The sequence below is a fragment of the Bos grunniens genome, chromosome 8 (genome assembly GCF_055505025.1).
Source record: "Bos grunniens cultivar Pamir isolate PY7600 chromosome 8, Bosgru_T2T1.0, whole genome shotgun sequence".
Classification (NCBI taxonomy): domain Eukaryota; kingdom Metazoa; phylum Chordata; class Mammalia; order Artiodactyla; family Bovidae; genus Bos; species Bos grunniens.
In genome coordinates, this window is record NC_141172.1 from 100,409,942 (window position 1) to 100,538,990 (window position 129,049).

Here is a 129,049-nt window from a genome sequence, read left to right on the forward strand (position 1 = left end):
AATGGGGATTTGTGGCGCTCGGGTGTTGCCGTGCGGGTACGCTGTATTCCAGGCAGACACACTGGTGATTGTAAATCTGACACAGACATTACAGAAGTGGCTGCTCTTTATCACCAAAAAGACAGTTTTATACTTTGATTTCCAATTGCCAAATTTCAGGTACCTTCTGTTCACATTATCAGTTAAATTTGTGACGATATGTATTCCAGGAATAAGGAATTCAGTAGACCCTCTAAATCAGTTGCTTATGTCATGAGTAGCACTGAATGTTCCTAGGGAAAAAATAATAAAGATCTGTTTCAGATAGCTTTGGAAAGTGAAGGCCAAAGATACAGACGTTCACAGGTCCTTTTGCCATTTGTTCACCAGTATCACCATTCCACAATTACAAACTCTCACTTATTAACTCTTTTAAATACATGTACGTGTGCATATGCACACCAACACAAGCTGCATCGGGAGACCATGAATAACGTTACTAGCTGTGCAAATGACTTGGCTGGTCAAGATGAAGGCAGTAAGTGTAGAACTTAGAAACGTGCTTAGAAAACTAAAACAAATTAATTCACTAGCGCTAAGCACTAAGGTTCAAGTATCTTAGCACCTCTCTCAGCACCATGGGAAATTCCCATTATTGAGTAACAAAAAGTTTAAAAAGCATAAAATCTGATGAGGTTTTAAACTTGATATGAGCCAAGAGCACAACTCTTGCCCTTACACTCTTCCTTTCTGCTAATACCTGATCTACACCGCATTCTTGCCTAGGAAGAGTATCCCAGGTACTGAAAACTAAAGTCAGAGGGCACTTAGTGGAAGGGGAAATACTGATCTGAAAAACACCAAGTCCCATGAGGACATAAGCTTTCTAAAAAATGGGGTTGATTTTTTCTTCCCCAAACACACACCACTCTCAAGTGGAAATCCATGATAATTTACTTAAAATTCATGATGCTGCCAAAACTCACAATTATATTTAGTATCAGCTAGGAGGATATTTTGGTAATAAACACTTAAATTTTCATTTGTAAAGTCCTTTTCCAATCAGAAGCAACCCCCAAACATAGCATATACAGCTAGGCTTAGGTACTATCTAGGGCAGTGTTTTTCAAACTATAACAACCCACTTATGAGTCAGAAATGAATTCAGTGGGTCTGAAAGGCATTGAGAATGGGGTGGGGAGCTGGTGGGGAGGGATCAAAGCAGATCACACTTAAGAGTATATCATTTCACAAAACATTTTATTTAAGTTAAAGATTTTCTATTCATCCTCTGTCTCTGTCTCACACACACACATACAAACACACAGAGTTCTGGGTCATGATGTAAAAAGTTACTTTGACTATGGATCACAGTCAAGAAAATTCATTTCCTACTCCAGGGGATCTTCCCAGCCCAGGGATCGAACGCATGTCTCTAGCATCTCCTGCATTGGCAGATGGATTCTTTACTGTAAGTGCCACCTGGGAAGCTCCACTTCGGTTAACAGAGGCCCCCAAAAATAACAACATGGAATTTCCACCCTGCTGTTAACATCAGTAAGGGGTCAGAATTGAGTGAAAGTCAATTTTGTGCTTGGAATCCAAGGTGAGCTAGAGGGTTCTCCATTCACCTTGATAAACACTTATTTAAACTTCTTTCCCCCTTACCTGACATCCCTGGGCAGGAGTATGAGCAGTACAAGGAAAGAAAGAATCCCTAGATGATATCATGTTATTCCCAGATGGCTAATTAAAATGCTTCTCTGTCTCACAGTCATATTGTTAGCATAAAAGTGGGTAGAAAATTTTAATTTGCCTTTACAGTTTTGAGATTATAAATGATATAAACCAAAGCACTTACGACATCATTGTTGGAGTTTTGCAAAATACACACCACAGAATGAACACTTCTGTCCTAACCTACCTTCATCTGCTTTTAAAAGGAGGATGATTAGAATTATCACATAGAAACTCAATTTCCCCTCCCTCTCAATCTGTAAGGTTGGTAGATAACCATTTGAAAAGCCAACCATCTAAACAAATGATAAGACAAATAAATGTTCAGCTTCTGAACTTCAAGAATCCAAGAGTGCTTACATAATGGGTCAGTTTAGTTCTGGTGCCAGGACGGCTGTACCTTCTCATCTTGGGAATTTCTCAGGCAGGTCAAGGTTAGCACTGATTGGCAGCAGGGTGTAAAAGAAAAGTGTCCTGGGTAGGTCATCAAACATGCAGGTTCCAGCCTCGGCACAGGCCTCCGAACGGAAGCTACATCATCTCATAGCGTGTTTCTTCAGGTTACAGAAGGGGGTTAAACTAAGTGATTGACACAGCCCCTCTTCCTGAAAGGACTTTATAAAATTTGGATGCAGTTCTAAGATTTTTATGCAGGTTCCCGCTGTAACTTTGTCTATTCCTTTAATAACAGCTCTAATTCTTTCAACAGCTATTTCTGTCAGTTTCACCTACAACCACCTCTCAAATATCATCCAAGGTTCCATTTAGCTTATCCAGTCCAGATACTTTTAAAACATCGAGTAAAATAAAGCTAATAAGGAACAAAATTTAAGGCATTTTTTTTTTTTATTTCAGCCAAGGAATGATGCATGCTACAGATTAATCTTTACTTTCCCCACTTGGTTTTTCAAAGAACACCACCGTTTCAAACCCCAGTGAACATGGCACTTGTTTTCTTTCTTCCCCTTCTAATTCACTGCAGACTTTCAAGTGTTTTCTTCAGTAACGATGCTTTCTCCTGCAGCTCAGGTCTGCTGTCTGTCTCCATGGCTCCTAAAGACTCAATCAGGACCACTCTGCACTCAGGGGTCAGACTTGCCCACTGTTTCGATTCTGAACGGAAATAAGAAACACAAAAGAATCCTTATAGAAGAAGCAAGCAGAAAACCCCAAACTATTCTTTCTGCTTTTATGCCACACATCCTATCCCTGAAGTAAATGCAATAACTGTTCTGCATATAATGATCACAGGTTTAATAGTTGTCTCAGAATCTAATTATTGACAATAACCTGAGGGCCTATCAGGGGTTTCATCCTCTGCCTCCAGAGCTGCTGGGACAACGAGAATGAAGGGTCACTGAAGCCACTCAGGAGACAGGGCACATAGTGACAAAAAGCCATTGCAGCAACTGAGCTGAATATATCTTTGTAAGCTAAGCTCAGTAAAAAAAAAAAATCAATACATCTGAAAACTGTAGAGACAGTTTGAACGGATGATACTTTATTACACCTTTAAGAGAAGCATAGAAGAACTACATGCATGCTCAAAATTTTAGAAATTCAGAAAGTATGTCAGATACTAAATCTTGTTTATGAGGTTCTGATACGTTCTGATGATGGAGTTTCAAGCTAGATATTTCACTGTTTAGCCTCATTTTCCTCATCTAGAATGTACGCATACATATGTGGCAAACACGAGAATCCAGGGATATATCTAAGTTCCTAGCTTTCATTTCAACAAGGAAAATGGGATTATGAGATGTGCAATGCTACTGAAACAAACAGCCTATTTGACGGAGCCTTGAGAGATGCTTTAATTGCTAGGCAAGGACAGAGACAGAATGAGAAACAGCAAATACATAAGGCTCTACAGAAAACTGTTCCATCTTCCTCATTCTTTATTCGTATGGCTAAAATAACAAAAAACAGGAAACAGAAAAAAAAAGAAAAGAGGCCTCCTTCTGAAGTCAGCAGCAGATACACTACTGGAGAAATGCTACCAGTCTCCTGTTACCAGTGACAGAACAGACCATTAGATAAAATCACTTCTGTATAAGACAGCTTTTAAAAAGGAAAACAGAAAAAAAAAATCAACTAAGAAAACTGCAATCAAATTTGATGATTCGGGAAGTTAACTGTTAAATGTTTTCCTAACTTCACTTTTCAGTGCGTCATTGTTTACTGACATGAGTGCAGTGAGTTCTGCCCTGCCACTGTCAGCCGCCTGCTGTAATTAACCAAGACTAACTCAAGATTCACTACAGAAACTAAATCTTTTTTTTTTTTAACTAATTAATTTTAGTTCAGTTCAGTTCAGCAGCTCAGTTGTGTCTGACTCTTTGTGACCCCATGGACTGCAGCACACCAGGCCTCCCTGTCCATCACCAAGTCCTGGAGTTCACTCAAACTCATGTCCATTGAGTCGGTGATGCCATCCAACCATCTCATCCTCTGTCGTCCCCTTCTCCTCCCGCTTTCATCTTTCCCAGCATCACGGTCTTTTCAAATGAGTCAGTTCTTCACATCAGGTAGCCAAATTATTGGAGCTTCAGCTTCAGCATCAGTCCTCCCAATGAATATTCAGGAGGAGGCTAATTACTTTACAATATCGTGGTGGTTTTTGCCATATATTGACATGAATCAGCCACGGGTGTAGTGTACATGTGTCCCCCCATCCTGAAACCTCTCCCCACCCCATCCCTCTGGGTTGTCCCAGGGCACTGGCTTTGAGTGCCCTGCTTCATGCATTGAACTTGGACTGGTCATCTACTTTACATGTGGTAATATACATGTTTCAATGCTATTCTCTCAAATCATCCCACCCTTGCCTTCTCCCACAGAGTCCAAAAGTCTGTTCTTTGTGTCTCTTTTGCTGTCTTGCATATAGGGTCATCATTATCATCTTTCTAAATTCCATATATATGTATTAATATACTGTACTGGTATTTCTTTCTGACTTACTTCACTCTGTATAATGGGCTTCAGTTTCATCCACCTCATTAGAACTGACTCAAATGTGCTTTTTTTTTAATAGCTGAGTAAGATTCCATTGTGTATATGTACCACAGCTTTCTTATCCATTCGTCTGCTGATGGACATCTAGGTTGCTTCCATGTCCTAGCTATTGTAAACAGTGCTGCAATGAACACTGAGTCACATATGTCTCTTTCAATTCTGGTTTCCTCGGTGTGGATGCCCGGCAGTGGGATTGCTGGGTCATATGGCAGTTCTAGTTTCAGTTTTTTAAGGAATCTCCACACTGTTCTCCATAGTGGCTATATTAGTTTGCATTCCCACCAACAGCCTAAGAGGGTTTCCTTTCTCCACACCCTCTCCAGCATTTATTGTTTGTAGACTTTTTGATGGCAGTCATTCTGACTGGTGTGAGGTGGTTCCTCACTGTGGTTTTGACTTACATTTCTCTGATAATGAGTGATGTTGAGCATCTTTTCATGTGTTTGTTGGCCATCTCTATGTCTTCTTAGGAGAGATGTCTGTTTAGTTCTTTGGCCCATTTTTTGATTGGGTCGTTTATTTTTCTGGTATCAAGCTGCATGAGCTGCTTGCATATTTTGGAGATTAATTCTTTGTCAGTTATTTCATTTGCTACTATTTTCTCCCATTCCGAAGGCTGCCTTTTCACCTTGTGCAGAAGCTTTTAGGTTTACTTAGGTCCCATTTATTTCCATTACTCTGGGAGGCGGGTCATAGAGGATCTTGCTGTGATTTATGTCAAAGAGTATTCTATGTTTTCCTCTAGGAGTTTTATAGTTTCTGGTCTTACATTTAGATCTCTAATCCATTTTGAGTTTATTTTTGTGTATGGTGTTAGAAAGTGTTCCAGTTTCATTCTTTTATAGGTGGTTGACCAGTTTTCCCAGCAGCATTTGTAAAAGAGATTGTCTTTTCTCCACTGTATAATTTTGCCTCTGTTATCAAAGATAAGGTGTCCATAGGTACTTGGATTTATCTCTGGGTTTTCTATTTTGTTCCATTGATCTATATCTCTGTCTTTGTGCCAATACCATACTGTCTTGATGATTGTATCTTTGTAGTATATTCTGAAGTCAGGCAGTTTGATTTCTCCAGTTCCATTCTTCTTTCTCAAGACTGCTTTGGCTATTTGAGGTTTTTTGTGTTGGAAACCAAAACTTTATTGAGATAATCACAGTTCATAGTGCATTAAAAGTATATAAAATAGAAGTGTACCAAATTTAACACTTCATAAAGTTTGAAGGTTTTAGCTATGTATATTAAACTTTCATGTACAAATATATTAATTTATATTTTGGAATATATGCTTCATTAAAAATAAAAACAGAAAATAAAAAAATTCCTAAAACATCTGCCATAAAGTTTCCTTGGCTTTCCAATCCTCCAATCAGAAGTATCAAGAACTCACCTTCAAGTTTTTTAAGCAGCAATTCTATCACAGATAAAGCTTCTGTTCTCACAGATGAGTAGGTCTTATTTTCTAAGAAGGAAATCATATAGTTCACATTATTCGTTTTATATGCCTTACAAACAGTACTTTTAAGATTAAGTTAATGTTACTGAAAAAAAGACATTCAGAAATTATAAATTCAGAAAAAGATATACCTATTCTTAAGTAATTATCCCTTTGCCAATTATCACCAAATATTAGAAATATGCTGTAAGTCCATATTCCTTACTTCAAAAAAAAAAGCCATCAGTGAAATATACCAATCTCCACAATAAATGGCAATATTTAAAGGACCCATTTTAGAAGTCAGAAATCAAAAGACAGTATCTCAAACACATATTGACCTCATAGGATACCTAAGAAAGTCTTAAGGTTTTCATGACCTCTTCATTTTAGCAAAGAACATGATACAACCCAGGGGTAAAGAGCCAACTCGGGGACACCTGGCCGGGACCCGACCCCACAAGCACGTTTCTTAGCTGCCAGTTCTTTATCCAAAACCATGTGGCTACCTCCAAGGATCACCAGTGAAATATGCTTCCTTGGTGTCTACTCTACACGGAGCATCTAGCTCACAGTGAAACTGTCTAGAGAAGAAACTGACACATAACCAGACCTGAGTCAAAGAAAGAACAAAATAAGGTTATGACAGGTTGTCATGCTACGAAGTTCACAAGTGCTTAAGAAACGGTGGTGAGCTGGCAACCGGACACAGGAGTCAGCCCAAAGGGGCTTCCACTGGCCAAATCTGGGATAGTTTCAGCAACAAATTAATTCAGGAAAGTAATTACAACCCAACAGGGAAATGAAGGGATTCATGAAACAATGTGGATAACAGATTAATAAAGAGTTCAGGAGAGGGACCTGGCTTATGAGAAGATATCAGTTGTCAAAGGGTAAATGTAGAGGAAGTGCTAGAGTTGGAAAATCCTCTTAGTAAAAGCTGGCTCAGGAAAACCTATCAATGCATGCCGAATTTTTAGAGGAGATATTTTGAAAACCAGCAGTCCATGTACATGGTCTTAAAGTGTCTTCTCTCAGACTGCTTAGAAGACACAGTTCTGAAGAGGAGCAGGTTATTCGAATGGTCTTAAAATATGTTCTCCCACAGGCTGCTTACCAGACAGAATGGGAAAAAACAGTAACCATACAGCAGAGAAAACTGAGTGATACCTTGACTGGATCATCACAATTAACCTCACCAATGAGGGCAGAGGGACAGTGTGCCTCTTGATGGGAGAGGACACACCACTTACAGAGAAGCACAACTGGGAGCTCATAACCCGGATCTGATCACGGGGAAACACCAGGCAAGCAGCAAATGACAAACATGCTAGTTTTAAAGCGGGGCAAGCTGAGGCTTTTCTTCAAAACTGTCAATGTCATATAAGACGGAAAAAGGCCGAGGAAGCACTCCAGATTAAAGGAGACTAACAGGATATGACAACTATCAATAAATGCACCAAATGACTCTGAACCAGATTCCTTAAGGAGAGGAGGAAAAAATTATATAAAAAACATTACTGAGTCAACTGAAAACCTAGAATATGAATGGTTAAAAATACTACATCATCACACTATCTAAAGTTGGTAACTATACTATGATTATGTAAAAGCAGGCACACTGAAGAACTTAGGAGAAAAGGGGCAGGATGTAAGCAACATACTTTCAGATGTTCAGGGAAAAGTATTATATGTGTACAGAAGGCAAATCAAAGTAACTGGCACAAAATGTTAACAGGTGACTTTGGGTAAAGCATATGCAAGTATCATATGCACTATTACTGAACTTTTCTCTAAGTCTGAAATTATTTCCAAATACAAGGTTTTAAAAAATACTGATCACAAAGGCTTTTCTAATCTAGATGTTGAAATCCTAATTAGTTTCAGGTTAATACTTTCCAGTTTGGGGGCACATACTGAGTCTACTAAATAGACGAGTTTGGTAGTTGGTTCCATGAATTTAGTTCCCAGCACAAGGCAGGACAAAAATGAAAACCCCCTTATCCATGTCAGAAAGTGAAAGCGAAAGCCGCTCAGTCATGTCCGACTCTTTGGGACCCCATTGACTGTACAGTCCATGGCATCTTTCAGGCCAAGAATACTGGAGTGGTAGCCTTTCCCTTCTCCAGGGGATTTTCCCAACCCAAGGATCGAACCCAGGTCTCCGGCATTGCAGGCGGATTCTTTACTAGCTGAGCCACAGGGGAAGCCCAAGAATACTGGAGTGGGGAGCCTATCCCTTCTCCAGCAGATGTTCCTGACCCAGGAATCCAACCGGGGTCATCTGCACTGCAGGCGGACTCTTTACCATATCAGTTTACCACTCACCTAAAGAATATGTGATTGATTTACAAGTTTCAAGGAGAATTTCAGCCAGAGCCTCAGGATCTGCATGTTCTTCTTCTAAAAGCATTAATCTGTACAAATCAGAGAGCAAGATCCAAATACTAGTTATTTCAGAAACATTCTAAAGCCTTTCTGGCACAAACAACTCCTATCTGTATGTATTACTTTATGATGTCATTTTAGCTTTTTGAAATTTAAAAGAATTCCACTGATTATACATAAGATGCTAAGGGGAAGGGGAAAGTAAAATAAATGACTGAACTATGAAGGGAATTACCCCTGAAAAAAGGCATTCATCGCCTGTAGGACTCCCAGCTGCACTTTCCATGTGCTGAGTTTCAGCCGTTCACACATCAGTTTGCACAACTCCTGACGATAACAACCTGGGAAAAAAGACAGATTGGGACAGAGCAGGACAGAGTATGAAGAAGCAAGAGACAGAGCAAGTGAGAGAAACAAAGAACAGAGAGGAAGAGAGGGACAAACAGAGAAAGGGTGGGATTCGGGGGGTAAGTGGAAAAGAGAGGGAGAGAGGAAAAAGTGAAAAAACAAAAACAAATGCCTTTAATTAAAGCCAGGAAATTTCAAAAACACTTCAGTATGACTCTGTTCAATTCCCACAAACTTCCTTAATCAGAAATATGCTCCCCCTACCCTCAAATCATATATAACTATTCAAAAGTTGTAACTATTCACTGTCAAGGCAATATCCTTCTCTACAGAACTGACAGTCAACCACACTGTGTTTTCCCTGTAAAATACCCTGAATGACGGCCAAAGAAAGCAGGACTCTGGAGGCCAGGGGTCCTTGCTGGACACTCACAAGCTTATGCATATTGCAGACTTAACTAGAGTCAGTGGTGCTTTATTCCAAATCTGTTATGCCAACTGCACTCTTATTATAATTATGTAATTAATATTTTGCTAAGTGATGAAAGAGGAACATAAAACTCAACAAAGTAGTTTTTTGTTGTTGTTGTTGAGCTCAGTTATATCTTTATTAGGAAAGCAGTTATTTTTTAAATGCTACAGAATGTAGTAAGATTCACAAATGTAAAGATAGATAGGGGTTAAGAATCTAGATTCTGCATTTGAACCGCTTCCTAAGAAATTGTGCTTTCTTTCTCTACTATAAAGAAATAAAAACAAAAACAAAAAAAGGGAATAAAACCTGGAATTGAAGATGATGAGTAAGATGTATGAGAAGCCAGTGTGGAAGAAATTCTCAAAGGCCTTTGCCCTTCCCCTGAATGTGAATGTACATCTCTACTCCTTACACTAAGACTGCCTTGTATGTGTGATCTTTTTATATAACTCCCTATTTGAATTTTTTCCACCTATCAAGCAAAAGTTAATAGTCCTAATGAAATCAATTAAGTGGGCTTCCACTGCAATCCAAACATAACACCAAGAAATAAAACCTCTTACAAATCTGTATCTCTGGGAAAACCCATCCTATACATAGCAAATATCCTTTTTGAAGTTCACACAAAGGATGGCAAGGCTCAATGACACTCTTAAGTGTGATTTTAGATACATCCGAAACATTATAAAAACAGAGAGACATTACTTTGCCAACAAAGGTCCATCTAGTCAAAGCTATGGATTTTCCAGTAGTCATGTATGTATGTGAGAGCTGGACCATAAAGAAGGCTGAGCACCAAAGAACTGATGCTTTTGAACTGTGGTGTTGGAGAAGACTCTTGAGAGTCCCTTGGAGTTGGGGATAGACAGGGAACCCTGGTGTGCTATAGTCCCTGGGGTCGCAAAGAGTCACAACTGAGCAACTGAACTGAACTGAATCAGAGTCAACGATGCTTTTCGTAAGATTCAGGAATATTCAGATGTAGGATGCACTGCAAGAACCAATACAAGGCAAACTCCTACTAACTACAACCTAACCCGCGAGTAAAGGTTTATTATTTATTTAAACCTTCGCTGATAGCTCAGTTGGTAAAGAATCCGCCTGCAATACAGGAGAGACCCTGGTTCAATTTCTGGGTGGGAAGATCCGCTGGAGAAGGGATAGGCTACCCACTCCAGTGTTCTTGGGTTTCCTTTGTGGCTCAGCTAGTAAAGAATCCGCCTGCAATGCAGGAGACCTGGGTTCAATCCCTGGGTTGGGAAGATCCCCTGGAGAAGGGAAAGGCTACCCACCCCAGTATTCTGGCCTGCAGAATTCCATGGACTGTATAGTCCATGGGGTCACAAAGAGTCAGACACAACTGAGCAACTTTCACTTTCACTTTTCACTTGGAAAGATTATGCTCAATTCTGCAAATCTCTCAGAAAATTACGAGTTTCTCAGGCAGACAGATTTCATTTGCTTATTGAAGGTTAAGCAACAAGGCCGTTAATTTTGAGACAGAGAGACCCCACTAATAAGTTCCATGGATCTCTCAGAATACAGTGCCATAAACAAGACCAACAGAATTCTTTTTATAGTCAAATTATCTACATAAAATGTATCACAGTTGTTATGGTGGTTTAGTTGCTAAGTCATGTCTGACAGGCTCCTCTGTCCTTGGGATTCTCCAGGCAAGAATACTGGAGTGGGTTGCCATTTCCCACAAATTCACATGTTGAAATCCTAATAACCCCAAGTATCTCAGAATGTGACTGTGCTGGGAGACGGTTTTCAAAGAGACCATTAGGGCCCTAATCCAAGAAGATTGGTATATAAGATATAAGAACATTAGGACACAGAGACATGGATGGCCATTTACAAGCCAAGGAGAAAGAGCCCAAAAGAAACCTCAACACTGTTGACATCTTGATCTCAGACTTCTAGTCTCCAGACTTTGAGGAAGGAAGCCACCCAGGCTGCAGGACTATGTTACAGTGGCCGTACCAAATTAACAGTCAATGAGATTATTTGTCAACAGAGAAGTAAGATTTATATCAGATAATCCTCTCTATTCATCAGTCAGGCTCTATACTGCAGCTATAAACCATCACACAGAACGCCTCTGCTCTCGTGAAGTAACTCCTGACTACAGCAGCACTTCTCGAAACGCAGGTTCTGTTGCTTACGCTGGGTCTCCGCACTTCGGGGCCAGGCTTTGCCCAGGCTCTCAAAGGCTCCCAGCAGAGATTCCAGCTGGAGCTCCTTTTCCTTCTCATTCTCATCTTCATTTTTGGTAGTCCGGACTCCAATGCTTTCAGGTGAGTTCTGAAAGGCAAAAAAAGGAAAGCAAATTAAAAATTTTTTTTTCTTTGAAGTTACAAGTATACTATTAAAACATTCAGGGTACCAGAGTATGAGATATTAACCAGGAATTAAATGCTAAATTTTCTACCATGGGTTGCCCTATTCATTAAAAGAATTTTGAACAGGAAGACTACATCTCTCCAATAAATTTGGGTGATCCTGTAAAGGACTCTGTGGGCAAAGGTGAAAAAACCTATTGTATATATAGTATTTTGAGCACAACACACAAAGGGTGGCATTACAATCATGGAATTAAAGGAGAAAGAACTCGGTAATTATCTAAATCCAAACTCTGTCTTTATAAGATAAGGAAACAAGCTGGGAGGTCACTTGTCCAGCTGGCTGGTGAAATAATGCATTTAAAACACAGGTCTCCCAAATCCATACGCTACCATTATGTATGTAACAGAAATTATTTAAACAACTTTTTTACAACTGCAAAATAGCAGCAACACAAGAAACCAAATGTTATTTAAAATACTTTGTGTTTCACCAAAAAAAAAAAAAAAAAAAAATTGGTAAACCATACCCTTCTCTGAATCAGTGTCCAACCTTTAAAAACAAGAACTTCATTATCCAAAAGAAATCAAGGTCCATTTTTGATCAAAGTCCCCCAATCTGTAGCAAAGGCAGTCAACAGTGGCACACTGAGCTCCCTGTCTTCCCTCTGGGATGCCCGGGCTGGCTGCTGCACAGACTTGCAACACAAAGCTCATTCCCACCATGAGAGAGACTATTCGTCCACTCCAACACCAGACTCGGGAACTCACTGGTCCCGCAGCCCTAAGTTTCTTGCCTCTCAGGATGAAATCTCTGCAATAAACTCATCTTTCTGCTTTGTTTTTTATTTTTTTTTAGCCATGCCACATGTCATGTGGGATCTTAGTTCCCTGATCAAATCCATACCCGCTGCACTGAAGTGCAGAGTCTTAACCACTGGACTTCCAGGGAAGCCCTCTGCTTTGTTGGAAAAAAAAAAACAAACCACCATTATCCCACGGAGGGGAAATGGATACCTAAAATGAAGATTACTGTTTGCAACCTCATCTGAAGCCAGGTATGGCCATCTGGCTAAGCACTGACCGACGGGAGAAGTGGAAAGGCCCTGCCACAGTTTCCAGGAGCTCCCCTTAAAAGAGATCTGATGTGCCTACTCTGACCTTTCATTCTTTCTCCATCTCCTCTGCCATCACCCGCTTGGAACGCAGACACACGGTGGACTGTGAAGACAGTGGCCACCGCCCAGGGATAGCAGAGCTGGGAGCTGTAAAGAGCCAGACTCCCAAAACTAGTATGTGAGAGACAAACGTCTGTCTTGCTTAAAGCCATGATGTTTTGGGATCGCCTGCAATTTGCAGCTACATGAATCCTAACAAAACGTGCAAAGAGGACACAGGAAAATCTTTTCCTTTTTTAAAAAAATCTTTTAAACTATAAACGAGACCTTAAAGAAGAGGGCAGGCGTTACCTTCTTGATGAGAGGTATGACGATGTCGGCAAACTCCTGGAATCTGTCTTCTTTGGTGGCCTTTAAGACATCCCCTGCACAACTGATTGCTACAATCTTGTACTTGGGGTTCTCTCTGCCACACTCCTTCAGAACAGCCTGCAGGATTTCATTTGTGCTGGGCTGACCGGGCACAGGCTTCTCCAGCTCTGCACTGTACGACCCACACGAAAGCACCAAACAATTAATAAAGGCTGAGGCTTTCCGGCTCAGTTTAAAGAAATGGCGTCTGATTCACTGAAGGAACATTTACCTGCAAGCTGTCACCACACAGGCAATGGCTTTCAAAAGTTCTTCCTAAAGGATTGAAAGAGGAAAAGATAAGCACCCATGTGTCATTTACATTCTCTGCACGTGACTACAACTACCTCAGAAGTGTCTAAAAATTATGGCAACAAAAATGAACCAGTCACCACATCTATAACACACTTTTTGTTTAACGAGCACATCAGAGTTTTTCTCCAGACCATGGAAGCAGGATAACTGTCCTCATCTCCACTGCGTGAAGCCTAGAGAACCGACTTGCCCAAGGGCATAGAGGCAGAAGCGTTAACAATGGAATCAGAACTGGTTCTGACTCTGAGGCCCCCACTTCATTTACAGCTCTGCATGCCACCAGGGCTTCCACCATGTCAAGCAGACTATATACGATGCCACAGTCTCATGCTCCCCACGATACAGTCACTGTGTTAACCTACCATCAATGTCTATAAAAAATGACCAATTCACAGGCCCCAGAGACATGCATCCTGAACTCAGGGTTTAGACACATTGGCCTGGCCACTCAATTTCACATATGCCCAATCCTGATGGTCTGCTCAGGAGGTCAACAGGGACAAAAGGATGAACACCCGGGTTAAGCCTTACCTTGGGAAGTTGAACAGGATAAATAAAAATCAACCCCCAGCATTACTGTGCACTATTCAAGGACACGTGGGTTACACTCTGATGAAATACCACATTTAATCAAAGTTTACCCAAGGCTTCCCACTGCCTAGGAAATCTGTCTGGTTCACAAAAACCATCCATCTTTTGTCCCACAAAACAACATTTTACTTTTTATAGAAAATGAAAAGTGAAGGATGAAGTCATAATCCTTTAAGGATACCTTAGGTTTAACTGGGCATGAATGGTTCCTTTACCTTTCCTGCCCACGTTCTTCCAGCTAGGCCTTGTAGTAATGCGGTCAGTATCATTCCCAGATACGGAGGTACCAGGGAGCTGGTTTGCTTTGCGATTGACGCCATGGCAATTGCACCCTGCGCTTTCATTTTCCAGGACTGAGACTGTAAAGCCTTCTGGGTAATGGTAATCAACTCCTGCAGGTATAACCGAATGCCACCAAAGGAACCTAGATTATGGAAAGCGAAATTAAAGCAACTTTTAAGTGACCAAAACAACCCCCAAAACTAATGGATTTTTTCCCCCTAAGTCTGGAATAAAAGTCGTGAACATCAGTTTAAAGCAGTGACTCAACAGTGACATTGCATCACATCACTCTCTGAAAGGAAGAGAATGGGAGGAGGGGTGTGAGGAGTCTTCACAGCAGCAGGACTTTATGAACTTGGACGCGCCCACAGGCAGGCTGTCACCCATGAATGTGTGTCCAGGTGAAAAGCAGAGTGGAGAAGTATTACTCTAAAACATTACTCAGAGCAACAGAAAAATCACTGTTCACTCTCAACTGAAATAAGCAAAGTTCTGCTGTGTTAGGGTGGTTTCTGTTCTCTCACATGGGCAGCAATGAGAGAGGAAAGAAAAGAGCTCTGAGCGCCAACCTGAGAACTCAGCAATCTGGACAGGCTGAGAACCCAACGGGACACACGCTGTTAAGGTGTCGGGAAAAGTAACTACAGAAGTTTGCAAATAAAAAGTGAGCTAGAAATCCCAACAATGGGATGCAGAAAATCAACTTATGGTTACTGGAGGGGTATGGCAGGAGGGGTAACTGGGAGATTGGGACTGACATATATATACCACTATATACAAACAGATAACGAATGAGAACCCACTGTACAGCTCAGAGAACTCCACTCAATACTCTGTAATGACCTATATGGAAAAGAATATAAAATAGAGGGGGTGTATGTATAACCGATTCACTTCACTGTACAGCAGAAATTAACACAATATTTTATTTCAACTATACTCCAGTAAAAGTTTTTTTTAAAAAAGAGAAAAATAAATTTCAACTGTGGTTCTTAAGGAACAGGTTTAATTCATAGGCACTGTTTACTCACCAGGGACATTCTCCTGCCACACTTCAGTCCATAAGTTACATTCTTCTTTTTCTGCTTTCTCCTCATCAGCAATTTCATGCATGCCTAGGAATGCCAAAGGCAGAACTTCTTTGGCATGGTTCTTCAGTACATCTGGGCTGTATCGTCCAATAGCATGAATAGTCAGAGCACAAGAGGTCTTGTAGATGGGTTCTAAAGAGAAGCAGAAAAGCCCACAATCTTCATGACACGTACTGTCTTTAAGAGTAACTGGCTGAAACAGACCACTGCAGGACTTGTACCACCACAAAACAAACCAGTAAAATCAACCAGCAATGTTCCTCGCAGAGCACATAAAATCAGAAAGGGTAAGACCTGATTTGTCCTGTTTCATCAGGCTGTTTACATCTAAATTAACAGTAACTGAAGTAGGAAAAGAAAGACACCTTCTTTCTCCATATACCAGCCATTGAGCTTCTGCAGGAGTTTCTCAGTGCTGCTATCCCGTGAGGTCTGGAAGAGAAACGATCCCAGTCATTTCTCTGTAATTATGCCACTATACTTATTTAACTAAGTAAGAAATCCAACTCACCCGAACTAAATGGCCCATGGCAAATGCACAGGATTTCTGAATTACACTGTTCCGATCAGTCAGGCCACTAAGCAAAGCACTCATGAGTTTACCTGGCACAAACAAAGGAGGAAAATCTTGACACCTGGTTGACCAAACGCTCTGCTCTGTTCCCAGGACCCAGACAAACTTAAACCTGTAGTCAGTATCTGATTTATTCCATGGCAGCCTAGAGCCCTTGCACATTACATTTGTAATATCCATTCGCTTCTCTTTGCTTGGTGTAAAATTAAAAATTAAACTGCATCAGGACTTCCCTGGCAGTCCAGTGGTTAAGAATCTGTGCTTCCAATGCAGGAGGTACCAGGGGGAACTAAGATCCTGCAGATGGCACAGTGTGCCCAAGAAATAAAAGTAAACAAATAATAATCTGTGTCTAGAATACTGGGGGGAAAGCTGCAAAAATGAGACTGAGGTACTTTTGTAAAAGTCCCTCAGTCCCACCTGGAAATCAATCCAAGAAGATAAAAGTGTTGATGTAAAATTACAAATCCTACAGAAGAGGAGATACTTTCACCTCCTTATACCAGCAAGAAATAAAATCTGTAAACCCGTGAAAACGTGCTAAACTTGATCATCTTGTACCTCTTGCAAAGAGAGATAAAGGCAGAGGCGGGGGAGCTTGAAGGAATAAGTACACAGTATCTCAAGCGTGGCTCAATGGCTGTTATTTTTCCATTTAAAACCTTGTCACACTAGACATGGCCATACCGAAACATCGCCCACATGGTTCAGACAAACTCACCTGAGTAGGGTGTTAGGTCCTGGGGACACTGAGTAGTCAATGATACGATGACACTGGCACAGCCTCCCTACAGGGTCACAAAGGCAAACGTCTAACTATGACGGTCACAGTGTTCTATCAAACTTTGTTTTAGGAGTCAGAGATTTAAAGAAATATGCAAAGCCTAACAGCCCCTCCAAGAGACCATCTAGGAAAACTCTTATTTTAAACTACTAACATGAAGATTTTCCTCAAGACTTCCAGCAGGATCCTTTGTTGCACACATGCACACTGCTCTCATACACTGCAAGTGAGGAGCAGACGCACACGACCTTTGGGAGGGCAACCCGCCACCCTGTCCATTCTTGTTCTAACATTTCCAGTTCTCGGAATTTAACCAAAGGAAGTAGCTTCAGATGTGTCCAAGGACATTCATCACAGTGCTTTGTGGAGAATCAAAAGAACTGAAAACCAATCAGATGTTCCCTGATGGGTTAAAATAAATGCTGTTCCAGCCACACAAGAGAATAATGTGGCCATTAGAGTGGGCACTGTGTAAGCACATGCACACAGAGAGACCAGAAGGCAACCCACCCCAGTATCCTTGCCTGGAGAATTCCCGTGGACAGAGGAGACGATATTTACTGAGTAAGTCACACGTTTTATATTCTGAGTGAGTTACATGTTTTAAGTTACTAATGCAGTCACAGAAACAAAATAGTTAATGTAAAATAGTATTAGGTTTTAAGGGGAAAAAAACGTATTTCACACATGACGTCTATTCTATGTTTGTGGCCCAAACTAAAAAAGATGGAAATTTCTCTGGTAAAAAATACACTTGCTTACCTTGGTTCCAAGACCTACACCGCTTCTGATCAGTTCACATAATCTAGGAACTAGCTCACCCAGCACTGACACATCAAGATACTGCAGGCACTTTGGGAAGAGAATAAATATAAAGTTAACTTAAGGAAATAAGTCAGTCAGTCAGTCAGTACCACATCTTCAATTAAAAACTGCCCGGGACTTCCCTGGTGGTCTAGTGGTGAAGGCTGTGAGCTTCCACTGCAGAGGGAGCAGGTTGATCCCTGGTCGGGGAACTAGCCACTCCCCTTCCCCCAAGAAAACTGCCCACGTCAACTATGCACCCGACTGGTTTTGACATGAAGTTGAAAAACTACTGGTTTGATTTTGCTCTAATTTCAGTGTTAAAACCACCATTATACTACACACAAGAAAGCCATTTATCAGTGGTTCAACATTAGAAACAAAAAATAATAAAAAGCACCGATTTATAAAGGAGAAAATAAATAATGAGCACCCAAGAAGAAAGGATCTCTCTGGGTCTATTTCCTCTTTATCAATCCAGATTAAAACCGACCTTCTTCAGGAGGCCTGCCCTACCAAGCCATCTTATTAAAGTTGACTTCTTAGGCTGAATTTATGATACTGTTCTTTTGAAAGTGTAACCACTACATTCTATTACTGATGAACACATCTATAAGAAGTTTGCTAACTATTTCTATTTCTTTAAGCTTTCTTCCCCCATCATCCAACTAAAATATAACATCTTTAGACCAAATTTTGGTAATAATTCCCCAGTAAGCGCTAGAAAAATTTCTTCTCTTGTCTAATCTTGCGATCTGCCTAGCACCACAATTTCCAGTAGCTCATGAGTTCTCAGTTAACCACTCCAGGGCAGGCACAGGAGAGTCGGCTTTTGTGACCTTAGGGACTCTTAATCTACGACTCCACAAACGCTGGAACTTTGAAACTTGGTGCCAAGCAGCTCTTTTCTGCAAATCCCCTTCCTTTAACTGAACAACCTATCGAAGGTGCTCAGTTCTCTCTCCCTACCTTTTCTGCTGTCTACTTCTCTGAACACTTCCAGCTTACACCTTCCTAGGTCCCCAAGACAGTGCTCAGGCAGAGACGAATACCTGAACCTTTCTTTAGACAGGTAGGACAAAAGATATACAGATACAGATTTACAGGGAAATCTTTTAATATATTGTTTCCCTGCATAAGACAAATCTGGGCTAATGGGAGTCTAGTATTGGGGAAAGTATGTGTTCCTTTAGCAATACAGGAGAAGAAAAAAGAATTCTTAAGAAAAAACTAGAGTCACAACAGCTGCTTGATTCGTTCCTTAAATCTCTAGTTCATTCAATGCACTGGAACCTGAAGACTTTGAACACTACCCTCTAAAGTAAGCCAACAAATGTTCTCATTATAGGAGGCACTGACCATGTTGATTGTTTCCATCATGGGAGAGGATTTGGCAGCACTGAGTCGGGCACTATCCATTGCAGCCTGAGAACACAAATACAAGGGCATTCGATCAATTAAGAAGAACCTCCACAGACTCCCACTGGGTGAGACTGCCAAATTAAGAAATATTTTTAAAGAATATACAGATACAACAAATTAAAACACAAATCTAAATAACTTCTTCGGTCCTGCATTCAACCATAGATATGTTAAGGCAGCATCTCATCACAGGTTAGACATGCAGACGACAGTTCAGTATTAACCACAGCTAGAACACACCCCAGTATGGCTCTGAGCAAGTTATCCAGCCTTCCGGAGCCTCAGGTTTTCCATCCAATAAGAAGCAGATTAAATAATTTTCCATCTAAGACATGATTTTTAATTTTTATACATGTTTTCCTTTAACTATGGAAAGGGCCCTCATATGGTATTTTAGTCCAAGAACTAGGGAGCAGGAGAGGCTGACACTATCCAGACATAATAAACAAGAAAAATTAGGCACACAGAAGTGACTTGCCTACGGCTGCAAAGTCTGAACTATAATTCACGTTTTTTCATTCTCAACACTTATTAGGTGGGAACACAGGAAGGGGCAAGATTACTGCTGAAAGAGGGAAGAATGACCTTAGAAGAAAGAGTAGTATCAGAGGCAAAGGGAATGAGAAGAGAACAGTTTAGGTGAGTTAAAAACCAAACACTGAACTGAGAGAAAGCTTTTACAATCATATGACAGGAGCTTGATAGTTCTAACAAAGACAAATGCAAAAATATAAACAAGTGAAAAATAAACACGGAAAAGAAACAATACAACTCACAAAATAAATACAGATGGCTAACACAATATGAAAAGACAATGGACAGCACTAATAACAGGAAACTGCAAATTAGAATGGGATTCTTATCAGACTGATATTATTCAGTGCTGGCACAGATGTGGAGAAAACAGAACATGTGTAACTTTTGATAGTATAAAATCTCCCACACAAAAGTTCAAAACAACCTCACTACAGAACACTACACACACACTAAAAAGAATGAAACGGATCGACATACACACATGGTATTTTGTTAAAAACACAAATCAAGTTGCAGAACGTTTGTAGCTTGATTCTATTTCTAAGTTACTGTGTTTGTTGATTTTGTAGTCCGTGACTACAAAAGAACTTGAAAGAAGACACAGGGAACTGCTGACAGCATGTCCTCAGGAACGACACTGTGCTGCCAGAGAAGAGGGGACTCCTGGGGGAATACTTTCTACACTTCTGTGATGCTTTAATTTTTCACATTAAATATATTTCATCTGTAATTTAAAGGAAAAAAACCCCACAACTCTGATTAAGAGACTAGGGAACTATAGTATACCTAAAAAAGCAAAATACTTTTGAACCATGCCAAAGTCTAGCTAGACATCCTCTTGACTTGTAGAGCAAGAATGGTTCATAGAAAAAGACTCTGAGGGTGTAGACTTAACCCCTAAAAAATAAACAAACATGTACCAAAAACTCTGTTAAATAAATGTACTGATGTATTTTTTTGGATAGAAGTGTCATTTTTCACTCACTTCACATAATAGTATATGAGTCCTCTCCCTGCCCACCCCACTACTAAAAAAAACACTGCATGTGGTTATAGGAGTCAAATTGTTTCAAGAGTGTTGAAAGTATCAATTGAGTCCTGGAGTTTGACCAAGGACCCTGGAGGACCTATTCAGTATCTTAACAGGACTCTCCCTTCACAATAATTATCAATACACTTGTGCTGTCAACTCACCTTTTCTTGGTCTGTAGCCCGGAGGCTCAAATAATTGAGAACTTGGGGCTCCAATACACTTAGGGACTCCAGCAGAGCTGGGATGAGTTTTGGCGCATGTGGCTTCAACATGGCTCCTGCACTTTTGCTGATCTTCACAAGGGTGTTGATACTACAGACACACAAAACACAACTCTTGAGTTCTTTTAACAAAAGGAAGAAGCCCTACAAGTCTAATCATGAGGATATCCTGCAGTTACCTGCATTAAGGAACATACTCCCTTGGGTTCAGAGCCTAGTCTTAGCTCTGTGTTGTTTTTCTGGGTTTTGTTTCTACTTTTGATTAAAGAAAATTTCATGCATGTATGAAAGCAGAGAGGATCATAAATGAAATTCTATTATGTTCTCCACTCAGTTCAACAATTAATAACCTTTGGCCAATTCTGTCTCACTTATACATCCATTATACATACAGATCTTTTTACTTTTTACCCCTGCCGTCGTATTTTGAAGCATAATCCCTAACTTAACTTCAATATGTGTCATCATGAGAGGAGGACTCTTTATCATCATCAAAATACCATTTCACACCCCAAAAATATTAATAATTCTTTTCATATCATCTGATGGTTTCACAAATGTCCTTAAGAGCTGGTTTGACGGAATTGAATCCAGAGTCCATCCACACATCGCAATTTACTGCATTTCCTGAATCTTTTTTCACAGTGTCCTCCTTCCTTTTTTTTCTTATAACTTATTTGTCCTCACTGATCGTATTCTGATGGTATCACTTAACATGTTCCTCTGTAGCTTATACAGATCTGCAGGCTAAATCTAGTTCAATTTTTTTTAAATAAGAATCTTTCACAGATGGTCTGTCATGTCCTATCCCATCACATTAGGATGCTTATCTTTTTCTGCGCTCTTAAAGAGTGATCAGAGGGTTCAAGTTTGGTCAGCACAAACCAACCATCCACTGTAACTCTCCCCATCAGCCTTTCACCAGTTGACTTAGAGCCACTTAGGATCATTACCTGGGTTATCTTACTGATGACAGCAAAATGGTGTTATCCTAATTTTATCATACCTCTGCATCTGTTAGCTGAATCCTTCTAAAAAGAACTTTCCCAAACCAACTACTTGATTACCACAAAACAGTGTTGATACTATTAATCTGATCTAATATAAAGAGTGAAATAAAAATGGAATTCATGAAGTTTCTAGATAGTATTCTAGTTAAAAAAAAAAAAAAACGAAACTAGTATCTTTCACTACTGGCTTTAACTTAGAAGAGCCATATAGATTTAAATACATGTTTCTTGAATATTTCACATGTAGTGAACAGCTTATTTTAAATCTAATAATCGGTGAAATGTTACTAAGTAATATAATCAACAAGCAAGCTTCCCAAGACCTTGCTTAACAGAAGCATAACAAGATATGCCTGCTGGGGGCAGAGGCCAGTGACGAGTAAAGAGCACACCGCACTCGAGGCTGAGGCAGGGTGCAGAACACTGGGCGGAAGCAAGGCTCCCAAGAGAACGTCTCTGCAAAAACGTTCTGACTCGCCACTTCTCACACACACTCTTGGGTAACCCCAGTGGATTCTCCTCAACTCCCTTCTCCATATGTTCCAAATCCATATGGATTTGAAGAAATCCAATTTCTACTGGATGGCTAGGAACTAAGTAAATCCAGTGTATTCAATCTCATCAGCTGATTCAAACCTGAGGGCTCGAACTTCTGTCACAGGACTCATCATTCCTTTGTCCAGAAGGCAGGGCAGGAGGACAGCAATGGTTCTCTGGCCAGCTGCTCCTTTGGCAGGGTCACACATTTTCACACAGACCTCACAGACAAAGAGCACAGAAATTAGTGAACCTGACCCCTCATCTGATAAAGCGTTCATCTGACAAAACACTTCCTACTTCCTACAGCCACAGGAAGAGTAAGTGATCCTACACTTTCTACCACTCCACAGAGGGAAAAAAAAGACCTCGTGATCTGGGGTTGAGTCCTAGGGCTGCCAATAACTAAACAGAAAATCTGGTAACACATTTCACTTTCTAAGCTTTGGTCTTCTAATTTGTCAAACAGGCAACAGCTGAAGATGAAATGAGAACCATTTAAGAAAGCACTCTGAAGAGGCTTAAGGTATTGTCACCATGATGATCATCAATAACTGGGCGGCAGCATAGCACAGAGGTCAAGAACACAAATGTGAAAGAAGAAACACCTGGGTTTAAAACCCAGTTTTACTAGGTCCTAATAATGTGACTTACATTATTAGGCATATACAGCTAGAACACATTAGAAGGCCCTGATACACCACAAAACAAAATGCAAATGGGAAACTAGTTTTTAAAAGGCTACCAACCTCGTAACTATGAAAGGCAGGTTAACACATAAACAGAGCACTAATGAAGAGAACAGATGCTTGATCTAAATGTCATGTGTGCTTCAGAGTCAAGAGAAAGTCGTATCTTATATAAAAGCCCAGAGGAGCCGACCATTTAAAGAGCCCAGAGATAAACTTTGTTAAAAATACTCATATTCTAATGTCATAGCACCCAGTTTCCCATTCACTGGGTTTCCCTCATGGCTCAGCTGGTAACAAATTCACCTGCAATGCGGGAGACCTGGGTTTAATCCCTAGGTTGGGAAGATCCCCTGGAGAAGGGAAAGGCTACCCACTCCAGTATTCTGGCCTGGAGAATTCCATGGACTACACCCCACGGGTTCGCAAAGAGTTGGCACATGACTGAGTGACTTTCACTTTCTTTCATTTTTCCACTCATCGTTAAGAACGGTAGGTTGCAACATGAAGTCAATTACAATGCAGTTAAATGTCACTTTATATGACAAAAAAATTATTATTATTTTCATTGTCACATAGAATCCTGCCCCACTTCACCCCCAGTAAAAGATTAAGAGTTTTCACCTTGCTCAGAGTTTTCAGAGCTAGTTCTGCTGCTTTTCGTACAGATTCCTAAAAAAAAAAAAGAGAAGTCTGATATCATACAAGTCAGAGTTTCCATCTCATCTACCCTCAAACGTGCATTTAAACTGCCTCCAAATCTACACAAACTGATGAAAAACCCTACTTTCATTAACAAGTAAAAACAATCTTTCACTAGGCTCTGTGCCCATCAAGGAGCATATTACCATGATGGACTATTATTTTTTAAATTAGATACAACCTATTTTGACCCTACAAAAATATGGATATTAAGTATAACAGCTTAGAAACTAAATTGATTATAAAAGCAACTGTGTGAAGACGTATGTGAAAATTCTCAAAAACCTAAAAAATCTCTGATGAATAAAGAAAAAAAAAGAAGCATCTAATTTTAATTGTAAGATTGAAAAATCTAAAATTTAGATTGCGAAGGCAAAATTCAGAGAAAAACTGGACACATTATTTGGGAATGACTGATTCAACTTATGAAACTGATCAAGTAGAATTATATTGGATTATTTCTATTGTTTGTCCTTCATCAATAGCATCACAAGATCTCTACTGAAAGAAAATCAAGCAGTAGAGCTACCCTTTATTTTTAAAAAAAAAGGTAATTAAATTTAGACCTAAAGCTACCTAACCTTACCACTTCACAGACAGATCAAGACTGAAACTTTGGAGGAAAATTCGGAAAATTCTGGTCTTCTAAAAAATTGTCTGGATACTGAATTTTGAAATATGTAACATACATATCTTAACAATTCCAATTTCTGCTAGTCTACAAATAAATGCATGTTTATTTATACAGTACCTTTATATCATCTTGTACTCTAAAGAGGGTTTCCCAAATTTCTGGAAGTTTATCAATGATGTCATCTAGGGGTCTTCCTCTTAATAAATCATTCAGAGCTAAGCAGCTGAAAATAAACAATTTGGTTTCAAATATATGATCAAAAAAGCTCAGTCTTTTACTACAAAATATTCATATAAGAATACGGTTTCTGCCTATATGTGTACTCTTAACCCCTTTACTCCAAGATAGGTATGCGTACTCTCCCTGTGATGCCTGATATACCACAGGCATAAGGCATTTACAACCATCAAATGTCTGTGTCCCGCAACTATAATACAATCTCTTTCAGATGACATGTCATCATTTTTTACTTAGCAGTACACTTCAGAGCCTAGCACACACTACCAAGCACGTGGCAGACACTGAGTAGACCTAAATTATTTACGGATAAATAAATGCTACCCTACAAAGTTATGAGACTATATAAACGTACCCTGATGTCTAATTTAACAAGTGATCGTCTACTTTAATCAGGCTGGCCAAAAAGTTCGTTCAGGTTTTTCAGTATGGTGGCATGGAAAAATCTGAACAAACTTTGGCCAACCCAGTAAATCATACTTAGAAAAACTAAGACAACTTAGGAAAACCACCGGCTATAGCTTAAATGTTATTAATGATCTAACCCAACCAGAAATATGCTTTTCAGTGGTTTTAACGCATTCTTTTTGCACAAGGTATAAAACTTGGAAATTTGAAGGGGAAAAAAATGCAGTTTTTACTAGTTATATCTCCAAAAATGATACCTGGATTCTCGAACTCGCCACATATTGCTGGTTAGATTCTTAACCAAATCTTGAAGAATTTCCTTCAAATACTTATCCACCTAATGATAGTAAAAGGATAAAATTAAAAATTCAAAATCCATCAATAATCAAATGTGCATCTCTACCACACTGTTTCTATATGTAACAGGCTAAGTGTCTCTCTAGGCCTTTCAGTCCACAAGTCTCTCCCCACTTTGGTTGCTAAAAGCTGCCCAACTGATCATCTTAAAATGCAAGCACGATCTCTTATTTTCCTCAGTGTGTGATAATAAAGTCCAGTCACCCAAGTATGGATATGAAGACCTCCTGCACCTCTCTGGCTCCCACGGTCTCATGTCCTATCTCACCTCCATTCACCTCCACTTCCTGGCACATATCACCTCGAGCTCTTCTATCACCTCCTTGCCTGGCTAACTTCTATTTCTCCAAGATTCAAATCAGGCATCACCTTCACAGACAAGAACCATCTATCCTGCCCCATACGCCCACGGCACCTGCTTAAGAGCATCATATCAGCCGGCACAGTCACGGTCCTGCCCCTTCACACTGAGACCCCAAGGGCAGGGACAGCATCGCACTTGTGTTTGCCTCCCTGGTACCTTGCACAGTGTCTGGCACATGAAGAAGGATCTGACTGTTCAGAATGAAGATGAATTTAATCTTTTAGCTTTGCCATACACTTCTCCATTTGATAATAACAACACACTGATAGCAGATTGACTTTGACTGATTCAAAACTGGGAATGGAATATGACAAGGCTGTATATCATTACCCTGCTTATTTAACTTATATGCAGAGTACATCATGTGAAATGCCAGGCTGGATGAATCACGAGCTAGAATCAAGACTGCTGGGGGAAATATCAGTAACCTCAGATATGCAGATGACACCACCCTAATGGCAGAAAGTGAAGAGGAACTAAAGAGCCTCTTGATGAAGGTAAAAGAGGTGAGTGAAAAAGCTGGCTTGAAACTCAACATTCAAAAAACTAAGATCATGGCAACCAGTCCCCTCACTTCATGGCAAAAAAGAAGAGGGAAAAAGCAGAAGCAATGACAGATTTTATTTCCTTGAGCTCCAAAGTCACTGTGGATGGTGACCGCAGCCATGAAATTAAAAGACACTTGCTCCTTGGAAGGAAAGCTATGACAAATCTAGACAGCATACTAAAAAGCAGAGATTATCACTTTGCAAACATCAGTCAGTATACTCAAAGCTATGGTTTTTCCAGTAGTCATGTACAGATGTGAGAGTTGGACCATATAGAAGGCAAACCACCCAAGAATTGATGCTTTCAAATTGTGCTGCTGGAGAAGATTCTTGAGAGTCCCTTGGACAGCAAGGAGACTAAACCAGTCAATCCTAAAGGATATCAACCCTGAATATTCATTGGAACGACTGGTGCTGAAGCTGAAGCTCCAAAACTTTGGCCACCTGATATGAAGAGCCGATTCACTGAAAAAGACCCTGATGCGGGGAAGGCAGAAAGAGGAGGAGGCAGGAGAGAATGAGATGGTTAGATAGCATCACTGACTCAACGGACACAAATCTGAGCAAACTCTGGAAGAAAGTAAAGGAGAGAGGAGCCTGGCACGCTGCAGTCTGTGCGGTCGCAGAGTCGGACAGGACTTAGCAACTAAACAACAATAACAGAACTTCAAAACTTATGGCTTTTCCACTTTTACTCTCATAGGTAAGAGAGGTTTTGTTATCCTCACTGATATGCAAGAAAACCAAGAGAGGAAGGGAATAATTCATCTAAGAGTAAAGAAACTGATGCCTTTCTAAGCCCATGTCTCTAGACAGCCTCCAGTGATCTCATCCACATCTGTGGCTTTACCTTCCACGCACAGAGATGACACTCACATCTCAAGAGCCTCGGCCTGGGCCCTGAACTCAGCCTACGTGATCTCGGCTGACTCATCTGTACCAAGCACTCTCCTAGAGCAAACAGAACTCGTTGAACCCTCAGAGGGAAACCCTCCAGTGCCTTCCAGCACCAGACCAGAGAGAGAGGAACGGGCCACATCGTGCTTAGGGGTGGAAAGACACGGTAAGGGTCGTGGGGTTTGTTTAACTCAACTAGGATTTGCTATATGACACAGGGAGCTCAACTCAGTGCTCCTTGACAACCTAGAGAGGTGGGAAGGGATGGGAGGTAGGAGGACGTTTCAAGAGGGAGGGGACATATGTTTACCTATGGCTGATCTATGCTGCTGGCAGGAGAAACCAGCACAATCTTGTAAACTAATTACCCTCCAACTGAAAATAAATTAAAAAAAATTTTTTAAGAAATACAAAACAGAAAAAAAGAACAACTAGACAGGAGATCAACAGCATGATAAACTACCTAGATCCAACAGACGTTTATGGAACATTTTCTTTTCAATAACAGCAGACTGCAAATTCTTCTGAAGTATACATGGAACATTCTCCAGGGTCACTATTTGCAAGGTCATGAAATGTTTCAAAACATTTAAAAGGATTGAAATCATACAAAATGTGTTTGATCATAATGGAATAATAATAAATAATAATACATTAATAATCAATAACAGAAGGAAACTATATCATTCAACGCATGATATTTTCATGTTTTTCACATGGAATGCTCTGACCTACTCCCATCCTTGGAAAAACAGCAGCTAAAATAAAATAGTATCTGCTTGAAAAGATAAATCAATAAAAAATAAAGTGATCTAGGAAGCCACCAAAGGATCTCAACCCAAAACACAATCCAATTTGCACTTTTAAAAATCACTTTTACTGCTGGTAAGTCAATGAAGGAGGGCAAATAGAAAAGATGACAATGTATTCATTAGGGAAGAACTAGGAAAAAAAGAGAGTAGATTCAAGAAACATTTTGCAGGGAATTCCATGGCAGTCCAGTGGTTAAGACTCAGTGCTTTCACTGCCACAGGCTCAGGTTCGATTCCCGGTCAGGGAGCTAAGAGCCTGCAAACCACACTGTGAAGTCAAAAAAAAAAAAAAAAAGAAAAGAAAAGAAAGAAAGAAATACCTTGGAAGAAGAATGAACAGAATTTGCTCCTAGATTCAACTGAGGGTGGGATGAGACAGACAACAGCCAAGATGCTGCCCAGTTTTGCAGCTTGGGGAAATGGACATAGAAGAAGAGAGAGGGAAGGCTGTGATGGTTTTTCTTGGGCCACGTGGCATGTGGGATCTTGGTTCCCAGAACAGGGATCAAACCCGCATCCCCTGCAGTGGCAGCACAGTGTCTTAACCACTGGACCTCCGGGGAAATCCCAAGGGAAGGCCGTTTTTCTTAAGTCCTGTTCTGAACGTGTTATGTCTAACATATCTTGAAATGACATCCAAGTGACAATGTCAAGCAGGCAGTGAGATACAGCAATACAAGTCAGGAACATAAGTCGTGCCTGGGTCAGAAGATTAAGACTGGGAACGATCACAATCAAGGTGACATTTACAAGCCCTGGACCTGAGAGCTCATCTCAAAGGAGAAAGTGGAGAGAGAAAAAGGTACTCAGAGGCAAGTCCCGAGAAATCCTAGTATCTAACAATGCCAGAGAATACAAGCAGCAGCCAAACACGGTAACTGCCTGCTTCCTCGTCCACCCCGTTCTCCACCGCATCAGTGCTATCGACACAGCTTCCAGTGGTGTGGGTACACCGCCAGTTCCTCCGCCATCCACCCACTAGACATGTCATTACTTCTATTTCTGAGGTTTCAGTAAATGTTGCCATGAGCATCTTTGGTACCTTGAAAGGAGGAAGAAAGCAAAAAGATGAAAGAAAGTCTATTTGTTTAAACAAACAGGTGTACAGAGGAGAAAGGAAGGTAAGCCTGGGTTTACACCCCGCCTGTAACCTGGGACAAGCGTTCACAGATACTTGCCATTGACTTGTCAGTGACCAGTGCGTTCCAAATACTTGTCATGGCCTGTCGAATGCCAAGGTTGGGATCAAACTGGTAACGATAAAGACGCGGAACTAGCTGAGGCAGGAAAGGAGCCAGCTGTTCTCCAGCTCTGGTAGCAATTACATTAAAACCAAAAGCAGCACCCTAAAAAGACAGTAGCAAGGTGAAGTGGCTCAGACACACCTATTGCAATAAAATATTAACACATTAAATACCACACAAGTTCCCCTCCTAGCCTTGTCCCTGAAGACATCCTGATTTACCAAGTGTCCAGTATCAACACTATACCAGCTCTGGGGTGGGACGGAGCTCTCTCACCACAGACGTGTACAAAACACTGCGTTATCAATTGTCACCGTCTGCCAGTGAGGCAGGTTTGATTTGAAGGGAAGAAAAAAAAATAAAACTGTTGGGAAACAGCCACTTACCTTCCTCGAGTTCCACATCGCATGATGGTTGGCTAGATTCATAAATTTATACACCAGATCCGGCTGACTAAGATCACTTGCCAGAGAACAGAGCTCCTTATAAGTAGAGAGGCCCTGGCTTGAAAACAAGAACCAAAAAGTACACAGTAATGTATTTCTCTACCTCCAGTCTAACAAAAATTACACTACCAATATTACTAGACATTTTAAAATTACATTTTCACTAAATTTCCAATATTGAGTTATCTCTTTACCACATAGGCAGAGAACCAGGGTGAAGAGAAACTAAGAAGTCGCCTAATTCAGTTCTCAACAACAGCTGGTGAATGACCTAAGGTACACACGATGCCCGTGCGGGTGGAGCCCTCGTCACCTCTGAGGCAGCGATAATCCTTCAGTACACTGTGCACCAAAGTCTGTGGATCCTGACAGAGCCGTCTAAAGACAACTTCTGTCTTCCTTACGTCTTTTCTAAGCTAGAGTGATAAGAACTTTTTTGAATCGCCCTCCCAGTCCAGTCCTGGGCTCCTTGATGGGTCAGGACCTCGTAAATGTGGGCAGCAGTTCAGCTCCTTCTTGGCTCCTGGCCGCGTCCTGCCCCCTTACTCCCCAGGTGAGGACCCCGGGGTCCCCTTCAATCAATTCCAGCACACAGAGTTCCATCTCAGTCTGGTTTCCAGGAAACTGAATCTAAAAACCTATGCTTTTTCTTTGAAGGGTCTTCTTCCGCTAACACACACTTCCCACAAAGCTGGAAATCAACTTGGTGAGCGTCCTCTCCACTGGACAGAAGGCGTCTCCAATGATGGGTGGATTTGGCACACTTACCCATCAGGGGTTTTGCCAAGGCTTCCTCCCTGAAACACCACTGTCTCTCCGGAAACTTCATGTTTAGCTCTAAACGAAAACAACAGCAAGAATTTACATGAGCCTCAAAATTTTCATACTGCCATTCAACTAATGTAAACATTTCAGCTGTAAACTGATAAAATCAACTCCTTATTAAGTATCTACAGTGAGCAAGATGTAAAAGCCAACTCGCCCTTCCCATTAGCCTGAGAATTCTGTAAAATAAAGTCTAGGAAGAACAAATAGATTCTCTTCACAGATCAGACTGTGCGGGATATGCAAGTCCTCTTTCCTGTCTTCATTTCCATTTAGCCAATCATAATTATGGTACTTCTGTAATCCAATGCTTTACCTGTCCCGAGATCATTCAGTTTTCAAAGCCTGAGTTATTGGCATGTTTGTAAATAGTAATTGAGTTTACTTTCTACACAGTATACACTGGATAATTAAACTGCTGTCCACAGCGTAGCAGGTGACGACTTGCAATTTAGAAAAGGCTTAATAAACAGGAAAACCAAAAGCTGAACTTCCCTTCTTTCACTGCGTATTCTTGGTATGTACAAAGCTTGCCCTGCGTGTTCAAATCTGAAGTTTCCAAGTTCACTGTACCTTTTGCCAGTCATCAGTGTTTCTACAAGAGTGGAAACCAATTCCTGTTGGTCTTGTTCATTGCCCAATTCATACACCAACCCAAGGCCTTTTGAGGCAACATCCTGGCTCAGTTCTACACAAAAGTCAGACAAAACAATATTCTTTTAAGAAAAATTTGTTCTCCAGCCATCAAGTGAAAAAAACTTTAATAAACCTATAACATTAACCAAAAATGATATCAAAGCAAAGATATGAAAACACCATCAACCTATTTTGTTAAAAAAATGTATTAAATCATCTGAGTGGACAGGACACCAGCCAAGTCCCTTAAATGAGAACTGCATTCACACAATATCCAACTCACAAATCAAGCCAACCCTGCTGGGCCTCAGTGGGCAGTGCGCAGTGACCAACGGTCAGCGGATGCAAGGTGCACACACGAGACGTAATCCATTTCAGGAGAACCCACGGGTAATTTTTAAATGAAAGCTCAATATTATATCACATGTTTAAAACAATTTATAAAACAAAGCTACTATTTAAATATCTAACACATATATTTGCACCCTCTCCTAGCTTAAATCACAAAGGGAAAAAATGAATCCTAAGTAGGAGAAAGCTATTATTAGTAGAAGCTACGAACGTTAAAGATAGCCTCGGCTCCACTTTCAAATGCAAAACTGATCTAACGAATAAATGATTCATTAATGAATAAAATGGATGGGCTTCTCAGGTGGCGCTATAGTAAAGAACCTGCCTGCCAATGCAGGAGACATAAGAGATGCAAGGGATGTGGGTTTGATCCCTGAGTCAGGAAAATACCTTGGAGGAGGGCATGGCAACCCACTCCAGTATTCTCGCCTGGAGAATACCATGAGCAGGGGAGCTTGGCAGGCTACAGTACATGGGGTTGCAAAAAGTTGGACACAGCAGAGCAATTAACACACACAATGAATAAGTACGTAAGAATCAAGTTTCCTGTAGCCTTCTCTTATGGTCATAATCTAGATTTTTCAAAATTTACAATACAAGTTTAAAGAAGTTTGGAAATCAAATATTTACCAATAACTTACCATCATTTTCTGACAGAACAGAAACAAATGCACTCTGGATTTCTTTAAGATGAGACTGAAATAAGAAAAGAGACATTCAGAACACTGAAACTCTACCCCCTTGCGAGACTGAGAATCTTGCTCTCGGGGTCCACACCACCTGTGAAGGTGGCCAAGCTACCTGAAGGCTGTACCACTGACAGCAGTCCACTCACACAGTCCAAACCTCCCCGTCCCCCCACTTCCTCTGGCTTTACCCCTTCAGGTTAAGAATCATCCTCCAGTGCATATACACCAGGGATCAGCCTTCATTCCTTCACGTGTAGCTTACTTCACAGTATCTGTTACTGGTTAACGGCCCTTACCCCATACATTTCCCTCCGACACCTATTATAAATATTTCATAAACAGCCTGCAGCAGAGCTGCATCGCGCTTGGAGATGGCCTACCTTCACTTCACTGTGGGTACTGAGCTTCCTCACAAGGGAAAGGAGCCAGATGCACGCTGCTTGCCTCACATGTGGGTTGGGACTGACGATGTGTTTATTTAAAATCACATCCAGCACCCAGGGGACCACATCATTAACTTTGGCTCCTAGGGGAAAGAAAAGAATGACAAGAAGCAAATTAAAATAACTGAACAGAGCTTCTGAAAAAAATATCAAATGTTAATCAACATTTACTCAACAGAACAATCCTACAACATATTAATATCTAAACAAATAAGGTGCTTAAATAAATTGCTGAAGGAACTGATAATCATTCACTTCAGAACCCAGCATAAACTAAATAACCTTTCAAAGGTACTCAGACACCCCTAGTTTCCTAGAATGAAAAATTATCACCAACATGGGGGAGGTTAGGCATATGCAGTGGTGGAGGGTGTGGAAAACCTCTGCGCCTTCCTCTTCATTATGCTCTGAACCGAAAAAAACTTGTCTAAGACACTATCTTAATTTTTTTAATATCCGTATGATTAATGTAATTTTACTCATTTAAATCATGACTGCAGGAGAAAAAAGTTATTTCCCTTCCTTCATATTCACTTTTGAACCTTAACTGCACATTAAGTTTTTAAAATAAATGGGTTTTTTTGTTTTTAAATTTTTATTGGGGTATAGTTAATTTACAATGTTGTGTTAATTTTGCCTTAATTTTCATGATCCCCATTTTCTCTGGTGTCAGCAATTTTTCTTTCTCTGCCGTATCCTTCCCATCTCCCACCTAAAAACTAACACGAAAACCAACCTCTATTACCCTCGCCTTCCTCCTCCAGCTACTACACCGCTGTTCTCCTTCCCTATCCCTCCAGAGCTCCCCAAGCTCAGCACTACTGAGGCTGGCAGGATCAGCCTCAGCGGGACCTCTGGCTATGGACAGCCATCCTGTGCCCGGAGGATGTTCACAGCATACAGGAGATGTGAAGTCACTCTATCTGTAACGTGCAGTCAGAAAGTGCACATTCCTTCACCTACACAGTCACTAAAAGCCAGAGCAACTCAGTGGAGAGACGTACCTGCAGCATGATTGGCACTGTGTGATAACGAATCAGGGGTGGGCTTCCCTGGGGGTAAACAATCTGCTTGCCAATGCAGGAGACACAGGTTCAACCCCCTGGTCTGAGAAGATTCCACTTGTCAAGGAGCAATTAAGCCCAGGAGCCTTACTGAGCCTGTGCTCTGGAGCCCACATGCCCCGACTCCTGAAGCCCAAGGACCCTAGAGCCTGTGTTCCACACAAGAGAAGCCACCACACTGAGAAGCCCAACACTGCAACTAGAGAAGAGCCCCTGCTTGCCACCAACTAGAGAAAAGTCCACACGCAGCAACAAAGACCCAGCACAGCCAAGAAAAAATAAATAATATTACTGATGCAGGGGGTAGGATGCGGGAGGGCAGTAAGGCTCCAGAGGGAGGGATGTATGTCTAATTATGGCTGATTTGCATTCCTAAACAGCAGAAACCAACACAACATTATAAAGCAGTTTTCATCCAATTAAAAAATCAATTAAAAAGGAAAATTACAAAAAAAAAAAAAAGAATCGGGGCACACAAAACTTGGGAGATTGCTAGGCCTTGACCTCTGACACTGGCTAAACACCCCAAGGAATCCTCATGGACAGAGCACAGGTTTGAAGGGAATCGACAGCTAACTCCTTGGCCTCCTTGCCAGAGGACTAAAGAAACGGTTCTTGCTCATTTTGTGCTCCGTCTCCTTTAACCAGCTATCTTTCTTGACTGAGCCGAACTCAGAAGACATATACGATTATTGGAAAAAGAGTCAAAAAAAAAAAAATGGAACGTATATATTTTTTCCTCTGGCTTCAGAGGTGGTAACAAGAACAGAAGAGAGTTACGTGGTGGGAATAAACGCATCAATTGACTACAAGGTACCGGCGGGGGGCGTATACTCCTCCTCGGTCACCAGCCAGGCATCCCGGGCAGCCACAGAACTAGTCCCTGTCGCGGCACTGGTGATGGCTTCACCGATGGTGAACTGCAGTTCTATTTGCTTGGCCTGCAATGAAGGGGACAGAAGCCAGGGGTCAGAGGGAACATTTTAAAAACATCCATTTCCATAAAAAGGCCGCTTACTGGTCTTGTTTCTCAGCGTGCTTTGTTTGTTTCCACTCTTGCCTGGAACGCTCTAACAGGACAGTTGGAAAGTGGGGCAGGGTGAGGGAACAGAGCGCCCAAGAAGGACTTGAGGATCTTTTCCCAAGTCCACGTTGCACTTTTCACCTAAGCAGAGAACCAATAAGCGATTTTTAATCTTTGGAAGACTGGAATCATTCACTTGGGGAGAAGGGACAGACTGCAAAGCCATACACATCTCGAGGGAAATTCTGTCTCTCATCAGTTAAGTTTAACAGCACTAAACTCTGAGCCTCAACGTCGTTTGTAACATGAGTATAAATAATACCATCACCCACCTCATTCAGGCCATAGGGATTAAACAAGGTTAATGTACAAACGGCGACTAGTAGACACCTGATTGGTAGTAATTGTACAATAACATTGGCCTTTATCACTGACAGACATCTCCTCTCTGTACACTTAAATTACATGACATCTGCAAGATCCTCTCAAATGGTTGTCAGGGCTTCCCTGGTAGCTCAGTCGGTAAAGAATCTGCCTGCAGTGCAGGGGACCCGGATTAGATCCCTGGATTGGGAAGATCCCCTGGAGAAGGGAATGGCAACCCACTTCAGTACTTTTGCCTGCAATGGACAGAGGAGCCTGGTGGGCTACAGTTCTCGGGGCCACAGAGAGTCAGAACAACTGAGAGACTAACAGACAGACACACACACACCTCGAGGCTGCGAAGAGTCAGAAACAACTAAGAGACTCACTCACACTCACACACACACACACACACACACACAGGGCCGTGAAGAGTCAGAAACGACTGAGACTCACAGACACACAGACACATGCTCTACCAGCCAAGGGCTTTAGGCTTGTAAGGCATCAGGTGCTGACACCTCACGCCTCCTTCTCTGAGGAAGAATGACCCAAGGGCTTTGGTCTTACAGCCTTCCTGGTCAAAAGCTTCTCTTGGCAACTCTAAGCTGAGAAAAGCTATCTCAGCACAGAGGATCTCATAATAGGGGTTCATTTTATATGCCTGTTTTTACACGTTCACATGTTAATACAATGTAGTTGGCACTACAAACAAAAACAAAACTCCCTAACTCCATCTGTGAAGATGATATGTAGACTTTTAACTATTCTAGAAATAAAGAGTGGCTGAATAGAGATCATTACATTATTATTCTCTCTACTTTGGTGCATGTCTGAAATTTTCCATAATAAAAAGTCAAAAGAAAAAACAACCACAAAAAACCTTTAGAACTCTGTCCTAGCTGACTGTGAAGATATTTTGCTTCTGGTTCTTGCTCTTTTTTTTTTAAATCCTTTACTCTCTCCAGCATATTTCAAGCTGTTCATATTTCTAAATTTCTAAACTCTTATAATGTCCTCAGTAGCAAGTTAAGAATCGAGACAAACCATTTATTTATATAAAACTGGAAGAAACCCATCTATATCACAGATTTAAAAAAAGAAAAAGGATGAGAAACCAGACATCACAAACTTTTCCCCAAGAGATTACAATGTCAGTGATATCCAGGGAGAATCTGACATGAGTTTAATTTCTTGTCAAAAAATTTCACCTCAAAAATACTTCATCGAGACTCTACCAATCACACCGCCTGGCCCCAGTTTTATGGGCTGCAGGGTTACAAAACAAACTCTGCCTTCAGTCTAGTGGGCAATTAGAAACTGTGATAAATGTGAAGAAAAATATGGAGAGGCAAGAAAGCACAGAGAACTAACGAATCTACCCTCGTGTGAAGGGCCAGGGGAGTTTTCCAAAGAGGTACAGCAACAACCTGAGAAAGAAGAAGTAAATAAGGGTCTTTCAGAAGCTCAGAACAAAGACAGACAAAGAGGCCGGTGAAGAAAAATGTGAGTAAGTGAAAAGAACCGAAGCCTGATTGGGGCCAATTGTGTTGAGTCACTGATCACACTGGCTAGCAGCTGTCTACTTGGAGGTCTTCTCCACCACACTGGACGTTTATCTAGAAGACATCAGACTCAAGAGCAACCAGAACACCAGCACCTACTCCCCACAGCCAGCTGACTGGGTGTATTTCCCCTTCTACTCACCCTGCACCACACTTTACAGAACAAATCATGAGATAGGGACTTCCCCGCACAGGTGACTCAATCAATGCGATGTCTAGCACAGCCCACAGCTGGTACTCAGTAAGCACTTGGTGAATGAATGAATAAAAGTCTCATTTTAAAACCTCACAACATGCAAAATTCCAACAATAAAAAAATGCCTTTTGTCTGAATGACTTAACAATCAGATAGCAATATAAATACCTCCACAGAATCCATCAGACCTTGCAAGAGGAGCTTCTGGTGAGGAAAATCTCCATCGCCAACTGGAAAATACCCCAGTGTTTGGATAGCTCTTTCTTTCATCTGGAAGAACAGAGAAATTTTTTTTTTAATGAACTATATAACAACTTGGCCCCAGAAAAAGTCTTCTGGGAGAAAAATGAGAAGGTAGGGTGGAGGAGTCTGTCTAACTAAATGCATCAGTGTTTTTTTTTTAAGCATTCAATTTTACAGAATTATGTATATAATACACTGGAGGTTGAAAGACACGAAACTAAGTTTATTAAGGGTCCACCACTACAAAAGAAGGAAGCACAGTCTTTAGCTCAGTACCCTACAAACCAGAACAGTTATAAATGTAGACTCTGGGCCCAGAAGAACCTAAGATCAGGTCACAGCTAGACCATTTTTAGTAGCCTTTGAGGCTGTGTGACCTCAGGCAAGTTACTTCACTTTTCTGAATTTTCCTCCTCTGGGAAAACAGAGATGACAAGCATACCTACTCCACTAGGCCTGAGGATTCAGTTAACAAAAGCATGTGAAGCACTCAGCATATGCTTGGATGGTAATGACTAGCTAATAGCAGCCAATAAAAATTACATTGCGATCTTCTCGGTAAGTTTTAAAAAATAGCTAGATTGAGAATAAGATTACATATTTATTAAACTTGTAGTAAACTGAGTTTTTCTGTTCATTAAATCATCTTACATTTCAACACTGAGGTACTCTTATTCCAAAGAAAAATTTTAAAGTCTGTGAAGGTTTTTATCTAAAATTAAAATACTATAAAGATCCTCTGGGCTTCCCTGGTAGCTCAGACAGTGAAGAAACTGCCCAAAATGTAGGAGACCTGGGTTCGATCCCTTAGTTGGGAAGATGCCCTGGAGAAGGAAATGGCAACCCATTCCCGTATTCTGGCCTGGAGAATCCCATGGACAGAGGAGCCTGGTGGGCTACAGTCCATGGGGTTGCAGAGTCAGACACGACTGAGTGACTTTCACATTCACATTCCAAGGTCCTTTTCCTCAGAGATGACTCACACTGCTTACTAATGCCCAAACTTATTAAAACCCACCTGGTTATAAGGAGGCTAAGATTTAGATCTGGTCTGAAATTATAAAAATCATATAACTATTTAACACTTTATTACCTACCTTTTGCATGACAGAAGAATAAACTTGATGCATTTAATCTTTACCCAAATCTTAACAAGTTATGGGCCTTAATTGGAGTAACTGAGTCAAAAGGGCACACATATCAAGGCTATATACAAATCACCCACAACTCAAAGTTAAACAGTTTTTAGAAGAGAAGGGTAAAAGTAAGAGACATGCCTTATTTGTTTCTTTACTGGAGGGTATTCTGTTTAGCAGGCTTTCCACAAGATGCAGCTTGGTAAAGCCCGACCCCTCACTGGGGACTGGGAGGGGACCATTTCTGCCAATTTCCCCCAGGGCTGTACAGGCAGCAATCGCCAAGAGAGGGGAGGTACTATCCAAAAATGAGCCTGTGAACACATTTACACAGAAGAGAATTATACTTTATCACCCTTGGAATACAAAGCAACCAGAGACGTAATTGAGATTTTCTTAAAGACAGCAAATAAAAATCAAAGTCTACAATATATTCTAGTTGATAATTTGTTATCATTTCTTTAGTAATAAAACACCACAGAGTGGGGTCCTTTTTTGACATTTAAATTTTTTCCCATAATGGAATCACCTCTGTTAAACAGAAACAAATAGAAAAAATATATGGAAAAATGGGAATACCTTCAGTGTTATTAAAAACAGAATTTATTTAACATCAAGATTTTGTGAAAAAGCTTGCGTGTTTAGAGTGCAATACTATAAAAAGAAATTAAAATGTTACAATAAATTTTAACCTCATTCAAAATCTTGTAACCTGTTTATGCTGACATCCACATCAGCATAAACACGTTAATTACCAATAGTTTCTGTGGCACTCTGAATGAGCTCCTCTTGTTCGGGCAGGAAATCAGCATGTGTCTCCACGTTTGGCTGCTCTGCCATTTTCATTTTCTTCTTAGCCAAATATCTTCCTACTGTGAATCCCAGTGCAAGCAAGGATCCGTGCTGTATCTCCGGGCTCTGGATTTAACAACACAACAGCATATGTCTTGTCTCCCTCTCACACGTGTGTGAATGCACTGCAATAACTGTGTTTATCACAGTCATCTCCCCCATAAAACACAAGGCCAAAGAATAAAGTGATCATGGGAGGCTCCATGGGATGTTAATAAATCAGCTAGCGAACAAGAGAAACCTAGAGTTTCAAACACAGAGAATTCTGAGAAGTTGAGTTTATATTTGGATTCCCTAATCCCATACTTCAATTCTGGTGAGGTGACTCCCTCAATGCTCTCTGATAAGCACACATGCTTTCTTCTCCCTTATAACACTTACATAACTATGCCATCATAATTTCCAAGCATGATTTTTCCCCTACTGCCAACAAAATACAACGAACTAGAGCCTATTTCTAATTGCAAAAACCTCCAAACACGGCAGGCAATAGAATATTTGAAAGCACATGACTTCAACAGTGTTTCCTGATGGGACAGGTACAAAGAGAGGTGACAGGAGATGGGGAAGAAAAAAGGAACCAGCATTTCTGAGCACCAAGTACTACTAGAGCTTCTCGTGTATCTACTCCCCATTCTCGTCGTAGCACCGAAAACCGTGCCTGTGAGACACAGGGCACGCAAACTTGTCGACTGGACTGACTGGATCCATGTGCTATCTATCTCATTTCACCTTTACCATCTTAAAAGCAAGCAATTTATGCATTCATTTTACAAATGAGAACATAGAAAAAATATATTAGATGCTTTTGTAAAACCTCTATTTCACACACACACACACACACACACACACACAAAGATAAAGGCAAAACTGATCACATACATGATTGTCCTTCGTAGTCTTTATCAGCTGTTCTATCATTGACTTCAGCTCATTTCCCGACACTGTAGATACTACCACGGAATAAAACAAGGCTGCCAGTTCACGCATCTCTTCTTTACTGCTATTCATCAGACTCTGAGCAAAATAGAAAGAAATATGTACATGATAAAGGATCATCTCCCTGCTGACAACTTCTAACGTTTAAAGTTAAAAGAATACATGATACATTACAATGTTCAAGTTACTGGTATTTTTGAGAAAAGGACACAACCTATTATTTAAAAACAAAATAAAGCCCAGCTACCCTCCCTTTCTGAAAATGAGCATTTTAGCTTTGAGGCATCTGATGGACGTGGCCCATGGGAAAGAACACGTGGTTGCAGGTGGCACCTCTGGCCACGTGGGGGCGCCCTTGCACCATCCCTGCCCTCTGGACCACAAGGGCACTCATTCTCCCTTCTGGCAAGTTCCTGCACTTCCCTAGGTCCTTAGCACAGAGGACCACCCCCCGCCCCGCCCCGCCCCAACCCCAATCTATTCTTTGGGAACTTCTTCCTCTTCAAGAAAGAAAGGGACCTGCATGTGCCCGAATGTCACTGCAGGATAAGGGGCCAGCAGACTTCTGATGTTACCAATTCTGAATAACAGAGTCACCGAAGGCCTGAGCTAGGCACATCCTGTCCTGAGAGGAGTGCCTTGCCTCAAAATGCACCTTCATCTTTGGAGAGCCTGTGCATGGGCCAGGAGGGGGCAGGAAGTGCCAGTGCTAAAGAACCTGCCTAAGCAGGAGACATAAGGGATGTGGGTTCGATCCCCGAGTCATGAAGATCTCCTGGAGTAGGGTATGACAGCCCACTCCAGAGTTCTTGCCTGGAGAACCCTATGAACAGAGAAGCCTGGTGGGCTACAGTCCATAGGGTCACAAAGAGTTGGACATGACTGACCACACACAGGGTAGACCAAAATATCATGCGCATTTTCATCAAAGATATAAAATATAAAACAGGTGGAATTAATATACAGCTGATCTAAAACAGAGGCTTACATGTTTTCTACAGAGAGCCAAATGATGCAGCAGTTCTACTCTGCCACTGTGTTAATAAAAGCAGTCACAACACACGGGTGTGGCTGGATTCCAGTACAATTTTATTGACGCTATCATTTCCACATGTCAGGAAATTTTACTTATCTTTTGATTCTTCCTTCAACCCTTAAGAAATGTAAACACTAGTGTTAGCTGGCAGGCCACACTAACAGGAGGCAGGACAGATGTGGTGCACAGACCGCAGGCCAATGACCCCTGATCTACAAGGCCAAGGTCTAAAATCATTTTAAAATCAGCAAATCTCCACAGAGTAAAAAATCTTTTTGAACTAGATGCAATTTCATGAGATTAGATTTTTTTAGAAAAGGGCAAAACTCACTCCTCTTGGTAAATTACATTCATGCATTCACACTTAAAAGAATCTGTACATTTTACCATAATTCACACTGTACCTTCCAAAAAGAACTGCATTATGTAGCACAAGAGGTACATAGAACTACATAAGCCAGACCTGTACTAAGACAGATTATTCATTCCACTCATCTGAAATTCAAATTTAACTGAGTATCCCGCATTTTATTTGCTAAACCTGGCAACTCCTTCAGTGTGACCATGGGAACCAAACACTCTCCAACATGGTTGGTGGAGTCTGAATTGGAACTACTCATGGCTCAGATGGTAAAGCGTCTGCCTGCAACGCAGGAGACCCGGGTTCAGTCCTTGGGTTGGGAAGATCTCCTGAAGAAGGAAATGGCACCCCACTCCAGTACCCTTGCCTGGAAAATGGCATGGACAGAGGAGCCTGTAACCCATGGACGGCAGGCTACAGTCCATGGTGTCACAAAGAGTCAGACGTGACTGAGCAAGACTTCACTTTCGCTTTCACTTTCTCATATGGAGGATGTGTGCTGTCTAGTAAAATTGCATCCATGTGTCCTCAATTCCGTTTCTGCAGAATCCAACTAAAAATACACCCACTCGTATTCAAAATGACAGACTGTTCATTGCAGCAGTCTGGAAGTACCCTAAATGACCATCAATAAGGATCTAGTGTAATTCCAACTCAATGGACATGAGTTTGAGCAAGCTCTGGAAGATGGACAGGGAAGCCTGGCGTGCTGCAGTCCTTGAGGTCGCAAAGAGTTGGACACAACTGACCGACTGAACACCAAGAATAATTCCACAGCCATAGAGTGGAAAATAAAGAAGTTGTTAAAACAAAGAGGATGTTCTCTCTACAGTCATGCAGGAAAAAGTCCATGTTCTAAAGCTAAGTGAAAGAAGGTACAAAACAGTGCGAAAAAGTATTGTGTAACACCTGTATGTGAAAAAAGGAAGAAAAATTTAAAATGCTGATCTCATCTGCATATATATGTGTAACTAAACTCTAGAAGGGACGCTGTATACAAATAAGTGATAACCTATATGTCTGTCAGGTGAGAGAGGAAGACGCAGGAAGTGGAAGGAATCTGGGCAGTCGAGAGAGAAAGATGTTTTACATAATGTTTTATTTAAACTATACAAAATGATTACTTCTTTATTTTTAAAGCAGAAAAATAATTCTTTTTCACTTATATGACTCTCAATTCATCTCCCCCTCTCACCTAAATAGATCACTGCCACAAACAATAGATCACCTGACCTACAAGCTTCCTAGGAAATGTCTGATGATCAGAGTTTTCAGAGTGACCTAAAGGCAAAAAAGGTCACAGGAACCCTGGTAGGAAGGCGAAATCATGACACTGAAGTTTAAAACACAGAGAATCAAAAAGAAACACACAGGCAAAGGATATACCTTTATCCATTCAGTTTTGTCTACAAATTTGGTGGCCAACTTTTCTGGATACACTGAGACAGCTTCCAATAGACAGTACATGACTGGCAAACCTAAATAAGACGGAATTCAGAAGCATTTTAATTTCAAGAAAAGTGATACATACAGGGATCACTAAATTCCTTCAAAGCATAAGGTTACATCTTCAGGAGGCATTTCCCAGTTTTACAAAACAAACGTTAACCTGAACACAGTATGTGACTCAATACAGCAAATTTACAGCCTTATTGTCTATAAAAAGATGCCCTGTTCTTCACTCCCACTTCCAAAGTAAAAATGTATTATCTATTGTTAGCATTTCTTTCTGCAAAGAGAAATAGTGTATCAAAGCCGAAATTAGACAAGTTTAGAAAAGAAAGATTCACGTTCGGTTATAGGAGAGAGGAGAGAAAATAATTTTGGTGAAAATTGTCAGCTGAGTTTAAAATTAAGATTTTTGCTTAAGTGCTTTAGTATCCGTCCTCGACATCATGACCTCCTACCTCCAACACCTGCTAACAGCTGCTGAAGCAGGCCAATGTAGATCTGCACAGGGTTGGTTTCCCCACTCTTGGAAGATGAGGAGGAGGGTGTCGCCTGGCTGCCTGACATTAAAGTCCGTATGTAGTGTCCAATGGCTGGGGCGTGGTCTTGCATATCAGCTAAACTCTGAGAGGTAGGCACCACCCCCGCGCTGTGAGCCAGGCACATGCGCAAGTACAGGACGATCTACGGGTGGAAGGAAGCAGGACACCAGATAAGCTTCTCAAAAAAATCAAGGTGGGAGATGTTCTTCAAAGTGACAGTTCCCAGCTTTGATGCCCCCACCATCCTTCACAAAGCTATTCAATAATCCTCACAGTAGCTGGAAAACATGACTCAATATGTGAACTGAAAAAACTATAATTTTACATAACCAGCTTTTATAATCCAAAGAGTGCTTTTTAATAGAGTTTAATGGAGTTAAAATGCACACTCAACTTTTAAAGTCTAAAACAGGTATAACGAAAATAATTTTTTTTAGAGATGTGTGTGTGTTCATGAGAGAGAGACAGACAGACACTAGGCAGAAACCCAGGGCCGATGACCTATTCCTGTGGAACTCCAGTTGAATTTAATCTCCACCGGCATAAGAATTTGAGAAAATGGGTTCAAATCATCTACAGAAGAGTAGCTACGACATCATTAAAAACCTCTGATACAAATTAGCTACTCAGGAGTCCTCTGGAAGCTCTTTTCCTTGACAGCTAGAACAGGACTGGCAGCAATTCCATCGTGAGTATTCTCACTCACCGTGAACAAGATTATCTCTTGCCATTTATCTCAAGCCAATGACTGAAACAATAGAATTTTCCTTAGTAAATGAGGTAAATTAACCTAACCTTCCAACCTCCAAAGCTAGATACTCCAAATAACCTCAATATATCGTTGGCTTTAAATTCAAATCTAATTTGCTGTGACTTCCCAATAGCATTCAATGTAAAGTATCTAGGTCTCTCATGAAGAGAATCTCACTGAGATAAATATATTTCTTGACTCTGCTGTGAACTAAAACAACACCAATTATCAAGCACTGTTTTTCCTAATAAACAATCTGATATAAAACAATAACATCACTGTATGGGTTTTTACCTAGAACACAAAAAATTCACGGACATCTCTTTGACTGTGACATTATCTTTAAGAACGTTCTGTAAAAGCGAAAGAGAAATATACCCCGGTCCTACCTCTCCAAAGGCTGCTGGGTTAAATGGAAGGACAGTGGTCCCAGTCATGTACTTGGCTGGTGTTTTCATTCGATGGGAAGCCTAATAAAAAGAAACCCCCCAAATCAGTTACTGAAAAACAAAGCACATGTACCTTTGCTTGACTCAAAAATAACTGTATTTCTAGCTATGTTATTGTCTGCTACTATTTTTTCTAGTCAAACATTTTTACATTATTCATGCTTGATTGTGCACAGACCTCAAACCCTAAGTGACAGATGTGTTGCCTTTTGACTGGCTTCTTAAAAAAGAAGAAACCTACAAATTAACTACACTTTAATTAAAAGAAAGGAAAAAAAGAAAAAGCTCCAAAGATGACACAGTAGGAAGTAAAAATTAAAAGAATAAACCTACTCCGGGCATCTACTGACACAGTCGCACCAGGGCACTGAATGCCGGCTATTTTCATTAATAATGAAGGTAGAAGAAAAATATTAGCATGAAAGCACCTTTTGCCCCCAATTATGGCAGTGCTATGGGGAAAAGAACCATGGTTGCACAAACTGCCCTCCAGCACCTGTAAGATGTCTGTCTACGCAAAAAGCGAAGACCACCAGCAGAGATGAAGGCAGTAAGCTGTCCCCCAGCACACTTACAGAAACATTCATGTAAAAACGCGGGCAGGTCTGGGTTGTGACTGCCAATCCTCTGTCTGATCTACCAGTAAACAGGAGATTTGCAAAAAGCAGGTATGAAGTTCTCTCATGGACACAGGGGGCAAAAATCTGAAGTGCTCCCTAAAGTGCTCTTAAATTTAAACTGCCTTAAATAATGCCCTTAAAAATAAAAAGATATATTTGGGGGAATTCCCTGGCAATCCAGTGGTTAGGATTCCATGCTCTCACTGCTGAGGGCCAAGGTTCAATCCCTGGTCCCACAGGCTGCATGGCATGACTTAAAAAATAAACACAAAAATAATAAGAATTAATATTTTTAAGCATGTCTTGCCAAGGGGAAAAATTTTAAACACAGCCAAAATGTTGAAGAGCATAAAAGAAACTAAATAATTTAGATTTGGGCAGATTAATTACACTTGAGATTTTTATTTATCTCATCTTGTACCTCCCTCTTATTGTAAATATTAACATTGTTAGAAACTTTACCACTGTTCACCATTTAGCGATTAGCATTTTACAAAGTGTCACCAAAAAAAATAGTATGTTTATTTTCATCATTCACTATATGACTCAAACTAACAATATGAAAGTAAATACCATACCTTTTCTTGGATATAGTATACCATTTCTGGGAAAGATGGCATCTGCTTAGAAGCACTGTCTTTCCTGTTTCTACCAGGAAGACACCTTAAAACTCGTTGTGCCTCTCCGTGAACTTCTTCCCGCCTTCCGAAAAGGTAAGAAAGATAAATAAATTTCACCAACCGGAGAATGATCATATGAAGACGAAGAGCAACAATTTTATCTGGCATCTGTCTTAAGTATATTCTTGGCTACATGCAAAGAATCATAAAATACTTGAGAAGCAACCACTTCTTTTTCAAACTTTCATTAGTCATGTGGCTTGCATCTTCGAATTTTACCCACAGGAAATAACAAGACAGGGTATGACTACAGGTCTGCATGCTGTGTCAAGGGGGCCATATTTTTAACTCTAATACACTGCTTCTAAATTCCACAGACTAATGCTACGAACAACATAAATTTTATTCAATTTTCAACTTAATTTGAAATAAACCCAAGTTCATATCAACACCTTTGAAACTTACGGGTCTCCTGCAGCTAACAAGAGCAAGTATCTGGAAGGAATATGGTCTGAGGGAAACACCGTGCTGGCAAATTTCACAGCCACTTGTCGAACTTGAACTTCAGGCTATTTGACACATAAACACACACACACAGACACATAACACAGAGATTAAAAAAAAAAAAAAAAATTCAAGTAACAACTCATTCCAGTCAAGGTAAGTAGTTTTAACTGTAAACAATCAAAATTTAAGTTGATATTTCAATAAATATATCTAAATAAATACAAATCTTTTTAGTTAAGATCCTTAATCATGTTGTTTAAAAGTCTCTGGACAAAGGCATTATTTAAAAAGTGCTTTTATGTCCTAAGGGGATCTTCCAAGTAAAGCAGGAAACCCCACCAAGACCGCTATCAGAGAATCTCTCTGTAGATGCCCATACTCAGCCCGACCATGGGACCAAGGTCACAGGGGCAGTTTCCGGCCACCACTTCTGTTTCCTCAACTCTCAAGCTCTCAGTCACATGAGTGAAATTCATATAGTTTGCAGGGAACACAAACAGAGCCTACTTGGAGTCCCTACAAATCTAAAGTAAAATATCGCCAACACTTTCAGGTTAGCTCTAAAATTAAAAATGACTCCAAAGCAAAATCTCAGCTCATATATCCAATTGGGGCTTCCCTGATAGCTCCGTTGGTAAAGAATCCGCCTGCAATGCAGGAGAATCCAGTTCAGTCCCTGGGGTGGGAAGATCCCCTGGAGAAGGGAAAGGCTACCCACTCCAGTATTCTGGCCTGAAGAATTTCATGAACTGTATAGTCCATGGGGTTGCAAATGGTCGGACATGACTGAGCAACTTTCACTTTCACCTATAACCAATTAACTTATACAGATTGAGACTGCAATCTATAAATACAAAGTTCAACCAGAAAAAGCAGCTGTAGAGTCTAACGATGCTGAAGCTTTATTCTCATGTACCTTCCCCCTGGGTCAATCCTCCAGTCACAACATAAGTGAGATGAGAGGTGCTTAGAAACATGTGCTCCCTCATTCATCCAGGTGTTCTTCCTCTGCAGCATTCCCTTTACAGGGCAATATACTAAGGACTAGTCTGTATGATTTAGCCCTCAGTCTGGCTGCCTGACATGGAGTCTGGGAAAACAAACCAAATCACCTATGACTTGGTAATATTGTTACGTGACTTGATCTGCTTAAGTATAACCAGTACCCATGTGCACTACACAAGCATTCCATTTTCTTATGAGGTTACTGATGAAGAGTTTTAAGTATTTGATTCTAACGAGCTTCCAAATAAGCCTATACTACTTTGCTCATGTTATATGACCATGAACTAGGTACACTAGACACCAAGAGCATTTAACAATGGGACTCTCTATATAATAAGATTCCTGAATGTTCATAATTATCCTGTTCTGTTTCAACAGAAGCCAGACACGTTTCTGAACCTTTAGTAATTCTCTCAATATAAATATGGAAGCCAAATTCAGTGAGATGCAAATTGTATTAATCTCACCAATATTTGACATTTTCCCCTCTTTAATCTCCCTCTCTTTCTATTCCTACAAATAGAGGTCAAAAAACTGACTAAAGCAATACATAATATACAATTTTATACTGTGTATTATATATCACATATATACACGTGTATATGTATACTGGGCTTCCCTGGTGGCCCAGACGGTAAAAAGTCTGCCTGTGATTCGGGAGATCTGGGTTTGATCCCTGGGTTGGGAAGATCCTCTGAAGAAGGATATGGCAACCCACTCCAGTATTCTTACTTGGAGAATCCCATGGACTGAGGAGCCTGGTGGGTTACAGTCCATGGGGTCACAAAGAGTTGGACATGACTAAGTGACTAACACTATGTGTACATAAGCATAGATATTAAAAATTCTCTTACAAACTTCCACAACAGGCAGATGAAGAGGACTAAAAGAAAGAAGAGTATGTATGATGGTACTGGCTTATTTCCTACAGACTCATTTTAATACATAAAATCTGTCTTTCCTTCTGCTCTTCTCCCCCAATGCTACCTACAGAGCTCCACTCCAAGGGACTGTAGGGCTCAGCTACCACTTCAAAGAAAACACTTCCAACCAGGAGAACGTGACATTAAGAACAGTTCTCCAACAAGGAAGGCTTTAAACATAAGGCCTCTGTGCATATCACTACTCCTTCTCTAAAATCATGTTCCCATAACGAAGAATTAAAAACATATCACATTAGAGTTTTCCATTCAAACAGCTATTTTCTATGCCTAGTTTGTGCCTAGAAACCTTGGTTTGAAAGGCAAGACTGACAATAAAAGACTTTACAGGGGCAAAAAAAAAAAACAAAAACAAATCATAAATCACAGTCCAAGGGAAAGCAAATACTCCTCTTCATTATTAAGAAGAAAAGCAATTCAAATTTTGATCATAAAAATATAAAATGTGTACACTACCAGCCATTGTGGTTCACACAGTTGGACCTACCTTTATTAAATACGAGGCCACAAGTGCCTCCATGAGAGTCCGCTGTGCGCCTTCCAAAGTACTGTAAGCTCCAACCATCATGGATAATGCTTCTTGAATAGCGAGTCGCGTCTCGGGCTCTTCCTGTGAAAGATGATAAAAACAGTGTTCCCTTCACGGTTGAGCTTCCGGCTGAGCATCCCAACAGAAAGCACACACTTGCCAGGTGTTTCCCTACCTTACACAGGGCTTCAAAAAGCTGCTGCACGAGAGCTATATCCTTAGTGAATAAATGTGGCATTCGACTGCAAAAGAACGTGAGACCATCATTACTATAAAACATTTCCATAAGGCAGAAAAGAACAAAACTAAATACACATGTTCCTAAACTTGCACCTTCACCTCTGGGCGCCATGTGAGCACCACTGGTTACCTCCCCAAAGACCCAAACATTGTTTTAAAGTCAACATTTAATTCTACTGTCTAATCCAAGTAACTCTAGATTAATATACGTGTTATCCAGATAGTGTCACTAGAATATTCCATGCATTCAGTTAACATTTCTGATTTTGAAATAAACAAAAGAGATGAGACTAAATGCTATTTAAGGCTACGGTGACAAGAAGCTCTGTCAACTGCATGCCAGCACACAGAGGACAAGGTCTGTTGACAATGCTGTGCTGTATCAGTTGATCTGAAATGACTGTCTTCTGAGCCCCCAAACTCCTTCCCTACACAGTGCAGAAGAGCCCAACCTAGCTTCCACAGGCCAATGCAGAACCTGTGCAGGGGTGCAGGCAGCGGTTGGGCCACTGAAGATGCTGCTCCTCTCACCCCTGCTCTGAAATATGTGAAGAAAGAGGGAACCAGGAAGAAGTGGGTGCAGGAAACCATACTAAACAAAGGAGAAAAAAAAAAAAATCCACCTTTGGAAACTCAAGAATTGTAACACTATCAGAAGAGAGAATCACTAGAAAAACCCTTGATTATTGATATTAAAATGCTAGTAATAAGTCGTAACAAGAACACTTAAGATCAATCAAATGTCTCTATGTAGGGTACAAGAAAACTACCACGTTAGGACACAATCCAGCTCAAAATCTCATTTCAATACTGCCATTTAATACGGTAACATATCTTGAAATATAAATTAAGACGTCTCACATCATTATCCTTCTAAATAACCTATGGCCATTAAATAATTTCCTTTCAGAATCATAACAAATTTACTGTCCATCCATTATTAAATGCCACAATTCTTAGTTTACCAACAAGGTATCTCTCACTGAAGAGGAGTTTACTCACCTGGAGAGTTTTCCAACAGCTGAATATGCCATAGACAGTAGCTTAGGGTCCTTGAAATTAAGAAAAAAAAAAAAAAAAAGAACAAAAAAGCAGACAGAACAAAAACACAGTAAACGGCAAAACCTTTTTGCTGCAATGAAATGCATTGTTTTACTCCTCGTTAAACCTAGGTCTCACTGTGCCTAACTACATGATACCAGAATCTGAACAAAACAAATAAAAATGTCCAAACCCAGGATGCATCAGACTACTAAAAGAAAAAACAAAACCAAACTTTCCATCCCCCACTCACTCCAAAAGGAAAATGCAGAGGTCATAGAAAAGTTCTCTTCACTGATGCTAACTTCAGGATCCTTTCAATACTACGTAACCTGCAAATACCAAAATTCACCACCAACATACTAGGAAGACAGCTTAACTTATTAGAAAATTAATCACTTCCCAACAGACTAGGATCCACCCTCTCTCACCCCAAATTTCAGGCTCAGGAGAGCAACTGTCTAAAAATCTGCACTACAGTAAATTGCTTCTTCTCATATCTTTCACCTTAAAAAGTTAAAGGAATCATAGTATTTGGGTGAGTTAGTGAGGGTTCCACTCAAGATACAAACAGAATTTTACATTGCTTTATGAAAATCAGGAGTCTGACATTACTCGGAACACAGCAGCACTTCTGTGAGCTGAAGTTTATACACTTCACAAAGGATTCACACACCTACATGTCCACTCTTACGGGCTCATCTGTTGGGAAGACATGCAGGTGTCATCTGGAGGTTAAGATAATTATAGCCCTGTAGGTTATCTGGCCACTCTAGTCTAGTTTCAAATATATAGTTTCTCCCCCAAAAGCCCCAAAGCATTTTTATTTCTACCAGCCATCCAAAGCATGTATCTATGCCATAAAAATAATCTGAAAGGTTCCCAAGGCCTTAAGCATCATGCAAGCTCTGCTCACTCAACAGAAGACGACAGGAGAGTCAGGCCTAGGACTGCCCCAAAGCACAGCTGTACAACAAGTGAACAGTTTTCAATAATAATAATATCCACTAACACGTCTTCACTGTGCTAAATTAGCTCATTTAATCTTCACAATCATCTATAATCATTTAATCTTCACCATAATCCAATTAAATGATACTATTAGCCTCATTCTTCTACTAAAGAACAGAGGTCCGAAGAATTTAAGTTACTCACAAAGGAACAAAGCTAGGATTCAAACTCAATTCTAACTCCAAATGGCAAAATACTGGCCACTATACTACTGCAAACATGCATTCATATTTAGCTGAGACTTAGGAAAAGAACATTAACTAGAGTTCTTAAAACTTTACCTTTTTTCTTTTTAGCCAATTCCCTTGGAACACTAGAAATGGTAAGAGTGATACAGCAAGAAAACACAGGATTTGAAAAACTACAATCCAAGGAATCCTCATCCCACTTAGTTTAAGGAATCAAAAATTTACTGAATGCATGTTTTGACAGTTTTGAATCAATAAAATCTCAGTCTCTTAGCATTAACACTGTTTCTCAATACAAGCAAATCCAAATAGACCTATATGGAAATAAATCATAAAATAAAATCTAATTCTTTTCATTCCATTTTTGCACAGTTTCTAAAATAAAATGTACCTTTTTACATAAAGAAATGATAAGACCACCTCAAGGTCCATATCAATTTTTAATGCTTATTTCCCAACAAAGGGGCAAAAGATGGTGGTAATTTCTGAAATTTACACCACCTCAAAATGTTAAGAAATGATGGAACAACAGCAAACTTTAACTGTATCAACATACAGACCAAGAAAGTTTATAACAGAATTTAAAAACTAAAATATTAACAAAAATTAAAAAAAAAAAAAAACCAAGTCACTTACTTCTTTATATTCATTGATTAGCTTGGTGAGACCATTCAAAAGCATTGGACCTAATGGCTTAATCTTGATTTCTGGACAGCTTGTTAAAAAACAACACATACACAAAGCAAGATGTAAGAATCTCGTAATTAAGTATTGTTTCAGATAATTACTTAAAACAGAGACATAACTAATATAAGTTTAAATCATCTATCAAAATGTGACATATTTTAAGGTAAGCAAACACATTTTCTTTCTAGGTAAGATGCTCTTACATCCCTACATTGCTCCGACTGGCTTGAAAACTTTATGAACAGTGCAAGAAACTTACGTTACACAAATGTGATGCACAAATTGCAGGGATAATGTTCTTAATTTTGAATTTGTATTTGTACCAAAGAGTCCATCATACACCACCTATGAAAAGAGAACATCAAGAATACCAATTAAGAAGAACAGCAATTTATTATTTTCAAATACAACTGAGGATTCAACAGTAGGTCTTTTGTACTACACTTTGTTATTCAAAATTAATGCAGTTCTCTTTCACCAAGTATTTTAGCTGATGGCCGTAGGAAGCCAACAAGTAGCTTCAATTAACAGTCTGGATAACAAACACAATGGTTGATGGTTCAAGCCCACGCTATTTGTGGGGCTACTGCTAGGAAGCAACACAGAGTTCATGCTGCAGTGGGCCACCACTCTCACGCAGAGGACATGTTTTCAAAATAAGTTCACATGTAATTAAGAAACTAATACCTCCCAAATCATTTAATCTGCTGATGTCCTCTGCGTAAGAGTGGTAGCCCACTGCAGCATGAACTCTGTGTTGCTTCCTAGCAGTAGCCCCACAAATAGCGCAGGCTTGAACCATCAACCACTGTGTTTGTTATCCAGACGGTTTATTGAAGCTACTTGTTGGCTTCCTACAGCTGTCAGCTAGAATACTTGTGTGAAAGAGATTGCATTAATTTTGAAGAACAAAGTGTAGTACAAAAGATCACAAACTGATCACATGGACCACAGCCTTGTCTAACTCAATGAAACTATGAGCCATGCTGTGTGGGGCCACCCAAGACAGATGGGTCACGGTGGAGAGTTCTGACAAAACGTGGTACACTGGAGAAGGGAATGACAAACCACTTCAGTATTCTCGCCTTGAGAACCCCAAACAGTATGAAAAGGCAAAAAGACAAGACACTGGAAGATGAACTCCCCAGGTTGGTAGGTGCCCAATATGCTACTGGAGATCAGTGGAGAAGTAACTCCAGAAAGAATGAAGGAATGGAGCCAAAGCAAAAACACCACCCACTTGTGGATGTGACTGGTGATGGAAGTAAAGCTCAATGCTATAAAGAACAATATTGCATAGGAACCTGGAATGTTGTTAGGTCCATGAATCAAGGCAAATTGGAAGTGGTCGAACAGGAGATGGTAAGAATGAGCATCAACATTTACAGGAATGAGTGAGCTAAGATGGACTGGAATGGGCAAATTTAACTCAGATGACCATTACATCTACTACCATGGGCAAGAATTCCTTAGAAAAAATGGGGTAGCCATCATAGTCAACAATAGAGTCTGAAATGCAGTACTTGGATGCAATCTCAAAAACGAGAGAATGAACTCCGTTCATTGCCAAGGCAAATCATTCAAAATCACAATAATTCAAGTCTATGCCCCAACCAATAATGCTGAAGAAGCTGAAGTTGAACGGTTCTATGAAGACCTACAAGACCTTCTAGAACTAACACACAAAAAAGATGTTCTTTTCATTATAGGGGACTAGAATGCAAAAGTAGGAAGTCAAGAGATACCTGAAGTAACAGGCAAATTTGGCCTTGGAGTACAAAACGAAGCAGGGCAAAGGCTAAGAGTTTTGGCAAGAGAACGCACTGGTCATAGCAAACACCCTCTTCCAACAACACAAGAGAAGACTCTACACATGGACATCACCAGACGGTCAACACCAAAATCAGACTGATTATATTCTTTGCAGCCAAAGGTGGAGAAGCTCTACACAGTCAGCAAAAACAAGACTGGGAGCTGACTGTGACTCAGATCATGAACTCCTTCTTGCCAAATTCAGACTTAAATTGAAGAGTAGGGAAAATCAGTAGACCATTCAGGTATGACCTAAATCAAATCCCTTATGATTATATAGTGGAAGTGAGAAATAAATTCAAGGGATTAGATCTGATAGACAGGGTGCCTGAAGAACTATGGATGGAGGTTTGTGACACTGTACAGGAGGCAGTGATCAAGACCACCCCCAAGAAAGAAATGCAAAAAGGCTAAATGGCTGTCTGAGGAGGCCTTACAAATAGCTGAGAAAAGAAAAGACACAAAAGGCAAAGGAGAAAAAGAAAGATATATCCATTTGAATGCAGAGTTCCAAAGAATAGCAAGGAGAGATAAGAAAGCCTTCTTCAGCCATCAATGCAAAGAAACAGAGGAAAACAATAGAATGGGAAACACTAGAGATCTCTTCAAGAAAATAGAGATACCAAGGGAACATTCCATGCAAAGATGGGCACAATAAAGGACAGAAGTGGTATGGACCTAACAGAAGTAGATTTTAAGAAGAGGTGGCAAAAAAAAAAAAAAAGAGGTGGCAAGAATACACAGAAGAACTGTACAAAAAAGATCTTCACGACCCAGATAATCACAATGGTGTGATCACTCACCTAGAGCTAGATATCCTGGAATGTGAAGTCAAGTGGGCCTTAGGAAGCATCACTACGAACAAAGCTAGTGGAGGTGATGGAATTCCAGTTGAGCTATTCCAAATCCTGAAAGATGATGCTGTGAAAGTACTGCACTCAATATGCCAGCAAACTTGGAAACCTCAGCAGTGGCCACAGGACTGGAAAAGGTCAGTTTTCATTCCAATCCCAAAGAAAGGCAATGCCAAAGAATGTTCAAACCACTGCACAATTGTACTCATCTTACACACTAGCAAATGCTCAAAATTTTCCAAGCCAGGCTTCCAACAGTAAATGAACCATGAACTTCCAGATGTTCAAGCTGGATTTAGAAAAGGCAGAGATCCAACTGCTAACATGCACTGGATCATCAAAAAAGCAAGAGAGTTCCAGAAAAACATCTACTTCTGCTTTATTGACTACACCAAAGCCTTTGACTGTGTAAATCACAACGAACTGGAAAATTCTTGAAGAGATGGAAATACCAAAACACCAGACCTGCCTCCTGAGAAATCTGTATGCAGGTCAAGAAGCAACAATTAGAATGGACATGGAACAAAAGGCTGGTTCCAAATTGGAAAAGGAGTACATCAAGGCTGTATATTCTCACCCTGCTTATTTACCTTCTATGCATAGTACATCATGTGAAATCCTGGGCTGGATGAAGCACAAGCTGGTTCAAGATTTTTGGAAGGAATATCACTAACCTCAGATATGCAGATGACACCACCCTTATGATAGAAAGCGAAGAACTAAAGAGCCTCTTCATGAAAGTGAAAGAGGAGAGTGAAAATTTTGGCTTAAAACTCAATATTCAGAAAACTAAAACTATGGCATCCAGTCCCATCACTTCATGGCAAATAGATGGGGAAACAGTGGAAACAGTGACAGGCTTTTATTTTCTTGGGCTCCAAAATCACTGCAGATGGTGACTGCAGCCAGAAAATTAAAAGACACTTGCTCCTTGGAAGAAAAGTTATGACCAACCTAGACAGCATATTAAAAAGCAGTGACATTACTTTGCCAACAAAGGTCCATCTAGTTAAAGCTATGGTTTTTCCAGTGGTCATGTATGGATGTGAGAGTTGGACTGTGAAGAAAGCTGAGCACCAAAGAACTGATGCTTTTGAACTGTGATGTTGGAGAAAACTCCTGAGAGTCCCTTGTACTGCAAGGAGATCCAACCAGTACATCCTAAAGGAAATCAGTCCTGAATATTCATTGGAAGAACTGATGCTGAAGCTGAAACTACAATCCTTTGGCCACCTGATGGGAAGAACTGACTCTTTTGAAGAGACCCTGATGCCTGGAAAGATTGAAGGTGGGAGGAGAAGGGGATGACAGAGGATGAGATGGTTAGATGGCATCACCGACTAGAGTTTGAGCAAGCCCCAGGAGCTGGTGATGAACAGGGAAGCCTGGCGTGCTACAGTCCATGGGCTCACAAAGAGTCGGACACAACTGAGCAACTGAACTGAACTGACTGACAAAGTGTACACCTACATGAGATCTATGAATATTCTGCCACATAATTTTAGCTGCTTATTATATAATGTAGCATTACTACCACCACCATTTCTGAACCAAAATTATTAAGCCACTATGAGGGAAAACAGTGCCTAGTAAGCAAAATGGAAGAAGCTCTGTGATTATTTTATGTTTATGGAAACACAGAATACAGTATTTGAAATCAGTCAAGGACTTCCCTATAGCTCAGATGGTAAAGAACCTGCCTGCAATGCTGGAGACCCAGGTTCAATCCCTGGGTCAGGAAGATCCCCTGGAGAAGGAAACAGCAACCCACTCCAGTATCCTTGCCTGGAGAATACCATGGACAGAGGAGCCTGGTGAGCTATAGTTCATGGGGTCGCAGAGAGTCAGACACAACTGAGTGACTAACACTACTACTACTAAATATTGGACAGCAGATACTGGGAATAAAAGTTGTATCACCTAGAAGGAGGAAGTAGAACAAATAAGCCTTAAGAAGGAGAGAGATGAAGACAGAAGTTAGGAAGAGGAAGCAGCCACTTAAATAAGTCTTAAGAGGGAGAGACATGAAGAGAGAAGTCAATGTCCACCATACACATACAGTGAGCAAGACGAGTGTGTCCTTACTTTGGTACTGAAAGGGAGGAGAGGCAGGAAATAAGAACATTCTAGATAGGAGGGGGCACACTAGAGAAAATCCTGAAACCGGAGTAGATGTTTACCAGGCCACAGGGGGAGGGGCACTACACCAGGAGTCATGAAACAGAGCCATGACAACGGCACACTTAAGAGCAACGATCTTTGCTGGTACGTAAGGTACAGGGCGAGGGGTGCTGAGATACGAGACCAGGTGGGAAATAACTGCTGCCTTTCCACCATCTACTGAGAACTTTCTCACTGAATGAGAACTAGCAGCATGCTCTAAATCTTCTATCAGCTATCTCACTCAAGTCTTTACAACACTTCTATCATTACACCCATTCTACAGATTTTTTTTAAATGTTTAAAGAAAAACAGGGGAAAAACCTTAAGGTTTATTTAAGATGAAAAGTTGTATTTGTTGTTGTTTATAGTTACTAAGTCATGTCTGACTCTTTGCAACCCCATGGACTGTAGCCAGCCAGGCTCCTCTGTCCATGGGATTTCCCAGGCAAGAACACTGGAGTGGGTTGCCGTTTCCTTCTCCAAGGGATCTTCCCAACCGAGGCATCGAACTCGCCTCTCCTACATTGGTAGGTAGGTTCTTTACCACTAAGCCACCAGGGAAGCCCTATTTAAGATCAGAAGCGAGTAACTAATGACAAAACCATGCTCAAACAAATTGTCTCTAGAGCTGGACATCACTTGGATGAAAGGCAAGGGCTTTTGCGGAGGGGCTCATATCCCATACCCAAAGAGTACAAAGATTTCCAAGTGCAAAAATAACTCTGGTGGCAACACAGAAAACAGACTGGCTGTGGGCAAGACAGGGCAACAAAGAAGACAACTGTGACAAGCAAAACAAGAAGTGACGATCTCCATTAACGTCAGCACCTGCCCTAGGGAGATGAAGATACTGAGGCGGCAGAGCTCAGAGGCTGTGGCCGCTGCCTACATGTGGGGCTCCAAGCAAGGATGACTCATTATCCCACTTTAGTGAACAAGTTTCTGCTGCTACCATTTTTGGAAAAACACCACTCAGAAAAGCACTAGTTTGAAAGGGATTATCACCACACATTTAGAGTGAATGGTAACCATATATTCTATATATTCTATAGTATATATTCTATATATTCTATAGTATATATTCTATAATCAAAAAATTTTAATATTTATGTGGACCATTTTAAAAAAATCTTTACAGATTTTGTTACAATACTGCTTCTGTTTTATGTTTTGGTTTTTTGGCTCCAAGACATGTGGGATCTCAGCTCCCCGACCAGGGATGGAACCTGCACCCCCTGTACTGGAAAACAGTCTCAACCACTGGACCACCAGGAAAGTCTCTATAATAAAAATTTTTAAGTATTTTCTACAGCTAAACTTGAGAGAGAAAAAAGAATCTCATTAATCTTGTTATACATATCAATCTACCTCCGGAATATTCATTAATGCAGTTCTTTCTCTAGTTACATAGACATAAAAGTTGTAAACAGGTCGTACTTCTCTTGAAAAAAAATAAGTTACCTGAATGTTAGCTGGGAACGTTTCGGCAGCTTGTCTAGAACGAAGAAGGTGGGGGACAATCTTTAACTTGACCCTTGTGCTGACTGGGTCCCTTTTCAGCTCTGGCTTCAGAACTGCTCCCTGTTGAAAACATTATAATTCAGCACTTCGAAATTATTATCAATTGAAAGAAATCATGAGAGATCATCTAAATCAATGGTCTCTAAAACTTCTGTTTCAAGATCCCTTTATACTCTTAAAAACTACTGAAGCTTCCTAAGATCTTTCTTTTATACTAGAATATCTATGAATATTTACTATATTAGAAATTAAAACTGAAAAAATTTTAAGTACTTATTCACTTAAAAATAGTATTAAAGCCAGGATATATTTTCATAAATAACATACTTTTAAGACAAATTAAAAACTACATTTTTCATAAAATAAATTAAAAAAAAAAGAAAACTTAAAAAAAAATAAAAGCAACAGACCAACTTAAAAAAAATAAATGTAATACAATGTAGCTATTAAATGTTATAGAACACAATGACATGGAAAAGTGTGTGCAACATTGTTTAAATAATAAAAGAACTTTGTGGAACTACAAGAACTCAATTATGTTTAAAAAAATACAACATAGTGATATTTATGTATAGAAAAAAGTGGAATGAGATACACACCATGTTAAAATTATTAGCCCTGGGTGGTGGGATACAGATAAAATTTAATTTTCTTATTGCTTTTCTGTGTTTGCTAAATTTTCTATAATGAAAATATGTTGAAATAAAAAAAAAAATCCTGGGAAAAAAAAAAAAACTACATTTTTCAAAATAAAAAACTACACTGAGAGAGTGGTACTGTTTTTTCTGTGAATCTCTTCACTATCCACTTTCATAGAAGAAAGCTGGATTCCTGTATCTTTTTCAGCATTTAATCTGTTGTGATATGTTATTTTGGTTTAAGTATATTAAAAAAAATAAAACCAGCTTCACAGAGATATGTAACTGGAAAAATGGTGATTATTTTATTAGGTTTTTCAGGTAATTACAGATATTCTTAATTACAGATATTCTAAATACAGATACCACCCACAAACTTCCACAAACTTGATATAAAATAGTTTCTTAAAGGTTGTCATGTGGATTTGAAAATGTATCAATGGAACCTCTGCATACTCTGTTACAGTATACTAAATTCCACCACTCTATTAAATTGTATTAAATGGCTCCCTTACCCTTATATGCTTCTGTAACAACACTGGTCATTTGGAAAATATTGGCTCACTGAGTTACGCAAATATTTCATTATAAAACATCCGCACACACACAAATCACATGTCAATATCATGACCAATCTTATCAGAAAACTCTGTAAATACTGACAAACTGTCATGCTCAACACAATGAATACAAATTTCCCAAAATTCTCATTTTTGCTTAAAAAGCTCAACTTTCACCATTGCCAACAGAGCATGTTAACTGTTTTTCTTGAAACCTCATTTTTTTCATTTTAAAAGAGAAAATTCATGCCAAATACCCATCTTAATAACCAGAGTTTGTCTCTCTACTCTTAATATAAAATAATTTTTTCTGCTTCATCAAGGATATTCGTAAGCTGAGTTTTATTTCCTCTCTCCTTTTTAACCAAGAGTGCTGACAGTGAAGAACAGAATGATTCCTAATAATTATTTAATGACACAGCTCTGATTCATGCTAAGGTCCCAGCAGTGACACACATCACTGCTTTTGCACCATCAGTGCAAAATTCAACACAGAAAAAAAAAGGCAAAAACTGTCTTAGCTTTGTGAACCTCTAAAGACCCTCTGTGACCTATGGACCACACTCTGGGAACCACTGACCTAGTGGGTCTTCTACATGAAGAACATGATGCCCAGAAAAGTTGTGCAATTAGCCAGATCTCTCCTCTCCAAAACATTTATGTGCATCCATTCAGGAGGAGAATCAGGGTGGGGTGAGAATTCCCAACTCATTGTTCTTTCTGCTACATCGTACACAACTTTTTCTTCTTGGGGGGTTGGGGAGGCCTGTGTCACAGCATGAGGGATCTCAGTTCGCCAATCAGGGATCACACCCCTGCCCCCTGCAGTGGAAGCAGGGAGTCTTAACCACTGGACAGCCAGGGAAGTCTCTATTACACTCAATTTAATCTAACAGGAGTTAATACAATTTTTAAAACAATTATTTATGGTTTAGAAAGCAAACAAATAATTTTGTATGTCTAGGTTTAGACTTGGAATACTTCTAAACACAGTGAACAAAAAAGAACTTAAGTTATTAAGCAACATCTTACTTTGAAAATTCAGAAGAACCCACCTACTGTCCTAGATTCTAGACCAGGAGTCAAGAAACTACAGCCCATGAGCCAAATCCAGCCTACTATCTGTCTTGGTAAGGTCTGTGAGTTAAAACAAGTTTTCACATTTTCAAACGATTTTTTTTAAAATCAAAGCAATATTCTGCAAAATTGTATTTCACAAAATAATAAGAAATTCAAATTTCAGTATCAATAAAGTCTTACTGGAACATGGCCATGCTCATTCAGTTATGTTCTATGGCTGGTTTCACGTTATGGCAGAATTGAGTAGCTGCAGCCTCAGAACTATAAAGCCATTAAAGTCTAAAATATCTACAGAAAATGTTTACTGAGGCCTAATCTAGGGAGCTGAATAAAAAACACCACATCAGGTAAACTAAGCTACTTCAGGAGACTTTAATCTACTTACACTAGTATGGTCTCAAAGTAGTACTTCCTATAGCATATGTTCAGCCTAAATCAAAATAACCTGGAGAAAATGTTCAAGTATCACCATGTCAATAAAATGCTTTTATGACAATGTAAGAATAAACCAAAACAACCTACCTCTTTTGTTTTCAGTGGTATATCTCCAAGGTATACCTTGTACATCTTATTAATGATGGCAGGATTATTCCAGTCAATCAAGCTACAGAAAGTTTCAACAAAGCTTGTTAAAATTATTATTTCTCTCTCCCACTTCAATAATTTCAAAATATCGTAACCTCAATACATTATTAAAGAAAAATGTTATAAATACACAAATGAAGAGAAGGCAATTGACACTGCAGAAGAGAAGGAAAGGGATTAATTTCTATCCAAGTTAGTTTTCAAACAGAAAAAAAAAGTTCTTTATCCCACCATGATTCAATGTAACACAGACCATTGCAGCCAGTGGCCCGATTTGGTGCCACTCAAGAAATCTGGACTGTATTCCACTCTCAGGGTCAATGACACGGAGCAGGTCCAGCAGAGCAGAGCCATACTACACTTGTTCAAAGAGCCCTGAGGCACAGTTCTTCTGTTTAGCCACTTGGAAATTCAAAAGTGATATGGAAAGTGACCAAAAAATACATTTTACCCATTAAAGAAAGCCACAACCCTAGGAAGCTTGCAGCCCATGGCATTTCTCAAATTCTCTGTCACTGTGACCTCCAGCATCCCCCTCTTATCTCCCAGCACACACTTGCAGTCTTAACACCTAAGACTTTGCTGCCATTTAGTCATTAAGACTTATTCCTAATTGGGCCCCACAATAAGATGACTTAGAACATTACTCCCCAACCTTCTGGGCACCAGGGACTGATTTTGCGGAAGACAGTTTTTCCACAGACCATGGGTTGGTGGAGGGAAGGATGGTTTGGGACTGATTCAAGTGCAATGCATTTATTGTGCAGTTTATTTCTAATCTAATGCCATTGCTCATCTGAGAGCAGGTACTGGTCCATGGTGTGGAGGTAGGGGACCCCCGACCTAGAAATACAATGTGACTGGTGATGTACCCACCCTCCGCAGCAGCCGCCAGCCAGCCATTCTATAAACCAAGGAATAATGCAATTCTGTATTTCACTTGAAATAGTAAGATTTAACCACACTATCTTCTCTCTTTTGACCTTGATTCTGCTTTCAAACTATGTTGTATCTGTGCAAATGTAAGTTACCACGGTGCTTAGACTGTTTTCCTAATCCATCTCTTCTTTCATCTATCAAACTACCTCATTCGGATATCCACAATTCCACTATCCTCAAAGACAGTCTACAATCCTACTTATATTTACCTATATCTTTCCTCAGCTGATTTCTACTAACTAATCCTTGAGTTCCACCTTTGCTTCTCTTCTATAAATACTTCAAGTTTACAGATTTTTGACAAAACACACACACTTTAGTAAAACAAACAGAAAACCTAACAATGGTTAACTAATAAGGATAACTTTCACTGTTTCTTCTACTTTTCTCTTGTCACCTTTCTAGCTTTAGTTTTCTGATTACACGCTTATGAAAATTCAAAAATTATTAATATAGAGAATACAATTCCTTATACTCTGCACCCTAACCCTCTCTATTTCCTTTCAGTAACCACTAACTTTGGTGTATCTTTTTCTAGACTTCTTTCCTGTGCACATAAAAGAGCTAGATGGGTACGGCAGGTAGATTGAAACAGATCAATACAGACAAGGATAGCTTGAAGAGATACTTTGGGATTTCTATTTAACAAAATGGGCTAACTACATATTGTTCTCAACTCACTTTTTACCTCTTAACAATGTTACGCTATTTTTTTTTTGGAAAATATACTTGTTTTAATGAACAAAACCAAAACTAATTAGAATACTTCAGCACCACATTTATATATCCAACAATCCAATCTATTGCATGGTGTAAAGAATGGAGCCAGTCCAAACACAATGAAGTTTTAAAGAAGTTTTTTTGGAAAACTGTTTGGAGGGTCCTCAAAAAAAAAAAAAAAAAAAAAAAGAGTTGCCAGTGGGACCTGAAAATGCCACTCCTGGGTATACATCCTGACAAAATAATAATACAAAAAGATACACACATGCCTGTGTTCAAAGCAGCATTATTCATAATAGCCAAGACATGAAGACATGGACAACAAACAATCTAAATGTCCATCAACAGATGAATGGATAAAGAAGATGTGGCACATATATTCAATGGAATATTACTCAGCCACAAAAAAGAATGGAATAATGCCATTTGCAGCAACATGGATGGACCTAGAGAGATTATTGTATTGAGTGAAGTAAGACAGAAAGAGAAAGACAAATACCACATGACCTACCACTTGTACGTGGGGTCTCAAGCACGGCACCAATGGACTCATCTGTGAGACAGTCACAGACACAGAGCAGACTCGCAGCTGCCATGGGGTGGGGGCAGGGGGGGGGGGGAAGAACCGGGAGTGTGGGGTAAGCAGATGCAAGCTACTATACACAGGATGGATAAACAACGAGGTCGTACTGTATAACACGGGGAATTACATTCAATCCCCTGTGAAAAACCATAATGGTAAGGAATATGACAGAGTATATGTATAACTGAGTCACCCAGCTATATAGCAGAAAATAAACACAACGCTCTAATCAACTATACTTAAATTTTTAAAATATAAATACATAAAACTATTATACATAGAAAGGATAAATAACAAGGTCTTCCTGTATGGTACAGTGAACTATCTCAAATATCCTGTGGTCAACCATAATGGAAAAGAATACAGAAAAGTGTATATATATATATATAAATATATTTTATATTTTTATAAAGACTATAAAAATATATATATATAATTGAATCATTTTGCTGTATAGCAGAAATTAACACAACATTGTAAATCAACTATACTTGAATAAAATTTTTTAAAAAGGGTTTTTGACACTTCAAAACCAAATAAATTTCTTGAAGGAGATACCAGAAAGACATAGTCATAGCGGCATGAAAGAATTTTAGACTTGGTGGGGAATGTTAAGTACAATCTGGTCCAAATTTCTCATTTTACAGAGTCCAAGGCCTAGTGAGGTTAAGTGAGTCTTCCATATTCAGACAATCAGCAAGAGGCAGGATCAGAACTATTTCCATGACAGACATGCATTCCCAGCCACCACCACACAGACACACCTCATTTATATTTTAATAAGCAAACGAAGACACAATGAAGTTAATTTCATTACCCTGTGACACCTACTTATATTTCTTTGGAGAGGGAAACCTATGATATATACCTTCATAAAGTTTTATCATCTTACCCACATTCCATGATCTTTTTATTAGATTAAGCATTAAAATAAATTCAAAAATGAAGTATTCCATAATCTGATTTTTTTAAACAAAGTATCTTCAATTTTTCATGTATTTTCCAGTCTTTGCACATGTCATTTATTAAAAATCAGTACATATATAATTTTGTATTATGTGTTATTCATCTGCCATTATGTTGGGGCAATTTACATGTTGCTGTATTATTTTTATAATTATTTGGGAAAATAATAATACCTATATAGATGTAATACTCTATATAGGTCATGTAGTTAATTTCACTATTTACCCACTGTAGAAATCTGATTAAAAATCAGTACATATATAATTTTGCATTATGTGTTATTCATCTGCCATTATGTTGGGGCAATTTACATGTTGCTGTATTATTTTTATAATTATTTGGGAAGATAATAATACCTATATAGATGTAATATTCTATATAGGTCACGTACTTAATTTCACTATTTACCCACTGTAGAAATCTGATTATGTTTCCTTTTTTAACAATTATAGGAAATAATACAATTAATGAATCTGTAACATTTTTCTAAATATAATATTTCTCTTCTTTTGAATGATTCTCAGGATGAAGTCCCAGAAGATTCACATAAAAAAAAGTAAGTATTTTTATGGTTCATTACCTACTACAAACTGCTTTGCCAAAATTATTTCAATTTACAGTGTCAATCAACAGGGTATAAGCACAGCAGTTTCAACAGAAACTTAAATGGAGTAATCAGCTGTTACACAATTTTATTTACCAGTTGGCATACTATTGTTTTATTGTGCGTGATTTGATTTCTTATATACAATTTTTTCCATGAGTCTATTTATTACACTTATTTTCTCCTGTGTATATTAAGACCTATTCAGTATCTCTTTTCATAGGACCTGATTTTCATATTAACCATAATACCTACATATCCTTTATTAAAAGCCATCTCAAAGAATTTTAGAGGAAGAATCAAAAATGAGTAACTTTTGGGTTTCGACATTTTTCTTAACATTAGTTCTTTAAGTTCATTTACCTAAACAAAGGTCTCAGTTCTTATGGTAATTATCCTTATCCATTCCAATTTTAAACTGCTTCTCCAAACAGCTTTTCCTCTTTGCCTTATACAGAATTCTGCTCCTCAGCAAACTGTCTTTCATACAAATTAGGTATATTTCACAATCTCATAAATTGAATGCCTCATTACGCAAAAGCTGAAAAGAATATGTGCTGAGCAAGCTTTTAGAAATCTAGCATCTTTTCAATTTCTAAAGTTTAAAGAGGGGGAAGGAACTCACCTTTGCTTGCTTTTCAACTCTAGGTCTGCTGCGGTGGCTACACTGTGGCGTGTGTCACTAGAAGCAATCACCAGGTGGAGAACAGCTTCAAGCTCAGGCACCTGCTCAGCTTCTATGAATTTCACTATACCCAATTTGCACTGTAGATAAACGAAGGGAAGGAAAAATATCGATCAGAGAAACAAAGACCACCAACCTGAAGTACGTGTTTAACATATTACTATGGTCATAAACCAAAGATTAATAGAACAACAGTAGCCACTCCTATTTAGCCTTACAGTGTGCCAGGGACCATACTAACCCATACATATTCATGATTTCATTTAACCCTCACAATCTAGAAATGAGTATCATTATACCCATTTTTCTGATATGAAAACTGAGGCAAGGCTGAAGAGACTAAGACATTTAATAAATGATGAAGGCACAATCCAAACCCAAGTCTCTCAGACTCCAAGGCCACTATGATACAAAGCCTTCCTATTTGGGTGAAAAGCCTCTCTAGAATGGTGAAGCCTTGAAATGAAGTCCAAATCTGGAGCCTCTGGTAGAGTGTGGTACATCGGGAGTGAGGTACTCCATGGATTCTTGTGACAGTTCAAAAAGAAATAAAACTCACAGTCCATGGAGTTCTATTCTACTGCTAACATACTAACTCTGCCCTCTATAATCTTACATACTGAAAACAACATGATTTCAAACATATGCAAGAATAAAATTCTAATCAAACAGTATTCAATCTAACTGGCTAAAATGAAACACAGACTGAAGAAGAGATTCTTAGATTCTGCTAAGAACTTCATGCAACATGAAGAAGCTATGACTTTCACTACAAATAACTGCATTTAGGATAAATATACCCGCAAAATGAAATTTTACCTTTAAAATCAGTTACATAATAGTTCTCATGTATATGAAATAGGACTGATAAAGTTTTCAATTATTAATACTACATGACAAAGGATGCAATTTTAAAAAGCAGACAAAGGGATCATAAAAATGCCTGCCTTCCCTCTGTGTGTTCAATACAACTGACTTGCAAGAAGAGCTACAACAGAGAAGATGCAAGCATTTACTGCAGCTATGAGAGTCACTACATAAAGATTTATAGAAAAAGTGTTCAAAGGAAACTGAGAACAATACTCATGTCTAGGAATAGGAGACTAGTTTAAAACATATTATGTGATTTATGCATTATTTAATACAGACATTTAAAAAGACATTATTTTAAAACTTGACATTTTGTTTAAAAAAATGAAGCTCAAATAGTATATTATATAAAAATGTAATGTGTAAAATTACATTTGTGTACACACACACACACGTATATAGAGCTGGTGAAAGGTGAATGACAAACTAAGGTGGTGGGATTCAGTAATTTTTAATTTCTTGTTATAATATTCTGTATTATTTGAATATTTACACTATCACTAACACTATCGTTTGAAAAAAAGAAAAACTGTTTCATCTGAAAGAAAAAATGTAAAAAACAAAAGGGATGTTTAAAAATTAGAGGAAAACATCTTTCATCCTTGAAACCAAACTCTTCAAGGCTCAACCATGAAATGGACAAAAGACATACAGAAGCCCTTAGGAATTAGCAAATCATGACCAATGTAAGATTACCATTTAATGTTAACACTGATTCTCCAGCACTGAGAGCTTTAGCACTCAGAGAGACCTAAATGCAAAGCCTCCTCCTAGGAGTGAGACTGTGGTAAATCTTCAAACTCAGTTCTTTTTACAAAATGGAACCAATAATTTCTATGCCTTGTCAGTTCTGCTGTGAGGATTAAATGAGATAATGTATTCAAAGTACTCAGTATAGTGCCTGTCACATAGGCCACACTTTAAAGAGTAGCTTCTGCTAGTATTTACCTTTCTTTCTTTCTTACATCACAGTTTAAGAAGAAAAAAGATCTATAAAACATGAAGATTTAATCTAATCACACAGAACCCTTGCTGAACAAATCATTCTATAAATTTGTGAGTGGCAAGAATGCCCACTTGAATTCTTCCCTTTCCTGGGAACACTGTTTTGATCAGTGATCACTTACATTGCCAGAAAGAAAAGGACCAAATCATTTAGACTGCCATGGAGAGATAAAGGAAGGATTGGAAGACTAACCCATGTTGCTTGAATTCCAAAATAATTACATACTGATCTCATCTGTTCTTCCCTGAGGTGCCTGATGACACAGACACAGTGAGGCACCTTCTCTGTAGAGCACCAGTCTTTTTTAAAAGCTGCTCAGAGAACATCTGTGTCCTGTTTAAATCCAGAATAAAATTCTTAATGCCAATTTTTCAATTCCCAGGAAGAAATATAAAAGGGCATCATGCTTTTTCCCCCACATGGTCACTTGTTCCTCACTTTACACAAAACGTACAGCCCTAAAAAGCTGAATAACATAAGATAAATTGTATTTAAACTGCACCAAAGCAGCTAAACATTAAACCTATAATTAAAAACTAAAATGAAAGAAGTTAAAAACATTCAATCTGTAAGTGGGCTGTATTTTATACGTGAAATACGGAAGCAACATTTGAAAAACTGAAGAGTTTTTCCCACTCCTCCCTCTCCCTGGGGCTTTAACCAATAAATGACATGATGATGTCAGCACATTACATCAATCGCTCCTCTCAAATGTATTTCATTAGACAGCCTGAATAACTGGAATTCTCTGACACATGCTTCCATGGACTGACTTCACAGGGGCAAGTGTGCAGGGTTAAGCTCCATATGAACACACAGTGTGTGATACCTGTTCCAACTGTTCAGGCGTCCATGGGTTATCTCCAATAACTCGTTTAGCTGCATAAAAGCTCATTCCTGGGGGAGGCTGTGGTATTCCAGAACCTCCCCCACTATTTGAAGAAGAACCCTGTGCTGAAGATGAATTTTGGCGACTCTGGGATTCATTTAACACATATCTGGAAAGGAAATGGGAATTTAACCCCTCTATAAAAACACACACAAACACATGTATATGTAATACATTCAATTACATACTTTCCTCCCACAGAATTTTTGTTGAATAAACACTTGAAATTAAAATTTCATCATAAAGGAGAATTTTAAAGATAGGTATCTTTAAAAGGTATCCACATCCTCAGCAAATTAACCACTGGAGTATATCTGCTCAATTTGACTACTAATGAACCATAACAGTTACCAATAATGAATATAAGTATTCTGTTCACACTCAATCCATAAATTATTATTCTAAAAATCACTATGAACCCACTATATTTTGTTGATTGTAATGGAAATTAAAAGAAAAAAAAGCTATTGTTTTATACCCAAAGCAGAGAATAATTTTATATTCATTCCCATTTCTGTTCAATTCTCCTTAAACTTCTTGTATCTCTCCATCAGAACACCCACTGAAACCTCCAAACCACTTACCACAGAAGCATATACTGCCCCCAAAATGAAAAAATTCAAAAGGACCCAAAGGAGAAAAATCATAATGAGGACCAGCTTTTTCCATTATACGTTCAAAGCATACAGCTTCACAAATACTTATTTACTGATTTATCATCCTATTTCATTTTTAGCTTCTACAGATTAAAAATAAGATTTCTGGTAAATTCATTTTGAACCAATTAAACTGGTTAAACATTTAAACCAATTAAGCATTTCTCATCTACAAAATGAAAACTTTGATATAAATAATGATTCAAGTCCCTTTGAAATCTAAAATTCTAAGCTGACAAATTCCCAGATTTGATATTAAAATATCCATTATAGTAAAAATTAAACACTAGGAGCCTAACAGCACAGTAAACTATTCCACATTACTATATATCATATTCATTTCATTCCTAAATTCATCTAATTTTTTAAAAACTTGTTGAAGGACCACTTTAATATTTATATATAAACAATGCAAATTCTCACTGGGAAGGAAAACATGAGGGACCACTGGCTTGGGTACATTGTGTGCCTAAGTTAAATCTGGACTTCCAAGTTAAATTACCAAAGCCATCATCACCTGCCAATTCTGGCTGCCTCCTGATTTAACAACTGTAAAAGGAGATTTTCATTTATTTCTTAAGTTACCGCAAGACTGACAGTACACAGGAAGTAAACCAATCAATTACTGAACAGCTAATATTGTACAGACTACCATCCCAGACACCAGACAGAGGAACAACAGGAGGTGTAAGACTGTCTACCGACTGGAGCAAGCTGAGAAAATAACAACACAACACGCTCAACAGCACAGGATGTTATCAGATGACAAAGAAACTGCAGGAGACACAAGAGATGTGGGTTTGATCCCTGGGCCAGGAAGATTCCTTGGAGAGGAAATGGCAACCTGCTCCAGTATTCCTGCCTGTAAAATTCCAAGGACTGAAGAGCCTGGCAGGCTCCAGTCCATGGGGTCACAAACAGTCATACGCAACCGAGCACACACATTACAGAGGTAATGGAAGGTCCAGAAAATAAAACCGCCAAATCAGAAGAGTAGGAGGAGAACAAACGGGAGAGGAGAGAAAGTGAACAGCGTCAACTCTCCTGTGGCTGAGGGAGGGATAGACGATGGGGAGCCCAACATGCCACGCTCATGGTGCAGATTACCGAAGAAGCACAACGAAAGCAGTATTTTAGAAAAATATCTCTGGCAGCAGGACAACCTAAAAAATGAGCAGGCTAGAAGCAAATCACAACGCGGGCACTATGTGGGCACCAGGAGCCTGAGGCGGAGCAAACAGCTCCTGACTTCAAAGAGCTCCCAATCTAGTAGGAGAGAGGGACACGTCACCGCACCGAAACACCAAGAGGCACTACGGACGGTGCTCAGTGTTATGCGGACAAGGAGAGTGTCCTGTGCCTAGGGCAGGGGGTTTACGTCAGAGACGACAGAGCCTACGTCTAAGCTCCTTTGTGAGGCTTTTCAAAGTGATTTTTTTAGCTGTCGTTTCTTGCTGTTTTCTTTCTTTCCTTCTTCCTTTCTTTTGTGATGGGGAAGCATTCTAAGCAGAGGGAACTGTATGCTCTTAAAACAAAGACAGGCCAGGAGATACAGAGTGCATGGAGTGCATGAAATGCACAAGTGCGTGTAATGACTGGAAAATAACAGCCCAAGGATTTTAAGGTGTAACCTGGTAAGATCTGCATTTGAAAAATCAGGAAACTCTGCAGCAGAGTAGACAGTACTGAAGAAGAGAAGCTGGTGAGAAACAAGAAGAGAGGTTAACAGAGCCTGAACTAGAGGGTAGCAGTGGGAATGACTCCAGGGCACATGGAGGCAGTGGTAGGGAGCTTTATGGGACTGACATTGAGGCAACCAGGAGGAGAAAGCTGGAGCAACTTCTAATTGTATGCCTACATGGCTAAGAGAATCATCACAGCACTGATGCAATTAAAGGAGAGAAACTACGTTTACTGGGAAAGATTGATTTCAGCTTGGATGGGTCAAGTCTGAAAGCACAAAAGCAGCTCCAGGCTGTTAAGATCAGTAAGCAGTGGGGCTGGAGTTTAGGAGAGATCAGGGCTGCACCAAAGCAAACCTGAGACAAACACATTTTCACCTGAAAGTTGAATCACTGAAAAGAGTACTGGACGCCACACGGTAAAAGCAGTCAAGAACAAGATCCCTTGTTCCGTTTTGCTTTGGTGTACTTACCCGTAAGGCATTAAAAGGACGTCCAGCATGAAGTCCAAAAGCAGCTGCACAGTCTTTGGTTTCTCAGCAAGATTAAACGGAGAAGCTGATTTTGATGATTCAACAGGGTATTTCATGTGAAAAAGGGTTGGTATTAAAAGATGCATTAAGCTGAAAAAACAATTACATTTATTGCAACTATTTAAAAATAAGGGTTTTTTATACATGCAAATAACAGACAAAATAACAACAACAAAAAAATCACTTGACAAAAAATGGCAATCGTAGCAAGGACCATTCATCTTCAAAACTACTCATTTACAAAGTCTAGGGACTGGCCTAGATTTCATTCTTATTTCTTTCTTATTGAAAGCTCAGTATATTGAGTGATAAGTGACATTTTAGCCAACGTGACTCATCACAAAAACACCTGAGAAAAATGTATATAATATGAGCTCAATGTTAGTATCTATTACAAGAGATTTAATATGAAACCTTAGGTAAAGTTCAACTGACAACATGTTCTGTCCATCTTTTTTTTTTTCCCTTTTCACGTTTAATTAAAAATAAAGTCATTCAAAAGCTAAAGAAATTAAACATGAATCATGTCAATATTTGGAATATAATATTAAATTTCCACTGTGTGAATTTAAGTAACACAGCTTCAGTAATTCCTTCTTTCACTATACCTGTTGCTAGGAAAACAATTTCAAACTAGTGCTTACAATGTCTATTAATTTTACTTGTCGGAAGACTTTTTTGCACCAGCTACCACAAGAACACGGCTCTCTGCACCCTGTTCTCCTGTTACACGCGTGCACACAGACATTAAAGGGACCCTACCACACGCTCCCCAGAGAAAAATTTTTTTTTACTTGTAAATGTGAGCATGAAGATCTTTTAAAAATGTTTATGCTCTAAAAAGTGAACTGAAAACATGATTTAACTCTTTCCTCCACAGCTGCTCTTCGTGTTTCTCACCACAACAAGGCTAGGATACAGAACTTCTGGGCTACACCGAGAAACGAAGGAGCATAGTCTAAACCTCTTCATCTCATCAATTCCCACGTGAATACAAACGCGTAATCAGTTTCTTAAGAAAACTGCTCTGAAACTTTATATCCTCCAAGACAGAAAGGTTTGATGAAAAGCATATTAGAACTCTAATTTTTGCAATCACAAGCTCTAATTTTTGCAATCAAGAAAATCAGTTGCTTCAAAATAACTGACCAAACTGAAAATGCATTTAGATTGAAAAAAATGTTAATTGTTCTGCACAGTTTCCCATATGCTCACAAGATATTTTATAATTTACAAAATTAACCAAACAGTCATGTTGAGGTAACACAACAATGTTGGCTGAAAGAGTTCGACTTAATTAAGCCTTTGCATTTGGCCAGGTGAAACCAGACGTGTGGATCTGTTTTTGAACGGCAGCACTGACTCTCAGAGGTGGGGAACCAGGTAACCGGGAACAGCATACCTGTCCTGCTGGGGCTGAGGCTTTCCTTCCATGGCAGTAAGAAGCGTAGGGGCCAGCTCACACTGTTTCTCCACCGGTAGCCGAGGATAGCCCATCTTAACATAAATTATAGTAAAATTCTGATGCAATGAGAGAAAGGCAAGTTAGTATAAAAGAAGTATTCAAGGATTTCAACAAAAACGTATGGTTGATAGCCTAGGTAGTTATCTTATAATCAAGAAACTGAATCCTCCTTCCTCTTGCTTATCACCTATTACAGCCTGGCCAACCAATCTGTCTCAGGAAGAACTCCAGCCCCACTTACTCAAAATACTTACTTTAAGATGGGCTTCACAGCAGGGAGCAAGACCTAGTCTAGCGCATTTAAACATACATCAAATTATTCTGCTATATGCCTTAAACATATACAATTCTATTTGTCAATTCTATGTTTCAATAAATCTGGGTGGGGGACAGGTATGGGGGTGGGGAATTAGGTACTCACATGTGCAGTTACTTTTGACTGAAAAGAAAAAAGTAATCCTTTGACCTACCTAAACTGACATACTACACACCAGTATCAGATCTCCCAGTTTGTTACATTAATCCTTTCAAGCTAAGAGGAGGCCCATGTTAGGTTCCAGGCTGTCATTTCCCAGCTGGTCAATTACTAAAATAACCTCAGTACATTGTGGCACTGTGGTTCCTCACTCCAACATCTGACCGATGTATGATGAAGCGAGGGGAAGCTGTGTGCGGTCAGTGTGCAAGCATCACTACAAACCATGTGAATGCCTCATTTTAAGCAAACCCATAAATGCATATCCAGATTTACACATAAGATAGAAATTTGCTTTTCTGAAGGACTTTAGAACAGACTTCGTAAAATCATTCCATTAAAGACATCCTATTTGGCAGTTGTACTGGCACACACTGTTCCTATTTGCTTACAGGAAGACACATGTATAATGGAGCTGTATACCAACAGCAGGAACAGACAAGATAGCCTGGGCCAGCGGGTGGCTTCAAAGGTTTGGAATCCAGATGTTAGATAAGACCCAACAGAATTCTGCCTCAATGCTACAACCACAAGGACCAGGAAAAGAACATCATCTGCCATTACACAGCATCAATATTTTTTACATTTCATTTTCATGAGGAGAACATTTAATAGGAATATTTCTTACCAGCCCCAGTTTACTCCACTTTTAAAAAGAGTATCTTTCTAAATATATAATATATATCAAATATATTGTTTTTATTTCAGCCTTCCTATCTCTTCCTGTCTTTTTACCTTTTTTTCTTCTTCTGTCATCCTTTACTTATTCTATGCTACATAACCCTTCTCTTTCTATTTATACCAATGTCTCATAATCTTTTACTAAGAATCAATGATTCTTTTATACAGCAACATACCTGACACATCACTACACCAACATTCACCCTGTGTAAAACGGCCATGCATTAACCTACTCCTACCATTTCCTCCAGGTCAACACTCAATGGAGAAACAGTGTGTCCATTTGAAGAAAAACATCTTGTGTTTTTTTTTGTTGTTGTTCTTTTTTTTTTTTAATTAATTTTATTTTTAAACTTTACATAATTGTATTAGTTTTGCCAAATATCAAAATGAATCCACCACAGGTATACATGTGTTCCCCATCCTGAACCCTCCTCCCTCCTCCCTCCCCATACCATCCCTCTGCACTAGCTTATTCTATGCTACATAACCCTTCTCTTTCTATTTATACCAATGTCTCATAATCTTTTAGACATATCATCCCAGTGCACTAGCCCCAAGCATCCAGTATCATGCATTGAACCTGGACTGGCATCTCATTTCATACATGATATTTTACATGTTTCAACGCCATTCTCCATCTCGGGTTTTATTTAGAAACAGTCTAAGATGAAATTCTAGGCTGGCCAATATACTGATAACATCTACTAAACATTATGAAAGAAAACTTACTGCAAGTCAGAAAATAGTCCAAGACAATACTCACTGTGACAAAGGAGACTGCAGCAGGGTCCTGGTACTGAACCAAGAGTGTCTCTACTGGGAGCTGTATCTTGGGGCGGCTTTTTATGCGCTTATTCAGATGGACCAACAGTTCCATTACCTACAATAGAGGACGGCAGGAACTGAAATTCTTGATCATATTTTAAAAACAAATTCACTTCTCAAGTATTACCTATTTTACTTTTTTCTTGTAAAGGATGTAAATTTGGCATCCCAGAAAGGGAGTATAGAATATTGGAATCTTGTTCCAAAATGCTATCCCCAAGAATCCACACACCAGAATTTTACCAGGCAATGTATTTCACAATGTCCTCCAAGTTAATTCAAGTTGAGATTCCACAGAGGCCTATACTGAGGCACAGTCCCCCAGAAGATGGTGCGCAAATGACTGCAACACGCCATGCTACAGACTGAATATCTGTGTCTCCCAAAATTCGTACAGCAAAGCCCTAATCCCCACTGTGATCTGGAGGCAATTAGGTTTGGATGAGGTAATGAGGCTAGAGTTCACATGTAAGGGATGGATGCCCTTGTAAGGGGATGAAGATATCAAGAGTTCTCCCTTTCTCTGTCATTTGAGGATAAAGCAAGAAGATAGCCCTGTGTAAACCATGAAAAGTTCCTGATGAAGAACCTGACCATGCTGGCACTCTGATCATGGACTTCCAGCCTCCAAAACTCTCAGAAATAAATGCTATTTATGGAGTTGGTGATGGACAGAGAGGCCTGGAGTGCTGCAATTCATGGGGTTGCAAAGAGTCAGACACGACTGAGCAACTGAACTGAACTGACGTCATATAGTCTGTGGTATACTGTTATAGCCGGAGAAGGCAATGGCACCCCACTCCAGTACTCTTGCCTGGAAAATCCCATGGATGGAGGAGCCTGGAAGGCTGCAGTCCACGGGGTCGCTGAGGGTCGGACACAACTGAGCGACTTCACTTTCACTTTTCACTTTCATGCATTGGAGAAGGAAATGGCAACCCACTCCAGAGTTCTTGCCTGGAGAATACCAGGGACAGGGGAGCCTGGCGGGCTGCCGTCTATGGGGTTGCACAGAGTTGGACACGACTGAAGCGACTTAGCAGCAGCAGCAGCATACTGTTATAGCAGCCCCTATAGACTGACTAAGAGTACTACAGAAAGAGAAACGTTCAAGGTACTGTGAGTTTCAAGAAGAAAACTTGTCTGCCAAGATCAAGAAGGACTTCAAGGAGAAAGTGACAGGAAACAAAGTCCTAAAGAGCAGATGAAATTCCAAGCAGAAGATCAGTTATAAGTAGGTATAAGAGGTCTAAACGAACATGGTGCACTGCATCTGACTGAAACACAGAATCAGTTTAGTTCAGTTCAGCTCAGTTGCTCAGTTGTGTATGACTCGTAAAAGATAAAAGTGGGGCTTAGATTATAAAAGGATTTGGGTAAAATGCTGAGAAGTTTTTGCTTTATTCTGAAGATCATCTGATTCTATTCAAGAGTTTAAAGTAAGTAATACCAAGCTTCCTCTCCCTTAAGTGGGAAAAGATGGCAGAAACCGAGGTCAACAAGCAACGATTCTCACAGCAAGAAAGGAAGCTACAAAGGCTCATGTCAAACGACCCCAGTCTTAACTATAAAGTGGGATAACACCACTTTATCTAACTAGGAAAGGAGCACTGAGATATAAGATTTTTAGAAAGCCTTAACTAAAGACTCAAGAATTTAAAGTGAGACTATTCCAGAGGACACGGCTTACACTATTCTCCATCATTTCTGAAATTTGAGCTCTAGCTTCAAAGCAAGTATTAAGGAGAGCTTATAGGGATGTTCACAGCGAAGATTCAGTTATTTACAGCAATCATGAAATAGTGCATTTTAAGAATAACAAATCTAATAATATTCGTTAAACAATTATCATATTATTATATGATAATAATAATCATAAAATAGCTGACATTTATCAAGCAGTTTCCATGCAGAACAGCAGTTTGCAGTCCTGTCTCATCTGATTCTCAAAACAACCGGGAGAGGCGCTGTTTTCACTCCCATTTGACCCAGGAAGAAGCAGAGGCTCAGGAAGTGAAGTAACTTGCTGAAGTTGACTGCGACAGCAAGTGGCATCGTCAAGATCTGACTCCAGGATCCGTATTTTTAACCTAATCAGACACACTGACAGTTGAGCTCAATGCATCTAAAGTGTCTGTCACTGTGAGACACTCTCAGGACCCTGGTACTTTGCAAAGACCGAGAATTCTACATTACCATGCTTACCTCACCCAACCTCCTGCCCATCCAGATTTGTGATTCAGCTGGATGACACGGAAAAAAATCAGAAGGAGACAGGCCAAAGGAAACAGCCCTCCTCAGACAATCTAAGCAAGGCTGATTCCTATAAGGATCTGACGGAAAATCATCACTGATGGAGATAAACAGCAGTGTCCAGAATTACACACTCTCTTGTTTATCACAGTTTTAAAATTTTAAGTCAATTAATTTTCTTCTAGCAATATTATCACCTTAAATATTGATTTACTTTCCAAATTTGATTATCTACCGCCTGGAACCCTTTATAAACTCATAAAAATCAGGAAATCCACTGAACCAGTCCTTACCCCAGCTAAAATCAACAACAGTTAACCTCTGTCAGTAAACCTCCAGAATTATTAGCCATGGGTGTATAATATTTTGTCTCTATCAGTTATTACTCATTCATTTAAATTCATTTGTTCATTAGTAAACTTTTTAATGGAAGTATAACATATAGCTGAAGAGCAAAGTTAAGAATGTGTATGGCTTAATAAATTTTCACAATTTTGGAAACACATTTTTGCAACACCAGAAGTACAAAGTTCCTGCACCCAACTCACTAATGCCTCTTCCTGACTTCTAATACCAGATTTAAATTTATATACACAAAACAGGATGAACTCATGTGTTTTCATTCTGTATTATATCTGATATTCATCCATGTTGTTGCTCACAGTAATGGCTGACTTTCACTGCTCTATTAGGAAGAAAACAAGAATTTATCCATTCTCCTCCAATCATGATATATATTAGATTATTTCCAGTTTGGACCATTAGGAATAATTACTATCAACATTCTTAGTTATGTCTTTTGGTGCACACGTATATACATTTTTATTGTATATAAACCCAGGACTGGAAATGCCTGGTCATGAAGTATACATATGATAAACCTTAGAATATTTCCAAACAGTTTTCCAAAGTGGTTATACTAATTGACACTCCCACCAGCAGTGGTCAGTTCTAATTTTAATTTTATGTAAACTAGAATTCTACGTAACATATCTCATTTTCCTTAAAACTGGAAATGTACTCTAATGATATGACAGTAGAAATCTAAAACTTATTTCTCTGTGAATTCCCTGCTGGGGAATTCACTAGGAGTTTTCACTGAGATGGCCCAAATCCAATCCCTGGTCGGGAACCAACTCCTAGTTTTATTGATGATAAAACTTTACATGCTGAAACTATTTACACATAAGCTTTTTACTAAAAAATACTCTGCTTTTATATGAGTCTTATTTTTATGATTAAAAAAGAGGTCTAATGTTTATAACTGAATTCTAGATTTGTGACAAATATCTATATCCTTTATTAACAATTACATAATAATCAAAAGTCTAATTATTATATCTGTTCTATCTGCAAAAGCTATTAGTATTAGCATAGGACTGTACAAATCATGAAGTCTGACCAAATAGCCATATTTCAAAATAATTAAAAATCTGACCAAGTATCTAATACTTCAAAACAAATAAAAGGGAAACATACATCAAGCCTCCACCACCTGGTGTTAAAGTGAAAGTCGCTCAGTCGTCTCTGACTGTTTGCAACTCCATGGACTATACAGTGCATGGAATTCTCCAGGTCACAATACTGGAGTGGGTAGCCTTTTCCTTCTCCAGGGGATCTTCCCAACCCAGGGATCAAACCCAGGTCTCTCGCACTGAAGGCAGATTCTTTACCAGCTGAGCCACTAGGGAAGCCCAGAGTCAAAACAACATGCAGGCAAATTATGTTACTGCTCTCAGTCATTCTCTCACCCCCAACTTTCATTCACTGACCCTTCATGTACTGATTCACTTTCATACGTAAGAGAAAGAATGAACATGTTTGCCATCAAGTGGAGGCAAAGCCTGGCAGAAATTACTTAGTTTGGGATCATCTCTCAGGTATAAAATCCCATGTGCCACAAAGCTAATTATTTAGCTTCCCTGAGCCTCAGCTTTTTCCTCAATAAAATGTGAAAAACATGAGCATCTATACCCTGCAGAGCCGTTAAGTAAGTTGTAATGAACTGAGAGACAATGATCACATAGGCACTTAATGCTTTGCATTATTATCTTTTTCAGAACCACTTTTCCTCATTCGCAGAAATCAAATGATAACACTTCACAGGCCATTGTGAGGATGAAATGAAAAGATATGTCAGAGTCTAGCACACTGCTTAGAATGTAAACAGGTATCTCAGCTCTTAAATCTCTTTTCCCTTAGGCCAGAAGTTTTCACACTCACTTAACAGCAAAACCTCTTTATCAACAGAAATGATATGAAAAAAAAGCAAATAAAATCAGTATTTTATAATATAAAACAAAGTTCACAGTATACTTTATTCTATTTTGCAGCTTTTTAAAATTATAATAGAAAAACCCATTTATTACAATAAATCGAAAAAAGCTGTAATCATCCCTATTCCCTAGCCCATTCACAGCCACTCAAAGACACCAGTGTTAACAGTCTAGTGTTCTTCCTCACATCTCTCTCTGCAGTCACATAAACTTCTACAAACATATTTACATCTTTAGATTTTACATCTTTACTTTTTACAAAAATGAGCTACATATCATTAACATCAGCATAGAGTCCACTTTGTTTCCAGTTAAAAATATATAAGCTTCTTAATTTCGACCTTACTCATTCTTTGTTAATAGCTGCATAATATTCCACAGGATTCAAAGTTGTTTTCAAGAACTCACCTGTACTACTCATCACTCAAAGTAAATACATGTTCACATATTTCCTTCAAGCTTTTTGTAAAAAGGTTAGAAAAATTCACCAATAGATCAAAGTCAGCATTATTTGCAATATGAGAAGAAAATCAAAGGCAAACTTCTAGGGAAAAAGCTCCAAAGGTCCTTTTTCAAATTAGCAAGTTTCTAAAACCTGACATGCTACACAATGAAATATAAAAATGAAATATTTTTTCCTGAATTCTACAGCTTGAAAAACAAAGAAGAAGCTATGCCTTCTTTGGAAAAGATCTTTAACATACACATTTTTATTGACAAATATCTTGGAGAATACACAGTGAGGAGTGGGGAAACAATAAGAGAACAAATGTAAAAAGTAAACTGAAGAAAAAAGGCGGATATTGCTTAGATATTGCCTGGAATTCTAACAATAGTTAAGTGATTCAAAGTTTCAGACAGAATCCAACCACAAAACAGCTCACCAGATCCTCAGTGCTTTCTAAAGAAGTAAGGAATAGAAGGGTAGAGGGAGAGGGAAGAAATCTGATCAAGATAAAATAATGTATTTGCTGGTAACTGAGTAAAACATTTTGTTTACTCAGATACAAATAATGACTGAAATGTTAAGAAGGTGGATAGATTGGCTTGATTAATCATTATATTCAAACAGAATACAGGTGATCAAAGGCCTACACAGGAAATGTGTGGCAGGATGAGACGGTGAGGAAGGAGAAGAGGGAGGGATGGAGAGACTGAGAACGGATCAACGAGGTGAATAACCAGAGTAACCGACGTAAAATGCCCTCAATCCAAACCTCAAAAAAAAAAACAAGAAAGAAAGTGACATGTCAATTATACTGATGAAGAGATGCAGCCAAAGTAAATAAAGTTAAACTGGTTAGCTGAGCCAAAGATTCACCAATCAAACCTACATGGAAGGAAAACACTGGTTACAATACTAATCTCAGATGAGAGATATTGGGGTTAAAAAAAAATCTTAAGTGGGATTTAAAAGATAAGAAAAGTATGTAACATATTATAAATTACTAAAAAAGACAAGATCTTCAATTTGTGCACCAAAAGGCATCCAGGTGAAATTATTAAAAAGAAAATCAGAATATTTACAACAGTAGTAGGAGACTATAATTCACTATCAGTTTACAACAGGACCAGAAGACAGGCTTCTTGAGAAATGAGAGCACAGTGTTGAGTGGCCTCTCCACACACGGAGCTCCCATATTCCACACAAAGGAACTATTTTTCTCAATTTTATGAATAGTTTTTATGAACATCAGAAATTATATACTTTAAAAGATTAGAGCATTTGCTCACTGTGGTTTCCAATCAGAATGCAATAAAACCATGCAAATTTTACAAAATTTTGAAACTAAAAACAATATTCTTATAATTATTAAGTCAAAATTAAAATAACCTAATACTGCCCCTCAGTATAACAATGGAGTATAAGTGAAAGTGAAAGTCGCTCAGTTGTGTCTGACTCTTGGCGACCCATGCTACAGCCAGTCAGGCTACTCTGGTCATGAAATTCTCCAGGCCAGAATACTGGAGTAGGTAGTCTTTCCCTTCTCCAGGGGATCTTCCCAACCCAGGGATCAAACCCAGATCTCCCGCAAAGCAGGCAGATGGATTCTTTATCATCTGAGCCACAAGGGAAGCCCAAGAAAACTGGAGTGGGTAGCCTATTCCCATCTCCAGGGAATCTTCTCTACCCAGGAATCGAACTGGGGTCTCCTGCATTGCACGCAAATTCTTTACCAGCTTAGCTACCAGGGAAGCCCAAGGAGTACAACCAAAACAGTAATCAAAAAGAAATCCTCAGCTAAACCTGTTTTTGGTTCTGTTTCTTTTTTTTTTTTTACTCTGACCTTAAACAAATGACAATCATCCAAGTCTCAATTTCGTCTATAAAATGAAAATTATATTTATACCTCACGTAATCTTGTGAGGATTTAAGTTATTAGCACTTTTCCTGGCACATAATAACCTTTATCATTACTATATAAACTGAAATCTTATGTGAGAAAAATATACTAAAGGAAAACAAAAAAAGGAATAATTAGAATACAAACAGAAGAATTTGAGACTCTCCTGGTAGTCCTTGGTTAAAAATCTGCCCTACAATGCAGAGGACAAGGGTTCAATTCCTGGTTGGGGAACGAAGATCCCGCATCCCACAGAGCAACTAGGCTCAGGTACCACAACTAGAGACAGCCTGCCGTGGCACTGAGCCTGCGCGCCACAACGAAAGGGTCTGTGCGCCACAACGAAGGATCCTGCACGATGCCAATGAAGATGTGATGCAGTCAAATAAATAAACAAGTACATTTTTTAAAAAGAATGCAAATTCTTTTTAAAAGGTGTTCTCTAGCCTTAAAAAAAAAAAATGTTTGGTAGTAACAAAAAAAGTAGAAACAAGAATGGAATTTCTCCACTTGAATGGTTACAGAATATTAAGAGAAATAGTATGATAGAGGTGACTAATATACAACCAAATGTATAGATGGTTAGAGATAAATGATTTTCCATAAAAGATAAAAACACAAGGAAATGCAAAAATCCTAAGTAAATAAGTTAAAAAAAAAAAAAAAAACCTTACTGAAAACACTCAGCCTAGAAACTTAGACTAATGCAAAAATTCCCTCCTGTTTCCTCTCCTGGTCTCCACTGCAAGTCTCTGTCCACGCCACAGCCAGAGTGATGGTGTCACTGTCACCAACACCCTTGGCAAACTGCGACGGACTCCCCACGCCTGACCTCCCATCCCCCTTCCTCTGATGCGCTGGGTGCGGCACTGTGGCCCTCTTCAGCTCCCTGCTGGCCTTACACTCAGTTCCAGCTCAAAATCTCTGCACAGGGCCTTCTCTGCCCTTACTGGTCTCCCATTTCTCTGCCTGGCTATTTCCTACACATCACAGAGGCCTCCCTTACACCCTACATTTAACTTAAATCAAGTCCCCAAATACATTCTTTCATAGGATCCTTTTCCATCTTAGCACTGACTGCAATTTTAACTCTATACTATTTGCCTGATGGTTTAATAATGGTCTCCCTAACTAGACGTTTCTTTCCTTCACCGAGGTATTCCTAACATCTGGCATATAAAAGGTACTCAGCAAATATTTGCCAAATGAGTGATGAGACTAAATAAAGAAACAGAAACCAACGCATGAAGGCCTTTTATTCCTTGCTATTCTGAGGGTAAGAAAAGGCCATAGCAGAGTTTTAAATAGGAAAATGACATAAACACATATCTATCTCAGCAAAGCAGTCATTAACAACAGGCATGTCAAATATTAATGTATGACAAGAATGTCCTATTCCTTCCTGTAAACATAACAGACATTCTGAAAGATACTATTTCTCCACTGAATTCAAACCAGGCCTCAAAATCCCTCTCAGGGCAGACCTCCAGGAAGGTCATTGCCAATCAATTAGAGTGGCCCAAGGGATGAAACCTGATGATAGCTCAAAAACCCGAAAGTCTAGTATAAATACACGGGAAGACTAATGAACTATTTTAAACTGAAGAGTCCAAATGTTCCCTGTAGAACATTAGGTTAAAAAAGAACATCTTGATGTCACGGTTATGCAACTTTTAGTATAGTTCTTTACAAAAATCCTAAAACAGGAGCTATGCAAGACTGCCTTGCTTTTAAAAACATCTCTTTTGCTTACCTTAAATTAAGTTCATATTCATTGTCATGCTTAGCTGCTCAGTTATGTCTGACTCTTTGTGACCCCATGGACTGTAGCCCACCTGAATCCTCTGTCCATGGGATTCTCCAGGCAAGAATACTGGAGTGGGTTGCCATTCCCTTCTCCAGGGAATCCCTGGTGCCTCAGTAATCCCTTTAAATTAAGCTCATATTCATAGCCAATGATTAAAGAAGATTTTTGCACCCCTGATGCAAAGAGCTGACTCACTGGAAAAGACCCTGATACTGGGAAAGACTGAAGGCAAAAGGAGAAGCGGGGGCAGCAGAGGATAAGATGGTTAGAGACATCACCAACTCAACGGACATGAATTTGAACAAACTCCAGGAGATAGTAAAGAACAGAGGAGGCTAGCATGTTGCAGTTCACGTGGTCACAGAGTTGGACACAACTTAGCAACTGAACAACCACCACTTTTCATACTGGACTCAAGAGCATGGATTTTAGATCAGGCCTCCATACATTCCAGAACAATTATGTCAACTATTATCATCTAGCACTGATGCCAAGTTTACAGCTGGAGCTAAAAGTAGCTGTACTAAGCATTCAAAAGGTACTCTGAAACCATGGAAGGAGGTTATGGACTTACTGTCCATTTGTCAAAGGCCTTAACTGGGTTCATGAAGCTAGATTTCAATAATGGGAACAGAAAACCCACTTCATAAAATACACCCATGTACTCCCCCATTTAACTCCCCACAACAGTCCCAGCATGCTTACCTTTTTGCGCACGCCTTCTTGGGTGCTGGACAGCTTGAGCAAAACAGGAGGAAGGAATTTAGATATGATATTCTGTAACTGCTCATCTGTTTCAGCATGTCCAAGTCGTAAAAAGACTCGTTCAAGCTGATCTATAACATAAAAAGAAAAAAGGAAAACTTAGCAAATCATACAGGACTGAGACTAATCACTTTTCTTGCTTAATCCTTTTTTCTATATGCAGATCCTTTAGTCAGAACTTTAACCATAGCTAGCCCTGGATATGGATGATTTTGGCCCCGTTGTGAAACAACACTAAAAAAGTTTACTAGCTAATTATATTGTCTTAGAACTGTCCTGGTCATTTAAACTCTAGAAGGGAAGAAAACAAGGCTAAATTTCTCTCCTACTTAACAAAACTATTCAGTGTTTCTAGAGGATATGGATACCAGAAAAGATACAAAAGTTTTTAAGAAATCTTCTAGACAAGAGAGCCAGGGAGGAGAACTTTAATCAGATACCAGGGGTAATAGATCTTTGGTGAAACCATCTTACTAATGAAATTTCTGCAAAGACAGAATCACTGCCCACTACTACTAGAATTAGCCAACCAGACTATGAAAGATAAATTTCCACCAAGAAAGCCACTGAGAAACATCTTAACATCATAGGGATGCTTTCAGCAAAACCCAGTCTGTGATAAACTACAGGATAAATAACTAACACACTCAAAGTTTACATCTGTTCAGTCAATACACTGCAGGGGAGGGGAGAGGGGAAAGGGGAATTTACCAATGGCAAATGACTGGATATTTGACTTTTGTTAATTAGTGTTCATTTTTTAGATGTTATCATTGTATTGTGGTTATGTTTATTTTTTTAGAGGTTCTTATAAAAATGATCAGTAGTGATTAGGGAGCCTTCTAAGGGGCTGAAAATGTCCTGCATCTCACATTCTGAGTGGTGATTACAAAGATATATATTATAAAAAGTCACAAGCTCTACATTTTCATACTTTCTACTGAATCTACTATACCTCAACTTTAAGAGTTATTTAAAAATTTTAAAAATGTAAAAGAGTTCTTTCCTTCCAGAGATAAAGACTGAAATATCCACAAATGAAATAACAAAGCAACTTAGATTTACACCAAATAATCAAGGATGTGCTGGAAATCTGCTCAAAGGGTGAATTTCAGATGCTCACCTCACCAAAAAAAGAAGGCGACTGTGAGACAGATATTTTAATTGGCTTGACTGAACTATTCATTTCATTATGTATATGTATATGAAATTATCATGCTGAACACCTTAAATACATATAATCATTTCAAAAAGTAAAAATAAATACAAATCGTCATGGCTTCATTCAAGTCCTCATTTTAAAATGAATAAATAATTGGGGATGCTGGGGTGAGCTACAGGGAGAAGCCATATAAATGACACCAAGATTGGTCATTAGTTGATAACTGTATAAGCTATGGGATAGCTACTGAGAGTTTGTGCTTTAGTGTATACTTGAAATTTCCATAATAATTTTCAGAGAAAGACATATATATATATGCATGCACATACACATAAAGATATAGATACATAAATATAGATATGTAGATATGTATCTCCATGGGGAGCCTAGAGGCAATGACAACCTGGCACAATCGAGTAGCAACAAGCACACCCAGTACCCAGATCTTAGTCTTTAAAAACATTCTCCAGGCAAAGGAGCCTGACTCTAGGGCCAGGGTGAGGAAAAAACCAGGTGGACATGAAGCATCCTGCAGAAAAGAAAGGGGGCCAGATAGGAAAGGGGGCCTGGAAGGAGTCAAAAGGATGCAAGAACCACCCTGAAAGAGCTCCATCACAGTCAAGGCTGGAACAAATTGAGGAACTAATAACACAGTATTGGATTCTAACCCAAAGTATAAAAGAAATCTACATGACCCAGTGATATAAATAAATGATTGAATGGTTAAATGCATGGAGGAAAAGAGACAAGTCTTTCTTACAGAATTTCAATGAATATATGTGTAGATACTTTCCCCTACAGGAGATAGACCTTAATTCCTGCCTCTATCCATCACCCCTGTAGGGTAGACCAGATTTAGCGACTTGCTTCCAAAGAATAGAAGAGAGAATGAGGAAGACGTTAACTTCACAGTGGTACAACTGGATAAACACTGTTTTAACCAGGTGATGCCATGGCGGGTATCAGGCTCCCAAATGTGACAAGAAGGGCATTTCACCTCTGGGGTATTCCTTCCGAAAACTCACGACCTCCATCAAGACATGGGGTAACACAAACAAACCAACACCAAGTCAAAATACATCCTACAGGATACATGGCCAGTACTGCCCAAGATTTTCAAGATCGTGGAACAGAAAGACTAAGAAACTGTCACAGACCAGAGGAGTCTGGGGAGACGTGACAGCTAAATGCAGTGTGGCAAACTGGACTGGATCCCAGAACAGAAAGAGGACATTAGTGGAAAAACTGGTGAAATCCAAATAAAGTCTCAAGTTCAGCTTTTAAAATAGTAAAGGAAGGAATGGAGGGGAGGCGCGCATGCTGACTCTGAGATTAGCAGACCAAAGGCTTCGATTTGCTAGCAGTTGAAACACTGCTGTAAAAGTAGCTTTTAAGAACAATGGATTCAATCCACAGTATCTGTGGAAGTTAGAGATAAGGCGTCTCCGCCCTGCCTCAGCGCCTCAGAGATCTCAGGCAGTGGAAACTACAGATTTTAGCTACAGAAACTTAAAATTGTTTGGTGGAAGAAGACAGGGCTAGATTCCTCATAAGAAATTGATCTGCAGAACCTGTGCCAAAGGCTTAAAAAAAAAAAAAAAAAATCAAGTGACATCTGGTCCCTTCCATTTTTCATACAATCATCTGAGTGCTGCTCCTGTATGCCCAGCAGAGCACTGAACACTTTGTCCCTCACTAGAAAGGAAAAGATAACATCCCAACATAGTAAAATTGCGGATGATGGGAATGTGGGAATGGAAAGAGAGGGCATCAGACATCACATGGGGGTCCTTGTCAGAGAAGTCGAGCACCCTTAGGGAACAGGCAATGCCTCCACATCCTTTGGGAAGGTCAGTGTCACACTGCTGCATCATTCTGAGTAACAGCGGCACTTTCAACAAACCATCATCAATTGTGTTCAACTTTATGAAAAGAAATGTAAATAAAAATGCAGATATAATCGGCCACTGACCTTTCCAACCTACAAAGTCAACAAAAAAGGGGGAAACATGGCAACAGGATGGTGGCTGAATCCTGTTGTCAGAGGCACAAGAGGAGGAGAACCTGAACCTCAACCCTGGACACTGAGCCCCGTGAAAGTGACAGTCCGCGGGCCTCTCACCCCAGACGCGCCTATTCAGAAACAAGAAGTGTAACCACACATTCTGAAAATTCAAGAGGAATCTAACGTTCAAGTTCACCCTTGAATTGAGATCCTCCAGGTCATCACCAAAGCATCTGGGGTATGACAGACATTATTCTAGAGGCAAGAGCAAGTTTCATCAACGGTGATGTTATTCCTCTTATTCAAACCCATACGGACTTAATTTCACTTACGAGTACATTAAAGACATCACCATACCCTCAGATCATCACTGTTCAATGTGGGGAATATCTTCTGAACTATTGTTTTTTCCTGTTCATACACTAACATTATTTTAACGTAAAAACTGGAATATAACATATACCATTTTACAATCTGCCTTTTTTTTCCTTTTAATTAACACAAACACATGGAGTAATGCACGTCTCAGGACTTTTCAGATTTTTTTAATTAAAATAAAGTGTATATGCTTTCTATTTCAAATAACCCTAAGCACATTGTGTGTTCTAGGGCAGTTCATATAATTAGATACATTCAGATTTCTGCAGCAAGACATATGGATATGTCTTACTATGTGGGATAGTCAATTATAAAGAACCTCACATCCATTCAGGTCAGGTTTTAATATCAAGAGTTACACTAAAAAAAAAAAAAAACTTGAGATATGTATAAAATTTTAAGTATCCTTCCATCAGTCCAGTTCAGTCACTCGACACTAAGTAAAGATCTAATTGATAATAGCAACTTTAGAGGAAGAATGATTTTATTCAGCTATGTGTGCTATTACCAGATTACAGAACCACAAGCAATGCTCCAAAGACCATCTTTATCCCTGTGTATCTGTGCACTTGGATGGGTTTCTGTAAGCTAAAACCCTAGAAAGGGGACTACTAAGGCAAAGTGTAGGAGTGTCAAGTTGAAGAGAGTTTTGAAAAATGCCCTTCAAAAGGTTATGATCCTTTATACCACTAGCCGGAGAAGGCAATGGCACCCCACTCCAGTACTTTTGCCTGGAAAATCCTATGGACGGAGGAGCCTGGTAGGCTGCAATCCATGGGGTCGCTAGGAGTTGGCCACGACTGAGCAACTTCACTTTCACTTTTCACTTTCATGTGCTGGAGAAGGAATTGGCAACCCACTCCAGTGTTCTTGCCTGGAGAATCCCAGGGACGGGGGAGCCTGGTGGGCTGCCGTTTATGGGGTCGCACAGAGTCGGACACGACTGAAGTGACTTAGCATAGCATAGCATACCACTAGCAGTACACGTAAATACCAATTTCCCTCTATTCCTGTCTATACTGAGTAATCTAATCAATCTTACCAAGATTGTAAGTAATCCATCTTAGTTGAATATGATAGATGAGAAAGAACCACACTATTGTTTCATATATATTTTATTACTGAGGTAAAGTATCTTTTAAAATATTTATTGGTCATTTGAAATATCTTCTTCAGTGAATTATCTTATTCTTTTGACCTGCTAAGTTCTAAAAGCTTCTATATAATATTGAAAACATTTCTGCCTGTTCCCCCATAAATTAAAATGCTTTTTTCCCAGTACGCCTAGTGACTTTTTTCTTATTGTATCTAAGTTTTTCAAATATCAATGTACCATTCCTTCATTTTATGGCTTCTGAGTTTCTAGCCATGCTTAGAAATACCTTTTTAACCCTAAGATTATAAAAATACTATATTCTACAGGAAAGAGTTAACACAGCGGGCCTGACACTGCTCTCCTTACAGGGTTTTGTCAGTCAAGGCCAGTCCTTGGCTGCCACGGGAAAGCTTGGATTCAGGAGGGTTCCCACTACAGCCAGGGCTGATGAAGAGCGACTGGCTGTGTCTGAACCGTTTGTGCAAACAGTATGCGGTATGCTCCCCACATGCTTTCCTCCTGAGAATCTGGAATTTTGCAACGTGTTAGGCAGAAGGTGCCAATGTGAAGAGCACCAAATAAAAGCCTTCAGTAATGAGTCTCTAATGAACCTCCCCTGCGGACAACACTTCACACGTGCTGTCTTAACTTGTGTGAGTTCCTAACTCACTGCTGAAGAATTACTCATGTCCCACGTGCCTCAACTGGGAGAGGACTCTCAGAAGCATGCACCTGGCTTCCTCCAGACTGCTGCTTTTTATCCTTTCATGGTAATAAATATTAGCCATGAGTACAAGTAAGTGCGTAGTCCTGTGAATCCCAGTAAGTCATGGAGCCTGGGGTGGTCCTGGCAACCCCAACACACACACACTTATCTGTGTTTTCTTCTAGCTCTTACAATTTTCCTTTCTATTTCCAAGTCTTTAATCCAACTTGAATTTTTTTTGGCTCATGAAGGATGTAAAGAAGCCTTGTCTTTTGTGGGTTTTTAAAATCTCCTTCATTGTAAAATAAAACATTTAGAAATGTGTGCAAGATTTAAGTGTAATTTAATGAATTATTATAAACACCTATGTAACTACTGCCCAAGTCAAGAAGAAAAATTTGTTTTGAAACTCGCACAAAGAAAGGTTTCTACTCGACTTAGAGAGGACTGAAACACTGTTGAACACTCAAAAGCACCATGAATTTTAAGGTCACCTAACATCACAAAGGTAATTACAGCCATGTATGAACTAGAACGGGGTCTTCTGACGTTCAGTCTAAAAACCTTTGCCTACCTATGAGGAGAAGGGGGAAACAGAGGATGAGCTGGTTGGATGGCATCACCAACTCGATGGACACGAGTTTGATCAAACTCCAGGAGATAGTGAAGGACAGGGAAGCCTGGCATGCTGCAGTCCATGGGGGTCACAGAGTCAGACACGACTGAGCAACTGAACACCACCACCCATGCAACTGTCTACCGTGATGAGCTGCGTTTTATAGGGCAGGATCCCTGTACACTGCACCTTCTACAAGGAGCCCTGTTTGAGAGAATCACCAGAAGGGCATAAGAATTTGCCAGATTCAGGTGGTATCTGTGACAATGGGAAAATGTACAAATTCAAAGGTCAGAAAACAACACCAGAGAAAGCTCATTACTATGAATAAGAAGCTAAGTCCAAACGTGTCAACCTATAATGGACCTCCTCCTGCCTGCTCCTCCAGATTCTCTCCTCCTCCCAGGCCCAGCACCCTGCTTCTTTCACCCTGTGAAGCAGACTCCCTGTCGAGGTCACTCGTTCACTCACACTCATTCCAGCATGAATCGAAACCCTACTGTGTGCCAGAGCTTGGTGGGCATGGGTACAGAGTAGAGAAGAAAGAGGTGAGGCTGGTACTATGCTTAGCACACATGTATGGTATCTGCAGGAGAAAACAACAACAAAAGGCCTGAGACGGACTGCTCAAGACAAGAGCATTTAAGGATGGAAGGAGAGTCTGAGAAAGGGAAGGACAGGCAGCACACAAAAACAGGAAGAAAACTGAGTATGAGGTCATGAGAACTAAGGAAAGAAAAAATGGACTAGTCAGGAAGAACTGGAAAAAATTTGCTTGCCTGTATTAAAAACAAAAAAATTTAAAATTCCATGCAGGTAAATAAATGACACAAGTGTAAGAAGCAAGATTGTAAAGCTTTTAAGAGAAAACTGAAAAGGGAATGCTAAAGTTCAAATACAAAACACAAAAGGCTAATAGGTTAAGATTTTAAAATATCATAAAACACACCATAAAGTAAAAGAATAAGCTATAAATAGCTACAATGTTTTTAAATGAAAAGAACTTGAGCAAAGAACATACTTTAAAAACTCCTACAAATCAAGGAAAAGCAAATTAATTCAAACTTTTTAAATGGACAAAGGACATAAGCAGGCAATTCAGAGATGAGAGTCATATACTTAACAACAAAGAAAAAGATCCTCAATCACACTGATCAGGAATACGCAAACCTAACACAATAATGAGATACAATTTCGCACCTTTTACATTAGAAAAATGGGCTTCCCTTGTAGCTCAGCTGGTAAAGAATCTGCCTTCAATGCGGGAAACCTGGGTTTGATCCCTGGGTAGAGAAGATCCCCTGGAGAAGGGAAAGGCTACCCACCCCAGGATTCTGGCCTGGAGAATTCCATGGACTGTACAGTCCATGGGGTTGCAAAGAGTTGGACACGACTGATCGACTTTCACTTCACGTTAGAAAAAATCTTCAAATGTTGGCAAGAACTGGAAACCAACCAAGAGGAACTGAGGCTTACTGTTCACGCGTGTACACTGATACAATCTCCAAGCAACAAGTCTCTAGTTAAGCAGTCTCCACTGTAGCTCAACAGGCACATCCGTTCAACCTGGCAACTCTACTCCAGGGGAATATACTCTAGAGAAGTGCTAGTCAAACTAGTCCACCAGCCCTCTAAGAGAGAAGTAACCCTTCTTCCTTCAGTGGGAAAGTCTCACCAGCATAAGAAATGTTAAATAAAATAACAGTGAGAGTTGATTTACATTCTGCCACAAGTGCCCTATTTGCAAGACATAATTCCTCAGTCCTCAGAAAACAACTTCTGTATCACTGTCCTGGAGAAAAACTCCCGGGGAGAGACAAGCACAAGGACAGCTGTAAGAAACTGCTTCGGGCCTTCACTGGTGTCACAGTGGATAAGAATCCACCTGCCAACGCAGGCCACGTAACGTGGGTTGGATCCCTGGTGCAGGAAGGCTTCACATGCTGCAGGGCAATTAAGCCCATGCACCTCAACGACTGAAGCGTGCGTGCCTGGAGCCCATGTTCTACAACGAGAAGCCGGCGCACCGCAACAAAAGACAATCCCCCGCCTGCCACAACTAGAGAAAGCCTGTGCAAAGCAACAAAGACCCAGCACAGCCAAAAATAAGTGAATAAATAAAAACTTAAAAAAAAGAAAGAAACTGTTCATTGCCACGGGGTTAGTAAATGAAAGAAAGAGCAGAAACGATCTAAATGTCAGTTACCAGGAAAATGGCTAAAGCAAATGTGGCAGGCTCATATAACAATGAAAATACGCAAGAGTCACATGTCACATGGACCAGCGTAACAATATCTTAAAAACTAAGATCAAACAAAGGAAGCAAGTTGCAGGATGCTGCTGCTGCTGCTGCTTCAGTTGTGTCCAACTCTGTGAGACCCCGTAGACGGCAGCCCACCAGGCTCCTGCGTCCCTGGGATTCTCCAGGCAAGAACACTGGAGTGGGTTGCCATTTCCTTCTCCAATGCAAGAAAGTGAAAAGTGAAAGTAAAGTCGCTCAGTCGTGTCTGACTCTTCGCGACCCCATGGACTGCAGCCTACCAGGCTCCTCCATCCATGGGATTTTCCAGGCAAGAGTACTGGAGTAGGGTGCCATCGCCTTCTCCGAAGTTGCAGGATATGTACATTATAATTCCACTCATGTCAAGTTTTTCAGTGTGTGTGTGTGTGTGTGTGTGTGTATTGCTTATGATATACACTGCACAGGAAAGACAAGCCCTAGGTGAAAGAGAAGGGAAGGGGAGAGGAGAGAAAAAAAGGAAAATTTGTATAGGGTAACATAGGGAGTCTGAATCTTATCAGTAATGTTTAGTCTTATTAAAAAATAAAAGACCTGAAGTGAACAGCAAAAAATGTACAGATCTGACAAAGATGAGTGGGGACATAACTGTTTCTAAGATTATTCAGTATATTTTTCTTCATACTTGAAATATTTCATTATGTTAAAAAAGAATATACATACATACCATAACTGTTTTATGATACTATATAAAAAGAAAATATATCAGTAATTTTTCTTTGTATTTTCATGTACTTTTCAAATATTCTTCAGTAAAAATATATTTCTTTCAGGAAAAATAACATACAGAGAAAATTTTTTTTAAAGAATCCATGTTTCAAGGATAAAGAAATTTAAAACTTGAAAGGAGCCTTAAAAGAATATGGGAGAACAAAAACAAGAACATTTACTGTTAGAAACGAAACTGACACGGCCATTGGGAAACTAAACGCTCTTACCACACAATCTGCCAAGTGCCGTCCTTGGCGTTTACCTAAAGGAGCTGAAAACACATGTCCACAGAGAAACCTGCACACGGACATTTACAGCAGCTTTATTCGTTCAGCCTTACTGCCAACGCTTGGAAGCAACCAAGAGGTCCTTCAGCAAGTGAATGAATAAACTGGTACACACAGACAATGAAATATTACTCAACACTCAACAAAAATGAGCTGTCAAACAATGAAGAGACATGGAAGAACCTTAAAGGCATATTACTATGTGAAAGAAGACGATCTGAAAACACTACATGCTACGATTCTAACTATATGATGTTCTGCAAAAGGAGACAGTAAAAAGACCAGCAGTTGCCAGGGAGGAAGAGGGGAGGAGGGATGAATATGACAAGCACAGAGGATTGTAGAGCAGTGAAAATACTCTGCGATATTACAATGATGGATATGTATCATTATACATCTGTCCAAACCCACTGAGGACACAGCACCGAGAGCCAACCATGGTGTGGACTTCAGAAGAGGGGTAGTTACAATGTGTCAGTGTGGCTCCATCCCTGGTGAGAGATGTGCCATCTGGCGGGCAGGGCGAGGCATATGGGAAACCTCTGTGCCTCCCTGTCAGTCTTGCTGCAAACCTAAAAAAGCTTCTAAAAAACACTTAGTATAGAGGGGAACATAACAGAAACAGAGATTCTTAAATCCCCAAATAAACAATTTTCAGTTTAGCTTATATCAGCTATTATATTCATGTAGGGAAAAAAAAATCTACTAAGAATAAATATATTCATTCACTTTTCATTGAATAATTCTTTGATTCTTATTATTCACCTATCTTCAATTTCTCCAGCTAAAGGGACAGAAAGGATCTTCCTTCCTCCTAACCCTCAAGAAAGAAATAACCCAGGAAAAGTTTAAGGGCTTCATTTCAGTGTTATCTACCATTAGTCATGGATAATTCTGAAAACATATCATTATCCTTGAGAAATAAAACTGTCCAGATAAATCACTCATTCTTCGTAGCTCTCCAAAAAATATAACTTTGGCCTCTGAGTCAGGGAAGAAATGCTATTTTCTCACAGAACTAGACAAGGTGGCTTTCACTCATATTATCACTTAAGGAAAAAATATTTTAAAAAATGAAAAAGAAAGAAGAAAAGAAAAAGCTGCTGCTTCTAAGTCGCTTCAGTCGTGTCTGACTCTGTGTGACCCAATAGACAGCAGCCCACCAGGCTCCCCCGTCCTTGGGATTTTCCAGGCAAGAACACTGGTGGGTTGCCATTTCCTTGAAAAGAAAAAGCATAACTCTCTTTCCTTAGATGAATCACCTCTTCATGACAACTTACACATCAAAACATTCCTTAGAAAGTATGCAAGAAAAGCATTACTGTCAAAAGGACCGGGGCAAGGACTATATTTAAGGTAGTAATTACCCCAGGTGGTGGCATTTCAGAGGATTCTTTTCTGGCTTGCTGGTTTAATTCTATGTCATTACTAATTTATCAGTATTTCATGAGCATGAATTACTTGTGTGAATTAAAAAGAGAAAAATGGTTATTCCAGGGGGACAGGTTTCAGATTTCTTTACATTTGTTTAAATTCTCTACAAACATTATTTTTTTTTCTGAATGTGAAAGCAAATTTTAAATTATAAATAAGGTTGAGAAGCCTGAAGTGGAAGATGAGATTGAAAGGGAAAGCTGAAAATACTTGGACCACTGCTCACAGCATCATTAATCAATTAACAATCCAACACTACAGGATATTTTGAGAAAGATCTGTCAAGTTACCACTGAAATACACTAGACTATTAAAGAATAATTTCACAAGGAAACAGACTCCCTAAAAGTATTCAATTTCTTCTGCTTCACATGTATGTGAATATATTACAGTCAAAAAGCAGTTTTACATGGCCATTTGAGCCTCAAAAGGCCTGTGAGGTGAGCAGCTATTGTCTGCATTTGTAGATGAAAAAAACGGGCTCAGGATCCTGACTGACTTGCCAAAGGTCAAAGCTAATGACACAGAGTCACAAGTTGAACCAAGAGAGGTCTTTAACCTCAAAGTGCACAACAGAACACAGTTACCACCCTCTGAAGTATTAATACTGTTTACTGAAGTAGGTAATATTCGCTTCAACTTACAGACGAGGAAACAGAGCCTAGAAGTCATTGAGAATGCTGAGTAGGAAGTGGCAGGGCTAGGATTCAACCTCCTGGTCCAAGTACCAACCCAAAGCTCCTTCTGAAATGCTACATTACAGCAAGGCTGAGGCGGAGAAAGCGGGCGGGGATGACGCTAAGCCTTGCTAGACAACTATGAACAACATGACTTTGTACCCTGACCACAGCCAATGTGACAGGAATGGCCCCTGACTCATCCATCTCTTCCTCAGGTGCACAGAGAAGCTGGAAGAACTAGAGGACCTCTAATTCCTAGTTCCAAACCCCTCCTGAGAGCCCCTCTTATATCCGTAAGACTCCCTGATTCCTTATAGTAAGTATCCCATTTTTGCTTACACCACGTTACCACCGGATAAGTAAGTCAAAGTTGCTCAGTTGTGTCTGACTCTTTGCAACCCCATGGACTCTACAGTCCATGGAATTCTCCAGGCCAGGATACTGGAGTGGGTAGCTGTTCCCTTCTCCAGGGGATCTTTCCAAACCAGGAATCAAATCCAGGCCTCCCGCATTGCAGGCAGATTCTTTACAATCTGAGTCACCAGGGAAGCCCTCAGGGAAATTCACCTTACCACTGGGTCCAAATGCAAATAGACAGTCTTTGCCAAGAGGAAAAAAAAAACAGATCTACTTCCATTAAAGTACATTAAAAGGGACTTCCCTAGTGGTACAGTGGTTAAGACCTTGTGTTCCACCACAGGGGATGCAGGTTCAATCCCTGGTAAAGGAACCAAGATCCCACAGGCCTTGCAGCCAGAAAACCAAAACATAAAATAGAAGCAATATGGTAACAGATTAAAAGACTTTAAAAATGGTCCGCATCAAAAAAAAAAAAGTCTTAGGGGAAAAAAGGACATTAAAAAAGTAAGTAGCAGCTAGAACATGTAGCATATGCCTGGGGTGAATATCAAAGGAGACAGGAAGTCCTTCCTAAGAGTGGACCAGTCCAGCCACAAAGGACCTTCCCAACCATGCATCACATTACTCCCCACCAGCCGTCCACACTGCAAGAGCTGCTTAAGTGCGCCCTGTGTTCTTTCTGCCCAGCTCTTTTTTTCGACCTAGTCCTCATCCAGGAATACTCTCCCAACCTCTCCTGACCATCTCTCTGTCTCCACATACCCAACTCTTCTCCATTTGAGGTCCAGCTCAAATACTACATGCTTCACACTTACACATCCCTTTCTGGCTCAACAAACTCTCAAAGCCCTTTTCTATATCTCCCCTGGCACTTGTTATCTGTCGCTGTGCATTTTGCCACTGGCCAATCTTCCTTCCCAAGACCGTACAGCTCTGTGAGATGCGCTTCCACATAATGGTACCCATTTGTTCATCCATCTCCAGAATTCTGCAGGTTGAGACACTGTGACTTAGTCTCGGTATCCCAGCATTTAACGCAGTGCCTCACAGAAAGAAGCTGCTCAAATACCTGTTGGGTGTATGCAAAATTAATTCCTCATGCACTGGAAAAGCTATTTCGGTTGATAACTCTGCAGCAAAGGAAAGGAGGGGATTGGTAGCAATTCATTACACATGACATCAGAATCTCTTCAGAAAAGGACTGTATGTTTTTAATATCATAAGTGCTTAAGGCTTTTTTAAAAAAAGAAGAGGTAGAGGGAAATCCAGAAGGTTTGAAGGTGACAGACCTGTTCTGCTCCAAATAAGGTGGGGTACAGAAGTTATCGCAAAGAGAAGGATAGGAGAAAAAAAGAAAGATGGAAGGGGAGGCCAGACCAGGAAAGGGCAGAAGTCAAGGCCTTTCCCCATGACTCCCTACATCCAAGAGTTAAGAGCTGCTTTAGAGCTAAGTGAATTCCTGAAATGCTTAGGGAGAGAGGGGTGTGTCTACGTGTCTGTGTGCATCTGTGTGTGTGTGTGGGTGTCACCAGTGAAACACGTAGGTTTCATGTCCAAATTAACAAGGGTGTGTATGTGTATGTGTCTGTCTGTGTGTGTGTGTATCACCGGCGAAACGCATGGGTTTCATGTCCAAACTGACAAGGGTTTTCAGAAATGGGGCCCAGAAGCCAAGAAAAGCATTAACTTAAACTAAAAAATTCACAAAAATTGGATGTGATAGAGTGCAGGCATAGTGCAGTGAGTCCCTCTGGACTTTGACAATCTCTTCAATTAGGAGATAAAGGCTAAAACTACGAAGAAGGACGCCCTAACTGGAATCTAGATTTTATATGTAATACTCAATCTCTTCTGGCAGATCAATCTGCCAGAATTAAAAAATCTAACCACATACCAACTGGTAGTGACAGTCCACATCATCTATTGAAATTCCCAGGTGGCTCAGATAGTAAATCGTCTGCCTGCAATGTGGGAGACCTGTGTTTGATCCCTGGGTCAGGAAGATCCTCTGGAGAAAGAAATGGCAACCCACTCCAGCACTTTTGCCTGAAAAAGTCCATGGACGGAGGAGCCTGCAGTGGGCTGCAGTCCATGGGATCGCAAAGAGTCGGACACGACTGAACAACTTCACATCTACTGATTTCTATTTACCATTTTGGGTCACCAAATGTCACTCTAATACTTGGCAAAATCTAAATGAGATCAGTAGGATACTTCTTTGGGAATTAATGCTTACAACTGTGATGTCATTCTGTGTTTTTAAAGATAAGCTTGCCCCTGTTTCCCACTTTTTTTTTTAAGGAACTCATTAAACACAAATGTATTAAAAAGAAAATGTGGAGGAGTCCAGCAGTAAATACAAATATAGTAACACGAGCGGGGTCGGGGGCGATGGAGGGAGGGGGAGGTGCGGAATCCATTCCCAGTGGGAGATAATCCACCATGGTGCCTGCGGCAGTTGCCTCCCTCCAGCCAGGGCAGCCTGAGAACCCAGCAGGCAGTAGATAAGAAACTTCTCAGGCAATGATGTCCTGAGCAGGAGGTTCCAGCTGACAAAGTCCCTGCTGAGACTCCTTCACCCCAGAACCAAGGCAATCAGACAAGCCATCTTCCTGTTCCCCAACCCACCAGTCTTAAATACCCCCAGGGGCCAAGCAGACACTCCCCTGTGGAAACCCCTGCATCAGGATGCACTAGTGACTAGACTCTTTCCAGGGAAGCGGAAAGTGGCCGGCCTTCTTCAGCTACTTCAGAAGTCCTAGCCATCTGCATATTTCAGGCTACTTTAAGCCCACTACCAACCCATGATAGCCCAGAGCAATGCTCTCCCCTCCCTGCTCAAACACACACAGCCCCTCACTCCCCCGCTGACCAACCCCTGCAACAGCACACACAAAGAGGGTGGGGTGGAAGAAATGACAGTTGGCTTGGCAGGGCTGGGTCAAGTGAAGAAACAGCAGTGCTCACCTGTGCCCTAGATTTAATGAACGTGCGCCAAACTCCAGACGCACTGAGGGCCACAAACACTCCCAACCCCCAGAGAGGCCCTCTTCCCCAGAGACAGTCGCTGGCAGAGGCCAGTCAGAAGTCAGTGTTAGTAAACTGATGAGCAGAAAGATTAGTTCAGCTTATGAAAGTCGGCTTAAAGGAGATGATACATACTATGCAAGAGGTCAGACTGCATACAAGTCAAATGTGTGCTGGTTGAGATCCACCCAAAGCAGTTAATTACTTACGACAACCCTCACTTGGATCTGTAAACTCTGGAAAGCTTTTTATTTAAGTCATTATTTAAATCCCAGCATTTGTGGTTTGACCTGCTTGCCTTCAGTCTATTGTAAATTAACACGTCTATCCATGTAGGCCCAAAAGCTCGAAGAAAGAATCTAGGCGCAAATAATGTCCTCATTTCTCTCCTAAACCCTTTACCCAACCTTTCAATTTTCCACTTTTCTGTTATGGAACAAAAATATGTGAAATAGCAAAAATAAACTCAAGTTTATTCTAAAGTTGAACTTTGGTTTACAAAATATTCCATTCATTTCATCACTCAAAATTCCACCTAAATGAATTAAGGCATCATACACCATTAGCAGCAAAGTACACACCAAGAAACAGTAGCATGACCTGGGCGAAGAGGAATCCAGTAGTTAAATTGAAAGATAGCAACAAAATGTACCTTTGGACCGAAGCTACAAAATCTCAGGTACTCGTGGATGTTGAACTCATAATATCAGAGAATTACAATCTGAATTTAGAGCTTCAATCACAGGACTATCCAGTGTCACCCAAGAGTGAACCTGACACCATATTCTTGCTCAGCCTCAGAATGAAGCAGAATTAACGGCTTTTCCATCACAGTGCATGTCAAATTGGCAGAATTAGGAATACCCAATTACCATGATGATGCCTTTCTCAATACCTCTTTTCACAAATAAAACAAACCCATGATGACCCTCCTGGAGCACATAAAGTCATGCTTTTTTGGTTGTGGTATACAATACTACTGGTGAACTAACACCCACACCCTTTTCCTTGCACACACTGCTAAGCAACACCTTTAAGTTTTATCTTTTTCTTGATAATTTTTTAAATGTTAATGTTTATGTGATAACGACAGACTAGAAGCTTCACATAAATAAAAACTAATATGAAGTTCACTGGTTCTCTCAGGACAGTCAGAGGAGAAAAACCCATGAAGATCTTGTGGGGGAAAGCTACTTGATAAATTTATGCATTTTTAAATGCTACTACAAAAAATGCACACATCCTAAGGAACTAAATCTACTAACCTCTACAATCAATGTGATACATGGTTTATCCAGTCTTGACAAAAATCCTCTGGATCACCAATGGTATGTTCATCCACTCGTACATATGCAATTGTATAAAGAATCTATTATTTAGAACACCAGGGAAAAAAAAAACAATTAAAAGATTTATATTTATAGCTACCATTTAAAAGAACAAAATAAGCAATTTTCATTTTTATGCTAAGATCTCCTACTTTGATGCATGCCCTGCTTTTGCAAATTCAGAATAAGGGGGGAAATTACAGTCATTTCCAAACTGGAGAAATAGTAAGGAACATGTCCATAAATAAAATTTGGTGTGTAGAAATAAGGTCCTACTGTATGGGACAGGGAACTATATTCAATATCCTGTAATAAAACATAATGTAAAATAACATGAAAAGGAATAAATATGTATAACAAGCACTTAGCTGTACACCAGACACAACATTGTAAATCAAGTATGCTAAGTTAAAGAAAAATTGAGTGTGTAGAAGTAATACGCTAATACTTTATATATTTTATATATATATACATACATATATATGTATATACACACACACATACTGGTAGTTATTAAGGCTAGAAAACTCCAATAAACATACATATTGTGCGTGTACATATATATCATAAACATACAAAACTTTATATTACAATTAGAACAAAGTGTCTGATTTATACCATATTTTTATAAGAGCATTAGTGGGTGGGCACACATGTTATTAACACATTACAACAATTGAGAATGTAAATGGTTGATAGGCATTACCGTGGGAACCTTTGCCCTCTTTTGACACTTTTGATCCCCTTCCCTGGTTCTTTCTGACTTCCTCTCAACCTTATCTATGCATAGCCCCAGACAGCTGTCTTCTGGACAATCTGTCCACATCACCCCACATTCTCCCAAGCCTCAGAATCAAAGTTCCCGCACATCTGCAACCCATGCCCAGCACTATACCAAAGTCCTTAGCGTATATCATTTCTTTCCACTCTTAGAACAACCCTGTAAAATAGCTCTGTTATCCCACTTTACAAATGAGAAATCCAGGCCCCAAAGTTAGGTCCTTTGACATTAAAACTTAAAAACGGCAGGGATTTCCCCAGTGGTCCAGTGGTTAAGAATCTATCTTTCAATGAAGGGTATGCAGGTTGGTTCCCCGGTCTGGGAACTGAGATCCCACCTGCTACAGGCCAACTAAGCCTGTGCAATGCTACCAGAGAGAAGCTTGCAAGTCGTGACTAAGACCTGAAGCAACCAAATAAATATCTAAAAAAAATAAAATGTGGCAAGATCAGGATTCAAAACTAGTTCTGACTTCAAGGCCAGAGGTTTTAGTCACTGTTCGAAACAGTCTCCCTAGACAACTCAACATGGGTGCCTCAATAATTTAACCCATTCATTCAACAAATGATTTACTATTTCTTGAACACAAACCTGTTCTCTCTTATCTCTATTCTTAACTCCCAAAATCTGTCTAGAGGCCACATTCTCTCTCCTTGTAATCTCTCAGGTAGATTCTTAGAATCATCTCTAACTCCTCCAATGAATAACTCCCTACTATTCAGCCAATAGTTTCTGCCTATTTTCAGGATTTTAGATTATATTACCTGTCGAATCCACTTCTACTATCCCAGTTCAGACCTTAAGCTTCTGCTAACTTGGCTACTGTAATATTTACCTTTCTTTTAGCCTTGCTGCTCTTGGTCTCTGGACCCTTGCAATCAATGTTAACATCACGGCCACCTGTTAAACTTATAAAAGGATCTACTCATGTTACATTCCCTGCTTAAAAGCCTTTGATGCTCCTCTACTGTCTACAGAACAAAGTTCAGACTAGTTGTGTTGGCATTCCTATGCAAGCCAGTCCCAAGCTATCTTCCCAGCTTTACTTCCTACCACCATTCCTCACCAAGAATAATAATTTATATAGAATTTAACTGTCTGTACAGTGCATTAACATGTATATTAAGCCTAACAACACTGCATTTCTTATGGGAAAGAAACAGAGACTTAGTAAGGTAATACAATTTGCTCAAGATCTCAAACTGTAAAAGGCAGAAAGGGCCAAGCACCTTAACTCCAATCTTTAACTCCTTTCCCAGAATTTCATGCAGCCATCATATATCAGACTCACTTGAACTTTCTCTAAAAATACATATTTTTCAATCTCTATGTCTTAGCTCAAGTAATGTTCCGTTAACCTGGACTACAATGTCTCACTCCTTGACATTTCTAAAGAACGTTAGACATTTTTCATATCATACTTCCAATCAGTTATTTATATTTATATATAAACCTCCCTCTACGCTGGGGCTTCCCTGGTGGCTCAGGCGGTATAGACTCTGCCTGCACTGCAGGAGTCCCGAGTTTGATCCCTGGGTCAGGAAGATCCCCTGAAGGGAATGGCTACCCACTCCAGTATATTTGCCTGGAGAATTCCATGGACAGAGGAACCTGACAGGCTACAATCCATGGTGTCACAAAGAGTCAGACATGAGTGAGCAACTAACGAAAAAAATGACACTGAATGATAAGCTCTATGAGGCCAGGACCATAAGCTAGTCACTCCATTTTTAAAGTCTGCTTATTGAACCCGAAAATGTGTGGGGAAAACAAGGCCTGTAAGACAGCAAGCATCACAGCAGAGACTGGCCAGGACTGAAACCAGAGACCAGCAACTTGGATCAGACCATCTGAGCACACTGGCAGTGCCTACAATTTTAACATCTATCTTCTGAACAAAGTCGAATGCCCCAGTGCCGATTATTCTCGCCTACATTGGCCCTTATGAAATATTACAAGTTAGTGCAAGCAGAATTTAAAACAAGATGAGGTAGAAGTGAAAAACAACAAGTTATAAAAAGCAGAAATACCATTGCTATTTTCCATTGTAACCTTCCTTTTTGGCTAAGTAACCAAAACAGAGATGATACTGGCTTGATTTAGCCTGTTTACACAGTTCAGCTCAGCTGCATGCATGGCTGCCATTAAAACAGCCATCTCTCGGGGGCTATTTCAGTGTGCTCAGACTCATGTTCACCTACACAGCTACACTTAGAGCCTCCCCGTCTCATTCCCTAAAAGAGCCACTAAGATGCCTGGCTCTGGCAGAGACTCTCTCAGAAGACATATGACATGATGACTATCTAGCCAACATCTGAAAATTAAAGTGGCTGTGTCAAGTGGTCAAGTTGAGTAGCATCAATGTCTTTGAGAGTCCAGGCTGTTGCTCCTTCCGGAGTCGCCTTTACCCCAATGAAGATCAGGTTCTAAGGATGCCTTAGAATTATACAGCCCAAAATATGAAACCAATGAACAGCTGACCAGGTGAAAAGTCTCAAATGCTTCCTCCCCTCAGTCAGAAATCTCCCTACCCACTGCTAAAATATAACTACAATGTCAACATTTCCATGCATTGGCAGAGGATAATATTAGAGGAAAAACTAGTCCACATGCCTTGCACTGAATTTCATCCCATTCCAAACAGTTACATTACCCTAAATATAAAGAAAGAAAACTACAGACTGTGATCTTAAGTAATTTACAAACTAGATTTCAGAACTGCCTTTAACAGTCAGAAATAATCGTTCTCTATTTCAGCATCTTCCCCAAAAACCTATTATGTCCTATTCAATGAACATCAGAATCTTGTAACATTTTATACACTATAAGAGGTTTCTTCTGGAGGCTAGCAAGACATTGGGAAAAAAGCCATGCTGATCTTCTTATAAACTGCAGTTTCCCTTTCAGAGACAGCAGTACAACGGTAGCACAGGATTAACATAAACTCTGGAATCAAAGAATCTGAGTTCAAGCCCCAGCTCTGTAATATGAGGACAGCTCCACCAGACAATAACTACCAAAGTCACGGGGTTGTAAGGATTCAATCAATTAATATGTACAAAGTGATCAGAACACAACAGTAAGCTCTCAATAAACATTAGCTTTACCATTGTTCTATTACAATCACCTGATTCAAAGTGACAATGGCAGGATGTTTGTGCAAGGATAAAACATTTTAACAAATTCCAACCCAAGATTATCCTGCTTACCTTTTGGCAACCTTCATACATGATACCACTCCATGACACTACTCGGAAAAAAAAGAAAGAGAGAGAGGGAGAGGGAGAAAAGAAAAGAGAAGAGAAAGAGAAGAGTAAAAGACAAGCCTACCCATCAGTTCTCCTCCTCAGGAGCTCCTAAAGTGTGGTAGCAGATACGACTGAGAGCTACAGATGCCATTTAAATTTTTAACATGCATATCACTCCAAGTGCAATGGTAAAACACAAAGATTTAAAATCTATAGAAAGGCAGTGTTACCAGCTACACATCTCAAAATAACACACCTGAGGACCAAAACTGTTAATATTACTCTGCTGCTGCTAAGTTGCTGCTAAGTCGCTTCAGTCGTGTCCGACTCTGTGCGACCCCATAAACGGCAGCCCACCAGGCTCCCCTGTCCCTGGGATTCTCCAGGCAAGAACACTGGAGTGGGTTGCCATTTCCTTCTCCAGTGCATGAAAGTGAAACATGTAAGTGAAGTCACTCAGTCGTGTCCGACTCCTAGTGACCCCATGGACTGCAGCCTACCAGGCTCCTCCGTTCATGGGATTTTCCAGGCAAGAGTACTGGAGTGGGTTGCCACTGCCTTCTAGTATAATCTGTAACAACTCATACAGTTTGATCCTGACATATCTCTTTACATGTAGTCTTCCTCTTTCTTCTCAATAGTATTTTAATTCCATCAGCAGACTTCTTTTGTCGCCCACAGCAGTGTTAAAAAGCAGTCAGATAACTGGATTAAAGTAACATGTAGCTGAGAATTTAGGAATGCATCTGACTTCATCTCTTCATCAGCATGAACACTCTACGACAGGGGTCCCCAGCCTCCAGTTTCCTATTAGGAAGCCAGCCACATAGCAGGAGGTGAGCTTCAGGCAAGCAGGCTTCATCTGTATTGACAGCCACTCCCCATCACTCACATTACCACCTGAGCTCCGTCTTCTGTCAGATCAGCATATGATTCTCAAAGAAGTGCAAATCCTACTGTGAGCTGTGCATGCAAGGGATCTAGTTTGCTCCTTCCTTATGAGAATCATCCCAAAACCACTCCCCACCTCCAGTCCATGGAAAAACTGTCTTCCACAAAACCGGTCCCTGGTGCCCAAAAGGTGGAGGCTTGCTGCTCTATGGTACACCGAGGTACAGCCTAAAGGCTGGCTACCAATGCCATTGAGCCATCTGCGATCCAACTCTAACTCTACCACCTACTAGCTGTGGGATCTTGGGAGTCTAAAATGCCTGTTTTCCATGCCATAAAACAGCAGTAATAACTTTACCTACCTCTTAGGATTATATTGACGAATAAAACAATATATACAAAGCACTTAAAACAATGCTAGTGCTGAAATACTGAAGTGTACTGTTGTCTCCAATTCACTTTGAAACCCATCAAAATAAGATGGATTGAGTACCTAATGCCACTGAACTGTACACTTAAAAATGGTTAAGATGGTAAATTTTGTTACGTATGTGTATCTTACCACAATCCTTTTTTAAACAAAAATAACAAAATAATTAAAATAACATTTTAAAGTGTGGCTTGAAAATGGACAGATATGTGATAAAGCCAGTAGTGAAACATCATATGTAGAATCTAGGTAGTGGGATATGAAGGTTTATTTTCAACTTTTCTGTATGTTTGTGAAGATTTTTATTATAAAATATTGGGGGGAGGGAACAATGCTGGCATATAGTAGTTAGCTTTTATTATCATCTACTGGGGCTTCCCTGGTGGCTCAGATGGTAAAGAATCCGTGTGCCAATGCAGGAGATGTGCCGTTCAATCCCCGGGTCCGAAAGACCCCCTGAAGAAGAAAACAGCAACCCACTCCAGTATTTCTGCCTGGGAAATTCCATGGACAGAAGACCCTGGTGGACTACAGTCGATAGAGTCATACAGAGTCAGACACGACTGAGCAACGAAGCATACAGCACACACATCATCTACTAGTCATAAATAACAACCAGCAAACATTCAGATACTTAGCTCCTTTTTTTTTTACAGCCATCTCTCCTTTTATTACAGCCTTTCTGAAACTGAAAGTGATTTACGTTCCTTATATATATGTGCAGTATATTATGACTGTAATTTCAAGTTAAATTATTCTGAGGTATAAACTACCAAGTATTTAATCTCTCCTCAAACACAGAAACCAAGTCAACAGACATCTGTAGTCAATGACTGGGGATGTGACCAAACAGAACAATGAAAAGGCAAGGACTGGAATAACTTCCTCCTAACTTTTCCAGTAGCTGCTAAAGCCAATAAATTTCTTAACCAGAAGAACTGCCAACATGTTACCAGGTACCTGGTGTACAGGAGTACACTGCACACATACAAATACATCAGCCTCTGAAGAACGAGACCCAATTCTTCCTCAAGTTTTAGTCCCCATTCCAACTAGTAATGAATAGTTTAATGTGTTTAGTGGTATAACATGAATTCAGGTATCTTGCAGTGGAACCATTTAGAAAGTCAGACCACCTCACACTCCTTGGGATGGCTGCTATCAAAATACAGAAAATAACAAGTGCTGGCAAGGTTCTAGAAAAAAACTGGACCCCTTTGTTTACTGCTGATGGGAACATAAAATGATATAGCCACTGTGGAAAACAGGATGGCAGTTCCTAAAAAAATTAAAAATAGAATTATCATATCATACAACAATCCCACTTTGGGGTATACATACAAAAGAACTGGAAGCACAATCTCAGAGATACATGCACATTCATATTCATAGCAGCAATAGTCACAACAGATAAAACATACCAGCATGTCCATCGACAGACAGATGAGTGGATGAGAAAATATGATATATACATACAATGGAATATTAGCCTTAAAAAGGAAGAAAATCCTGTCACATGGCACAGCATGGATGAACCCTAAGGATATTATGCCAGATGAAATAAGCCAGTCACAAAAAGACAAATCTTGTATGAGTCCACTTTCGAGATATCTACAGACATCAAAATCATAGAGACAGAAAGTAGAATGGAGGCTGTCAGGGGCTGGGAGGAGGAGGGGGAGGGATTTAGTGAGCAGTGAACTTCAGTTGTGCAAGATGAGAAGTATTCTCAAGGTAAATGGTGGTGATGGTTGCATAACAATATGAAAGTCCTTAGGACCACTGGCCTGTACAGTTAAAAATTGTTATGATGGTAAATTTCATGGTACGTTTATCACAATAACAAAACATGGAAGAACAAAGATCAGGGAGCTGACCTCCCCAGAAGGCCTGGTGGTGCTCCAGCTTGGCAATAACAGGCAAGCAACAACTCTGTAACTATCAGCTCCTGTCTATCTCTAACCACCGCAAGAGACCCAATCTACCCAGGCTCTGCATCCTACCCAGGGTCACATCAATTCTTCATTTCAGCTTCAAAATGACCAAACACCACTGCTGCTACACCAGTTTTGTGTCAAAGCAGCAAGGAAATTTAACTCTCTAAACACGCCTCCTCTTTAAAACACGGATAATTTCTACCTACCTGCTTTAGTAGGCTGTTACGAGGGGAAAAGTGAGATCATGCATATTAAAGTAGCTTTAAACAGCCAAAGACCAAAGAAACAGAAATTATTATTATGTGTACAACTACTTTCATATGGAAATTGAGAGAGGGGGCTGTAACAACAGAAACTTCCCAAGGCTTGCGACACCTGTCCCAGGTTTCATTCCATTTAAAACTCACAGCATCCCTAAATAATACCTTTCTTGTTTTTGATCATAAACTGAAGGGCAGCACGAAGAAACCCAACACTTCAACTTAAAGCTTTACATCCAAACACCACCAAACGCAATCAGAAATTATCTTACAGGTCCTAGGAAAATTCGATTTTTTTGACCCCCAGCGTGGGCCTGCGGCGCCCGGGAACTACACTTCCCACAAAGCACCGAGGCGAACCCGGGCGGCGGGCGGAGCGGCCTGCGATTCAGGGTGACCACCGCTCTCCCCGAATGTGGATCGCCGTCCCCCGGAAAACTGCAACGTTTAAGGTCAAGTGTGCACTGGCTCTCCTTTCCCAGAGCGCTGTCACCCCGAGGCTTCCCCTGCAGCCAGCACCGCGACCCTCTCTGCCCTCCTGTCCTTCCTGCTCCACCTGAGGGTCACCGCCTATTCTTGACCTTTCCGCTGATTTCCATAGTGTCACAACACGGCACCTTCTCCCCCTCCCCGAAAGTGCTATTTCCAGAACTCGCCCCACAGTCAAGACCGGAGGAATCTACGGAGGGGTCAGACGGGACGGTGGGCACAGCCCGCCACCCTGGGGCTCCGGCCGCTCCGCCAGCCCAGCCTCCGCGGGCAGGGGGGCTAGGCTTCCCCCCCATACACACCAAGCCGAGGCGGATCGCACACAGAGGGCTTCTCCCGGGGCTCCGGTTTCAATTTCGCAACGTGACGGTGCAAAGCTGAGGCCTACAAACGCCAGCGGTGGCGGCGGCCCGCCCGCCCACCAGGCCCGAGCGCCCCAGCCCCCCACACGCCGCAGCCGCCGCCCGCCCGTGCGTCCGTCCAGCCCGTCCCGCCCGGCGACACGACCCTCCCGTCCGGCCCCGGCCGCCGCCCCCCCCCGGCCCGGCGCGGCGCCGGCTCCGGCTCGCGGCCGCAGGCTTGCCGTGGCACTTACTCAGCTCGTCCTGGGAGGCGGAGGCGGCGGCCGCAGCCATGTTGCGCCGGGGAGGGAGGGAGGGGCCGGAGGGGGAGGGCGCGGACGGGCGGCGCGGGGGGCTCGCCGCTCGCGGTGCGGCGGGGGCCGGGAGCCGCCTCCGGTCGCTCGGCGTGGGCCGCGCTGCGCCCGCGAGGCCCGCCCGCCCGCCGCCGCCGCCTGCGTCCTCCTCGCTGCACGCGTCGCTCTCGCAGTACTCCGCGAGCTCGCAGCTGGGGCGCTCCCGCAGCCCCGCGCCTCTGCGGAGCAGCCGCCGTCCGTCGGCCGAGTCCCCCGTGCGCCCGGCCCGCGCGGCGGCTCTGCGGCTCCGCGCCGCGCTCGCCCGACTCACGCCGGTTTTATATTTAGAAAGAGCTGAGCCATCCTCCCAGCGGCCCCCCCGCCGGGCCCCTCGCGCGCCCGCCTGCCCGCCCTCGCTCGCTCGCTCGCGGCTCGTCCTGCCCACCTGCCGCCGCCCGCCCCGCGCGCGGGAGCCGGCCCCGCGTGCGCTCCCCGCGCGGACCCCGCACGCTGCGGCCTGCGCGGGCGGCCCGGCCTAGCCGCTTCCTCACCCGCCCCTCCGCGCCCGCGCAGCCTGTGGCGGCCCCGGAGCGGAACAAACGCGCGGGCCTCTGACCTGAGTCCGAGCCGGTCTCCATGCCGGGGATGCTGCGCTCGGCGCCGGACGCGGGCGCCCAGAAGTGAGGCGAGCGGCGAGCTCGGCCCCCGAGGAGCCGGGCGCCGCCGTCCGTGAGGGGCTTGGCCGAGCTGGCCCGGGCTGCCCCGGCCGGGGGAAATCCTCGAGGCCGGGCCGGAGCTCTTTCTGTAAAGGTCTGTGGCTGTCACGTTGGCTGGTCCCGACCTGGAGAAACACGCCCGTCCAAAGGAAGAGACGTGGACTCGGAAAAGTAAAGCTGGGTTCGGAGTCGGCGGGAGGAAGCCCCGCCCTGCGCCTCCCGCCGAACTTCTCAGCCCTGCCGCTGACTCAGTCCCGGGCGAGCCCCGGCGCGGCGGTCGGCCCCCGACCCTGCTCGCTGGGCTTCCTTAATACTTAAAGGCAGTCATAGAGTAGGTTTCTGATGCTCTTAGGAACTAGGACTACCCAGTGAGGGAAGATCACTACTCCAACTAAAAGTTCAATAAACTAGGATTTTTAAAGTTCAAATGCAAGTTTGTATACTTACAGGAGCTGTTTTCTTACATTTTTGTCGTAATCCCTACGTTCTTTTTGGTAACCCGAGTAATTGAGTTTGAATACAGTGATTTAAACTTTACGCCGTGTTTGTCCGTGACGTCACTTAACTAAGGCGTTTGCATAATTGCTTTACTTCAAGTGATACTGAAGTTATGTACTGGCATAACAAATTAGGTACAAGATCAGGTACATTTTTTTGTGTGTATAAGAAGAAATTAAGATCCTAAGTGAGTTGAAATTGTGTTTATCCCTAAAAGAAACCTATAAAAACCTAGTTAATGTCTTGAAAAATGAATACGTACCATTCCAGATGTAACTTATGCAAGTTACAAGATACTTACACAACAGTAAAGACGTTTATGTCCTTTATTGCTTTTATTATAGAAATTATACACGATCTTTGCAAAAATTTTAAATATTCAGAATTTAAAAGTGAAAGTGAAAGAAAGCCCTTGCGCCCTCCCACCATCCCACTCGCCAGAGAAAACTACAGGTTAACGGGTACAAGTACTTGAGTGTGCATCCTCCAAGGCCTTGTCTCTGTGTACACATGTATAAAGCCCCCAAAGTAAATAAGTAAGGAGGGGGTTCAGATTCATGATAAAAGTTCTGTATCACTGTTTTTCCCCCGTAAATATTGTGCCACGTTAACTCAAAAAAGCTCTACACCACCACCAGTTTTTGTTGATGACTTCATAGCATGTTAAGTTAACCAATCCCTTGTTTTTTTTTTTAATTTTATTTTATTTTTAAACTTTACAATATTATATTAGTTTTGCCAAACATCGAAATGAATCCGCCACAGGTATACTCGTGCTCCCCATCCTGAACACTCCTCCCTCCTCCCTCCTCCCTCCCCATACCCTCCCTCTGGGCTGTCCCAGTGCACCAGCCCCAAGCATCCAGCATCGTGCATCGAACCTGGACTGGCGACTCGTCTCATACATGATATTACACATGTTTCAATGCCATTCTCCCAAATCTCCCCACCCTCTCCCTCTCCCACAGAGCCCACAAGACTGATCTGTACATCAGTGTCTCTTTTGCTGTCTCGTACCCAATCCCTTTTTTTGAGGACGTTTTGCTTCTTTTGTTTGATGGTGACACGAAAATCGATGAACTATTTGCAAACAACACAATACCGAAAATATAGTTTGTCCCCCACCTCCCTGCTCGCCATCCCCTCATCTTACCTACTGGAGATAATTCCTGTTAACAGCTTGGCGTGTACAACCTTTCCTGATCATTTCTATGAATGTATAGTATGACTAATAAGGACTAGTATGGGGAAATTTTCATTTCCCAAAACCTCCAATAGATCCTTTTAAAGCTACCCCTCCTCCAAAGTATATGTGTGTGTGCTCAATCACTTCAGTGTATCTGACTCTTTGTGACCTCCAAAGTATAAAATCTAAGTTAAACAACAACAAAAAAGGTCGTTTGTTATTTTGACTTCCAAACAAGGCCAGTTAGCAACTTATAAATTCCTCCTATGTATAAATTCCAGATTCCCACATGTGTGCAAATCACATATAGGTATGTTCATTCTCACAAAAATGGAATCCTACGATGTGTGTTCTGTAACTTTACCTTTCAAACAATATATCACAGGTATCCTTCTTTATCAGTAACAATAGCTAATACTAACTGTGCCAGACACTAAAGTGCTTTACTTGGATGAATTCGTTTAATCATTACAATAATCTTATGAAGTAGGAATTTTTATGAGGTGGGGTGATTGAGGAACAACTCTAAAGTGCCAGAAACTAGTAAGTGGCTAGGGAGGAATTTGAACGCAAATAGCATGGCTCTAGAATTTGCATTCTTAACCACTCTGACCTGTATGTGGAGAACTACCTTATTCTTTTAAATGACTGCATGATAGTCTTCTTTACAAAGACTTGCAAAAAAAAGAAAACCTTCATGATAAGTACATGACAAAATTTAATGATTCCGCTATTGATGAGCATTTAGGTTTCTGCAAAATTGCTACTGTAAAACATTCCTATATATTTATGAAGTCACATATTTCTGTATGTAGACTTGGAATTGTTAGGGGGGGAATGGCTTTAACATTTCATTATATACAGTACTTTATAACAGTTTATAATGCTGCTTCTAAGCTTTTTTTAATAGTTGCTTCTCCCTTCAAACTATTAATAGTACATTTTCCCCACTAAATAGTATCATCATCTTACTAGGCACTTTGGTTTTGAATAGTAGCCTTGGGATACTTCCTGTCTAGAATTTACTTCAATTTTAAAAAACAGACAAGAAAGACCCTCATGGACTGTTGGTGGGAATGGAAATTGGTGCAGGCACTATGGAAAATAGTGTGGAGGTTCCTCAAAAAATTGAAAATTGGGGAATTCTCTTGAGGTCCAGTGGTTAACACTCCATGTTGTCACTGCTAGGGTTCAATCCGTGGTCGCAGAATTAAAATCCTACAAGTGGCACAGTGCAGCCAAAAAAAAATTTTTTTTTTAATAGAACTACCATACAATCCAGCAATTTGACTTCTGGGTATTTACCTGAAAAAAACAAAAACACGAATTCAAAAAGATACATGCACCCCAATGTTCATAGAAGCATTATTTACAATAGCCAAGATATGGAAGCAATCTAAGTGTCCATCAATAGATGAATGTGTGAAGAAATGGATATATGTATATGGGAATAGTATTCAGCCATTAAAAATTTTTTGCCATTGGCAACAACATGGATGAATATAGGTGGCTTTATGCTAAAGGTCCATCTAGTCAAAGCTATGTTTTTTCCAGTAGTCATATATGGATGTGAGAGACTATAAAGAAAACTGAGTGCTGAAGAATTGATGCTTTTGAACTGTGATGTTGGAGAAGACTCTTGAGAATCCCTTGGACTGAAGGAGATCCAACCAGTCCATCCTAAAGGAGATCAGTCCTGAATATTCATTGGAAGGACTGATACTGAAGCTGAAACTCCCATACTTTAGCCACCTGATGCAAAGAACTGACTCATTGGCAAAGACCCTGATGCTGGGAAAGATTGAAGGCAGGAGCAGAAGGGGACAAGAGAGGAAGAGATGGTTAAATGGCATCACCAACTGGATGGACATGAGTTGAGCAAGCTCTGAAAGTTGGTGATGGACAGGGAAGCCTGGTGCGCTGCAGTCCAGGGGTCACAAAGAGTCAGACACAATTGAGTGACTGAACTGAACTATTAAGCTAAGTGAAAGAAGACAGAGAAAGACAAATACTGTATGACTTCACTTACATGTGTCATCTAAAAGGCAAAACAAAGAAAAAATGAAAGCTGACTCATAGAACAAACACATAATGCCAGAGGGGAGGAGAACAGACAGTAAAATGGGTGAAGGGGATTAAGAGGTACAAACCTCCAGTTATAAAATAAATAAGCACAGGGATATAATATACAGCACAAGGAATATGGTCAATAATATAATAATTTTGCATTAGGACAGATAGTTACTAAACCTATTTTGGTGATCATTTACTTCATAATGTATGTACATGTCAAATCACTATGTAGTACATTTGGTGGCTCAGAGGTTAAAGCGTCTGCCTGCAATGCAGGAGACCTGGGTTTGATCCCTGGGTCAGGAAGATCCCCTGGTGAAGGAAATGGCAACCCACTCCAGTATTCTTGCCTAGAGAATCCCATGGATGGAGGAGCCTGGTGGGCTACAGTCCACGGGGTCGCAAAGAGTCGGACACAACTGAGCGACTTAACTAACTAACACTTGAAACTAACATAATATTACACATCAACTATACTTTAAAAACCAGATAAGTAATTTGGGGAGATTAAGAAGGAGGCCAAGAAAAGGCCACTAAAAATAATAATAATACATCACTAAATCCAAGAACTAAAAATGTATGTGTTTTATACCTTAGAAGTCATTCTCCCCTCTGCTAGGTCCTATTCACACTAAATGTATGCACAGTTATGAAACAGTAAACATAAACAATCTTGCTTCCATAGTCAGTCAAAGTAGATTAGAAGCAGAATATTAGAGGGCACTCTTCTGGGCAGGTACATGGATGACAAAAGTTCTAACGTACACCCTAAAAACAAGGCAAGATACAGGAAAACTATGAAAAGAAGCTGTAAGAACTTGAAAAGCAAAGCATACTGGGGTTATTTATAAAGCACCAAAAGCACTACCCACCCCATAAGCCTGTAATCATTTCACTTGAATAAGTGATGCTCATGGTGCTAATCCTGACATCAAGAAATAGTGAAATAGGGAATTCCCTGGTGGTCCAGTGGAGAAGGCAATGGCACCCGACTCTTGCCTGGAAAATCCCATGGACTGAGGAGCCTGGTAGGCTGCAGTCCATGGGGTCGAGAAGAGTCGGACACGACTGAGCGACTTCACTTTCACTTTTCACTTTCATATATTGGAGCAGGAAATGGGAACCCAATCCAGTGTTCTTGCCTGGAGAATCCCAGGGACAGGGGAGCCTGGTGGGCTGCCGTCTGTGGGGTTGCACAGAGTTGGACATGACTGAAGCAACTTAGCAGCAGCCGCCAGTGGTTAAGGGAGTTTCCCAGGTGGCGCTAGTGGTAAAGAATCTTCCCACCAACGCAGGAGACGTAAAAGACACAGGTTCCTTCTCTGGGTTGGGAAGATCCCCTAGAGGACGGACCACATGGCAACCCACTTCAGTATTCGTGCTTGGAGAATCCCATGGATGGAGGAACCCAACGGGCTATGGTCCATAGGGTCGCAAAGAGTCCAACTGAAATGACTTTGCACGCACACACCAGTGGTTAGGACTCTGTGCTTTCACTGCTGAGGGCTTAGATTCAATCTCTGGTCAGGAAACTTAAGATCTCACATGCCTCATGGCACGGCCAAAAAAAAAAAAAAAAAAGATGAAATGATGTCTAATTTCATGCATCAAAAATCAAGGAATTAGACTAATTTACAAAGCAATTTCATCTAAAATGATTATAATAAGTAAGCAATTTTGGTGCCTTAAAGGTTTAATTCTAAACTATCTAGAAAATCCAACTACCCTAAAAGATTCAGTTATCCATTCCCAAAGTCCCAGACAAACCAAAATTCTGTGTAAATAAATAAGACTCATCTGGTATTCGTTTCGGTTACTGAAAAAGTCAGGGACTGGATCCAATCTGCCAACCAAGGCCCAACATTAATGATCTTCATCTTTGCTCTTTTCAGCCAGTTATTGATTGAAGACATATTTCACTGCACATAAAACCATGTCATGATTCAAAACATTCTACTTTCTAAAACTCAAGCTCAGAAACATCGATCTCTAGCCACCATATAGAATCTTTCTTCTGTTTTACTAATTCCTGTAGATTTGGAGTACATTTTTTTAGTCATTGAACATTTTATTTTTAATTTAATAACCAAGAAAACAGTAGGCTTGACACAGCAAACTAGAGAAGTAGCAAATTAAGAGATAGAGGAATGCTAAAGTATGTCTTTCAGAAGGATTTAAGAGGAGGAAAAAACACACACAAAAGATGAATTTGAAAATACAGAAGCCTCGAACTTCTTTATTAGAAGACTAGGTGGAAAGAACATAGAAAATTGTGGGAAAGGAATTTTTGAAACAATTCCAATTGTGGAATGGCTAAATGCATCTAAATGGAGAAGGCAATGGCACCCCACTCCAGTACTCTTGCCTGGAAAATCCCATGGACGGAGGAGCTTGGTAGGCTGCAGTCCATGGGGTCGCTGGGGGTCGAACACAACTGAGCAACTTCACTTTCACTTTTCACTTGAGCATTGGAGAAGGAAATGGCAACCCACTCCAGTGTTCTTGCCTGGAGAATCCCAGGGAGGGGGGAGCCTGGTGGGCTGCCATCTGTGGGGTCACACAGAGTTGGACACGACTGAAACGACTTAGCAGCAGCAGCAAATTCATCTAGAAACTAATGCAGTAGCCATAATTTGTTTAGAAAGATCTGAATCAGCAGATATGTCATTTTTGCTTCCTGTCCTTTCTGTTAATTCCTGCCTTTTCAGTTTATTTAGACACGATGGAGCTCCAGCCACCACGTTGCGAACATGACATACCTACCATTGAAGGCCACTGAAGCCGAACCATAGCAGGAGCCCAGGTCCCTGAATACTGTGGGAGCTGCCATATAATCTATGGTCAGCCTGATTCCAATTTTGTTATTGAATGAGGAAGAGAAAATCCTAATTAGTTTAAGCCTTTAATTTTAGGGACATAGGGTATGTTTTCAATCCTCATTCTCAGCTCAGACGTTTTCACCACTTTCTGTTTATGGCAATGAATTCTTATTAGAACCTTCAAGTCTTTCTTTCCTTGATTTCTATCTTACAGAAGATGACAATCAATCCCAACCTTGGGCAAGCCCCACCATCCACTTTATTTTTCCCTCCCATATATCACTGGGAAAAGGCAAAAAGTTTACCTGGTCCAGGAGAATATCATACTTTGCATTCTAGAGAATGAGGCAACCTATTTTCAAGGGATAGGATTTATCCCTATATCAGATGATTCTATCTCCTCATTTCCTTAAAAGAGTGACTTCATAGTTTTTTGTTCACATTCCTCCACTCCCCCTAAAATTTTGGAAAACAGTGTAACCCATTTACATATTTTTTGATTGGCATCTAAAACTTTCTCTCATAACTTAAAGAATTGAAAAGAAAGAATTGTAACAATGGATTCTATTGTAAATAATTGCATTTTAAAATAAAAGCTCTGCTGCTGCTAAGTTGCTTTAGTCATGTAGACTCTGTGCAATCCCATAGACAGCAGCCCTCCAGGCTCCCCCGTCCCTGGGATTCTCCAGGCAAGAACACTGGAGTGGGTTGCCATTTCCTGCTCCAATGCATGAAAGTGAAAAATGAAAGTGAAATCACTCAATCCTGTCAGACTCTTCGAGACCCCATGGGCTGCAGCCTACCAGGCTCCTCCGTCCATGGGATCCTCCATGCAAGAGTACTCTTCTATAACTTAAAAAAAATATAGATTCTAAACAAGATCTTTTTCTAAATAAGATATTGATTTGATGTTCACCATCATCTGTTTAAAAAATATATGAATATATTCCTAGTAATAAGAAAATTTTACATAATTGCATTTCCTCATGGAACTCACTGTACTCATGAATAACTTTGTTATTCTTAGCAATTTTTTTGGCCTCATGGCACATGGGATCTTAGATCCCTGACCAAGATTGAACCCAGATCCCCTGCATTGGAAGCAATTTATAATTTATACTAATGCAATATAGTTTTAATCTTGAAAATCTTATTGTTTTACTTTGTCATCCTTTTCTTCAACAAAAATATGTATATAAATTTGAATATTTAAAGTTTTTTCTATGTTTTTTAAAAAATTATTATGACCAAGTAATCATAATTAATAGTACACAATTTATGAAAACAACATGAATACATTACAAACATTTTTAAGGCTTCAACTATTACTGATTAACATATTTTTAATGTTACAACTTTTGAGTTATTAAACATAAAAAGTAAAATATTATTGAAAATGTATCTCAATGAAAAAAACAGGAGCTTTTGACAGGAAAAAAAAGGTACCCAATTGCCTTCATTCACTTCCTTATTACCTAATTTGATATATCCAATTATCCCTTTGATGACAGTAATGGAACTGTTCCCCTCTGAATGCAAACCACCCTAGTTAGCTGGGAGATGGCTAAGAGGCATGGTTTGCTTTTGTAAAGTGAGAGAAGGGCCGTTGTGAAATAGAAACCTTGATTTTAGAGGAATTCTTAGGCAAAGCAATTTGAAGGAAGAATATATATCATCTAGAGATTGAGTCTCTTAAAACTATCCATGTTTCTATATCCTAATAAAATCATGTTCTCCCAGAGGATCCTTGTTCCAGAACAATGCGCCTTCAGTGTTCTTCCTTCTTATCCTAGTCTGTCTCCAAGTCTCTCCTTAAAAAAATAACCTACCCCAATACTTTTCTTTCCATTCTCATATCCGGGCTGCACCTTATTCTTTCCTCAACCACCTGGACTTCCCTGAAACTGATCTCTTGAAGACCAGCCAACTGCAAACTCCAGTGGTTACTTTTCATTCCAACCTCAGTAAGTAGTATTGACTCCATCATCCCTTTCGAAACTCTCCTCTGTTGATTTTCCTTCACCATTTTCTCCTGATTGGTTTCTACTTATCAGTTACCTTCGTTGTCTTCTTTCTCTGCCACCCTCTCAAAATCATCATTTCTTTGGATTTTAAACACATACCTCTTCTCACGCCACCTCTTCTTTGCAATCCCTACTCCCTCCTCTTCAATTACTAAATATCCTTGATTTCCTTCTCCAGTTAAGTCATCTCTACCTAGATGTCCTACATGTTTGTCAGTATTAAAAGGTGGATTTTCATCTCCTTTCTCAAACCGTCTTCTGGTATTCCTTAGACTATGTATATCCAGCATCCAGTTGATCAAACCAGAGACCTGGGAGTAGCCTATAATCCTATCTTCTCTCTCACTTTTATTTACTATCTACAAATTGTTGCTAAGTAGTATCAGTTGGGGTTTCTCCGGTTCCTGCTACAGAGAAAAAGCTCATGTATGTACAACAATATGTGAAGAAGAGTACCGAAGTAGTCTGGGCTTCCTAGATGGCTCTAGTGGTAAAGAACCCACCTGCCAAGGCAGATGAAAAGGCATGGGTTTGATCCCTGGGCCGGGATGGTCCGCTGGAGGAGTAAATGTCAACCTGCTCCAGTATTCTTGCCTGGAAAATCCCATGGACAGAAGAGACTGGCGGAGTACAGTCCATGGGGCAGCAAAGAGTCAGACACGACTGAGTGACTAAGCACAGCACACACGGCACTGACATAGTTTACAGAAACAAAGAAAAACTAAGCATCGTGAAGGATAGAAACTGGGCAGTTCTCAGGATCTCCATAACAGAAACTTGAAGATCATCCCTCAAGGATCTGCCCCCAGATGATTCAGCAACAACACAGCCTTTCACTTCCAGATGTTGCAGAATAAGAATCATAAATCCCAAACTTTGATTCAACCTTCGTTGAAAATAAAACAGACCATAGGTTGAAATGATAATAGGTGAGACTTATGTGTTGTTGACATAAATTCTCTCGGAATCCAAAGTACCCTGTTGAGGAATTCCCTGGTAGTTCAGTGGTTAAGACTCCATGCATCCACTGCAGGGGGCATGGGTTCAGTCCCTAGTCGGGGAACTAAGATCTCGCATGTCACAAGGTGCGGTCAAAAAAACAAAAACAACAATAACAACAAAAACCCGAGGTATTCTGTTGGTCTAATACTTCTCAATAACAGAAGAGATGATTAGAAAAATTTACATTCTGATGACTAGAGGAGCACAATGAATAAGAGATTAACTCTTAAATGGACAAAGATCCTGTTTAAATTTCCAACATATGTCAGCTCTATTTCTTGTTATTATGATATAGTTTCTTTAATACCTAGTAAGAGACTCCTGTCTTAAGCAATTGAATTTTCTCATTCACATCACAAATGAATTCACAAGCCTTCGAGGCACTGAATATACTCTGTGGCTACTTTTTATCAGCCCAAGGCTATTCTGAATTCCTCTTTCTCATAGCTGTAGAAATTAAAATCACCTCAGTTGATTCAAACCCAAACAAAGTTTCATTTCTTTGACAGTGTCAAGTTTAAAAGCTTGGGACGAGAGAGTTGATTGACTTAGTTTAGATCACTGATCCACCCTGTGATAGGGAATGGGAAAATTGAGCAACAAAACAAACAATAATAACCACATCCCACTAGTCTAAAGAGCAGATATTCATTCTCCCTAAAATAGCTCTATTTGGGAATTTCCTGGCAGCCCAGTGGTTAGGACTAGGACTTCCACTTCAGGAAGGGGATGGGGTGATAGGTTAAACTAAGAACCTGCAGTCTGTATCATGTGCACCCCACCCCCCAAAAAAGCTTTAATCTGTCACTTCCTCTCCATACCTTGCTTTAGTCTACTTAAAGACATCTTTTGGTAAAAAGAAGTCCTGTCTTTCATCTTTTGCATTCTGACTTCTTCGTTTTAGCCTGAAAAAGATAACAACTGTTACTCTCATTACCAGAGATTTCTTATTTATAATTGAGATACAGTGCACCTTATTGGCAAACTTTTTCTGTAAAGAACTAGCTAGTAAATAGGTTTTGTGGATCATACAGCTTCTGAGTTACTCTGCCACTATAACACTGAGAGTAGCCGTAAACAATGAAACCTGGCTGTGTTACAAAGGCAGCAGCCTGGCTCATAGTTTGCCTCTCATCTAGGAGATTCCTGAGAAAAAAGAGGCTGGCAAGTGAACAGTGTGGACTTGCATGTCTGAAAACATCTGTATCTACACTTTAACAACCAGAATGACTGCAATAGAATTCTAAGTTGGAAATATCTTCCCCTCATAATTTTGGAGGTACTGCTCAATGTTTTCCTACCTTCCAAAATGCCTCATTTCCTTCAGCTCAGCTAAATCCACTAGCCTTCAAAGGTAGGACTTTGCTTTAGGCTTTTATTTAGGCTTCCAGAGCTACTTTGCTTCATTATTAACTTTTTTTTTTTATTTCTAAAAAGAAAATCCATTTGAAGAAATTGACTGTTATGTTTTCCAGTGTCCTTCACCCAAGGAATAGCTTTTCCTATAATCTGGTACCAAGAAAAAGTTTGAATCTCAGAGAAACTTCTGTCTGTATGAGACCATCAGAATTAAATAACCCATTGTGATTTACTTGATTGTTAATGTCCTGTTGGATTAAACTCATAACATATCAATTCATTTGTATACTCATATGTTTAATAAATGGAAATCAATTGAAGGAAAGGAGAAAGGGAGGCAACTATTTTGGCAGGTATTGCAGTATTCCAGATGAAAAGTAGTAGAGATGGAAAGCTGAGCTGCAAATTCAAGAGACAATTCGAGATAGACTCAAGAACAGGAAGACGAATCATGAATTTTCCAGTTTAGGAAAGTTTCCAGGAAGTGACAGAGTAGCTAATATCACTAACCAAAGTAGGGGCCTCCCTGGTGGCTCAGACGGTAAAGAATCTGCCTGCAATGTGGGAGACCTGGGTTTGATCCCTAGGTTGGGAAGATCCCCTGGAGAAGGGAACCGCTACCCACTCCAGTATTCTTGCCTAATACTTTGGCCACCTGATGTGAAGAGCTGACTCTTTGGAAAAGACCCTGATGCTGGGAAAGATAGAAGGTAGAAGAGAGGAGGACAACAGAGGACGAGATGGTTGGATGGCATCACCAACTCAATGGACATGAATTTGAGCAAGCTCCCAGAAATGGTGAAGGACAGGGAAGCCTAGTATGCTGCAGTCCATGGGATCACAAAGAGTTGAACACAACTGAGCGACTGAACAACAACAAATCAAGGTAGAAGAATTGGTATGGAGATGAGAAAAAAGCTAAGAAGCTAAGTTTTGAATATGTGAGCTGTCTTAAGTAAACATTATTGATTATCACTCCCTTCCTATCTGCTGCTGCTGCTAAGTCGCTTCAGTCATGTCCAACTCTGTGTGACCCCATAGATGGCAGCCCACCAGGCTCCCCCATTCCTGGGATTCTCCAGGCAAGAACACTGGAATGGATTGCCATTTCCTTCTCCAATGCATGAAAATGAAAAGTGAAAGTGGAGTCTATCAGTCATGTACAACTCTTCGAGACCCCATGGACTGCAGCCTACTAGAATCCTCCGCCCATGGGATTTTCCAGGCAAGAGTACTGGAGTGGGCTGCCATTGCCTTCTCTGCCCTTCCTATCTACTTACTTTCAAAAAGTACTATAGGTACTTTAAATATAGGACAGGTTATATGGAAGAACAAAGATTGTCATTAACGAGAAATCCAAGTTGTAAAGCAAACAGGAACACAGCTAGCTGAGGTCAATGCAAAGGTGAACATTCCTAAACCAGTAAGGACATCCACTGTAACTAGGTAATGTCAACACATTCAGAAAATCATCTGGCCACATTGCAGCCTGTCCTTGTTTCTTGTCCCCAAGAGCATCAGAGGCCAGCCAGTGGAGCCTTTGGAGCAAAACTGGCATCCAGTGTCTAGAAAGCAGCCAGCTCCAAAGATGAGAACTAACTCCCGGGTCATGAGTGCCTAGCATGTTTCATGGGAGTCCAGTTTTGTATTCAGGGGCTCAAAGAACGTTTAATTCTAAGCCCCACCCAGAGAAATATATTGTGACTCTGCCCAGATTCACCTTTGGAACTGGATCTATGAGTCAAGGAAGATTCATAGGCAAACAATGCTATACACACTGTCAGATAGAAGAATAGCTGTTGACACCCTTGAATTTACCCCAGGCTAGGAAATGCAGAGAATCTTTCTAATCTTGTACTACAAAACCCATGCTTCTGTGCATTCTCTCAGGCTGACCCAACCTCTCTTTCTTCCCCCCAAACCCTCCACTGAGCCCTCTGGAACCTGTTTAGTAGCTATGAACACCCCTCCAACTTCAGTGTCACAGAACCCATTTCTACTTCCTACCTTGTCTGTTAATGGCTTTCTTCATGCAACCCTCTTCCGTATAAAGTGCTAAATCTCTTACACCTCACATTCCACTGGTCGGGCGGTACAATCAGCATCCTCCTGGTTCCTCACTGCTGCCTGTGGACCAGTGCTCCACCTAGGTGAGGTGTTCCTCTCCATTCTAAGTCCTGGAGCATCTTGGATGTCAATATCCATTGACGGGGCCGTCCATACTTGGCCTATGCTTTCCTTGAATGTGTCTTCTTGTTCACCTTCCCCTTCATTCCACTGCAGTGACCCACTCCCGTGGGCACACTGTAGGCTTGGTCACCACTTACAACTCTTCTACTGCTTAAGCCTTCCCATCTTTTAGCCCACCCAGTAGCCTGTCTTTCTGCCTTTCACTCACTTATTCCAATATTCATTCTTTTCAGAAAGTTAGGTTTAATGAATGACAAACTTTTAAGCTTTATCCAGGTTTAGTATTTTGGCAGCACCAGGTTTTAGTTGCAGCATGTTGGGCTCTAGTTCCCTGACCCAGGCACCCTACACTGGAAGCACGGACCGACACGAAGTCCCTAAACCACACATATTAAAAGAGGACTATTCAATGAGTTTTGACATATGTGTACACAATGAAAATATCACCACAATCAATATAATGAATATGTCTGTCACCTCCAAAAGTTCCCTCGTGGTTATTTCTACCTCTCTCCCTGTATGCCCTCTCTCCTTCCAGGCAAGCACTGCTTTGCTTTGGTCACTATAGATAACTGCTGGAGGAGGAAATGAAAACCCACTCTGGTATTCTTGACTGGAGAATCCCATGGACAGAGGATCACAAAGAGTTGGACATGACTGAGCGCTGAGTATACATGCACTATAGATAAATATGTATTTTCTACAATTTCATATAAATGGAATAATATACTATGTATTTTATTTTGTTTGACTTCTTTCGCTTTGAGATTTTATCTAGATGTTCAGTTCAGTTCAGTTGCTCAGTCGTTTCTGACTCTTTGCGACCCCATGGACTGCAGCACACCAGGCCTCCCTGTGCATTGCCAACTCCCAGAGTTTACTCAAACTCATGTCCATTGAGTTGGTGATTCCATCCAACCATCTCATCCTCTGTCGTCCCCTTCTCCTCCCACCTTCAGTCTTTCCCAGCATCACGGTCTTTTCCAACGAGTCAGTTCTTCACATCAGGTGGCCAAAGTATTGGAGTTTCAGCTTCAGCATCAGTCCTTCCAATGAAGACTCAGGACTGATTTCCTTTAAGATGGACTGGTTGGATCTCCTTGCAGTCCAAGGGACTCTCAAGAGTCTTCTCCAACACCACAGTTCAAAAGCATCAATTCTTTGGCACTCAGCTTTCTTTATAGTCTAACTCTCACATCCATACATGACCACTGGAAAAACCATAGCCTTGACTAGACAGACCTTTGTTGGCAAAGTAATGTCTCTGCTTTTGAATATGCTATCTAGGTTGGTCATAAATTTTCTTCCAAGGAGCAAGCATCTTTTAATTTCATGGCTGCAGTCACCATCTGCAGTGATTTTGGAGTCCAAGAAAATAAAAGCCTGTCACTGTATCTACTGTTTCCCCATCAATTTGACATGAAGTGATGGGACCAGATGCCATGATCTTAGTTTTCTGAATGTTGAGCTTTAAGCCAACTTTTTCACTCCCCTCTTTCACTTTCATCAAGAGGCTCTTTAGTTCTTCGTTGTTTTCTGCCATAAGGGTGATGTCATCTGCATATCTGAGGTTATTGATATTTCTCCTGGCAATCTTGATTCCAGCTTGTACTTCATCCATCCAGCCCAGCGTTTCTCAGGATGTACTCTGTATGTAAGTTAAATAAGCAGGGTGAGAATATACAGCCTTAACGTACTCCTTTCCCTATTTGGAACCAGTCTATTTTTCCATGTCCAATTCTAACTGTTGCTTCCTGACCTGCATACAAGATTTCTCAAGAGGCAGCTCAGGTGGTCTGGTATTCCCAGCTCTTGAAGACTTTTCCAGAGTTTGTTGTGGTCCACACAGTCAAAGGCTTTGGGACAGTCAATAAAGCAGAATTAGATATTTTTCTGGAACTCTCTTGCTTTTTCGATGATCCAGTGGATGTTGGCAATTTGATCTCTGGTTCCTCTGCCTTTTCTAAATCCAACTTGAACATCTGCAAGTTTACAGTTTATGTAATGTTGAAGCCTGGCTTGGAGAATTTTGAGCATTACTTTACTAGCATGTGAGATGAGTGCAATTGTGTGGTAATTTGAGCATTCTTTGGCATTGCCTTTCTTTGGGATTGGAATGAAAACTGACAACTAGACCATTCAGGTATGACCTAAATCAAATCCTTATGATTATACAGTGGAACTGACAAATAGATTCAAGGCATTAAATCTGATAGAGTCCCTGAAGAACTATGGACGGACATAGTCATAGTTCATGACATTATATAGGAAGCAGGGATCAAGACCATCCCCAAGAAAAAGAAAGGCAAAAAGGCAAAATGGTTGTCTGAGGAGGCCTTACAAATAGGTGTGAATAGAAGAGAAGGAAAAGGTAAAGGAGAAAAAGAAAGATACACCCATGTGAATGCAGAGTTCCAAAGAATAGGAAGAAGAGATAAGAAAACCTTCCTCAGTGATCGGTGCAAAGAAACAGAGGAAAATAATAGAATGGAAAAGACAAGAGATCTCTTCAAGAAAATTAGAGATACAAAGGGAACATTTCATGCAAAGATGGGCTCAATAAAGGACAGAAATGGTATGGACCTAACAGAAGCAGAAGGTATTAAGAGAGGTGGCAAGAATACACAGAACTGTACAAAAAAGATCTTCACGACCCAGATAATCACAATGGTGTGATCACTCACCTAGAGCCAGACAGTCTGGAATGCAAAGTCAAGTGGGCCTTAGGAAGCATCACTACGAATAAAGCTAGTGGAAGGGATGGAATTCCAGTTGAGCTATTTCAAATCCTAAAAGATGATGCTGTGAAAGTGCTGCACTCAATATGCCAGCAAATTTATCTGGATGTAGCATGTTTTAATAAACCCTCCTTTTCATTGTTCTGAAGTATTCCATTTTCCAAGGCAAACCATTCAATATCACAGTAATCCAAGTCTATGCCCCAACCAGTAATGCTGAAGAAGCCAAAGTTGAACGGTTCTATGAAGACCTACAAGACCTTTTAGAACTAACACCCAAAAAAGATGTCCTTTTCATTATAGGGGACTGGAATGCAAAAGTAGGAAGTCAAGAAACACCTGGAGTAACAGGCAAATTTGGCCTTGGAATAAGGAATGAAGCAGGGCAAAGACTAATAGAGTTTTGCCAAGAAAATGTACTGGTCATAACAAACACCGTCTTCCAACAACACAAGAAAAGACTCTATACATGGACATCACCAGATGGTCAACACTGAAATCAGATTGATTACATTCTTTGCAGCCAAAGATGGAGAAGCTCTATACAGTCAGCAAAAACAAGACCAGGAGCTGACTGTGGCTCAGATCATGAACTCCTTATTGCCAAATTCAGACTTAAATTGAAGAAAGTAGGGAAAACCACTAGACCATTCAGGTATGACCTAAATCAAATCCCTTATGATTATACAGTGGAAGTGAGAAATAGATTTAAGGGCCTAGATCTGATAGATAGAGTGCCTGATGAACTATGGAATGAGGTTCGTGACATTGTACAGGAGACAGGGATCAAGACCATCCCCATGGAAAAGAAATGCAAAAAACAAAATGGCTGTCTGGGGAGGCCTTACAAATAGCTGTGAAAAGAAGAGAAGCGAAAAGCAAAGGAGAAAAGGAAAGATATAAGTATCTGAATGCAGAGTTCCAAAGAATAGCAAGAAGAGATAAGAAAGCCTTCTTCAGTGATCAGTGCAAAGAAATAGAGGAAAACAACAGAATGGGAAAGACTAGAGATCTCTTCAAGAAAATTAGAGATACCAAGGGAACATTTCATGCAAAGATGGACTCGATAAAGGACAGAAATGGTATGGACCTAACAGAAGCAGAAGATATGAAGAAGAGATGGCAAGAATACACAGAAGAACTGTACAAAAAAGATCTTCATGACCCAGATAATCACGATGGTGTGATCCCTGACCTAGAGCCAGACATCCTGGAATGTGAAGTCAAGTGGACCTTAGAAAGCATCATTACGGACAAAGCTAGTGGAGGTGATGGAATTCCAGTTGAGCTATTTCAAATCCTGAAAGATGATGCTGTGAAAGTGCTGCACTCAATATGCCAGCTAATTTGGAAAACTCAGCAGTGGCCACAGGACTGGAAAAGGTCAGTTTTCATTCCAATCCCAAAGAAAGGCAATGCCAAAGAATGGTCAAACCACCACACAACTGCACGCATCTCACATGCTAGTAAATTAAAGCTCAAAATTCTCCAAGCCAGGCTTCAGCAATATGTGAACCGTGAACTTCCTGATGTTCAAGCTGGTTTTAGAAAAGGCAGAGGAACCAGAGATCAAATTGCCAACATCCGGTGGATCATGGAAAAAGCAAGAGAGTTCCAGAAAAACATCTATTTCTGCTTTATTGACTATGCCAAATCCTTTGACTGTGTGGATCACAATAAACTGTGGAAAATTCTGAAAGAGATGGGAATACCAGACCACCTGACCTGCCTCTTGAGAAATCTGTATGCAGGTCAGGAAGCAACAGTTAGAACTGGACATGGAACAACAGACTGGTTCCAAATAGGAAAAGGAGTACGTCAAGGCTGTATATTGTCACCCTGCTTATTTAACTTATATGCAGAGTACATCATAAGAAATGCTGGGCTGGAAGAAACACAAGTTGGAATTGTGTTTCCAATTTTCAAGATTGCCAGGAGAAATATCAATAACCTCAGATATGCAGATGACACCACCCTTATGGCAGAAAGTGAAGAGGAACTAAACAGCCTCTTGATTAAAGTGAAAGTGGAGAGTGAAAAAGTTGGCTTAAAGCTCAACATTCAGAAAACAAAGATCATGGCATCTGGTCCCACCACTTCATGGGAAATAGATGGGGAAACAGTGGAAACAGTGTCAGACTTTATTTTCTTGGGCTCCAAAATCACTGCAGATTGTGACTGCAGCCATGAAACTAAAAGACGCTTACTCCTTGGAAGGAAAGTTATGACCAACCTAGATAGCATATTCAAAAGCAGAGACATTCCTTTGCCAACAAAGGTTCGTCTAGTCAAGGCTATGGTTTTTCCTGTGGTCGTGTATGGATGTGAGAGTTGGACTGTGAAGAAGGCTGAGCGCCAAAGAATTGATGCTTTTGAACTGTGGTGTTGGAGAAGACTCTTGAGAGTCCCTTGGACTGTAAGGAGATCCAACCAGTCCGTTCTGAAGGAGATCAGCCCTGGGTGTTCTTTGGAAGGACTCATGCTAAAGCTGAAACTCCAGTACTTTGGCCACCTCATGCGAAGAGTTGACTCATTGGAAAAGAGTCTGATGCTGGGAGGGATTGGGGGCAGGAGGAGAAGGGGACGACAGAGGATGAGATGGCTGGATGGCATCACTGACTCGATGGACGTGAGTCTGGGTGAACTCCGGGAGTTGGTGATGAACAGGGAGGCCTGGTGTGCTGGGATTCATGGGGTCGCAAAGAGTCGGACACGACTGAGCGACTGAACTGAACTGAAGTGTTCCATTGTATGGCTGTTCCATTATTGTTTATTTTGTAGCCATTCATCACTTGCTGGTCATTAAGATGTTTCCAGTTTTTAACTATTATCAAAAAAAGCTGCTGTGAACAGTCACATAAAATTACGTTTTCATTTATATTGAGGTATAATTCACTCATAATAAGATTTACTTATTTAAGAGTAACAAGTCTATTTATATAATGGCCAGGGTCTTCTGTCCATGGAATTTCCTAGGAAAGAACATTGGAGTGGGTGTCATTCCCTTCTCCAGGAGATCTTCCCCATCCAGGGATTGAACCCAGGTCCCCTGCATTGTAGGCAAATTTTTTGCCATCTGAGCCACCAGGGAAGCCCATATAATTTGACAGGCATACACAATTATGTAATGACCACCGTAATCAAGCTATAGAGTATTTCTATCACTCCAACAAGTTCCCTGAGTCCCTTCCTTCCACTCCTGGTAACTGGCAACCACTGATTTCATTTCTGTCCCTATAGCTCTGTCTCTCTAGAATGGCATGTACATGGACTCATGCGTTGTATATACTGGTTTTTTGTCTGGCATCTCTCACTTATAGCTTTTGAGATTCAGCTATACTGCTGTATATTTCA

General features: G+C 40.3%; 1 protein-coding gene across 17 annotated transcripts; it reads right to left on the reverse strand.

Moving 5' to 3' along the window:
• Window positions 1-2,543: 2,543 nt before the first annotated feature.
• Window positions 2,544-110,031, reverse strand: ECPAS (Ecm29 proteasome adaptor and scaffold). 17 transcript variants are annotated; one of them, XM_086315939.1, is made up of 50 exons: window positions 109,707-110,031; window positions 100,358-100,461; window positions 84,272-84,402; window positions 74,824-74,940; window positions 72,839-72,957; window positions 71,377-71,526; window positions 68,506-68,674; window positions 65,741-65,880; window positions 61,241-61,322; window positions 58,381-58,500; window positions 52,350-52,435; window positions 52,040-52,118; window positions 50,166-50,215; window positions 49,099-49,165; window positions 48,882-49,004; window positions 46,407-46,510; window positions 45,900-46,023; window positions 44,642-44,722; window positions 43,418-43,643; window positions 42,897-42,988; window positions 40,057-40,191; window positions 39,078-39,240; window positions 38,464-38,636; window positions 37,112-37,213; window positions 34,613-34,736; window positions 32,669-32,814; window positions 32,241-32,295; window positions 31,186-31,300; window positions 30,556-30,624; window positions 29,728-29,845; window positions 29,276-29,443; window positions 25,377-25,456; window positions 24,592-24,697; window positions 23,763-23,810; window positions 22,549-22,670; window positions 20,843-20,993; window positions 19,049-19,114; window positions 17,648-17,737; window positions 16,823-16,889; window positions 16,039-16,130; window positions 15,893-15,959; window positions 15,468-15,659; window positions 14,370-14,578; window positions 13,481-13,524; window positions 13,189-13,381; window positions 11,543-11,681; window positions 8,787-8,892; window positions 8,492-8,580; window positions 6,119-6,190; window positions 2,544-2,829 (listed from the first exon to the last, which is right to left on the reverse strand). In XM_086315939.1, exons 2-50 carry the CDS (start codon window positions 100,377-100,379, stop codon window positions 2,690-2,692), a joined length of 5,523 nt encoding a protein of 1,840 aa, XP_086172065.1. In that variant the 5' UTR covers window positions 100,380-100,461; window positions 109,707-110,031; the 3' UTR covers window positions 2,544-2,689. The 17 variants fall into 17 exon arrangements, with proteins under 17 accessions (XP_086172065.1, XP_086172072.1, XP_086172064.1 ...); XM_086315946.1 differs by having other exon boundaries at window positions 71,377-71,461; window positions 109,707-109,977; XM_086315938.1 differs by lacking the exon at window positions 109,707-110,031 and adding an exon at window positions 109,052-109,403.
• Between the last annotated feature and the right edge of the window lie 19,018 nt (window positions 110,032-129,049).

Bases quoted from the DNA above. Each gene is read 5' to 3' on its own strand.
- ECPAS (XM_086315943.1), bottom strand. From the start codon at position 109,091: ATGGCTGCGGCCGCCGCCTCCGCCTCCCAGGACGAGCTGA. The intron at 65,881-68,505 runs GTATCACACACT...GTTTATCTACAG, and splicing joins CGCCTGAACAGTTGGAACAG to TGCAAATTGGGTATAGTGAA. The intron at 43,644-44,641 runs GTAGGACCGGGG...TTCCACCCGTAG, and splicing joins ACCCAGCAGCCTTTGGAGAG to ATCGTCCTGTACTTGCGCAT.